A 144,179-nucleotide genomic window follows, 5' to 3' on the forward strand; every position below is an offset into this window, starting at 1 on the left:
CGCTGCAGTCTGGAACCGCGAGACCGCTATGGTTGCAGGTTCGAATCCTGCCTCGGGCATGGATGTGTGTGATGTCCTTAGGTTAGTTAGGTTTAACTAGTTCTAAGTTCTAGGGGACTAATGACCTCAGAAGTTGAGTCCCATAGTGCTCAGAGCCATTTGAACCATTTTAGATTTGAAAGCGCGTGGATTACTGCTAAGATTTTTGAATTCGAGTGGCAGCTTATTAAAAAATGGATGCAGCAGTATACTGCTCACCTTTTTGCACAAGTGTTAAGGAAGTCCGATCCAAATGGAGGTTTGATTTCTGCCGAGTATTAACCGAGTGTAAGCTGCTTATTGTTGGAAATAAACTAATATTGGCAACAAGAAACGACAATAAGGAATATACATATTGAGAGGCCAATGTCAAAATACCCAGACTCGTGAACAGAGGTCGACAAGAGATTCGTGAACTCACACCACTTGCCCGAACCGCCCGTTTCTGAGCCAAAAATATCCTTCTAGAATGGGAAGAGTTACCCCAAAACATAAAACCATACGACATAAGTGAATGAAAATAAGCAAAGTAGACTGATTTATGTGTCGAAGTATCACTGACTTTCTATACAGTTCGAATAGTTGAAAGGTGGCTACACTGAGCCACAGCGCCAAAGATCGCGCCAGAGAGTATTGTTCCGCCGCCTCCACTGGCAGTGCTTATTGAGACGTAGCGGCAGGCAGTTCTTACCGAGAAGTTGTGGTGGACACTGCTTGTAGCTGAAGTCAGAGTGAGATGTGGTAGTGGAGAGTGTTGTTCCATGTTTTATGCAGTGGTTTGATGGGAGAGATACCAGATGTTGTTCTAATGGAGATATTGTAATGGTCAGAGTGCATTTCGTCAATATATATGGAGGTAATAAACTCTTTTTTTCTTTTATTCTTGCAGTGTCCTGAATAGTGTGTCATGACAGGTTCAGTCAACAAAGCATCTGGCGTGTGTTCTTGTATTAGAGTGTAATTCTGATTTCCTTGCGCAATTATAGTATTTCTAATTTTCTTTTATCACGTCAGTATAATTGGTATTTAAAAATTATTGTCTTGTTGAAGAAGAACCGTGCCAGATGTGCGTTGAGTCATACTACCACATACAGAACAGCTACACTTGTGTTTGTTGTTTCGTAGGTTTTATAGTTGCTGGGGACTTAATTAATGAATTGTGCTAACAGAAATTTTCTTACATTCTTTGTTGTCATTCTAAGCAGTCAGATTGCGTACTAAAACTAGTCAGGGCCAGCCGTTTACGAGACTTGCGTAATCGGACAGACAGCTACAAAAAAAAAATATTTGCATTCTTTTTATTTAATAAAGCCCCCATGCATAGTGAAAATGGGAGTATTATGTCTTTGAACAAGATCCTGAACGTGGGCTTTCCACGACAGCTTACTATCTATCTGAACACCTAGGAATTTGAACTGTTCAATTTCACTAATCGTATGCCCGTTCTGTGAGATTAAAACGTCAGGTTTTGTTGAATTGTGTCTTAGAAACTGTAAAAACTGAGTCTTACTGCGATTTAACGTTAATTTATTTTCTACAAGCCATGAACTGAGGTCATCTACTGCACTACTTGAAACCGGGTCAGTGTTGCACACAACATCCTTTACTACCAAGCTAGTGTCATCAGCAAACAGAAATATTTTAGAGTTACTCATAACACTAGAGGGCATATCATTTATATAAGTAAGGAACAGGAGCGGCCCCAAACATTGATCCCTGGGGCACCCCCCACTTGACAGTAACCCACTCAGATCCCACATCACAGCTGTTATCAACACTGTGAATAATGACCTTTTGCTGCCTGTTTCTAAAGTAAGAGGTGAACCAATTGTGAGCTACTCCTCTTATTCCGTAATGGTCCAACTTCTGGAGCAATATTGTGAGATCAACACAGTCAAATGCCTTTGTTAAATCAAAAAATACGCCAAGCGTTCGAAACTTTTTGTTTAGCCCATCCAGTACCTCACAGAGGAAAGAGAATATAGCATTTTCAGTTGTCAAACGACTTCTAAAGCCGAACTGTACATTTGATAGCAAATCGTGTGATATAAAATGATCAATTAACCTTACACACACAGCCTTTTCGATAACTTTTGCAAACACTGATGGCACAGAAATAGGTCTAAAATTATCTATATTATCCCTTTCTCCCTTTTTATAAAGCGGCTTTACTACTGAGTACTTTAATCGCTCAGGAAACTGACCATTCCTAAAGGAAAAATTACAAATATGGCTAAATACAGAGCTAACATGTGCAACACAGTACTTTAATATTCTACTAGACACTCCATCATAACCATGAGAGTCCTTAGTCTTCAGTAATTTAATTATTGATTCAATCTCCATCTTGTCTGTATCACAGAGGAGTATTTCAGACGTCAATCTCGGAAAGGCATTTGCTAAGAAATTTACATGATTTCCTGTAGAAACTAAGTTTTTATTTAATTCACCAGCAATATTCAGAAAATGGTTGTTAAATACTGTACTTATATCTGATTTATCAGTAACAGAAATATTATTACTGCGAACTGACTTTATATCATCAGCCTTGTGCTGCTGACCAGACACTTCCTTCACAACTGACCATATGGCTTTAATTTTATCTGTGAATTAGCTATTCTATTTGCATACCACATACTTTTTGCCTTGCTAATAACATTTTTAAGCACCTTACAATACTGTTTGTAATGGGCTACTGTAGCTTGATTGTGACTACTTCTAACATTTTGATATAATTCCCGCTTTGTTCTACATGATATCCTTACCCCCCTAGTCAGCCAACCGGGCTGTCCATTACTGCTAGTACCCCGTTTAGAATGTTCTAATGGAAAGCAACTCTCAAAGAGCATTGTATTTATCATCTATACTATCGGCACTATAAACATCATGCCACTCTTGTTCCTTGACAAGTTTTGAAAAACTTTCTATTGCTGTTGGATTAACTTTTCTACGTAGTTTGTAATTAAATAAGACATTGGTTTGAGTACAAAAACCTTTTAGTGTTAAAATTTGTGCATCGTGGTCTGAAAGGCCATTCACCCTTTTACTAACAGAATGCCCATCTAGTAATGAAGAATGAATAAAAATATTGTCTCTGACTGTGCTACTGTTCCCCTGCACCCTAGTTTGCATCAGATCATATGAATTTAGGAGATCTACCAACATCCTTTTTCTTGCACAATCATGTACAAAATTAATATTGAAGTCACCACATATAACTACTTTCTGGTAGTTCCTACAAAGTCAATCAAGAACCCTCTCTAGCTTAAGCAAAAATGCTCTGAAGTCTGAGGCAGGGGACCTATAAACAACAGCAATTAGAAGTTTAGTTTCACTACATTCAATTAATGCTGCACAACTTTCAAATATCTGTTCAGTGCAGTGTCGTGATACGTCTATGTACTCAAATTAAATACTGTTTTTTACGTACAGAGCCACTCCCCCACCCCGCAAGGAACTCCTTGAGAAACACACAGCTAATCTGTAGCCTGGTAAAGGAAGCCTCTGAATTATCAAATTATTTAAGTGGTGCTCTAATATACCAATAATTTCAGAGTTAACATCTATTAGCAGTTCACTAACTTTATGTCTAATACCTCTTATATTTTGATGAAATATGCTGATTCCTTCTCTACTTGGAAACATTACATCCTCTGGAGGTGAGTCCTTAGTTAGAGGCACTTCCTTTAAGCAGGTATACCTATCAGCTGACTTCAGTCTAAAAAAGGTGCAACTCCAACACCAACTACTACAGGAATTTTTCCATGAGTGATACCACTACCTCCACCACCACCACCACCCACTACACTGTCACCTATGAGCTTAGCCAGCCTCCCCTTCCCATACCTATTGAGGTGAAGGCCATGCCTAGTGAAACCCCATCTACTGATAGATCCAACTGGCACCACTGAGATGTGATCCATGCCCTCCGCCATCAGTGCCCTCCCCAGCCCCACATTAACGCGCCTAACAGCCGCATTAAGGTGAGGCTGATCATGACGCTGAAGCAGTTGCACGAAATGCACATTAGTGCCACCAGTTTGAGTAGCTATCTTAACCAAGTCACCACTGACATCATATTCCCCGTCCCTATCGAGACTGTTCCCTGCTCCACCCACTATCACTACCTGATCCTCTTTCGTAAAATTCTTACGTAACTCCCCTATGCTTTCAGTCACCTGAGCCAACCCTGCTCTAGGCTTCACAATGCTGGTGACTTGGTACTCACTCCCCAACACTTCCTGCAACTGCTGGCCCACACCTCTACCGTGGGAACTACCTAGAAGCAGAACCTTCTTTCAGCTAGACTTTGCAACTAACCTAGGCCTCCTAATTGCTGAGGACTGCTGCAAGTTACCTACATCTTCGGCTACACGAGACTCCTCTCCACTCAACTTTGACAGTCGGTCGTATCTATTGCATGTATGCAAAGTAAAACTGTCTGAATACCTCCTCTTCCTAGCTACCTTCTTGCCAACTGCCAGTTCCCATTCCCCACCACCCTTCACCCTCCTCAACCTATCTAGTTCCTCCTTTGCGCATTGTAACAGCACCTGAAGGGCACAGATCTTACGCTATTGCTCCTCTATTAACTTGTTTCTACTACAGATTCTACATTCCCAGGAGAGGATCTCCCTAAAATGACCACTGGCTTCCCCACTGCATCCCCCCCCCATGAAAATACTTTGAACAAATCCCACACCGTAGTCCACTACTCACAAACCTACGACGGAGCCCACACTTTTCACTCATGGTAAAATTTTACAGTTACTGAAAAAAACTATACGTCTACGTTACCAAAGTTCAGTTACACCAGTAGAACTATTTAAGAACTAACAATAATGGTCTCAATAATGGCGTGTATTCGTCATCGCAATACTGTCGTGTCACCCGGCGTGATGGTATGGGGTGCCATTGGTTACACGTCTCGGTCACCTTTTGTTCGCATTGACGGCACTTTGAAAAGTGGACGTTACATGTCAGATGTGTTATGACCCGTGGCTCTACCCCATCATTCGATCCCTGCGAAACCCTACATTTCAGCAGGATAATGCACGACCGCTTGTTGCAGGTCCTGTACGGGCCTTTGTGGATACAGAAAATGTTCGACTGCTGCCCTGGCCAGCACTTTCGCCAGATCTCTCACCAACTGAAAACGTCTGGTCAATGGTGGCCGAGCAACTGGCTCGTCACAATATGCCAGTCACTAGTCTCGATGAACTGTGGTATCTTGTTGAAGCTGCACAGGCAGCTGTAACTGTACACGCCATCCAAGCTCTGTTTGACTCAATGCCCAGGCGTATCAAGGCCGTTATCACTGCCAGAGGTGGTTGTTCTGGGTACTGATTTCTCAGGATCTACGCACCCAAATTGCGTGAAAATATAATCACATGTCAGTTCTAGTATAATATATTTGTCCAATGAATACCCGTTTATCATCTGCATTTCTTCTTGGTGTAGCAATTTTAATGGCCAGTAGTGTAATTTCGCTATTGCATTACGATGTCATGCAAAGTAGCTAATCGGATGGTATTTACCAGTATGTACATGACCAGGTGTAGTTTCTGTATTTTAGTAAAATATAAAAGAAATTGTTATTAGAAAGTATGTATTATTGACTTAGTTGTCACCTCTCGTGGTCGCAACCATTAATTATCACTCACCAAGTTTTTTCAGAAGTTCGAGTTGCGGGGAGCTCTTCTTCCCTAGCAGCATTCGGTTGGCCATTACGCTGACGATCTTTTATAATTAATAATTCATGTTATAATATTAAATGTAGATGCGAGAGACCTCTCAATTTTGATCTTTCATTCATTTCAAAGTTAAAGAGAGTAGTGATAGATTTCATTTACTAAAATTCACAGCATTGAATGGGTTCAGTATGTTTCATTTTAGCCGCTTAACGGCAGATGAGATTCTCTCCAGTTTTGCCTTCCAAATAATGAACAAGAAATATTGAAAATCATTCCATTCGATAAGCTCCGCAATATCTCAGTTAATCATTGTAAAATTTGGTGCATAAATAACCAGTAGCCCCTGAGACCCACATTAAGAATTACAGTTTGCGTAAGAATACGTATATTTTCTCTTATAAGTATCAGCGCCCACACAAACTACTTATTAGAAGGCGGTGACTTGCACGTTGTGTTTAAAAAATATTATATGGTTCGTACGTCGGGGCAGCCGATGTCCATACGAGTGTTATCGCGATATAAGTTAATTAAAAGCTCATGCTAGCCCACAATCTTTAATGACACCCCAGCTAATAAATCATAAATAATAATACATGCAATATACAGTGGCGGTCAAAATAATAGAGCCACCTGGCAAAGGTTTGGAATAAAGTGCACATTTATTACTAGACATGTTTGAACTATGATGGAAACCATTACAACCGAGTCACATTGTACTATAGTCAGTTATATCGATAACACAACACAAAATAATCAGTAATAATCAATAATATTCAAAAGAATACCAGACCACAGGGTCAAAAAAATAGAGCCAATTGAAACAAATATATTGTACTTGATCTCAGTCTTATGAAACGTACAGGAACAGTCTTTTTTGCATAGGACTGCATTAGTACTTCGTGGGGTAACCCTTATTTTTGAGGATTGCCCTGCACCTCTTACCCATAGAGTCTACTAAACGCCTGCATTCGTCACTACTGATCGCATACCAGGCTCTCTGGATTTCTTCCCACAGTTTTTCTGAAGATGTAGCTTTTGAGCGGTCAATTCTCTTGTCTAAGATCTCCCATAAGTTCTCAATGGGTGATGCGTCAGGGGACTGAGGTGGCCACTCTAATACTTCGATATTGTGCTCTTGAACAAACTGCCTTCTGATCCTTGCAGTATGCTTTGGATCGTTATCGTGCTGAAATTTCCATTTCAGCGGCATTTCCTCTTCAGCATAAGGCAGCATCACATTTGCCAAGATGTCTTTGTACATTTCTGCGTTCATTATGCCGTTGATACGGTGTATTGGACCAATGCCGTACCACGAAAAACATCCCCATACCATAACACTTCCGCCACTGTATTTCACAGTTTTTAAAGTGTACTTGGGATAAAATTCCTGGTTTGGTGGGCGGCGCACATAGACTTTTCCGTCTGAGGCAAACCTATTAAACTTGGATTCATCGGACCAAAGGATGTTCCTCCACCAAGTATTAGGTTTTTGTTCATTTCTCCGGGCAAAGGCTAACCTTTTCCGAACATTAGCTTGTGAAACATGTGGCTTCTTTCTTGCAATGCGCCCATTCAATTTTGCAGATCTCAGTCGTCTTTGAATCGTTGAGGTTGATGGTTGAACATCATGTTCGTCGCTAAACAAAATGGCTTTCAGTCGTGGTGTTGACAAAAATGGGTCTTTCTTCACTTCCCTAGTGATGAGTCTGTCTACGCGAGGAGTAGTTACACGAGGTCGCCCCCTGTTCTCCACCTGCGGCTTTGTTTGTTTTGACCGTCTCATGGCGTTCTGGACTCGTTTTCGCGAAACGTGCAAGACATTGGCTATTTTATTCATGGACATCCCACTTTTGAACATCCGGAACATTACTATACGCTCATCTTCACTGGTATGCTTTGCTCTGCCCATCTAGACGAATGTAAACAAAACCACACGTCAATTTACATACAAAACAACTGCATAAAAATCAATTTAAAGGCACATGTGTAAAGCGGCTCTATTATTTTGACCCATAAGATTCTTACCTTTATGCCTCTTGTCACACGTCTAGCTCAAACGCTTCCTTTCTGACGACTAAAGATAGCAGCAACGTCTTCCCTGATGTTGTCTACAAGGGACTGACAACACGGCACTCGTGGCGATTTCGCGAACTAATAGATATCCTAGTTCTTAATCTCGTCAATAGAGGTGGCTCTATTATTTCGACCGCCACTGTATAATACAATCACCGTAAATATATTATACTGTGATAAGTGGCGCCCAAGAACGACCAATGCACTGTGCTGACTTTCTGGGCACAAATTTGTCATAATTGTGTAGATGAAGTGAATGACATTCTTTTGCCACGGTGAAAATTTGGTCACATTCATTTACTATAACTTGGTACTAGTGAGTGAATCAGTGCTAGAAGTTGCTAGACAGTGAATAGTATTTGAAATAGACGTCACACAATCAGCTGTGTGGATTTCAAATAAAGTCAAGTGCAATTAACGATTGGTTCACTTGTGTGTGTACTGACACCAAGGCAATATTTCAGTAGAGAGAGATTTTTTTGCAGTACACCAGAAGTATTGTGATAGGATTGCGTCATAAAGTGAGTGTAAAAGGATCGGTGAAAGCTTCATTTGTAGTAATTAGTAAGATTTCATTAGATTATTTGAGTATTTTTGTGTGTGTTTTGTATATTTTGTGTATTTCTTGTGCGTGTGTGACTTTTTGGGGGAAATAGATTTCTGTGTATGTTTGTGTCTGGTTAGTGAAACTAAATTTAGGAAAACATGGTTAAGACACAAAAGGAAAAACTAGTAGAGAGCGAGAATATGTCTGGGTATGATACAGATGATAATGTACAGAAAGTTCCAATAACGAATCCACCCAAAATGTTACGCTCTCAAATTCCTAGACAGGAATATTAGCAGCCTGTGACAGATAACGTATCAAGCAATGCTGAGGATCAGGCTCAGAAGAGCAAAGAAGTTCACTCACCTGCTGGGACAGGGAAAGATGATGCTACTGCATCAACAGCTAATGTTGTTCAAGTACCTGCGCCAACAGCTGACTTCTTGACTGTACTTATGGCACAATATGATCTAAGAGAGAAGCAACGCGAAGAGAAAGAAACGCAAGAATGCCTTGAACGTAAAGAAAAAGAAAGTCAAGAGCGCGTGATTCGTGAGCAGGCGTTAATTTCACAAGTCAAAGATATTTTAGCTGGAGATCGTGCAGAGCATGATGCTCAGTTTCTGAAAAAAATGAATGAAATGTTTGAAAAACGTGACAAGATGCTAGTGTCACATTTGTCACAGGAGATCTATGTGGTAAAACAACAATTAGTTGAACAAAACAAAGACATTCCGAAAAAGGTAACACAATTAGACGAACGCGTAGATCAGTTAGATATGTCGCAGTGCGTCTTAGAAAATCAAGTGAAAATTGTTGGTAAAACAGTAGACAAATTTCAAACAATTTTGAACAAAAGACTGATGACTGTGTCACGTAGGCTGTGGCTCGATTGGAGCTCTAGGCGCAGTCATCGACGTGGGCGACACATGGTAGGAAAGTGAAGTACGGAAATGTACCACTTAATATATGCGCGGTAAGAAAACCAGACTGCGAAAGAATACAACCGCTCTCGCCGATGAATTATACAGGTATTGACGCTGCAAACGAGGCCGGAATGCTATCAACCGTGAACATGAAGAATCGTTAATCAACACCGGCAATTTCAAACATTTAATGATGAAAAGAAAAGCATACATCCCGTGATTTTCGTAAAAAGTTTTCGAAACGTGTTACCTGTGTCATGGACTGAACACCAAATGTCATTCATTACGGGAGACGCGGCACTGTGGGCGATGGAGATCGCGGAACAGTGTCCGACGGTCTCGGAATTTGAAAGCAAATTCCTAGCCAGGTACTGGTCTGGATCTGTACAGGAGAGACTACGTAAACAGGTGTACAACGCTGAACCCTTTAACCCGCGCTGTGCTAATCTAGGGAAATACTTTGAACGATGCTTGAACCAGACGAGGTATTGGGATGAACCCATTTCCGCGATAGATGTTTTACGAATACTAAAACGCAAATTACCAATAGCGATTAGGGAAAAATTAGTGCAAGTACCTAATTCCGACCGAGAACTGTTCATGGCAACAATAGATTCTTTGGACTCTATACGTGAGGATGCCCAGCAGAATGAGCAAGGGAACTCGAATACGGTCAAGGTAATAAAGCAAGAAAACAGGGTAATGACAGCCCTCGTAAAAATGGTTATGGCAAAAACAATTAATATTAGCATGGATAGAACCTCCATAAGAAGGCAAACTCAATGAATAATGGGCCGCCTGCGAATAACAACTGGAGTAGCAATGGTTATAATGCGAACCAGTATGCCAGGATAAACCAGTCTCCACCAAAAAGGGGGGGCGAGACAATTATAACCGAAAGAGACGGAACGAAGGGGGAGGAAACTAACTTCGTAAACAAAATTATGAGAACAAATAATGAGCAGTGGCAATGGACAGGGCCAGCGAATTGGTAGGCACAACAAGCCCTGCCGACAGGACATGTGCCTGTCAATCATATTAATCTTATTCCGATGACACCGCCCCCACCTCAGTCACCGGATAGTCAGCCACATGTGTATGTCGCACATGGTGCATCGTAAACTGGGACTGACGGGATGAGAATCACAGACGTGACAGACCAAGTATCGGCACGGTGCGACAGACCGTCAAACTCTGGCCGACCTGTGTAAGCCCTTCACAGACGGTCGGCAAGGTTAAAGAGGCGGCGAGGGGGGGGGGGGGGGGGCAGGCAGAATGTGGATCTGCATTTACTCCGTCATAATGAAGGATGCGATATGAAAGAAGAATTAACAGTTGATCCGCGATCGGCGGAGCAACAGGAGGTAGAACATGTACAGGCTGCATTCATAGCAAAAATAAATGGCATAGAAATGACAGTAATACTTGATACAGGGGCGAGAGAGCCTCTTGCGTAGATGAGCAATTATTAAAATGTATAGATCGTGTAAAGAAATTACACAGTTTGCCAGTGGAAAATTGTAAGTTCGTAGGTGCTCTACGGGGCGGAGTGCAAGTGATAAGGAATCAGGTGCAAGCTGAAATTGCCACGGAAAAAGAAGCCATATTATGCTCATTCCTTGTGGTTAGGAATCTTACAGTGCCTTGCATCCTGGGACTTGATGCGCTGCCGGAAATGAAGGCTAGAATTGACCTCTCCCAGGCCAATTGCACTTCATCCTATCGCAACCGGCAAATTGACCTGCACTGATAAGGACTTTACTACCGGAAAGTCCGAGTAACTGTAAATGATCCAAACACATTGTATATCAATGACTGTATCATTAATCAAAACAGTAATAAACAGGAAGCCGATTGGGATTGGGAGGCTGTCAATATCAAACAACAAATTGAAGAAAAAGTAGCCGAATCCTCTTACTTAAGCCATCACAATAAGCTGCCTTAAGTCAAGTATTAAATCAATTTGTAAAAGTGTTCTCAGAGAAACCAGGAATCATTAAGGGATATGAATTTGACATGCAGGTTAAGCCCCATCAAACATTCTGTAGTGCTACCTACTCTATACCGTTGTCTAAAAGACCAACCGTGGGAAAAAGAGATTCAAAGGATGCTGCGTTGGCAGATAATCGAACCTTCGATGTCACCGTATAGTAATCCGCTGTTAGCAGTCATGAAAACAGACGGCAATGTTCCATTAGTAATGGACGCACGAGACATTAACAACATAATAATACCCGTGTGGACCAGGCGCGAAAATGTAGAAGAACAAATACAGAAGTTCCAAGGTGTCAAGTATTTGACAAGCCTTGATTTAAAAAGTTCGTACTGGCAGGTGCCCTTGACGCAAGCTTCGAGGAAAAATATCGCGTTTATATTCACCGGTAGCGGTTACCAGTTTCGAATTCTACCGTTTGGGCTGAATGTAAGTGTGGGCGTGTTCATTGCGGTGCTGGATACAGTATTAGGGCCCGACCTTTTAGAAAAGGTAACGGTATATGTGGATGATATCCTCATAGCAACGGAAACCTGGTCTCAACATATGGAAATTTTGTATCGTGCGTTAACAAGATTTGCAGCAGAAGGAGTTAAGGCCAACCCTAACAAATCTAAGTTTGTTCGTGAGGAAATAAAATTTCTAGGACACCTCATTTCTCCAGTGGGAATTTTACGTAAATCCAAGAAATTAAAGGCAATAGATGAGATGCCGTACCCTAATAGCAAAAAGCAACTGGAGGCATTTCTAGGAATGGCCTCCTTTTTAGACGATTTTTACCAGCACAGTTTTAAATAGTCAGTACTTATTGAGTCCACTCAGGAAAAATCGACCTTGGATTTTTACCGAGAAATGCATGAGGGCATTTGATCAAATTAAAGAAGCAGTAGCAAATGCGGAGATATTGCACCATCCCGACATGAGGCAAGATTTTTACCTTGCGACGGACACATCTTTTTGTGGGTTGGGATGTTGTTTCTTCCAAGCCTACAACAAAAGGTAACAAACTGAAATTAAAATTATAGGATTTGCAAGCCGTGTGATAAATTCCTGTGAGCGGCCCTATTCTGCAACAGAATTTGAGTCACTCGCAGTGATTTGCGCACTAAAGGAATTTCGTTATTACGTGCATTGCAAAAGGATAATAATAATTTGCGACCACCAGGCGCTCAGCTATGTGATTACGTGCCGTATACTGCATAAGAGTCTGACAACGTGGATTTTGGCTTTGCAGGATTACGACTTCCAAATCAGACACGTAATGGCAACGCAAATGTGGTTGCAGACGCATTGTCTAAATTACCTAGAGGATTACCCGAGTTTGCGGGCTTAGAACAGTCTACGTAATTTAAAATCTTGTTACTTAAAGATCCCACCAGACGGAACAAATATGTACGTATTACGTATGTGTCGGGAGCTCGTACACATGCAGCGTGAAAATCCGTCATGGGGGGGGGGGGGGGGGAATAATTGATTCACTAAACAGCAATCCAAATGGAGAATTTTGCAAGTTATATAAGATACAAAATGACAGAAACTTCGGAAAACTGGTGTGTTTGTATACCGACACAGTCAGTGAATAATCTGATATGGTAAACTCACAATTGTTGGAGACATTTCGGTGGCAAGAAATGCGCCGATCTGTTGATTAGGTACTGTTATTTTCCGAACTTGCACCGTAAGGTCAAAACACTGGTGAGATCTTGACTAATTTTTTCGAGAAACAAAACCATGTACTCGCAGTACGAAGAACGAACTACACCCCACAGTTCCGACAGCTCGTTCACAGATCTTTGCTGCTGATGCTGTCGGACCCTTGCCGATAGCAAGAGGCGGGGTAAAGTATGTGGTAGCTGTGTTTGATATTTTCTCAAAACATCTGAAATTGTACCCCACAAGAACTTCCACTGCAAAAGCAATAGTCCGAAAAATTGGATCTAACTATATACCAAGTGTCGGGAAACCGATGACCTTACTGACAGACAATGCCGGCCATTTCAAAAGTCAGGACTGGAAAATGTTTATACAGGAACACGACATTAAACATATTTTTGTATCTTTTTTAACACAAGCGCGAACTCCGTGGAACGCAGTTTTCGAGATTGTAATCGATTTCTCTGGACATATGCGGCAAATCAACAAACTAATTGGGTTGAGTTGGTCCTACAATTTGAGAAAATTCATAACAATGTGCCTCATGAATCTACTGGGTGCACGCCCTGTGAAATCATGACGCCGAATGTACCTGAAGACGAGTGTTTAAAGCCTTTGCCACTTATTCCAAGAGTCATAAATAGAGAGCAGACGTTACAACAAGCTCTGCTCGCTATGCAACATAATGTAGCAATCAGGAAGGAAAAACATGATAGGACGCAAAATAGACTCTACGGTTACAGCAGAGGAGACTTGGTGATGTTAAAGAACCATCCCAAGTCTTCGAGTATTAAAAAAGTAAACAAAAAGTGACAACTCCTACACTCGGGCCACATAGAATCTTGGAGATACCTCGGTCGCAGGTTCGAATCCTGCCTCGGGCATGGATGTGTGTGATGTCCTTAGGTTAGTTAGGTTTAAGTAGTTCTAAGTTCTAGGGGACTGATGACCTCAGAAGTTAAGTCCCATAGTGCTCAGAGCCATTTGAACCATTTGGAGATACCTCATGACGGGTGTTACATTCTGGCACACCCCAAGTTAGGAGAAATAAGGAGATTATATCCTCACAAGGATCTAAAGACATTTATACCCATGGATGCACAAGTAGATGCTTGAATGAACAGAGGACTTATATGGGTAGTATGTAAAGATTAGGTATAAGGTGCAAATATATAGCTAGTTACGATTTATTTCATGTATGTTTAACTTTGTGTATATGCTTATTATATATGTGGTAATTTTTAAGTATGTGTGTGAGTGAGATGCTTGTGAATGAAAGTTATGCATTTTAATGTGTGCAATCAAACAGAGTATTAGTAAATGACTCCGCGTAATGCCACTTTGCATAAAAGTGGAAATGAGAGAGAGGCACTGTGCATGGTTGTCGGAAACGCATACTAGCAGCGGATCATTGACCGTATGGGAGACATGGAATGATTTATACTATAAACAGGACAATACCTGAAAGTACGACAGATAATTAACATCTGCACAGTCTCCAGCTTGCAAGCGCTTGCAGCTACACCCGTACAAGCAAGGCAATTGCAAACGCAGCAACAGTAAAAGCAATGAAACAGTGTTGAATCAATATAAAGAACATATGTAAAAAACCTACTGACCTCACGAGTCCCGAAAGACCAATTGGACGACACTTTAAATAAGAGGTGCCAACTAGATCAATCACTTAGTACAGAGTGATAAGTCATATCTAGAAGGAACTCTGATTTGTATAATGTATAAAATATTATTATGTAAAGTGAGAGCCATATTTCTTACATAGCTCAAATAATAGGTGCTAAAATATTTTCCAATTTACAAGTGAGACTATCCGGACGCTTAGTTAGTGCAATACAGATAAACTGAATCACTAATTGGAATGTGATGGAAAAAGTTAACAGTAAAGTGTGTGACAACACAATGAGTGTTGACTGTATTTAGCAGCGCATAACTGTTGTTTAAGTACAGTGAGCGAAGATAAATAGAATTGAGTGCATACATGGTGGTACCTTCCGCAACAAACAATTGAATGTACGCCATATAATACTGACATTCATAATGTGGAAAATTTTTTCTGCGAAGAAGATAGACTTCCTATGAATGTAACATTCCCAGTGAACTGTGAAGGGATGCTACGGGTAGCGCACAGCGAACTGTGGATTCCAGGGCCGACACACGCACGCTAGAAGCGGCGCAGGTCAAACATAGTGAAGTGAAAACTGCCACAGCAAGGTTCTCGCATGAACACTCTTCACAGTGACAGTGTGTAGTGCTCAGTAGTGAACTCTTAGCAAAAAACAATAATTCCATCCGAGTAGTTGAAATATGTGAGTTCGAGCCAGAAACTTATTTAAAGAACTGGACCTCGTACGTTCGTACATTATATCAGTGCATACAAAAACAGTAAATACGAATGACTGTGGAGTGCTTGCAAACTAATAACATTTCTTTCAGCACTTGCGATATGTGTATTTGTCTTGTTTTGCTGATGAACTGATACGCGGTCGAATATTTGCATGTTACGCGAGGCGAGCGGCCGGCAGATGTTCCTAACTGCACAGCAGATGCGCCGCGCCTGTCGACTGATCGTCAACTGTCCGCGCGGACGTCACAGCGGAGGTCAACGAACTGTCGGTAACAGTGGCAGGCTGCCGCAGACGCTTCTGGCGTCGCCAACAACGATTCGCCGGCAGCTCAACAATAGCGTCGACAACTCTTACTTCGATGCAATGTCGAAATGTATTAATGGTTGACGACGAATTAACAAACACCGACTACAACGTAAATTTGTAACAAACATAATGTGCAAAGGACACGGAAATTCAAAAAACTGATTGCATATGTCAAATCAAACGTACTGTATATGTAATGAAAGCGACTATATATTTCCTATTGTGATGTATATGTTTATGTGATAAAAAAAGTGTGCCAAGGCAATTACAAATATTGCAGGCACAGACGAATATTATTCACCAAGATGAATTGTAATACTATATACCAAATGTACTCTGTACGTAATTTCAAATAACATCTATTTCTTGTTGTAATGAATGTCAACAATCCGAAGGCTCCGGGCGAGGTTTTTTCACCCATTTTTCCTTACGCCTGTAACCCAAATGGGACAGCGTAATCAAATTCGTTCTGGGTCTGTAGGATTCCGCATTGTTCACATTACTGATACAAAATATGGTTGCAACAAATTGATGTACAAGCCCGAAAGAATGAAATCGAAACATATCTATAACACACGAACGATATGGTACGAATACAATCATGTATGTAACCGTGACTTGAACACAAATGTGCCTACCTTAATCATGTGAACATGAACATTTAAATAATGATGTAAGGCGGTAGTGCGTCTGTATATAAAGTAGTGAACCACATTAAGTACACCCTCACTAGGAGGCCCTTGTGACGGTACGTCACATAAATGGACATTTGGAGAAAGGGAAAAGAAGTGTTTGTTATGACACGTGAAAACCATAAATTATCTAAAGACTAAGTATATCTGCGCGATGTAAAACAAATAGTAAAGAATGTAAATTATTATTATCAGAACTCACAAATATCGATGTAATTAACAAAGAACAGTTTTTTTAGTATAATCTCTGTGTAACGTAGGTCATGAAGATCAGAGACAATGCTTTGATTTAACTCTCTCTCTCCTGTTTTTGTTTCGTCTAGCGCTAGGTCGCTATTATAGCGCTGTCTAGTAATTAATGTTTTTTTCTGTATTTTATCAAAATATTATAGGAATTGTTATTGGTCGCAACCATTAATTACCATTAATCAAGTTTTTTCAGAAGTTCGAGTAGTGGGGAGATCTTCTTCCCTAGCAGCATTCGGTCGGCCATTACGCTGACGATCATTTATAATTAATAATTCATGTTAGAAAATTAAATGTAAATGCGAGAGACTTCTCAGTTTTGATCTTTCATTAATTTCAAAGTTAAAAAGTGTAGTGGTAGTTTTCATTTACTAAAATTCACAGCACTGAGTGAGTTAAGTATGTTTCATTTTGGCCGCTTAAAGGCAGATGCGATTCTCTCCAGTTTTGCCTTCCAAATAATGAACAAGAATTCCATTCAATAATCTCCGCAATATTTCAGTTAATCTTTGTGAAATTTGGTACATAAATAACCAGTAGCCCATGAGACCCATATTAATAATTACAGTTTGCTTAAGAATACGCATATTTTCTTTTCTAAATAGCAGCGCTCACGCAAACTATTTATTAGAAGGCGATGAGATGCGCGTTGAGTTTAAAAAATATATCGTACGTACTTCGGGGCAGCCGATGTCCGTACGAGTACTATCGCAGTATAAGTTAATTAAAAGTCTCATGCTAGCCCACAATATTTAACGACACCCCAGCCAATAAATATAAATAATGACATATACAATATATAATATAATCACAGTAAATATATTATACCGTGATAGTATGTCAGTACACGTTTTTTTTATTAGACGTTTGTTTTGCCATGTGAAATAATTTTCGTTAATGGCTACGCATTCCACATTTTAACCATTACAATTGCGATACTGGTTAATCATGTAGCCTAGCTATAGTGCCCTGTGCTGGCCTCACTTTCCTTGCATAAATACCAGACGCATTCTGATCATCACCTACATGTTTATTTTGACGTTGAAACTAATATTTTATGGTATGTATGGCTGGTATACATGGCTGTTAATCGTGTAAACATTTTATCTTTCTTATGTAGCACCAAGAGTTTTATATAGATTTAGCGTCAGCAAATAATCTTAGTTGGTTACACACCGTTTTTATTTTTGTAACAGATCTGAAGATGGCAGTGGCCGAAACCGTTCATAGCGAAATGTAAAAAAAAATTATGTGATCAAGACGGACCTGTAAAATAAAGTTCTAAATATATGATCATGGACTCATTTTCAGACTTTGTCTTCAATTGATTACGTCACTATAATCGACAATTTGAACTCAAATCGTTTGTACAAGTCGTTCGGCGCCAGTCTTTCTTCAGCGATTCTGATTTTATACTGTTTCAGCGGCTTCTGTGCCATCACTTATACGGTGTCACCGCCAGATACCACACTTGCTAGGTGGTAGCCGTTAAATTGGCCGCGGTCCATTAGTATACGTCGGACCCGCGTGTCGCCACTATCAGTGATTGCAGACCGAGCGCCGCCACACGGCAGGTCTAGCCTAGAGAGACTCACTAGCACTCGCCCCATTTGTACAGCCGACTTTGCTAGCGATGGTTCACTGTCCACATACGCTCTCATTTGCAGAGACGACAGTTTAGCATAGCCTTCAGCTACGTCATTTGCTACGACCTAGCAAAGCGCCATATTCAGTTACTACGAATGTATTCTGAACAGATAATACTGTGAATCATGTACCGTCAAGAGCGACGTTCATCATTAATGGATTAAAGTTAAGTATCAAACTAATTACGTCCGCTTTCTGAATTCTCATTCCTTGACATGTTCCTGACCTCACGTCAGTACAGTTCTTCCTTCCTCACGCCAGCCTGCGTGAGCTAAAGCGCGTGCATTTCGGCCTCCCCTCGTAACACGGTGTTGGCTCTTCTGCTAACACAAAAACTTACCTTGTTAGGAACGTTAACACTCTACAGATCAGCCCGTCTTATTTCACTATGAAAGCTTTGTACGTTAACTTCTTTCCCCATTAAACTGAAGTTAAATTATTATGACTGAATAATACCTGGTTACTTGAACCGAAACTTTTAAGCGAGAGAAGTCGCTTCCCCAATATTTTAACATAAATATCACCCACATTCCCAGGTATAAATTCAATTGAACTGAACTGCTCTCCTCCAGAACAGGCCATGAAGGCCCACACTACCGACTGGCCGCCGTGTCATCCTCAGCCCATGGGCGTCACTGGATGATGATACGGGGGGGGGGGGGGGGGGGGCATGAGGTCAGCACACCGCTCTCCCGGCCGTATGGCAGTTTCTGAGACTGGAGCCGCTATTTCTCAATCAAGTAGCTCCTCAGTTTGCCTCACAAGAGCGGAGTGCACCACGCTTGCCCACAGTGCTGGGCAGACGGGATGGTCAACCAGTATAAATTTAATTCCTGTCTGAATGATTAGGCAGTTACAGTTCGCAGTCGTACTCCGTCGGCCTCTCGATGTCGAAAGCAGCACCTGGAATAAAATTTCTATGGTTCTGCAGAATTCAGGCAAACGTCGACTCTGAAAATTCTTAAAATAGTCAGAGGCACAATCATGTTCATTTGGGAAGGGGAATCAGTGTCCAAGTTGTCTACTAATTTCGATAGAAGTCCACTAATCTCTCAAAATAGAGCATAAACGCCCATGGTGCAGGCTTTACTGATTTCCCACAGACAATGCAGAAGTTAAAATAACCAAAGTATTAAACGTACCTTTTTCATTCATAATATTATATTTTTCCATAAATTATCTTCATGGCTGTGTTTCAGGGCACATCATCCTCTTGTATGACATGAAATGTGGTCATAATCAATCAAATTACATTTCGTATACAGAACGGCAGCTTTCAACAACGCCGCTAATTATAGTTCCGTCGCGTTCATAGTCTCTGCAATAGCTAAATCAGAAGTAAGTAAATTCACAGTACACGTAATGTTCTACCTTATGTCCGCAGAATTTTTCTATCATGAGTTACAGATAATCTCTTTCTCTCTTGCAGTCGTAATTAGTCTTTGATCTACATATATGACTTGCGCAGTTTCACGTATATATTGGCGCTTAAGGAGGTAAAGTACCAAGCACAAGGCTTTAAATGCCAATGGTTGCTATCAATTACAAAGGTATTTTACCATGTCATTGAATTACTCAGACGAATAACTATTTACCTTGCTCAGTTGCAAACAGAGCAAAATGTTGTACCTTAAATATTTATACAGAATTTCTCTACATTATCTTTAGGGTAGCATTATATTACAGAAGGCTACCTCATTCGGTACATGGTTGCTGGCTCTCACTTGTGGAGAGGCATATATTTCACCCTACTACACAACCATGGAAGATCACAATAAATTCAGGTCCACCAGCTAGAGAGCCATATTCCAGAACGAAACCGTGGAAAAACTCGAAATATAGACCCGCAAACTTGACCTGCTCGCAATGTGTAGGCTCTGAGCACTATGGGACTTAACATCTATGGTCATCAGTCCCTGCTCGCAATGTGTAGGCTCTGAGCACTATGGGACTTAACATCTATGGTCATCAGTCCCCTAGAACGTAGAACTACTTAAGCCTAACTAACCTAAGGACATCACACAACACCCAGTCATCACGAGTCGCGATGTATAGATAAGGTGGATATTAAAATTTTGAAAATTGTACACAGAAAAGCGGAAACTAAAGAAACATGTACAAATCACCGTGGATATTTTAAAACGTTGACTAATTTTGTTTGGTCATGTTTAGATTATTAATAGGGCGTAAACTACAGTTTGTGTGTTTAAAACTATTCAGTGAACAAATACAAAATAAAAATCTGTGGGCTTGAATACACGGATTCAGGCTGATGGAGCTGGAAGGAGTTAGTCGTCAGATGGATGCTGGAGTCTGACTGGAACTGTTGGAGATTGATGTAAGACAAATCTTGAAGGAACCAGGAACGAGGTTGTAGTGAAGTGGGATGATCTCGAACCTCACTGCGCCAGAGAGAACCAATAGGACACGAAACAATTTCAAACATTAGATCAGTCAGAGATCTTTACCTTAGACATGGCAAAAGAACAGGTTAGTAGCACATTTCTCCATCGACGTAAATTCGGAAGAGTTATAACCCACTGCAGTGCTCACTTCATAGCAATCGTATTTTTAAACATGTCTTTCCAAAGTAAATCACTGCTCATGATCATTTCATTACAATCTTCGGAATCCTTCTCTCTGTGCATCGATATCACATTATCATCCTTCATAGTACGACACGAGAATTTTTTTGTGTATCCAAAGTGAATATTCCACCTGGTAAATGCTTCCGACGAAGACTAGAACCCACCTTGCCTTCGCACCACTTCTCTGCTTTCATCATACATTTCTCTCCTAAACTCCTATGCCTTCTCAATTTCTTTTCAGTCTGCGTCCGAACCTGAATTCACTTTACAGCAAACAGATGAATTAATTCCTCTTACATTCACGATCATTTGAAATCAAGTACATCACACAAACATACGTTAAGGATTTCATCTTCCGGAAAGTAAAATTCATTAGGGTCAGTAACTATCAAACCAGTCCCAATCTACACCTTATATACCAAAGAAATTGCAGCTGCACTAATTGGCAAGAGTGTAGCAAAATTTAACTGTCCATTATCGATGGTCCCTGCAAGTCCATAGAACGTCACTGTCATTATAAATCAGAATACCTCCTTGCGGTAAGTTCAGTCAATTCAGTTAAATTTCCTCTCACACAAAAGATTACCTTACGATGCATGAACATGAGTGGATAAAACACATATAAACATCCAAAATCAAAAATTTAAATAATGAAAACTGAATATCACACAGCAGTACAAATATTTGTACACTCTTCCTAACAATAAAGAGTTGACTTTGTCATCAACGAAAAGAATTAATTACTTACTAGGTAAACACCATAATTACTTCTCTACTACGGATGCATCATAGTCCAACACGAAACACAGTTACTATAAATTTACTTATCGTCCGTCACTCCTCACTATATAATTCCTAATCACTAAGAATTTAATCATCGTAGCCCTCTTCATACGGCTGATCACTTAATATCCTGGTGGGAATACGGTCTTCTGATTCGTAAACTTTCTGGATACGCCAGTACATACGCACCTTGGTTTGGAATCTTCGAAATCACGAACGGTCCAGTGTCTATTAATTGCCACTTCCTATTCTTTCTGGAAAGTAATGGAGATGGCGGATGTGCTCATAACAATACCTTTTCACCGATCCTGGATGTCTGCATCCGCTTGAGTTTGCCATCATGATCCCTTTTTATGATCATGTCCTTCTGCCTTCGGAATTTAGTTTACCCCTTCATTTATTTCCTTTCTTCTAAAGACCAGTTCAGCAGGCGTGAATTTTGTCGAGGTGTGAAGAAAGTTGTTCATAATTTCCTCAAATTCCTCAAGACGCCAGGAAACCCGACAGAAGCTACGACAGTATGTCCAATGTGGCATAACATCAATATGACATATTTATCCTTTGATAATACCGGGATTTCCTTCAAGAACAACGGAATGAGATAACAGCAGTCTTGATAATTGCTACTTCTGTTGATCAGTGCGCTGGTCAGTTTCCTTTAGTTTCTCGATTACTTGATCTGAAAATGTAGATACTTTCATTGTGTTGAGGGAAGACATTTTCGGGCGTTTATTATTTGTTATGATCAAGCTTATGTGGGCCGCCAGGCAGTACCGCTAATGTACTCCTTCTTTCCGTATTAAGTCAACCTCCACTAAAGCACCTTCTATCCAGAATTTCGCTTTCCCCGCTCAGAAGTCGATGCTTCCGTCCCCGCTACTTACACCCAGGATACAAACCACGATAAACCTTTCAAGAATCAGAAAAACGCATGAATTTTTGCATTTCTCAACTTCAATTTCGGTTGTGTCTGCATCCGGCAGTTAATGGAAGAGTCCTTACCCACACCATTTGATACAATTGAAATTCCACCCACCTCTCCATCTGAAATTAGGAAGATAATAAACTCTCTCAAGAATAAAAGCTCACATGGAATTGATGGCATTTCCAGCAGGAGAAAAAAAGCTTGTTCCCAAGAAATAAGTGGGATTCTTAGCCACATATGTAATAGCTCTCTGAGGCAGGGTATTTTCCCAGATAGACTGAAGTATGCCATTGTTAAACCACTGCATAAAAAAGGGGATACGTCTGATGTCAACAACTACCGCCCAATCTCTCTTCTGACTGCCTTATCCAAAATTCTTGAAAAAGTTATGTGTTGTAGAGTAGCTTCACACCTTTGTAAAAAAAAAAATGCTAAGCTGGTACTTTTTGCCGATGATACAAGTATAGCTATCACACCCGACAGACAAAAATTCACTGGTGAAATTGTAAACGATGTTTTTCAGAAAATCATTAAGTGGTTCTCTGCAAATGGGCTCTCATTAAACTTTGAAAAAACACAGTATATACAGTTACACACAGTAAATGTAATGACCCCATTAATAAATATAGACTTCGATGAGAAATTGGTAGCTAAGGTTGAATATTCAAAATTTCTAGGTGTATGCATTGATGAGGGGTTGAACTGGAAAAAACACACTGAGGATCTGCTGAAACGTTTGAGTTCAGCTACTTATGCTATTAGGGTCACTGCAAATTTTGGCGATATACATGTGAGTAAATTAGCTTACCACGCCTATTTTCATTCTCTGCTTTCATATGGCATCATATTCTGGGGTAACTCATCATTGAGTAAAAGAGTGTTCATTGCACAAATGCGTGTAATCAGAATAATTGCTGGAGCTCATCCAAGATCATCCTGCAGACACTTATTTAATGAGCTAGAAATCTTCGCTGTAGCCTCATTGTATATATATTCACTTATGAAATTTGTTATTAACAATCCGAACGAATTCAAAAGTAATAGCAGTGTACATGGCTACAACACTAGGAGAAAGGATGATCTTCACTACTCAAGGTTAAATCTAACTTTGGCTCAGAAGGGGGTAAATTATGCTGCCGCAAAAGTCTTTGGTCACTCACCTAATAGCATCAAAAGTCTGACAGATAGCCATATAGCATTTACAAGGAAATTAAAAGAATTTCTTAATGGCAACTCCTTCTACTCATCAGATGAATTTTTGGATATAGTAAGTGGGTAATTTCCCAACTCCCACAAAAAAAAATTTAGTGTCATGTAATTTTCTGTCTAATGTAATATCTCGTATAGACACCTTTTATTAACCTGACACGTTCCACATCATTACGAAGTGTCGTATTCATGATCTATGGAACAAGTACTAATCTAATCTCTAATCTGGACGCTTGTGGAGCTTATGCTTAAGGCCACTGGCAAAACTGGTAGTTTTGCTCTTCGCGAAAGTTTTTCGAACAAAGCGTTCGATGTCACATTAGCCGGAGTTCCGGCTTCTAATGCTACAGTGACTGAAATTACTTCGATTGTAATAAGGACTTCTGAAACTGGCACGAAAGGATACACTTCGTCACACTGATAAAGTATCCTCACACAATTCCTCCGATAATTCTTTTCCATCGTTATACCGTAGCATCTGCAACTGCTGGTCGTAGCTCCTGTTCGAAACACTGAAAGTGTCTCTGGGGATCGATGCGGTCATGATTAGTTTGTTGGACACGCGTCACTGCCACTTTTGGCGTCATCTGTTACCTCCGCAATTATTGTTGTCTGCATTTTCCAATCTCCTGGCACAGATTGCGGCTGATTCTATTTTTGCTGTTGAAACTAGTTTATTTCTGTTGTTTGTACGTACGGAAAAGTGTAAAGCACGGAAAAGTGTAAAGCTCCATCGCTGACAATATTAGTATTCTGACTGAGAACACAAAAGGAAAAACCAAACTTATAACTCTTCCTGTAACTCATGAGACACCAAATTATCTTGTATCTGACTGCGATTATAAAAAATATTTTCTAACATCTAACAATTAATACGATAATGCTCTTGCACGCAAGAGACAACGTGTCTTCTCGCTGCAGCTGCATGAATATTCTGTACCCAGCAACAAGCTGAACTAATTCATAATAAATACTGTGATCCATGCAGAGTGCAATCCATTATCACAATTGCTGATACAACCACTGCCATTTCTTTATATAGAAATTGAATGATCAGAAGGGCTTTGGTCAACCAGCTTTCAGTGGTGTAAAAAACTCAAAGAAACCAATAAAAACTTTTAATTTACAATGTTATCAAAATTGACGTTTTTAACACTGACAGACTTTACTCGGATATTTCCTTTTCTTCGACAGATTAGCAGAAACTTTAATGATTCCACAATGTCTATAATCAATAATCACGTATCCGGTCACAACAAAGACACGAATATATGCATACACAAATCTGACAAAACCCCTCCAGTGTGCAAGCAAGTAACAACTAGATGCAGCAAAAATACAAATTACCAAAAATCCTCAATTAATATCAGAGCATCCTCCGGCGCCGTTAGCATGATCACGGCAGGCTGCGAGCTCATACGTCGCGCGGCTTCTCTCCGTCGCAGGCTGCGTCCAACTACTCTCAACACACTCGCTATCACTCGCGATAATAATACTCAGATCTAGTATCAGCTGCTAATTTTCCAAAGAAATATTAACGTCCAACTTTCACTTTTGAGGGAAATTATTGTTCCAAAACTGACTAGTTGATGGTTGCTGGTTATTAGGTCGGACTGGATTGTACCTACGATCGCCTCTATTAAATTTGTTTCTGGCTGGTCGGAAGCCACTATCATTTCCATATCCACTGTCGTTCTTCCAACTGCTGTTCGGATTACAATTCAATGCGTCGCTTGGATTTGGTTTATCCATTTGGTTGGTCATTTGCGCATTACTACCATTTCCACGGCCACTTGGTCAGTGATAGACACCAGTGTTCACATTATTCTACCCGTTATTAGATCCCGTCGTGGACTTCGTGTCTCCTTGAATCACTTCGATCGAATCCAACACGTAAAAATTCCTCCTAATTTTCGTCTGGCACATTAAGTAGCTGTCTCCTGACTCTGACCGGTAATCTAGCTTTTAATATTCTCAGTGCATCCTGTTGTGGTAACGGATCGTACCAGTAGCGACATGTATTAAGATACTTTTCGAAGTACATTCTAAACGTCCCTTTCTTGAATGAGAATTGTTAAGGGTAAAATAATTCTTGGCCCGACCATTGTTGAATTCGGCACGAACAGTATTTTGCCAATAACGCCTGTTTAAATTCGTTTGTGTCAGTCTGACAAGATTCGCATGCATCGGTTGCCCATCGTGCATCTTCTTATTGAATATAACCTGATACATACCTTATCTTCTGTGCATTGGTCCAGTTCCTTAATAGAGCTCCCCTGAAGCTTCGCGCGAACACCATGGGATTCACCGTCCTCTTATCGGGATTAAATATCTGACACTGCCGATACTTGAGCATTTTCTCTTCGATATTAGGTGTACAATACATGTACTGGCCCCTAGCGGCTTCTTGAGGACTACAGTATGGTGAATACACGTTCGGATTTCTGCAACTGGATACTTAGCCCGACGTTTGCTGTTGTGGAGGTTGATACACCTTGCTACAACTGTTCACCGCCCCTCGAAACTCTTCTAGCTTTACTTTGGCCATCTTAATAGATTCCTCAACTTGCTCCTTCCATTTCGCAAAATCGGAGCCTAGATGAATCTTAACTTTTTCTGTTCCTTTCTTAAAGAAATTTTCTTCTGGCTGTTCATCCGGATCTAAGGATGAGACAGCAGATTTTACACCTTCAGTTACCGTCAGATTCAGCTGCTGTTCCTTCACCTTTGCCAAATCATCGATCTCTTTTGAAATGTAACGCTTATGTACCTCAAAATTTTCATTGATTTTATCTTCCTGCCCTGAGGAAATATCTTGCACGGTTTCGCTGAGGATGGCAATCATTTCTTCTACCTGATTCTGTCTATTCATAATTTCATTAACAGTATCACCTCTCTTTTCGATCTCTATCGGGGATTTGTCTTGGGCCTGCTGCAATTCTTACAACTCATTCGACATGGCCTCGTGCTTTCTGACAAGATCAACTATCCTCTCTTGCATTTCCTTTTGATTTTTCACGATTAGTGGAATTAATTCAATCTGCTTCTGGATTTCAGACTGCGCTTGTGTCATCTGATCGACTTCAACTTTCGTATATTTTTTTCTCTTGTGCCATGGTTGACTGCGATTGTGTCGTCTGATTGACTTATCATATCTTCTTGCGCTTGAGCCGTATTTGACTACGCTTGTGCCCTGGTTGGCTGCTCTTACACGATATGAGACATATTAACAGATATCAAACTAGGCTTTTCCGTAATGACGGTGAGGGGATCAATCGCAAGTGCTGAGGATCTAGCTAGATCCTGCGCCGCAGCTGTGGGGCCGTCTGTAGCGTCAGCGACGTTAGCGGACTGCATTTCAAATTCAAATGGCTCCGAGCACTATGGGACTTAACATCTGAGGTCATCAGTCCCCTAGAACTTAGAACTACTTAAACCTAACTAACCTAGGGACATCACACACATCCATGCCCGCGGCAGGATTCGAACCTGCGACCGTAGTGGTCGCGCGGTTCCAGACTGTAGCGCCTAGAACAGTTCGGCCACCCCGGCCGGCGGACTGCATTTCGCTTTCTTGTTCCCTGTGCGTGACGTAAAACCACGAAATGCTACCAACATTGCCGTAAGTTCTACTTTTCTGAGTAACGCACACTATTTCACACGTAATTAAAACCTCGTAGCACTTCACAAACTAAACAGAAGTGTGTCTACGAATGTTAGCGAAAATGAAAAACTATCGTTTACATAGTACAGTAACAGAGTCCTTACCACTTCTGCTTACTACAAGAACCAAGTTTGGGGCCGAAAAGATGCAGTAAGATAATTGTTTAGAAGTCCTGCCTTTATATGCTGTCTTCCGTCAAGTTTCTAGTCTCAAATTCACATGCGACAAACACGCGTAGTCTGCACCCAATGTCGTAGCAGCAGTACTCGTTCGGTTGTGGCATGAAACACACATACAAACAAATATTATATATCGAGACCTCGCCTAAATGATTGCCAATTCAACTTCTCTCACCGTTAAACTAATGTTAAATTATTATGACTGAATAATATCTAGTTACTTGAATGGGAAGTTTTTTGGGCGAGAGAAGTCGCTTCCCCGGTATTTTAACACAAATATCTTCCACACTCTCAGGCACAAACTTGATTTCTTTTTGAATTCTCAAGTCTATAAAACAAAATGATTAGGCAGTTACAGCTCGTAATCATAGTCTGTCTGCCTCTCGATGCCTACGTCAGCATCTGAAATAAAATTTCTGTGGCTCTGAAGACTTCCGGCGATCATTGAATTAAAATTCTTAAAGTAGTCAGAGGCACAATCGTACGTCGAAGGGGAAGCCGTCCTGGGTACTATGATGTATTCACTCTGCAGCAGGGGAATCAGTGTCCTAGTTGTGTATTAATTTCGATAAAAGTCCAAACATTAGTCTCTCAGAATAGAGCATAAACGACCGTGGTGCAGGCTTTGGTGATTTCCCAGGATACAAAGTTCCCTACCAGTTACGACGCACCAAGTAATGTTCCGAGCCACAGACAAGGGAGAAGTTGTTGTTGTTGTTGTTGTGGTCTTCAGTCCTGAGACTGGTTTGATGCAGCTCTCCATGCTACTCTATCCTGTGCAAGCTTCTTCATCTCACAGTACCTACTGCAACCTACATCCTTCTGAATCTGCTTAGTGTATTCATCTCTTGGTCTCCCCCTACGATTTTTACCCTCCACGCTGCCCTCCAATACTAAATTGGTGATCCCTTGATGCCTCAGAACATGTCCTACCAACCGATCCCTTCTTCTGGTCAAGTTGTGCCACAAACTTCTCTTCTCCCCAATCCTATTCAATACTTCCTCATTAGTTATGTGATCTGCCCATCTAATCTTCAGCATTCTTCTGTAGCACCTAGTTAAAATAGCCAAAAACGTAAACGTACCTTTTCCATTCATGATATTATATTTTTACATAAATGATCTTCATAGCTACGTTTCAGGATACATCATCCTCTTGTATGAGATGAAATTTTATCATAATTAATTAAATTACAATTGGTATTCAAAATGGCAGCTTCCAACAATGCCGCTAATTCCAGTTCCGTGGTGGTCATACTCTCGGCAATTGCTAAATCAAAAGTACGTTCATAGTACGCGTAATGTTCCACAAAATATCCACAGAGCATTTTTATCACTATTCAAAGATAATCTCTCTCTCTCTCGCAGTCATAATCAGTCTTCGATCCATGTAGACTACTTGCGGAGATCTGCGTAGCCATTTGCGCTAAATGAGAGTTAAGTGATAGCTGAAGGGTGATATTACAGTAGCATGTAATCACAACAGTAGTGAATCTAAAACGCTGGAACTCAGGATAGATGAAGACAGCGGGTTAAGAAATATGGCAATTCGTATTCCAAAATGTTAGAGCTAAAATCCGAAAACGAACTTTAATTCTCATGAAAGGACATGCACTGCCAATTCTGGCGGTGTCTTAATAGCCAGTCGAGCTCCCCCACTGCATATCTGCATTGTGAACAGGAATAATTTAATCGCGAAAGTGGGATAAGAACGTAACTTTTTTTATAAAATTACAATATTTCTTGACTTATTACCTATAGAAAAAATAGCATGTGCAAGGTAACTAATTTTTTAAGATGGTATATTTGTACGGGAAAGGAAATCGTACTACAAATTGAAAGACTCCTGATCTGGTGCCCTATCTGCAGCGTTAAATCCATTCATGATTTATTGGAAGAGTTTCTTGTAAATCAGCGTAGGTTCATTTGAGGACGTATCATTCCGCATACATGTGGCGTCATTACGATTCGAGTATTCAAGCGCTTGTGTCAGAAACAAGAATTTCAGATATGTAATAACTTTTGTTATGTTAAAATAGTTTATGAAGCCCTTGTTTCCATGAATGTTCAAACAGAGGAACACTCAGGTGCTTATTACCTCTTCCGCCGACATTAATTGAGAGATAATTGCCGCATTTCATTTATTCAGACTGGATGCGGAGAGACGGGTAACAAAGCATTACCGTAGGGCAAGCTTTAATATCAGTTGGAGAACAACTGGAACGTAGAAAGATAATTAGGAGACTCGAAAACAAAATGTAAATGACGATCTTACTACAATTAAAGCTCTCATGCACACGTCAGTGTAAATTAGAGCTGCAGCACAAATTCGTCACAAAGCATGAGCAATAATTAGGCAATAAAGCGGTCCGCCAGTCTGTTGGAATTCATACTTGCCGCAGTAAGGTACAGATTACCAGTTTTGACATAAATTCACCAACATTAAAGAGTGTGCAGAAACAGCACCCAAAAATCTTAACGTCATTGGGGAGACAGTAAACTACCCATTTTACAAGTATGAACTCTTAACGGGAAATTATGGTTTGAGCTTCGAGGCTACGGTTTCCGGTGGAGAGATTACTTTATATTCTATTACGATGTCACACAGTCCATTAGCTATTAGGGTCGGCTGGATTGTCGAACGGTGCCTTAACTTCTTCTTCACATGCACTGCCTTCCAGGTCCTGGACGGTAATTTGTGTTGTGAACCAATACAATAATGTTATTAGTAGCGTTGTGGTATCGACGTACCACTTGCAGAAGATTAGGTTCATGGATACGTTGGAACAGTTGTAAAATCGTATATGCATGGATTTACCAACAAAAATAGCCCGCAAATTTGACATTCCATGCTAACGACAAAAAACCTAGTAAGTCACAAATGGGTGCTGTAATTTTTATCTGGAGTCCTTCCAAAATTATACTGTATACTTACAATCAAGCCTATTTCGTCCTTATGGTTTTTAACCTTACGCACAGTAGTACTATGTGATACTGAGAAATTCGCTGAATACTGTACAACTTGTTTTACATTACTGTCTGATCTCTGTCATTTATTGCGACTGCGATCCTTCCGCACTCAGTTTGAAAAGAGCATTGTGAGGAAGGCGTGCTGAGAAGCTACCCATCAGCATTCATCAAGCTTTGGTCGTCTGTCAAGCTGAAATGTGCTTGTTGTACATGGACAGCAACTAAGTCCATAACATCTGCAGAATGTCCAAGCAAGAGTATAGGATAACTGCCCAAAACGGGTACAGTCTGCACATATAAAGCGCTGCTTACTCGAAACGCAGTTTACAGCTTCGATGCTATTCACTTGAGACAGCATTGTGAATATCCCTGTCACATGGATGTGGTGAGACGTAAATCCACCCGTGGTCTAGCGGTAGCGTCTTTGATTAGTAACCAAACCGTCCTCGGTCCCGCTTTCGAAACCCGCCATCACTTATATCATGATTAATGATAAGCATTGGCGTTCGAGGACTTCCGGAAAAAGAAGTCAGCCTCATTCTACCAATGGCCTTGTCAAAGAGAATGGAGGAGCAGACGGAGGTTTGCGGCACTCTCTTGTCCCTGGAGTGGGAAGCTACCCCTAAAGGTGGAAGAATCAGCAATGATCAACGCCATGAGGATGCGGAAACCACCACATTAAAGAGACATAACGTGTATCCATAGGACATGTGGCTTGTAATTGAAAATATGTCATGATGATCTCTCCATTGACAGAACATTCCTGAACAGTCCCCCATCAGATCTCCAGGAGAGAACTGCCAAGGGGGAGGTGACCGTTAGAGAAAGATTGAATGATCAACGAAAGGATAATGTTCTACGAGTAGGGGCATGGAATGTCAGAAGCTGGAATGTGGTAGGGAAGCTTGAAAATCTGAAAAGGGAAATACAAAGGCTGACTCTAGATATAGTAGTGGTCAGTGAAGTGAAAGGGAGAGGATTTGTGGTCACATGAGTACAGGGTGATATCAAAAGCAGCAGAAAAAGGTAAAACGGGAGTAGGATTCGTTATGAATATAAAGGTAGGACAACGTATTAAAGTGAACAGTTCTGTGATAGGGTTATTCTTGTCAGAATCGACAGAAAACCACTACCGACAACAATAGTTCAGGTGTACATGCCGACTTCGCAAGCGGAAGATGAAGAGAAAGTGTATGAGAATACTGGAACGGTAACACAGCACATAAAGGAAGATGAAAGTCTAATAGTCATGGGGGACTGGAATACTGTTGTAGGGGAAGCAGTAAAAGAAAAGGCTACAGGAGAATGTGGATTTCGGATAAGGAATGAGAGAGGAAAAAGTCTAATTGAGTTCTGTAATAAATTTCAGCTAGTAACAGCGAATACTCTGTTCAAGAATAACAAGAGGAGGCGGTGCACTTGGAAAAGACTGGGTGATACGGGAAGATTATCAGTTAGATTACATAATGTTGAGATAGAGATTCCGAAATCAGGTACTGGATTGTAAGGCGTACCCAGGAGCAGATATAGACACAGATCACAAAGTAGTAGTGGTGAAGAATAGGCTGCAGTTCAAGAGATGATGGTAGTAACATCAAGAGTGCAACGGGAATACCACTGTTAAATAAATAAGAGAGAGCAGGTAGGTAGAAAGAGTACATTCAAGGCCTCTATGAGGGGGAATATTTGTCTGATGTAATAGAAGAAGAAACTGGAGTCGATTTAGAAGAGACAGGGGATCCAGTACTAAAATCAGAATTTAAAAGAGCTTTGAGAGACTTAAGATAAAATAAGGCAGAAGGGATAGATAACATTCCATCACAATTTCTAAAATCACTGGGGGAACTACCAACAAAACGACTATTCACGTTGGTCTGTAAAATGTATGACTCTGGTGACATAACTTCCAAATTTCGGAAAAAATATCTTCCACACAATTCCGAAGACTGTAAAGAGCTGACAGGTGCGAGAAGTATCGCACAATCAGCTGAACAGCTCACGCATCCAAGTTGCTGCCAAGAATAATATACAAAAGAATGGAAAAGAAAATTGAGTTTGTGTTAGATGAAGATTTGTTTGGCTGTAGAAAAGGTAAAGGCAGCAGAGAGGCAAGTCTGACATTTCGGTTGATGATGGAAGCAACACCAAAGAAAAATCAAGACACATTCATAGAATTTGTCGACCTGGAAGAAGCGTTGGACAATGTAAGTTGGTGAAACATGGTCGAAATTCTGAGGAAAACAGGGGTAGGGTATAGGGAGAGACGGGAAATATACAATATGTATAAGAGCAAAGAGGGAATAACGAAACTGAACGACTAAGAACCATGCGCTAGGATTAAAAAGGGTGTATGACAGAGCTGTAGTCTTTCCCCTCCTCCTCCCACTGTTCAATCTGCACATCGAAGAAACAATAATGGAAATAAAAGAAAGTTTCAGGAGTGGAATTAAAATTCAATGTGAAAGAATATCAATGATACGATTGGCTGATGACATTGGTATCCTGAGTGAAAGTGAAGAAGAATTACATGATATACTGAATGGAACATGATATGTGTGGTGTCACCGCCAGACACCACACTTGCTAGGTGGTAGCCTTTAAATCGGCCGCAGTCCATTAGTATACGTCGGACCCGCGTGTCGCCACTATCAGTGAATTCCAGACCAAGCGCCGCCACACGGCAGGTCTAGTCTAGAGAGACTCCCTAGCACTCACCCCAGTTGCACAGCCGACTTTGCTAGCGATGGTTCACTGACTACCGACGCTCTCATTTGCAGAGACGACAGTTTAGCATAGCCTTCAGGTACGTCATTTGCTACGACCTAGCAAGGCGCAATCTTCAGTTCCTAGAATGTATTTTGAATAATCAATGTAGTTGCGAAACGGTATATCTTCTTTCGTAAAAATCGTACAGCAGGTCAGACTAATTGGGAGTGGGTTTAACCTTGCAAGGCCTTACTAGGGATTGTGCTTTTGAGTGTCAATGTGGACTCCCATATTCAGATCCTATGGTACATGATGAAATTGCACTGAACTTTTCTGATGTTCGTATAAGGGAATAGATTTTGAAACTAGTCAGTCCTTCCCTTCAACAAGTGATGGACATATTGAATCGGTAGGACACACTTGACTTTGCCCAGGAATCATTTGAAACTTCGCCAGCCGTGTACTGCACGGAGCAGTAAACAGCCCTCGCGCCCGGCCGCACCGCTGCTGCCAGGCTCTCCGCCACGTGTGCGACGCCGCAAGCAAATGCAGTGCTTAAATCATGCCCACGGTGCACTACTAAACATTCGCATGAGAATTGCCCATCACGCCAAGCTATTTGCTTTCACTGTAATAAAAAAGGACATGTTCAGAGTGTTTGCCTGGAAAAGCTCAGGTCGGAAAATCAAAACCATTCCAGGCCCTTTGCTACGCGCCAGAATCGGAATCGAACCAAGGATACACAGGCTCGCGAAATTCGCCCATGGAAATTCACGTCGTTCATTCCACTCCGCCCAGTGCCACTGTCTCTAACAGTGACTGTGTTCGTCCCACAAATAGTGTGCATCGACATCGCCGGAACTTCCGTCAAGTCACAAGTGATTCAGTACCAGTGTCAGTTCACGTTGCATGAGACAGTCGCTCTTGTCAGCAGGACGATAAACCCTACGTAGACTTGGACATTAAGGGCACCATTCCAGCTCGATACTGGAGCTGCAGTTTCACTGATCAATCAGGACACTTACAAACTGCTGGGCATACCTCTGTTGCGTGCCGCAAATGTTAAGTTAACTAGCTATTCAGGTCGAGAGATCCCTGTGTTAGGACAGTGCAGCCTTCTTGCAACATACAAAGGACAAACAAAACTTGTGTCATTTTATGTCCTTCGTTCTTCTTCTGCAGTGAGGTTGTTTGGTTTCGATTTATTTCAATTGTTTAACATGTCTATAGTAAATTAGGTCCTATCAGTGAACCAGACTGTGCCTTCAGACAGTGTTTCTCGTGTGTGTGAAGAATTTCCAGACATCGGTTGCGCTAAGAATTTCCAGACATCGGTTGCGCTAAGAACTTTAAAGCACATTTGGAACTGTAAGTAAACGCGCAACCGAAATTTTTCAAAGTGCGCAGTGTTCCCCACGCATTGCGTGATGAGGTTGCAAAAACGTTACACGATTTGGAATCACAAGGTGTAATTGAACGTGTGCAGGCTTCTCTCTGGGCATCACCCTTAGTAATTTTGCAAAACCTTCGGGAAAATTGAGACTTTGTGTGGACTTCAAGGCAACAGTGAATCCACAACTAGGGATTGCAACTTTTCCTTTATCCCGCCCGGAAGATCTTTTTGACAAACTGTGCCCCGGCAAATATTTTTCGAAGTTCGACCTAGCAGATGCGTACTTGCAAGTACCGGTGGACGAAGAATCCCAGCGCGTTTTGATGGTTAACACACATCTTGGTTTGTATCAATTCAAACGACTGCCATTCGGGTGTGCATACGCCCGTGCATTGTTTCAGCAATATCTATAAAGTGTTTGTGCGTCGGTCCCTACTGCAGCAAACTATCTGGACCATATTGTGATCTCCGCAAAGACGGAAGAGGAGTATTTAGCCAATCTCAGAAGATTATTTCAGGTCTTGCGACATAATAGTCTTCGCTTACGGAAGGACAAATGTGTGTTTTTTGCTCGTGACTTGCCATGCCTGGGCCATGTACTCAATGCCCAACGCATACATCCCAGTCCCACGCACCTCCGTGCCATACAAGACTTGCCTGCGCCGCAGAATTTGAAGCAGCTACAAAGTGTGCTGGGAAAAATCAACTATTATCACAGATATGTGCCGCATGCCTCTTCCATTTCAGTTCCGCTTCATCGGTTACACCGTAAAGGTGTTCCGTTCGTCTGGACGACAGAATGCGAATGCGCCTTTCGCCGGTTGAAATCGGCGTTGCTTTCCAATACTTGCCTTACGCCATTCGATCCCCAGAAGCCTCTTTAGTTGATGGTGGATGCGTCGGATTTCGGGATCGGTGCTGTGTTTGCGCACAAAGATGGATCGCACGATCGCCCTATTGCCTTTGCGTCCAAATTGCTCTCGTCTGCGCAAAGAAATTATTCACAGATCGAGAAAGAAGCATTGGCTCTCGTATTTGGTGTTACAAAGTTTCATGACTTCTTGTATGGTCGTCACTTTACCATAATCACCGACCACAAACCTTTGACGTCGCATTTTCATCCGAACAAGCCTGTACCTCCACGTACAGCGCAGAAATTCATTCGCCGGTCTATTTTCCTCTCACAGTACCGCTACGATATCTTGTATCAGTCCACTGCTAAGCACGGAAACGCCGATGCGTCGTCCCGTGTGCCTGTTGCTGAGGATAGGGCATTCGATTCCTCCGAACTTGCTTGCATGTTCATTGATTCAGAAACCGATGACGTGATCGAATCGTTTCCGATTGATTTTCGTCGTGTAGCTTCAGCCACAACTGTCGACCCTGTCATTGCTAACGTTCTGCGTTTTGTTGCTACGCAATGGCCCTTGTCAAAGTCACGGATCGGGGACCCGTTGGTTCGCCGATTTTTTGCTCACAAGGAGAGGCTTTTTGTTCGACGTGGTGTTTTGCTGTTGCGTTCTGATAATGATCAGTCCAGGATCGTGGTCCCGCGTTCGTTACAGACCTCTGTCTTAAAGCTTCTCCACCAAGGACATTGGGGTACAGTGAGAACGAAACAACTTGCTCGTCAGCACTGTACTTGGTTCGGAATCGATGCCGCGATTACGAATATGTGCTGTTCTTGCATGGTGTGTGCCGAACAACAATCCGCACCACCGCAGAAATTCTTTGCATGGACAAACGCCACTTTCCCTTGGCAACGCTTACACATCGATTTTGCTGGTCCATTCTGGAATGCTCGATGGTTGATCGTAATAGATTCATTCAGTAATTTTCCTTTTGTTGTTCGGATGTCTTCCACGACATCATATGCCACCATCCAAGCGTTATCTGCTATCATTTGCATTGAAGGTCTTCTGCAGACAATTGTTTCCGACAATGGCCCACAATTCATGTCTGAAGAATTTCAGTCATTCTGCAAGGCCAATGGTATTCAACATCTGACGTCCGCGCCGTTTTTGCCACAGTCAAACGGTGCCACTGAACGATTGGTCAGGACTTTCAAGTCACAGTTGATGTTGAAAGAGTCACATTCTCAGGAGGACGCGTTATTGCTCTTTTTGTCCTCGAATCGCTCTCAGCCCCGCGATGGTCGCTCGCCAGCTGAGTTGCTCCATGGTCACCCTCATCGAACCTTGATGTCTTTGCTACATCCGCCGCATCAGGTTCCTGTGCAGCGGCAGACACCTGCTTTTGCCCCAGATGACGTTGTCTACTATCGCCACTATCGAGGTTCACGGCGTTGGCTCGAAGGGCGCATTCTTCGCTGCCTCGGACGCGCTATGTATCTGGTTTTGGCGGCCTCTGGTGAGGTGCGCCGGCATCTCAATCAGCTGCGCCTCTGTCGTCGCACGGGATCTGCCGCTCGCCGTCTGCTTTCAGCGACGGTGCCGTCCTGTCAGCGCCCTGGGGACCCATCGACTGGCTCGCCTCAGCCCCAGGTGTTACCGACGCTGCCTTCCATTTTGCCCCATGGTGACGCGCCGCCGCCGCCGCCGCCGCCGCCTGTTCTCCCGCCGGCGACGCCCGCAGTGGACACATCGCTGCAGCCGCTTGGGGCCCCCTGAGTCACGCGCCGCCGATCGCTTCCGGTGACCAGTTGTCCTCCGACATGGAACTCTTGTCCGCTCCGGACCATATATCGTCTTCGCCCGTCGGGTGTTCCGGCCCGATGGAGGTCGACCCTTCGGCTCCTCCTGTCTCTCTACGGGCGCTTACAACGCATGTTGGAGTGCACCCTGGACTAGGTTTTCAGGCGTTCTCTAGCTCCCCGCGGTCCGAATGGCAGGGTGCGGGTGGCACAGCCTCGCCTGTTGTAAGGCTCCCCAACTCGTCGCATACGTCAACATGGTGTCCTCCCTACGGCGGGCGGAGGCCTTATACCACAACCGTACGCCGATTTGTGGGGGAGGAATGTGGTGTCACCGCCAGACACCACACTTGCTAGGTGGTAGCCTTTAAATCGGCCGCGGTCCGTTAGTATACGTCGGACACGCGTGTCGCCACTATCAGTGAAATCAGTGAATTGCAGACCGAGCGCGGCCACACTGCAGGTCTAGTTTAGAGAGACTTCCTAGCACTCGCCCCACCAGTTGTGCAGCCGACTTTGCTAGCGATGTTTCACTGACTACAGGCGCTCTCATTTGCAGAGACGACAGTTTAGCAAAGCCTTCAGCTACGTCATTTGCTACGACCTAGCAAGGCGCCATCTTCAGTTCCTAGAATGTATTCTGAACAGATAATATTGTGAATCATGTACTGTCAAGAGCGACGTTCATCATTAATGGATTAAAGTTAAGTATCAAACTAATTACGTCCGCTTTCTGAATTCTAATTCCTTGTCATGTTCCAGACCTCACGTCAGTATAGTTCTTCACTCCTCACGCCAGCCTGCGTGAGTTAAAACGCGTGCATTTCGGCCTCCCTTAGTAACACGGTGTTGGCTCTTCAGCCAACACAACAATATGATTTGCTGCTGACATTGGTATCCTGAGTGAAAGTGAAAAAGAATTACATTATATACTAAATGGAATGAACAATCGAATGAGTACAGAATATGGGTGAGAGTATATCAAAGAAAGACATAAATAATGAGAAGTAGTAGAAATGAGAACAGCGAGAAACTTAACATCAAGATTGATGGTCACGAAGAAGATGAAGTTAAGGAATTCTCCTACTTAGGCAGCAAAATAACCAATGACAGACAGAGCAAGGAGGACATCAAAAGCAGACTAGCAATGGCAAAAAGGACATTCCTGGCCAAGAGACTTCTACTAGTATCAAACATAGGCCTTAATTTGAGGAAGACATTTCTGAGAATGTACATCTAGAGCACAGCATTGTCTCGTATTTAAACGTGTACTATGGGAGAATCGGAACAAAACAGAATCGGATCATTTGAGATGTGGTGCTCAAATAATTAAAAAAAATGAATGGGTCTTCGTCAAACAGTTATGATGTCAATCCTTCATTCATTCCTAAAATGTATGTTGTACTCATACCTAGAATGTATGTTGTACATCATCCTGTGAGGATCGAAGTGCGAAAGCACCTCTTCAGAGCATCTACAAAACGATCGTAGAAGCTTGGCACGGGTTCGGAAGCTTAGTATTGCCTCATCAAGAGTTTCTGCAAAACACCTCCACTTGGCCTTCTTAAAGTTGAACCCCCAACGGAATGGCAACCACTCTGGTGTGATAGCTGTAAACACCTGACAGCAGGTTGACTTATGTTGGGAGCCACGTGCATATAATGATACAGTCTTAACATACAGTAGTGGGAAACAGTGTCGCCGACGAAAAGTAGTTCGGGTTTATACCCCCTTTTCCTGCGGCCACAGTTCAATGAAAGTGGAAACTTTCAGTCATGCAAGAGAGTTAACGTTTTGCAATCAGCCCACTTCACTACCGCCTCTACGTTTACATCATCCTCTCTCAGCCCCAGATGGTAATATGACTCCTAAAGTTTCTCATGGGAAGTGCCTCCAGGATTGTGTGTTTTGCACTTAGAATACACTCGGGCATCCTCTAGTCAATGGCTGAAGTTTCCCTCAATCAGCTGGTCTTTCCAGTGCGATAGAAGAAGTGCAGGGTATTTCTCAAGACCAAAACTGATGATAAGACCATACACACTTATGGCTTTATCAGCCATCAGAGGAAAACTTGAGGGAGGGCAAGTTACTCTCTCACCTATTTTTCGCATACGGAAAATTATTAATGATTTTATTACAACCTGACGCACCTTGAGTGAGACTCCAGAAAGTTAACGGCCTGAGCAGATAGATGTTGATGGAGCCTGGTAGGGCGCTAAAGGCCTGAGGTATATTTATGATTCTTAGCTCGTAGAAACGGCTTGTTCAGAATTGAAAGCAATCAGCCAAGAGTCCATCCCTTAGTTAATCTTACTGGAGAGGTCCACAGCCATACAGGGCAGACTGGGAAGCCCCTCGTTGGGACATGGCTCTAGGAGAACAGTGCCGCAATACCTGCCACGGCGCCAGCAGAAGTCTCGGCAGGGGCGATGGTCAAAGGAATGTGTGTACACAGTGGAGTCGTAAACTAGGCATTGTATGCAGGGCCATGTGTAATAAAAATTCACATATTTTCATGTTCTCTGATATTGCAAGAAGGCCAGTGAGCCACTTCCCTCGAACACCCCTGTTGTATAACATAACTCCGACATCTGAGAAATGCTTAGAGATGGAATCTTTATTACACCTCATTGCTAGGACTAACACTCTCCAAGGCACAGGCAATTTAGATAAAGATCTTTGAGATAGTATCTGTTCGCTTGTTGCCTTGGGAAGAGACATGACTTCGAAGAAAATCATCTTTTCACCTCTGTGAAAACTTTAAAAAGCCAGTAATTGCCAGTTTCTTTGTTTTTCAGAGACACAGGTTCCTTAACGCTTGTCCTGGTTCAACATGAGTTTGTGCTGTCCTGTGGGAGGGGAGATTTAGAGCCTTTAAAGCCTTGTGGTTGGCTCAAGACGGCGTGAAGGCAGTGTCGTTCTGTATTTCGTACACTTTTCCAGAAAGCGGAATTATTTTCTGGATGGGGGGGGGGGGAGGGGCTCTCAGGTGTGGGGACTTTGGGCTGGTAAGCTCTTCTGGTCAAAGCTCTGGCATTAGTGTTTGGTACTTGGGACCTTTCCTAAGACTGACATCACTTGCGAGTAGTTTGGACCGCGGAGCCTGTAGTGGAGTTCTTACTGTACCGACAGTATAACTTCAAACATATTGGACTACTTGTTTGCCGAGGGCACACTTATTCATTTTTGGTTTACCAGTCTTGGTGTTTCGTATCCTTGTGCACTCGGTTGTATAAGTGAGGCAAATTGGTCTTTGGTACGAACAGTGAATGGATGTGTCACACACTGATATCTACCATGATTTCAGGCCTCTGGTAGAGTGTAAGTTGCGATCCGTCTGCCTGATCGATAGACCATCTGATTTTGGCATTTCTTTTGTGGCCGCGATCGATTCACAGGTGCCACCTCACGTCTCAACTCCTCCACCACATACATCTCGCCAGCTGCAAGTCATGTAGCAGAACGAAGTAAACAGGGCACAAACATCGACGTTACTCTTGTAACGCCAAACCTTGCAACGAAGATATCGCACTGGTCAGTATGGGACCAAATCACCACAAGTGACCATAATGTTATAACATTCACCATTGGAGACAGCGAGTGCCACTGGGACATGGGGTGGGAAACACAGCTCAATTATAACAAAACCGATTTGGACTACTTGGCGAGGGAGTGTGATATTCCTACATTGCTGGAGGGTGATAATAATGTGGAAGAGTATGCTAAAGAACTAACGAAAGCAATATTTAGGGTGCGAAGGCAGCTGTGCCAACGAGGAGGAGGGCCGTTGCGGCCTCCCCTTCACCATGGTCGGCCGAACTGGGGCAAATGCGCCAGGCAGTAAGGAGGGCAAGGAGGTATTGCCAGCAGTGAGTCGTCTGGCATGAAAAGCTGCGGTGGCTGCAGGAATACAGAGAAGCCAGAGAACAGATCCAACAGGAGCTCAAGGCTGTACGTATGAGGAGCTGGGAGAAGTATGTACACAGCCAATTGGCTACCCACCCTTGGGGAATCCCGTACAAGATAGTAGGCGATAAAATCGAATCACCCATGGTGCTATCTACCGTCAGGGACGGGGACCGGATGACGGAGACCTGGCAGGAAACTGCGGGGGTCCTCCTCCGGGCCCTGTTGCCTGACGATAGAGAGAAAGATGATTCTGATGAACAACAGAGAATCAGGAGAGAGAACCAATGGGTCTACGAAAATAACAGCATGGTTTACCCCTTCTCCGAAGAACAGGCAGGCTCTCAAATCAAGGCTCTTACAAAAGGCAAAGCTCCTGGCCCAGACGGAATCACTGCGGAAGTAATACAATACCTCGTCCTCCAGCTGGGGGCACCTCTCACTAAGCTGTACAACGAGTGTTTACGGCTTGGGAAATTCCCCTCAATATGAAAAAAGGGGAATGTAGTCATAATTAAAAAAGGTCCATATAAAGACCCTAAGGAAGCCAAATACTACAGACCCATCTGTTTATCGGACCTGTTGGGCAAGCTTTTTTAGAGGTTGACTGGCAGCACACCGAGTCCAGTGCGGGATGAGTGACAGACAATTCGGTTTTCGGTCGGGGCGATCGGCGTCTGACGCAATCGCCCTGGCTGCAGATGTCTGTGACTCTGCCTCGCACAAGTACGTTGTCGACAGCGCCTTTGATAACCTGTGGTGGCCTTCACTCTTCTCCTGCCTGCGGGAGAAGGAGTGCCCAGGGCCGCTGTATGGATGTCTCAGGAGCTATTGTGAGAAAGGGAGGTTTGGCTATCGGCCCCTAGCGGCAAAGTCAACAAGAAAATTATCAAAGGGTGTCCTCATGGCTCCGTCCTGGGGCCTCTCTTTTGGGACATAAATATGGAGCGACTCTTGGACGAACTAAAGAGCAGTGAAGATGTGCTAGAGGCCATAGCTTATGCAGACGACCTCCTCCTGCTGGTCGGCGGCCGTAGCCGCGAAGATTTAGAGCCAAAGGTAGAGAGAGCGATAGCTTTCTTGACCACATGGTGTCACAAAACAAAATTGACTATCGCACCTAACAAGTCCACTTACCTATTACTCAAAGGTCAGCCACTAAGAAACCCTACAGTCAGAATTAACAGCTTGCCGGTTCTCAGGGACTGCGAAGCCCGATACCTAGGTGTGATCGTCGACGAGAGGTGGAACGATGCATCACATATTGACACTGTAATACACAGATCACTAATAGTAATAAACAACTTAATCGGAATTGGACACGAAAGATTCCATCTCCCACCTGATCTAATCAAATTGTATCACAATAGCATTCTTACATCCATTGTAGGATACGGGTCAGCAGTCTGGCCACAAAGGCTCACGAGGGTCATGCCTGCCATGGCCGTAAGAAGAGTACAGTGGAATATGCTCCTACGTTCATTAGGCGCATATAGAACAACTCTGGGAGGGGCACGTTTAGTACTAATGGGGTTATGTCCATTGGACATAAAAATAAGGGAACAGGCCACCTGGTACTGGATAAAGAAGGACAGAAGAGAAAAAATAGGAGAAACTATGGGGGTATACGTAGGAGATAAACCAAGCATTAATAGAAGGGGGATTGAATTATGGCAGGATCTTTGGAATAACGATGAGACAGGGCGAAGAACACATGAGGTGCTTCCAAACATAGAGGAACGCTTAAAACTTACATATATCAAACCAACTAGGGGCTTGCTGTACTCTCTTACTGGACATGGACCCTACCCGACACATCTGTGTCAGTTTTGGAAGAGGGCCACACCAGCGTGTGACTGTGGAGCAGTGCAGGGCACCCCAGACCAAGTGGTGTACGAGTGCCCCCTCTTCAACGATGTTGTACAACAACTTAGGGAACAACTACCCAACAACGACACGCACCGCCTGCTCAGGCCAGAGGACACATTTAATGTCCTGAATAAACCAGCAGATGCGATCTCAAGCAAAGTCCTCAAAGAATACCTGAGAAACAATTAATGAATAAACACCAGACTTAGACTCCGTAGACCCTCCCTGTTCTGTTGGGACATGGAATTGGCCAGCCGCCTCACGGCTGGAACCCGCCATATTTTAGGACTTGGTTGGGGGGGGGGGGGGTAGTACATCATTACCGGACTTGACAACGCACCGAACATGACAGTGGATATAGAGATAGATTAGTTATAGGCTCAGAATTAGGATACTTAGATTAGCATACAACTGCAGCGAAAAAGTCATCGGCCTGCCCAGTGCCAGGGGCACTCCCACTGGGATTAGCTCAGTGGGAAAGGCCAGCAAAATTAGGTTTGTTTCCACTGGCACACCTGTGACGCTGCAGGTAGAGTAGTCATAGTAACTTGTTAAAAGTAGCATCAAAGTTTAACAATAGTAGAAAATTCAATCCTATAATCATGACAACATGCGTAGTAAATAACAGTAGAACAGTCCCCATAGTGGTAAAGGCATTATAGTATTAACCTGTAGTGTTAGAAAGTAAAAGCTGCAGATTGTCAACTGTAATAGTTAGAAATAGGACCTACTAATGTACTTAGGTAGTAGGTTAATTTGTATAATTATAATGATTTGAATAAAGATTTAAAAAAAAAAAAGAAAAAACAGGGTAACGCACTGCCGCTCCGGCATTGTCAGGGTGTACAGATGTCAATCGTCACTTGCTCTCAGCTGCACCTATGTGGAGAAACTGCAGCAGATTTGATCAAACAGTCGGCTCAGCGTCAGATCAGTTCAGCTTTCGTTATCCACATTTTAGGGTCAGAGTACTTCACTCACTGATCACCTAGTTAAACTGTGCCAGCCAGCCGCCATACAGTGGAGTGTTTAATCTTCTGTTAGTTGTTTAGGGAATTCACTCTGTCACTTGTTTAGTATAATTTATGTCTTGTTTGGTAAAATAAATGTTGCTAGTACACTAAATTTTGCCAACATTCGCAATCAGTTAAATAGTCCAAACAAGCTACCTTTCAAATTTCTGCAAACAATGTGTCAAGATACAAATTGTGATGTTTTGTGCACACAGATATTACTCGACGAAGAACAAAAATAGCAAGCATGCAGATTGCCACTGAGAGACCCTGCAGGTGGTATGGCAGCGCCATCTTTGTGAGGCCCGGTCTAGCAGTGCTCTCAGTTTCTATATCAGAGGAGAACTATATTGAAATCTTAGCAGTTGATCTAAGCAGTTGTACAGCAGCATCCGTCAACAAGCCTCCTGGTGAAAAATTTAATTTGTGTCCCTCACAGTGAATTTCTTTTCGATGACATGTCACAATGCAAAAGCAATTTATGCTCAGTAATTGTGAGCTTTATCAGTCACTATATCGTCAAGGTACAATACGACTGAGCAAGGTGGCGTAGTGGTTAGCATACTGAACTCTCATGCAGAAGGACGACGGTTTTAACCAGTGTCCTGTCGCTCTGTTTTAGGATTTCCGTGATGTCCCTAAATCGCTTCAGGAAAATGCCGGGATGGTTCTTTTGAGGGCACAGCTGATTTCTTTCCCATCCTTCCCTAATCCGAGCTTGCGCTCCGCTTCTGATGACGTCGTTGTCGATGGGACGTTAAACACCAATCTGCTCCTCCTAGTCTGCATAACCCAACGTCTTAAACCTGACCGAACGAGGTGTGAAATTGTAGCTGAAATTCTCGACAGGCTGCAATTATTTAAACCGTTTCACATTAATTAGTATGATGTCTGTAATATAGCCATGTACTACTCCCTGTCATATTCTTATCTAAGTCAGTAAGGAACATGTTTCAGTGACTGCACAATCACGGAGGAAGACAGGTGAGAAAATGCATTACATTTGTACTAATCGCTCTGTTACTGGGACTGACAGTGACGTAGGCACGTTGCTTATTGCTTTGTTCACACGTAAGTGAATTCACTTTCGTACATATTAGACCTCTTATTTTTTGTGTGGCTATATCTGAGACGTTCCCGCACATTCTAGAAGCTTCCTGAATATTCCAGGTTATTCCCGAACGCTCCGGAATATCCCGGATCGTTGTGGAACGTACCGGAACATTATGGAATGCTCTCGAATACTCTCTACTGTTCTAGAAATTTCTAGAGGACGAAACTTCCTAGGCCTTATATCTGGAAAAGCACGCCCTTCAGGTAAAGTTAGGAGCCTCCTTCATGGATGGAGGACAGACGGCAGGATTACTGAATCTTTGCAAAAACAGACATAATGTCTGATGGGATAACAGCAATCAGTGATTTTATAATGTAACTTATACTCCGTCTTGATTGCAATTTTTTTTATTCATATGACCGGTTTCGGTTCATTCAGAACCATCTTCAGATCTGATATTTCAGTTACAGGAGTAACCCGTCCAGATCCAACAAATGCGTATGTGACGCAGCATGTGAAATTTGCTGGATTTGGACGGGTTACTCCTGTAACTGAAATATCAGATCTGAAGATGGTTCTGAATGAACCGAAACCGGTCATATGAAAAAAAAATTGCAATCAAGACGGATTATAAGTAACATTATAAGATTACTGAATCGATTCCGTTCGGCATCTGATTTTATCGGCAGTGGGCAGCAGTTGCTTTAAGAGCGGCACTGTGCACATGGACCACGTGTAGTTTCATGGGTCACATAGAACAAACCGTCACGAAATTCACTAGCCAGAACGGAGATCTTACCCTTCGTTAATCTAGTCATTTCACACGCTGTAAGGACTTGCAGTTAATGTAATAGGTGAATGTAAGAGGCTCGAACCTCAGCACAGGCTACCACGTGGCGAAGAACAAGGAACAGAGCACTCTCCATTCACATTTTATGGAAAATCTGAATAAATTTCACAGAAAGCAGACATGAAGTCTTGCCCTATACCACTATGTGCTAGAAACAGAACGAATTAGTATATTTATCAAATATTCAAGTACCTTTTTTCTGAATTTGGAGACAGACGTACTGAAGGTACGTCTGCTCTCTTAGCTGTCTTCTTAGACTCTGCTCCCGTCTACCGAATTGCCGGACACCTAACGTTTTCACTGGGCTTCGGTGAAGGGGATGAACGCGCCAAAAATCTGCCGTGACCAATCTCTCCACTTCCAAGCTTTCTTCAATCTCTGGTCACTACCTGATTGTGTCCTCTCTGTTCTCATCCCAGAGTGGAATAAATTAAGTTGGTATTACTCTGTAGAGCTTCTCTGCTACGAAAATTCGTCTGCTTCCCACCTTATGTTGACTACGCTCAAGGATAGGAGGGGAAGGACATGGGATGTATACACACAAATATTGCTTCAATACGAACCTAATAATAAAAACTAAATCTATTTAACCTATTTACAACGTTTTTGACTATTGCCAGCCGTCGATAAGGGGTTGCGCTGCACCTGAGTTATTGCAGACAATCTTACATTGCTGTTATTTTTATGGAACCGCACAAACTGTATCGTTTCACGGTGACGCTCGACCCGGCAGTAAGCCGGTTCGAAGCTTGGTGGTGGAAAAAATTTTCACTGCCAGTAGTTTGTCGGCTAGGGGAGGAGAGATGGTGTCGTAGAGATCATGATCAAGAGACTGCGCCAATGTCCTAGTTTAAACACCAAACCTCTCAGCAGTGTCTCTTGAAGTGAGGGCATGTGACACTGTTGATGGCGATCCTTCCGTGGGATGGGTATGTTTAGCTTGGCGGACTCCATAGTGCTCTTCGCGAGGAATAAGCTATATGCTGGTACTAGGTTTCACCCTCTCCCTTCTCTCATCACCACCATCATCATCATCATCATCATCATCATACTACACAAACATTATACTATCCGGCCTGTGTGACCGAGCGGTTCTAGGCGTTTCAGTCTGGAACCGCGCGACCGCTACGGTCGCAGGTTCGAATCCTGCCTCGGGCATGGTTGAGTGTGATGTCCTTAGGTTAGTTAGGTTTAAGTAGTTCTAAGTTCTAGGGGACTGATCACCTAAGATGTTAAGTCCCATAGTGCTCACAGCCATTTGAACCATTTGAGCCAAAACCTTAAACTACACTACACTAATCCACACAATACATACTTGCAGCATTACATATAATGTAATGGAGCATGTTGTAAATAAATAAACGAATAAAAACTTGGTGATTTTCCAATCTGTTCTGCCAGCTCTGACAACACAAATTCAGAAAACACAATATGCAGCCCCTGCTTGTGCTGAGCTCTGTTTGTGCAATTTAGTCAAATAAAGACATGGTTGGAGACGATGGCTGCTACATGAAATGGTTTACAGCAACCAGCCATAAATTGATTTTAGTTTGCTTTATTTAAGAGGTACCGTTACCACTTTCGAATTTTTCACAACACATCATCAGACTGTTTTGATGAAAGAATGAATAAACAGTATGTTGATGAATTGTGAAAAATTTGAAACCGCTGACGGTACTTTTTAAATGAAGTAACGTAATACCAGTTTGTAACCGCTTACTGTAAATCATCAACTATCTGTATGTAAGTTCTCGAGGTCACCTACGGTGGGCGCCAAGGAAACCCATCGGACTCGCGCCTTGGACAGGTCACAGCGCTGGGTCAGTGAGGCGTGACTTCTTCGCAGGATGCTGCAAACCCGAACCAACCTGTAATCTCGCAGAGTTGACGGCGGTACGCATTACCTCGTGCTGCTGGCGCGATGACTGCCGTTATGTGGTCTCAAATGCCGATGAGCTGCCTGCGGCTTTGCGAAGTCTCGGATGCCGATCGATGTCTACTGCCCCTCACTACATTCTTTTATATCGTCGTTCTAGCTCTCCGGGCTACTGCCCACAGACCTGCTTACTAAAAGTTTAGCGTATCCCCTGACTCAGAGCCCCCATTTTCAAGCTTCGACTCCCTGTTTCGAACTCTCTCTAGGGAGGGGAACGTAAATGTAGAACTGGATTTTATCTGAATTTTGGCTCATCAGAATTTGCACACCCCTGTGGAATAGCTCCCTTCATGATGATCTCAAATCTGTTATGTCCCAGCAGAGCTGATAGCTGTGTGTTTCGGACATGTTTGAAAGAACAGATACCATTGGCGATCTTGCAGCTCTCGAAGAATGAAACTACAATAAAATGCAGACCATTAGCTGCTTACAGGCATTGATAAATATCAACGGAGACAGTTGGAAATGTGTGCCCCGACCAGATCTCGAACCCGGGATCTCCTGCTTACGTGGCATACGCTCTATCCGACTGAGCCGTCGAGGTTCGAATGCCGATCGGATTTCATGTTTAAGGTGGCCACACGCCCCGTATTAGATGGGATAGTCCCTGTGTTTAGTCTCCGTCCCACCCTTTTTGTAAGGTAGGACGGGACGCCAAAATATCCCTTTTTGTGGCAATGACTTATCGGCACAAAACACCGTTAACTATTTTTCTCAAAAATTCATAATGCTCTGTTTTGCATCAGTTTTTTTGAAAAATTACTAACAACTGAAAAAGCAAAGCGCTGTTTATATTGGTCTTCAATACGTATGCATCTGAAACCGTGTGGACAGTTCGCTCCTAAGAGCTGTTGCGGATGACTCGAACTATGCCGGTCTGCCCTCTCAACTAGCAAATCCTGTTTGTATTGTGTTCTGAATTTGTGAAATAATAAAATACAAAACTGAATTCAGCTACTAATACCGAGTAATCTGTTCAAGAATCACCAGAGTAGGCGGTATATTTATAAAGGACCGGGAGACATGAAACGATTTCAGCTAGATTGCATTATGGCCACACAGAGATTCCTAAAGAAGATACTGGATTGTAAGGCACACCCAGTGGCAGATACAGACTCAGATCACAATTTAGTAGTGATGAGTGCGCAAAGAAGTGGATATGGAAGTACTAAGGAAAGGAAGGGGTACGCTTGACGTTATCTAAGGTTGTAAATAGGAGGAATGGACATCTCTAGAAAACGCAATTACAGAAGATGGAAAGAAAAACATAGGTACAAAGAAAGGTAACTGCGAGGTAAGCGTCGGTATCAGAAGAAATATTTCAGTTGACCGATGGAAGGAGAAAGTGCAGATATGTTCAGGGAAATTCCAGAATACAGGAACACCAATCCCTTAAGAATGAAATAAATTGGAAGTCAGGGAAGCTGGGGCGACATGGCTGCATGGAAAATGTGGAAAAAGAAAGGAAAGGAAATGATTGTTCCAAGGGCTGACTCAGCATTCAGAAAAGTCAAAACAACCTTCGCTGAAATTAAAAGCAATGGTGGTAAAATTAAGACTACACTGTGAATTCCACTGTTAAATGCGGAGAGGCAGATGGTGGAAAGAGTACATGGAAAGGCTCTGTGAGGGGGAAGACTTATCTGATGTCGTGATAGAAGAAGAAACAAGAACCAATATAGAATAGATAGGTGATCCATAATCCGAATCAGAATTTAAAAGAGCTTTGGAAGACTGAAGATCAGGTAAGGCAGAAGGGAGAGATAACATTTCATCACAATTTCTAAAATCATGGAGGAAGTGGTAACTAAACGACAAATCACTTGGGTGTGCAGATTAGATGAGTCATACGAAGAATGGAAAAGAAAATTGAGGATGTGTTAGATGACGACCAGTTGGGCTTTAGGAAAGGTAAAGGCCCCAGAGAGGCAGTTAGTGGAAGCAAGAATAAAGAAAAATCAAGACAATTCCATAGTATTTTTTGGCCTCAAAAAGGCGATATGCAATGTCAAATGGAGCAAAATGTTCGAGGTTCCGAGAAAAATAGGATAAGCTATAGGGAAATACGGGTAATATACAATAGCGAAGAGGGCACAATAAGAGTGGAAGAACAAGAACAAAGTACATGGATTAAAAGGTTGTAAGATGGGAGTGCAATCTTTCGCCACTACTGCTCAGTCCACACATCGAAGAAGGAACGACGGACGTAAAAGAAAGTTTCAAGACTGGTATCAAAATTCAAGGCGGAAGGATATCAATGATAAGATTAGTGATGAGTAAGAAGAATAACAGAAAGAAGAAGGTTCTGCTGCTTGGTAGTCCGCATGCCAGAGGTGTGGGCCAGCAGTTGCAGGAAGTGTTTAGGAGTGGGTACCAGGTCACCAGCATTGTGAAGCCTAGTGCAGGATTGGCTTGGATCAGGTGACTTAACGTAGGGGAGTTAAGTAGGAATTTTACGAAAGAGAATCTGGTAGTGATTGTGGGTGGAGCAGGGATATGGATGGGGAGTATGATGCAGGTGGTGACCCGGTAAAGATAGCTACTTAAACTGGTGGCACTAATGTGCCCGTCGTGCAACTGTTTCAGTGTCATGATTGGCCCCATCTTAACGCTACTGCGTGTTAACATGGGGCTGGAGAAGGCACTGATGGCGGATGGCATGGCTCACATTGCAGTAGTGCCACTGAGTCTATCAGTCGGTCGGGCTTCACTAGGCACGGCGTGCAACTCAATAGGTATGGGAAGGGGAGGCTGGAAAAGCGTATATGTCAGAGTGTAGTGAGAACACTCATGGAAAAATTCCTGTAGTAGTTGGTGTTAAAGCTGCACCTTTCTTAGATTGAAGTCAGCTGATAGGTATCCTTGCTTAAAGGAAGTCCTTCTAACGTAGGAATCACATTCAGAGGAGGTCAGGTATCCACGTAGAGAAGGAATTAGCATATTTAATCAAAATATAAGAGCTATTAGAAAGACAGTTAATGAACTGCTTATAGATGTTGACTCTAACGTTACTGGTATACCGGAGCACCACTTAAGTAATTTGACAGTTCTGAGGCTTCCTTTACCACGATACCTGGCTGTTTCTCTAGGAGTTCTTTGCGGATTGGAGGGAGTTGCCATGTACCTAAAAAACAGTATTCCATCTCAGTCCGTAGACGTATCACGCACTGCATTGAAAAGGTATTTGAATCTTGTGCAGAGGCAGTTAACTTAGTGAAACTAAACTTCTGATTGTTTTTGTTTATAGGTCACCTAACTCTGACTTCAGAGCGAGATGTGGTGACTTCAATATTAATTTTGTATGTGGTTGTGCAAGTAAACAGATGCTGCAAAATCTCCTAAATTCATAAGATCTGATGCAGACTACGCTTTTTCTAACCAGGGCGCAGGAGAACAGTGGCATAGCCATAGGCAGTATTTTTATTCCATCTCCTTTACTATATGGGCATTTTGTTATTAAAAAGGTGAATGATGCGCAAATTTTAACGCCAAGAGTTCTTTGTACTCAAACAAATGTTATACATGATCACAAACTACGTAGAAAAGTTAATCCAACGGTAATAGTGAGTTTTTTAAACTTCGTTAAGGATTAGATTAGATTAGATTAGATTAATACTAGTTCCATGGATCATGAATACGATATTTCGTAATGATGTGGAACGCGTCAAAGTTTCCAATACATGACATAATTAATTTAATTTAACAACATATTTAAGTTAATATATCAACTTTTTATTTTTTGTGTTTTTTTATTATTTTTATTTTTTATTTATTTTTTTAATATTTTTTTTCTTAATTTATATCTAAAAATTCCTCTATGGAGTAGAAGGAGTTGTCATTCAGAAATTCTTTTAATTTCTTCTTAAATACTTGTTGGTTATCTGTCAGACTTTTGATACTATTTGGTAAGTGACCAAAGACTTTAGTGCCAGTATAATTCACCCCTTTCTGTGCCAAAGTTAGATTTAATCTTGAACAGTGAAGATCATCCTTTCTCCTAGTATTGTAGTTATGCACACTGCTATTACTTTTGAACTGGGTTTGGTTGTTAATAACAAATTTCATAAGAGAGTATATATACTGAGAAGCTACTGTGAATATCCCTAGATCCTTAAATAAATGTCTGCAGGATGATCTTGGGTGGACTCCAGCTATTATTCTGATTACACACTTTTGTGCAATAAATACTTTATTCCTCAGTGATGAATTACCCTAAAATATGATGCCATATGAAAGCAATGAGTGAAAATAGGCGTAGTAAGCTAATTTACTAAGATGTTTATCACCAAAATATGCAATGACCCTTATTGCATAAGTAGCTGAACTCAAACGTTTCAGCAGATCATCAATGTGTTTCTTCCAATTTAATCTCTCATCAATGGACACACCTAAAATTTTTGAATATTCTACCTTAGCTATATGCTTCTGATTAAGGTCTATATTTATTAATGGCGTCATACCATTCACTGTACAGAACTGTATGTACTGTGTCTTATCAAAATTCAGTGAGAGTCCGTTTACAAGGAACCACTTAGTAATTTTCTGAAAGACAGTATTGACAATTTCATCAGTTAATTCTTGTTTGTCAGGTGTGATTACTATACTTGTATCATCAGCAAAGAGAACTAACTTTGCCTCTTCATGAATATAGAATGGCAAGTCATTAATATATATTAAGAACAACAAAGGACCCAAGACTGACCCTTGCGGAACCCCATTCTTGATAGTTCCCCAGTTTGAGGAATGTGCTGATCTTTGCATGTTATGAGAACTACTTATTTCAACTTTCTGCACTCTTCCAGTTAGGTATGAATTAAACCATTTGTGCACTGTCAATAGTGGCAGAATGTTTATAGTGCCGAAAACATAGGTGACAAATATATGCTTTCTTTAACACGCTCTTTGAAAGTTGCCTTCCATTAGAACGCTTTAAACAGGGTACCAGCAGTAAAAGGCAGCTTGGGTAGCTGACTAGTGGGATTAGGATATCATGTAGAACAAAGTGGGAATTACATCAAAATGTTAGAAGTAGTCACAATCAAAGTGCAGTAGTTCATTATAAACAGTATTGTAAGGTGCTTAAATATGTTATTAGGAAGGCCAAGAGTATGCGATACGCAAACAGAATAGCTAATTCACACGATAAAATTAAAATCATATGGTCAGTTGTGAAGGAAGTATCAGGTCAGCAGCACAAGGTCGACAATATGAAGTCAGTTCCTAATAAGAATACTTCTGTTACTCGTAAGTCAAATATATGCACAGTATTTAACAATCATTTTCTGAGCACTACTGGTGAATTAAATAAAAATTTAGTTTATACAGTGAATCATATAAATCCCTTGGAAAACACGGTTCCGAGATTGATGTGTGAAATACTCCTCTGTGATACTGACAAGGGGGAAATTTAGTCAGTAATTAAATCACTGAAGACTAAGGACTCTCATGGATATGGTGGAATATCTAGAAGAATTTTAAAGTACTGTGCTGCACATGTTAGCCATGTACATACCCATATTTTGTAAGTTTTGCTTTAAGAATGGTCGGTTTCCTCAACAATTTGAGTACTCAGTAGTGCAGCAGCTCTGTAAAAAGGGAGAAATGGATAATGTAGATAATTTTAGACCTATTTCTGTGTCATCAGTGTTTGCTAAAAATGAGAAGGCTATGTATGTAAGGATAACTGATAATTTTATTTCACATAATTAGCTATCAGATGTACAGATCGGTTTTAGAATTGATTTAACATCAGAAAATTCTATATTCTCTTTTCACTGTGAGGTATTGGATGGACTCAGCAAAAGGTTTCAAACGCTACGCGTCTTTTTCGATTCAACTAAGACATTTGATTGTGTTTATCACAAAATATTGCTCCAGACGTTAGACCATTATGAAATATGGGGAGAAGCTCAATACTGGTTTACCTCTTACCTTAAGAACAGTCAGCCAAAGGTCATTATTCACAGTCTTGAGAATGGCTATGTTGCGGGGTCTGAGTGGGGCACACTCATATGGGGGTGGGGGAGTGCCACAGGGGTCAGCAGTCCTGGGGCCACTCCTGTTCCTTATTTATATAAATGATATGCCCTCTAGTATTACAGATAATTCTAAAATATTTCTGTTTGCTGATGACTCTAGTTTGGCAGTCAAGGATGTCGTGTGCAACGCTGGCTGGCTCTGTTTCAAATAGTGCAGTTCATGGCATAACTTCACGGCTTGTAGAATATAAACAAATGCTGAATCACAGTAAGACTCAGTCCTTACAGCTTCTAACGCACAACTCAATAATATCCTACGTTTTAATTTCAAAAAATGGACATATGATTAGTGAAACTGAACAGTTCAAATTTCTAGGTGTTCAGATAGATAGTAAACTGTCGTGGAAAGCTCACGTTCAGTATCTTGTTCAAAGACTTAATGCTGACATTTTTACTATTCGAACTGTATCTGAAGTAAGTGATAGTTCGACACGAAAGGTAATCTACTCTGCTTATTTTCATTCGTTTGTCACATATGGTATTATATTTTGGGGTAACTTTTCAAATTCACAAAGAATATTTTTTGCTTTTAAACAGGCGGTTCGGACAATAAGTGGCGTAAGTTCGCGAACCTCTCGTCGACCCCTGTTCATTAGTCTGGGTATTCTGACATTAGAATCTCAATATACTCAATATATATATTCTTTAATGGCGTTTCTTCTTAACAATATCAGTTTATTCCCAAGAATTAGCAGCTTTCGCTCGGTTATTACTAGGAAGATATCTTATCTGCATTTGGATCGAACTTCCTTGACTCTTGTGTATAAAGGTGTGCCGCATACTGCTGCACCCATTTTCAATAAGCTACCACAAGATTTCAAAAATCTTATAAGTAATCCACGCGCTTTCAAATCGAAACTGAAGAGTTTCCTCAAGGATCACTTCTTCTATTCTGTCAAGGAGTTCTTTAAAATATTAAGTTGATTCCTGTGTTATATTGTTGATTCCGTTTACATAAACTTATGGCTTGTCTTTTTTCGGAACACAGACATTTTATTTTATCTGTTATTACTTTTATGTTGTAATTTCATGTACTGACGCGTTCCATGACCTTAGAGATTTTATCCTGCACTCGACGTGTAAAATAAAAAACAAAAAATAAAAAAAATTATTACGGGTTACTGAATTGAATGAACAGACTAAGAGGTACAGAATATGGATTGAGAGGAAATCGAAGAAAGACGAAGATAATGAGAAATAGTAGAACTGAGAACAACGAGAACCTTAACATCAGGATTAGTGATCAGAAAGTGGATGAAGTTAACGAATTCTGCTACAAAGGCAGCAAAATAAGCCATGACGAACAGAGCAACGAGGGCATAAAAAGCAGACCAGCACCGACAAAAAAGGGCATTCCTGGCCAATAGAAGTCTACTAGAATGAAATATAGGTTTTAATTAGAGAAAGAAATTTCTGAGAATGAACGCTTGGAGCACTGCATTGCATGGTGATGAAACACGCTCTGTGGAATAACCGGAACAGAAGAGAATCGAAGCATTGGAGATGTGGTGCTATAGAAGAATGTTGAAAATTAGGTGGCCTGATAATGTTAGGAATTGAGGAGGTTCTCCGCAGAATCGGCAAGGAAAAAAATATATGGAAAATACTAAAAGAAAAAAAGGAGGGGCGGGATGGTATGACGTCTGTTAGGAGATCAGTAAATATCTTCGATGCTACTAAAGGGAGCTATAGAGGGTAAGAACGGTAGGGGAAGACAAAGATTGGAGTTTATCCAGCAAATAATTGAGGATGCAGACTGCAACTGCTACTCTGACATGAAGAATTTGGCACAGGAGAAGAATTCGTGGTGCGCCGAATCAAACTAGCCAGAAAACTGATGACAAAAACAAATTCAATTGCGCATCACATATCGAATGGCATTTTAATTTTGCTGGACTTATTCGTCAAATTGTGGGAATGAATAATGACTGCTCGGTTATTTTCAAGGTGTATTGAACGAGCTGTACGGTTTTTACTCAATGAAGAAACAGAGGCTGATTTTATAGAATTGTTAGTCCGATTCAAGAACGATGGAAAGTCGTAATTTGCCTAGGTAGAGTCACGGACAGGGCTTGCAATATTTCCGGTCCCAAGCGACACTTGTGGCACGCGTATACACGTGGTTTGCGCTTGAAGGAAGCGTGTACCTCGCAAATTATGGCTCTTGGTTGCTTATGTAAAATTTGTCACTTACCAACACCAACGGCGACGATATCTTGTAATAAAGCGAATAAAAACTCTCTAAATAATACGATCACGTCTAATGCTCGCGGTAGGTACGATATTTAAACCACAGCGCTGAGAACAGTCCTCAACGCTCATTGGTTGCCGGAAATTGCATGAAGTAGATGCGCAGCACAAGCGTAAATTCGACCGTCAACATTTGCTGACACGAACTTTCAAGTTTTCCATGAGCTACATCTTCATCTACACTCCTGGAAATGGAAAAAAGAACACATTGACACCGGTGTGTCAGACCCACCATACTTGCTCCGGACGCTGCGAGAGGGCTGTACAAGTAATGATCACACGCACGGCACAGCGGACACACCAGGAACCGCGGTGTTGGCCGTCGAATGGCGCTAGCTGCGCAGCATTTGTGCACCGCCGCCGTCAATGTCAGCCAGTTAGCCGTGGCATACGGAGCTCCATCGCAGTCTTTAACACTGGTAGCATGCCGAGACAGCGTGGACGTGAACCGTATGTGCAGTTGACGGACTTTGAGCGAGGGCGTATAGTGGGCATGCGGGAGGCCGGGTGGACGTACCGCCGAATTGCTCAACACGTGGGGCGTGAGGTCTCCACAGTACATCGATGTTGTCGCCAGTGGTCGGCGGAAGGTGCACGTGCCCGTCGACCTGGGACCGGACCGCAGCGACGCACGGATGCACGCCAAGACCGTAGGATCCTACGCAGTGCCGTAGGGGACCGCACCGTCACTTCCCAGCAAATTAGGGACACTGTTGCTCCTGGGGTATCGGCGAGGACCATTCGCAACCGTCTCCATGAAGCTGGGCTACGGTCCCGCACACCGTTAGGCCGTCTTCCGCTCACGCCCCAACATCGTGCAGCCCGCCTCCAGTGGTGTCGCGACAGGCGTGAATGGAGGGACGAATGGAGACGTGTCGTCTTCAGCGATGAGAGTCGCTTCTGCCTTGGTGCCAATGATGGTCGTATGCGTGTTTGGCGCCGTGCAGGTGAGCGCCACAATCAGGACTGCATACGACCGAGGCACACAGGGCCAACACCCGGCATCATGGTGTGGGGAGCGATCTCCTACACTGGCCGTACACCACTGGTGATCGTCGAGGGGACACTGAATAGTGCACGGTACATCCAAACCGTCATCGAACCCATCGTTCTACCATTCCTAGACCGGCAAGGGAACTTGCTGTTCCAACAGGACAATGCACGTCCGCATGTATCCCGTGCCACCCAACGTGCTCTAGAAGGTGTAAGTCAACTACCCTGGCCAGCAAGATCTCCGGATCTGTCCCCCATTGAGCATGTTTTGGACTGGATGAAGCGTCGTCTCACGCGGTCTGCACGTCCAGCACGAACGTTGGTCCAACTGAGGCGCCAGGTGGAAATGGCATGGCAAGCCGTTCCACAGGACTACATCCAGCACCTCTACGATCGTCTCCATGGGAGAATAGCAGCCTGCATTGCTGCGAAAGGTGGATATACACTGTACTAGTGCCGACATTGTGCATGCTCTGTTGCCTGTGTCTATGTGCCTGTGGTTCTGTCAGTGTGATCATGTGATGTACCTGACCTCAGGAATGTGTCAATAAAGTTTCCCCTTCCTGGGACAATGAATTCACGGTGTTCTTATTTCAATTTCCAGGAGTGTACATAGAGACTCCGCAAGCCACCTTACGGTGTGTGGCGGATGCTACCCTGTACCCATACTTGTCATTTCCTTTTCTTTTCCACTCGCAAATAGAGCGGAGGAAAAACGGCTGTCCATATGCCGCCGTATGAGCCCTAATTATGCCTCCGTATGAGCCCTACTCTCTCGTATCTTATCTTCGTGGTCTTTACGCGCATTGTTTGTTGGCAGCAACAGAATCGTTCGGCAGTCAACTTCCAATGCCGGTTCTTTAAATATTCTCATCATAGTTTCTCGAAAGGAACGTCGCCTTCCCTCCAGGGACTTCCATTTTAGATCCCGAAGCATCTCCGTAACACATATGTGTTGTTCGAATCTGTTGTTGTGGTCTTCAATCCTGAGGCTGGTTTGACGCAGCTCTCCATGCTACTCTATCCTGTGCAAGCTTCTTCATCTCCCAGTACTTACTGCAACCTACATCCTTCTGAATCTGCTTAGTGTATTCATCTCTTGGTCTTCCTCTACGATTTTTACCCTCCACGCTGCCCTCCAATACTAAATTTGTGATCCCTTGACACCTCAGAATATGTCCTACCAACCGGTCCCTTCTTCTTGTCAAATTGTGCCGCAAACTCCTCTTCTCCCCAATTCTATTCAATACCTCTTCATTAGTTATGTGATCTGCCCCTCTAATCTTCAGCATTCTTCTGTAGCACCACATTTCGAAAGCTTCTATTCTCTTCTTGTCCATACTAGTTATCGTCCATGTTTCACTTCCATACATGGATACACTACATACAAATACTTTCAGAAACGACTTCCTGACACTTAAGTCTACACTCGATGTTAGCAAACTTCTCTTCTCCAGAAACGCTTTCCTTACCATTGCCAGTCTACATTTTATATCCTCTCTACTTCGACCATTATCAGTTATTTTGCTCCCGAAATAGCCAAACTCCTTTACTATGTAAGTGTTTCATTTCCTAATCTAATTCCCTCAGCATCACCCGACTTAATTCGACTACATTCCATTATCCTCGTTTTCCTTTTGTTGATGTTCATCTTATAGCCTCCTTTCAAGACACTGTCCATTCTGTTCAACTGCTCTTCCAAGTCCTTTGCTGTCTGACAGAATTACAATGTCATTGGCGAATCTCAAAGTTTTTATTTCTTCTCCATGGATTTTAATGCCTACTCCGAATTTTTCTTTTGTTTCCTTTACTGCTTGCTCAACATACAGATTGAATAACATCGGGGAGAGGCTACAACCCTGTCTCACTCCCTTCCCAACCACTGCTTCCCTTTCATATCCCTCGACTCTTATAACAGGTATCTGGTTTCTGTACAAATTGTAAATAGCCTTTCGCTCCCTGTATTTTACCCCTGCCACCTTCACAATATGAAAGCGAGTATTCCAGTCAATGAATGTACTGGTAACAAATCTAATAGCCCTGTTCTGAATTGCTTCAAAGTCTTCCTTCAATCCGACATTGTACGGATTTCAGTCACTCAAGAGCAGGTCGCGCCAGCGTCCTCCATGCGGTCTCCTTTACAGGTGAACCATTCATTTCCCGAAATTCTCCCAATAAAATGAAATCAACCATTCGCCTTCCCAACCACAGCTCTCACATGTTCATTCCACCTCATATCGCTTTGCAACGTTACGCCCAGATATTTAAACGACTTGACTGTGTCAAGCAAGACACTAGTAATACTGTATCAGAACATTACAAGTTTTAGCTTCCTACTCATCCACATTAAGTTACATTTTTCCATATTTAGGGCTAGCTGCCATTCATCACTTTTTTTTGCTTTACATGTGGCAAGGGCCTTATCGACCATACACCTGCTCTATGAGCTCTTCCACTTCTGCCTGTCCAATGCGCTGGTTGTCCAGTTGCTGTTGCTGTTCATCCTCGTTGTGTCCTCCCGAATGTTATCCCGCCATCTGATTCTGGATCTCCCTCTTCCTCTCGTTCCATCTATTGTTCTGCTGAATGCCATTCTAGGTAGTCTATTCTCTGTCATTCTTGCTATATGGCCTGCCCAATTCAACCTTCTCGTCTTGAGCACTTCGACGATGTTACGCTGTTTGTACAGCCCTCTTAATTCTTCATTTCTTCTTATTCTCCATTCCATGTTATTTTCGTCGTATACAGATCCAAAAATTTTCCTTAGTACTTTTCTTTCGAATATTAACAGTTTTTCTTCATCTTTCTTTCTAAATATTAATGTTTCACATCCATATAACATCACAGGTATAATGGTCGATTGACATAAGCGGATTTTGAAGTTACTGCTAAGTGATCTTTTTCTTAGAATTTTGATGAAACTAAAAAGTGTCTTGTTTGCTATTGATAAACGGGCATCTATTTCTATATCTGTTCTGTTGTTATTACTAATAAGATTTCCTAGGTACTTGAAGTAGTCAACACTCTTGAAACTGAATCCATCTGCAGTCAGAGGTGCATCTTTTCTTGTTTTCTTACTTATGGGCAGGTATTCTGTCTTTTCTTCATTAACATGTAATCCTGTTTTCTCAGCAATTTTGTATTAATTTTGCATCATCACGCCAACTGGAAATGTTATCTTAGTCATCCTGTATCTTCCTACAGTTGCAACGTAACCTTCTACTATCGGTGGTGTAGTTAGTGCTATAACTCGACCTGTTAGGAAGTTTACCGTCGCTTGTCATGTCCTATAGCTCCTAACAAATTGGTGTGCTCCACGATATTACAGGCCGCTGCGAGCTATTGCCGGGTATTGATAATTTCTAGCGGGAGGGTTTAACCAACCGGTAAGAAAATTTAACGCAATGGATAACGCAATATTTTCTAGATCCACTACAGAAGGCACCTATGCGGGGCTTAATAGGCAGCACAGAGCCATTATTTACTTTCATGACCCAGCATTCAACTGTGGTACTGACTTTCACCTATTCTTTATGATGAAGGGAGGAAATAATCAGTCGCGCGTATTGGTTAATTGATTATTTAATACCGATGGCATTTCAATAGCTAGCCGTGTGTCTGTTGGAATATTCATCATCACAATCACAACTGGACTCCCTAGTTAACATGATTCACATTTTCGCCTCGTAATTATGGAAAGGCAGAGGGGGGGGGGGCTAAGACCTGGCTTCAATGTAATATTATGCAGGCACACTATTATACCTAAACCCACGCTTATTACAATCAGTTATTATAAGTCACTCAGAACAAGTACAGCAAAGACACTGCAAGCTAACTTCGCCAGGGCGGAAGAGTATGTGCCTAAATACACTCCTGGAAATGGAAAAAAGAACACATTGACACCGGTGTGTCAGACCCACCATACTTGCTCCGGACACTGCGAGAGGGCTGTACAAGCAATGATCACACGCACGGCACAGCGGACACACCAGGAACCGCGGTGTTGGCCGTCGAATGGCGCTAGCTGCGCAGCATTTGTGCACCGCCGCCGTCAGTGTCAGCCAGTTTGCCGTGGCATACGGAGCTCCATCGCAGTCTTTAACACTGGTAGCATGCCGCGACAGCGTGGACGTGAACCGTATGTGCAGTTGACGGACTTTGAGCGAGGGCGTATAGTGGGCATGCGGGAGGCCGGGTGGACGTACCGCCGAATTGCTCAACACGTGGGGCATGAGGTCTCCACAGTACATCGATGTTGTCGCCAGTGGTCGGCGGAAGGTGCACGTGCCCGTCGACCTGGGACCGGACCGCAGCGACGCACGGATGCACGCCAAGACCGTAGGATCCTACGCAGTGCCGTAGGGGACCGCACAGCCACTTCCCAGCAAATTAGGGACACTGTTGCTCCTGGGGTATCGGCGAGGACCATTCGCAACCTTCTCCATGAAGCTGGGCTACGGTCCCGCACACCGTTAGGCCGTCTTCCGCTCACGCCCCAACATCGTGCAGCCCGCCTCCAGTGGTGTCGCGACAGGCGTGAATGGAGGGACGAATGGAGACGTGTCGTCTTCAGCGATGAGAGTCGCTTCTGCCTTGGTGCCAATGATGGTCGTATGCGTGTTTGGCGCCGTGCAGGTGAGCGCCACAATCAGGACTGCATACGACCGAGGCACACAGGGCCAACACCCGGCATCATGGTGTGGGGAGCGATCTCCTACACTGGCCGTACACCACTGGTGATCGTCGAGGGGACACTGAATAGTGCACGGTACATCCAAACCGTCATCGAACCCATCGTTCTACCATTCCTAGAGCGGCAAGGGAACTTGCTGTTCCAACAGGACAATGCACGTCCGCATGTATCCCGTGCCACCCAACGTGCTCTAGAAGGTGTAAGTCAACTACCCTGGCCAGCAAGATCTCCGGATCTGTCCCCCATTGAGCATGTTTGGGACTGGATGAAGCGTCGTCTCACGCGGTCTGCACGTCCAGCACGAACGCTGGTCCAACTGAGGCGCCAGGTGGAAATGGCATGGCAAGCCGTTCCACAGGACTACATCCAGCATCTCTACGATCGTCTCCATGGGAGAATAGCAGCCTGCATTGCTGCGAAAGGTGGATATACACTGTACTAGTGCCGACATTGTGCATGCTCTGTTGCCTGTGTCTATGTGCCTGTGGTTCTGTCAGTGTGATCATGTGATGTATCTGACCCCAGGAATGTGTCAATAAAGTTTCCCCTTCCTGGGACAATGAATTCACGGTGTTCTTATTTCAATTTCCAGGAGTGTATTTCAATTTTCGTTAGAACGTATGCTGAAGAAAGGGTAACAAGCGGTGCACTTAACTATGACTGCCAATTTTGGTTTAATCTTGCTTTCGGAAACACCACAACGTTACTAAGCTGGGGGGAAGAACATTTATTATGATATGTAGGGGAAATTTTGCAAGTCTTTATGCATCAATGGGCATTAAAATTTGAACTTTCCTAGATACAAGAGTTTAAACGGTGTATTTTACGTAATGCACTTCTTTGTAGGTGAATCAAATAGTTAGGGGGGGGGGGGGCACAAGGAACATTAACTAACCATCACATAAATACTATTCCACACATGTGGCCAAGTAGCGGAAGCCAACAGAAATACAAAAAATACGGACACACAAGATTATTCCTTCTCTATCTTAAACTCAGCCGCTATCGTATGGTTATTCACTCGACTACTATACATTCTCAGACCGAAACAGCGGTTTACCAATGTGGCGGTTGCTCCAACCGACCACGTGGCGGGAAAGGGAGTACACAAAGAAAACATATGAAAAATAAATAAAAATCCCCCAAAATACTACTGTAACAGAAAGACCACACTAAAATACATTAAATGAGTGAACTTCTGATAAACGCACAGCAATGAAGCGACCGTGAGCTTAAGGCCTATGGTGTGTGGCCTGACCAAGACACAGACGCAAAGCTCTACTGAAATTAGACTAAATTATGAAAATAAACTCCCTTATGGGGTTTTCGTGTTATATCACACCTGATTTCGACATCTAGACCATATGAACGAGCAGTCTTTAGACCTTCTGATACCTTTGTTTACATTACCAAAATCGAGAGCTGCATCTCCACGTCTGGCCAGCGCCACTACCCAGGAACAAGGTGGGTCTGCGGACACCTCGCCTAACCGTTGTTCGTTCAAAAGATGGTGGAGGGGATGCTTCACCAACCTGACAGAGCAAATACTCGTGCCTTCGCGACCTCTCTGACCTGATTTGCACAGTATCTTTGCCAAAGTTGTTCTCGTTTAGGGAGTTGGTACTATACTGCCACAGAACCTTTACTCATGCAATGCTACGACGTCTGACCAAAAGTTTCTCCTACTTCACATAATATCTCATTCATACAGCCCAAAGTCGCATAAGGGAAAGGATGCAAGGAAACGTGACACACACGAAATAAAAAAAAAAACAATGAATAAATAAATAAACACCGCTTCGTCCATTCTCCCCTGCTTGTTGCCCACGGATTTCTGCAGGGGCCGGCCGGTGTGGCCGAGCGGATCTGGGCGCTTCAGTCTGGAACTGCGCGACTGCTGCGGTCGCAGGTTTGAATACTGCCTCGGGCATGGGTGTGTGTCATGTCCTTAGGTTAGTTAGGTTTAAGTAGTTCTGAGTTCTAGGGGACTGATGACCTCAGCAGTTAAGTCCCATAGTGCTCAGAGCCATTTGAACCGTACTTCTGCAGAGTAAAAACGCTCTCGCTATAATTCTCCCGTACCATTCATACAGCCCAAAGTCGCATAAGGGAAAGGATGCAAGGAAACGTGACACAAACGAAATAAAAAAAAACAATGAATAAATAAATAAACACCGCTTCGTCCATTCTCCCCTGCTTGTTGCCCACAGATTTACTTCTGCAGGGGCCGGCCGGTGTGGCCGAGCGGATCTTGGCGCTTCAGTCTGGAACTGCGCGACTGCTGTGGTCGCAGGTTTGAATACTGCCTCGGGCATGGGTGTGTGTCATGTCCTTAGGTTAGTTAGGTTTAAGTAGTTCTAAGTTCTAGGGGACTGATGACCTCAGCAGTTAAGTCCCATAGTGCTCAGAGCCATTTGAACCGCACTTCTGCAGAGTAAAAACGCTCTCGCTATAATTCTCCCGTACCGGAATTTATTGAGAAAAATATGGAACGGGACAACAAGCTCCGTTTCACAATGACTTAACTTCGGCACCTAATCGTACACTGTGGCGTGATCAGCAAACAACCTCACGTTGCTGCTCACCCTGTCCACAAAATAATTAATTTTTATAGAGAACAATGGCGGTCCTATCACATTTACGTGGAGCACTCCTGACGATATCCTTGTCTCTGATGAACGCTCGCTGCCGAGGATAACGTTCTGCGTTCTATTATTTAAGAAGTCTTCGAGCCACTCACATATCGGTGAACTTATTCCATACACTCGTACTTTCGTTAACAGCGTGCAGTGGGGCACCGTGTCAAATGCGTTCCGGAAATTTAGAAATGTGGCATCCACCTGTTGACCTTCATCCACAGTTCTCACTATATCATGTGAGAAAAAGGCAAGCTGAGTTTCGCACGAGCGATGCTTTGTAAAACCACGCTGATTCGTGGACGTAAGCTTCTCAGTCTGAAGAAAATTTACTATATTTGAACTGAGAATATGTTCAAGGATTCTGCGCCAAACCGAGGCTAGGGATTTTGTACTTTAATTTTGCGGGTCCATTCTTTTACCTTTCTTATTTACTGGATTCACCTGCGAATTTTTCCAGTCGCCTCGGACTTGGCGCTGGGACAGAGATTCATGACAAATGCAAGCTAGGTAAGGGGCCAATGCCATAGAGTACTCTTTGTAAAATCAATCTGGGATTTCCAGAATGAGATTTTCACTCTGCAGCGGAGTGTGCGCTGATATGAAACTTCCTGGCAGATTAAAACTGTGTGCCCGACCGAGACTCGAACTCGGGACCTTTGCCTTTCGCGGGCAAGTGCTCTACCAACTGAGCTACCGAAGCACGACTCACGCCCGGTACTCACAGCTTTACTTCTGCCAGTACCTCGTCTCCTACCTTCCAAACTTTACAGAAGCTCTCCTGCGAACCTTGCAGAACTAGCACTCCTGAAAGAAAGGATATAGCGGAGACATGGCTTAGCCACAGCCTGGGGGATGTTTCCAGAATGAGATTTTCACTCTGCAGCGGAGTGTGCGCTGATATGAAACTTCCTGGCAGATTAAAACTGTGTGCCCGACCGAGACTCGAACTCGGGACCTTTGCCTTTCGCGGGCAAGTGCTCTACCAACTGAGCTACCGAAGCACGACTCACGCCCGGTACTCACAGCTTTACTTCTGCCAGTACCTCGTCTCCTACCTTCCAAACTTTACAGAAGCTCTCCTGCGAACCTTGCAGAACTAGCACTCCTGAAAGAAAGGATATAGCGGAGACATGGCTTAGCCACAGCCTGGGGGATGTTTCCAGAATGAGATTTTCACTCTGCAGCGGAGTGTGCGCTGATATGAAACTTCCTGGCAGATTAAAACTGTGTGCCCGACCGAGACTCGAACTCGGGACCTTTGCCTTTCGCGGGCAAGTGCTCTACCAACTGAGCTACCGAAGGAAGTTTCATATCAGCGCACACTCCGCTGCAGAGTGAAAATCTCATTCTGGAAACATCCCCCAGGCTGTGGCTAAGCCATGTCTCCGCTATATCCTTTCTTTCAGGAGTGCTAGTTCTGCAAGGTTCGCAGGAGAGCTTCTGTAAAGTTTGGAAGGTAGGAGACGAGGTACTGGCAGAAGTAAAGCTGTGAGTACCGGGCGTGAGTCGTGCTTCGGTAGCTCAGTTGGTAGAGCACTTGCCCGCGAAAGGCAAAGGTCCCGAGTTCGAGTCTCGGTCGGGCACACAGTTTTAATCTGCCAGGAAGTTTCATATCAGCGCACACTCCGCTGCAGAGTGAAAATCTCATTCTGGAAACATCCCCCAGGCTGTGGCTAAGCCATGTCTCCGCTATATCCTTTCTTTCAGGAGTGCTGGTTCTGCAAGGTTCGCAGGAGAGCTTCTGTAAAGTTTGGAAGGTAGGAGACGAGGTACTGGCAGAAGTAAAGCTGTGAGTACCGGGCGTGAGTCGTGCTTCGGTAGCTCAGTTGGTAGAGCACTTGCCCGCGAAAGGCAAAGGTCCCGAGTTCGAGTCTCGGTCGGGCACACAGTTTTAATCTGCCAGGAAGTTTCATATCAGCGCACACTCCGCTGCAGAGTGAAAATCTCATTCTGGAAACATCCCCCAGGCTGTGGCTAAGCCATGTCTCCGCTATATCCTTTCTTTCAGGAGTGCTAGTTCTGCAAGGTTCGCAGGAGAGCTTCTGTAAAGTTTGGAAGGTAGGAGACGAGGTACTGGCAGAAGTAAAGCTGTGAGTACCGGGCGTGAGTCGTGCTTCGGTAGCTCAGTTGGTAGAGCACTTGCCCGCGAAAGGCAAAGGTCCCGAGTTCGAGTCTCGGTCGGGCACACAGTTTTAATCTGCCAGGAAGTTTCATATCAGCGCACACTCCGCTGCAGAGTGAAAATCTCATTCTGGAAACATCCCCCAGGCTGTGGCTAAGCCATGTCTCCGCTATATCCTTTCTTTCAGGAGTGCTAGTTCTGCAAGGTTCGCAGGAGAGCTTCTGTAAAGTTTGGAAGGTAGGAGACGAGGTACTGGCAGAAGTAAAGCTGTGAGTACCGGGCGTGAGTCGTGCTTCGGTAGCTCAGTTGGTAGAGCACTTGCCCGCGAAAGGCAAAGGTCCCGAGTTCGAGTCTCGGTCGGGCACACAGTTTTAATCTGCCAGGAAGTTTCAAATCTGGGATTTGTTTGCGTTCTAATCCTTCAGTTGCTTCTCTACGCCAGGTATGCTTATTATTATGTCGTTCATATGGGAGTCTGTCCGATGGTCAAATGGTGTTATATTTGTACGATTCTACTGGATGAACGATTACTTGAACGTGAAATTTAAAACTTCGGCTTTCGTTTTGCTGTCTTCAACTACCACGCCAGACTGGCCAACAAGGGACTAAATGGAAGACTTAAACCTCCTTAGTGACTACGTAAGACCAGAATTTCCAGTGTTCTGTGTGAGATCTTTTGCTAAGGTGTGACGGTGGAAGTTGTTGTATGGCTTCGCCAAAACATGTATTCACAGACGCACTAATCTCTACGATCATTTGCTTCTCGTCATTTCTGTATTCCCTTTTGAACCGAGAGTGCAACAGCCTCTGCTTTCTTGGCATCCGCCGAATTTCATTATTAAACCATGGTGAGTCTTTTCGATCCTTTATCCTCTTGGAGGCACGTAACTCTCTAGACCACGATTTACAATCTGCTTAAAATTTGTCCATAATTCCTGCACATCCATCTTACTGGAAAGAAGTGATGCCATTTCACTGTCTAAGTCAGATGCTAATAACTGCTTATCGGTCCTATCTAGCAGAAACACTCTGTTGGCCTTCTTAACTGATTTACTAACTTTCGTAATCATATTTTCTGTAATGACATGGCGGTCGCTAATCCCCCTTTCAATGTTGACATTGTCGATAAGGTTCGGCCAGTTTGCAGCTACAAGGTCTAAGATATTTTGAAACGTCCCCTTAGAACAATTTATACAAGACTGTGCTTAAACTGACACACAATATTTTTTAGCGCAACGCAATCTGACTTTCAGAAATCCCTACAAAGGAATGGCCCTAACTAACATTAACCTGTACCTTTCACAAATCACTTACCTCACCAAAAATCTTCGTTACTCGAACTACTGCAATACAGCGAGCGCCACTACTGCCAGCTAAATAAAAGATTCAAACTACGGAAGTCACTAACTACTGATAGGGATAGTTAGCAAATGAAAGATTTTAATAGAGAACAAACAATGTATTTACCTTAATAGTCATAATATATATAGCAGTTCATAATATCCAGTATAACAAATTTCAAAACTCCGCCATCTCTCTCCCCACATCCACCACTGCTGGCGGCTCACCTCCAACTGCGCAACGCTACGCGCTGTTCACATCCAGCTGCCGCTGCCCAACACTACAATGGCAGACAAAATGCAAACTAGCCACAGACTGCACACAGCACAGCCAGTGATTTTCGTACAGAGCGCTACATAACGTTGCCAATAAGAAAACATAAACAGCCTACTTACATAGCCCCCATGCTCCCCACAAAAAATTTTACAAATTGTTTTGGGCAGTGGGCAATACATATTTGTTAAAATTTTTCGTAATCGTAATTACAATAACAAAGAAATCAAATGCACACACTTATTGAGACAATGTTGGTCAAAAGCTAAAATTTTCTCACAGTCCATAAAGACAGTCCAGATTGTTCATCACAGTAAAATTGCAGCGTTTTTCTCAAAGTCTGAGCAGTAAAAGAAAATGCACATGGAACTAGTGGATTTCCATGGAGTCTTGAAGAAGTAGTGTTGTCCTTCCAACGGAAAGACAGTGCTGACTCTTGACGTGCTGACAGGTAATAGGCCACAACAGAGCAAACCCACAGCAGAGTCATTCGACGTTTTGAAGAATATTGGTAGGTAGGTCATCACAGAGCAGACCCACTGTAGTCCTGGTAGAGATTACGGTATTGGTGGGTCATCAGAGATGCAGACCCACTGCAGTCCTTGTAGAAATTGTGGACAGGCCCACTGTAGTCCTGGTAGAGATTGTGGTATTGGTGGGCCACCAGAGGTGCAGACCCACTGTAGTCCTTGTAGAAATAATGGTATTGGTGGGTCATCAGAGATGCAGACCCACTGTAGTCCTTGTAGAGATAGCTAGCAGCCATCTGTTGTGACTGTGCAGGTGCACATTCACCATCGAAGAGTCTTGCGGAGAATATAGCAAGTCCATAAACCACCACTTGTACATTCACGATGTTTTTGGAATTGTCCTTAGAACCAGCAATGCTGTTATCCAGTCCCTTGCTGAATTAGTACCACACGTGCAAACACTAACAGTCCCAACTTCTCACATATTGTCCATATACTATGACCAACAGAAACGTGTGCAGTGAAATGTAACTTACAAGTTACTTAATTTGATGAACTGGTGTCAATTACATTTTATAACATAAAAATACAATAACAAAGGTACAAAATACATCATTAAAGAACATAACAATACAGATAACATTTGTAGTACAGGCTTTACAAAAGAATCGAAATAACATATACATCAGTGTTACAGGAATTATGAGATGAGTACATACATAAAAGATCAGAATAACTTTTGAAACATCAACTTTACACATGAGCATTAAAACAAAACAGAATAAATAATGTCTAAACATCTTTACAAAGAAAATAACATATTATCAGTAAAATTCTACAACATAGCTCTCATCAGCTAAACACATAAAGACAGGAAAAAGACAAAGAAACAAGGGTACACAAACATATAGCGGAATAATACAAAAGGAAAGGGCAGGGTTTGTTTTCAGTGCAACATTTGGTACTGCAGTCCAACCCAAAACTTCATTCCATAGATCTTTCGTCTTATTTCAACCTTTGCTTCCACCAAAAAAATCTTATCCAAGCATGCTTTCTGTTTTTTTTCACATGTTTCTTACCTCATTATTTATTCCCAAGAAAATCCTACCTAATACTGTTGTCTCTAAACCCTACTTTTTTGTTCATATCGTATTTCAAAATACTTTTTTGGCCAAACCATTTTCTTATAGCTTCTCAATGCATTTCCTCCAATCCATCATAGTTAGTTTCTTATATAGTCTACCCCCTCTTAAGCTAACTTAAATCTACTGAGCTCAGATGCTAAACTAAGGGACGAGGCAATGCAGCAGCACAAAATAATTAACACAAACAGCAATGACAAAAAAATTCACATTGGCAAAGCAATTGCAATATTACAACTAATATAAGGCAATGTGCAGCAAACAAGAAAAATAAATCCGTAGTAAAACTGGCTTAACAGCGTAATACAAAGTCAAATTAAGTAACATTATGCCTGGCAAACAGCAGCAGCAAATTAAATAACTTATATCTAAACATGACATAGCTCAAGCAGAAAAAAAACATTACACTAAAGACAACAATGCAGACAAGGGAAATGTATATTCGCATCTTAATGTCTATGTATGAAACATCCCCTTAGAACAATTTATACAAGACTGTGCTTAAACTGACACACAATATTTTTTAGCGCAACGCAATCTGACTTTCAGAAATCCCTACAAAGGAATGGCCCTAACTAACATTAACCTGTACCTTTCACAAATCACTTACCTCACCAAAAATCTTCGTTACTCGAACTACTGCAATACAGCGAGCGCCACTACTGCCAGCTAAATAAAAGATTCAAACTACGGAAGTCACTAACTACTGATAGGGATAGTTAGCAAATGAAAGATTTTAATAGAGAACAAACAATGTATTTACCTTAATAGTCATAATATATATAGCAGTTCATAATATCCAGTATAACAAATTTCAAAACTCCGCCATCTCTCTCCCCACATCCACCACTGCTGGCGGCTCACCTCCAACTGCGCAACGCTACGCGCTGTTCACATCCAGCTGCCGCTGCCCAACACTACAATGGCAGACAAAATGCAAACTAGCCACAGACTGCACACAGCACAGCCAGTGATTTTCGTACAGAGCGCTACATAACGTTGCCAATAAGAAAACATAAACAGCCTACTTACATAGCCCCCATGCTCCCCACAAAAAATTTTACAAATTGTTTTGGGCAGTGGGCAATACATATTTGTTAAAATTTTTCGTAATCGTAATTACAATAACAAAGAAATCAAATGCACACACTTATTGAGACAATGTTGGTCAAAAGCTAAAATTTTCTCACAGTCCATAAAGACAGTCCAGATTGTTCATCACAGTAAAATTGCAGCGCTTTTCTCAAAGTCTGAGCAGTAAAAGAAAATGCACATGGAACTAGCGGATTTCCATGGAGTCTTGAAGAAGTAGTGTTGTCCTTCCAACGGAAAGACAGTGCTGACTCTTGACGTGCTGACAGGTAATAGGCCACAACAGAGCAAACCCACAGCAGAGTCATTCGACGTTTTGAAGAATATTGGTAGGTAGGTCATCACAGAGCAGACCCACTGTAGTCCTGGTAGAGATTACGGTATTGGTGGGTCATCAGAGATGCAGACCCACTGCAGTCCTTGTAGAAATTGTGGACAGGCCCACTGTAGTCCTGGTAGAGATTGTGGTATTGGTGGGCCACCAGAGGTGCAGACCCACTGTAGTCCTTGTAGAAATAATGGTATTGGTGGGTCATCAGAGATGCAGACCCACTGTAGTCCTTGTAGAGATAGCTAGCAGCCATCTGTTGTGACTGTGCAGGTGCACATTCACCATCGAAGAGTCTTGCGGAGAATATAGCAAGTCCATAAACCACCACTTGTACATTCACGATGTTTTTGGAATTGTCCTTAGAACCAGCAATGCTGTTATCCAGTCCCTTGCTGAATTAGTACCACACGTGCAAACACTAACATTCCCAACTTCTCACATATTGTCCATATACTATGACCAACAGAAACGTGTGCAGTGAAATGTAACTTACAAGTTACTTAATTTGATGAACTGGTGTCAATTACAATTTTATAACATAAAAATACAATAACAAAGGTACAAAATATATCATTAAAGAACATAACAATACAGATAACATTTGTAGTACAGGCTTTACAAAAGAATCGAAATAACATATACATCAGTGTTACAGGAATTATGAGATGAGTACATACATAAAAGATCAGAATAACTTTTGAAACATCAACTTTACACATGAGCATTAAAACAAAACAGAATAAATAATGTCTAAACATCTTTACAAAGAAAATAACATATTATCAGTAAAATTCTACAACATAGCTCTCATCAGCTAAACACATAAAGACAGGAAAAAGACAAAGAAACAAGGGTACACAAACATATAGCGGAATAATACAAAAGGAAAGGGCAGGGTTTGTTTTCAGTGCAACATTTGGTACTGCAGTCCAACCCAAAACTTCATTCCATAGATCTTTCGTCTTATTTCAACCTTTGCTTCCACCAAAAAAATCTTATCCAAGCATGCTTTCTGTTTTTTTTCACATGTTTCTTACCTCATTATTTATTCCCAAGAAAATCCTACCTAATACTGTTGTCTCTAAACCCTACTTTTTTGTTCATATCGTATTTCAAAATACTTTTTTGGCCAAACCATTTTCTTATAGCTTCTCAATGCATTTCCTCCAATCCATCATAGTTAGTTTCTTATATAGTCTACCCCCTCTTAAGCTAACTTAAATCTACTGAGCTCAGATGCTAAACTAAGGGACGAGGCAATGCAGCAGCACAAAATAATTAACACAAACAGCAATGACAAAAAAATTCACATTGGCAAAGCAATTGCAATATTACAACTAATATAAGGCAATGTGCAGCAAACAAGAAAAATAAATCCGTAGTAAAACTGGCTTAACAGCGTAATACAAAGTCAAATTAAGTAACATTATGCCTGGCAAACAGCAGCAGCAAATTAAATAACTTATATCTAAACATGACATAGCTCAAGCAGAAAAAAAACATTACACTAAAGACAACAATGCAGACAAGGGAAATGTATATTCGCATCTTAATGTCTATGTATGAAACATCCCCTTAGAACAATTTATACAAGACTGTGCTTAAACTGACACACAATATTTTTTAGCGCAACGCAATCTGACTTTCAGAAATCCCTACAAAGGAATGGCCCTAACTAACATTAACCTGTACCTTTCACAAATCACTTACCTCACCAAAAATCTTCGTTACTCGAACTACTGCAATACAGCGAGCGCCACTACTGCCAGCTAAATAAAAGATTCAAACTACGGAAGTCACTAACTACTGATAGGGATAGTTAGCAAATGAAAGATTTTAATAGAGAACAAACAATGTATTTACCTTAATAGTCATAATATATATAGCAGTTCATAATATCCAGTATAACAAATTTCAAAACTCCGCCATCTCTCTCCCCACATCCACCACTGCTGGCGGCTCACCTCCAACTGCGCAACGCTACGCGCTGTTCACATCCAGCTGCCGCTGCCCAACACTACAATGGCAGACAAAATGCAAACTAGCCACAGACTGCACACAGCACAGCCAGTGATTTTCGTACAGAGCGCTACATAACGTTGCCAATAAGAAAACATAAACAGCCTACTTACATAGCCCCCATGCTCCCCACAAAAAATTTTACAAATTGTTTTGGGCAGTGGGCAATACATATTTGTTAAAATTTTTCGTAATCGTAATTACAATAACAAAGAAATCAAATGCACACACTTATTGAGACAATGTTGGTCAAAAGCTAAAATTTTCTCACAGTCCATAAAGACAGTCCAGATTGTTCATCACAGTAAAATTGCAGCGTTTTTCTCAAAGTCTGAGCAGTAAAAGAAAATGCACATGGAACTAGTGGATTTCCATGGAGTCTTGAAGAAGTAGTGTTGTCCTTCCAACGGAAAGACAGTGCTGACTCTTGACGTGCTGACAGGTAATAGGCCACAACAGAGCAAACCCACAGCAGAGTCATTCGACGTTTTGAAGAATATTGGTAGGTAGGTCATCACAGAGCAGACCCACTGTAGTCCTGGTAGAGATTACGGTATTGGTGGGTCATCAGAGATGCAGACCCACTGCAGTCCTTGTAGAAATTGTGGACAGGCCCACTGTAGTCCTGGTAGAGATTGTGGTATTGGTGGGCCACCAGAGGTGCAGACCCACTGTAGTCCTTGTAGAAATAATGGTATTGGTGGGTCATCAGAGATGCAGACCCACTGTAGTCCTTGTAGAGATAGCTAGCAGCCATCTGTTGTGACTGTGCAGGTGCACATTCACCATCGAAGAGTCTTGCGGAGAATATAGCAAGTCCATAAACCACCACTTGTACATTCACGATGTTTTTGGAATTGTCCTTAGAACCAGCAATGCTGTTATCCAGTCCCTTGCTGAATTAGTACCACACGTGCAAACACTAACAGTCCCAACTTCTCACATATTGTCCATATACTATGACCAACAGAAACGTGTGCAGTGAAATGTAACTTACAAGTTACTTAATTTGATGAACTGGTGTCAATTACAATTTTATAACATAAAAATACAATAACAAAGGTACAAAATACATCATTAAAGAACATGACAATACAGATAACATTTGTAGTACAGGCTTTACAAAAGAATCGAAATAACATATACATCAGTGTTACAGGAATTATGAGATGAGTACATACATAAAAGATCAGAATAACTTTTGAAACATCAACTTTACACATGAGCATTAAAACAAAACAGAATAAATAATGTCTAAACATCTTTACAAAGAAAATAACATATTATCAGTAAAATTCTACAACATAGCTCTCATCAGCTAAACACATAAAGACAGGAAAAAGACAAAGAAACAAGGGTACACAAACATATAGCGGAATAATACAAAAGGAAAGGGCAGGGTTTGTTTTCAGTGCAACATTTGGTACTGCAGTCCAACCCAAAACTTCATTCCATAGATCTTTCGTCTTATTTCAACCTTTGCTTCCACCAAAAAAATCTTATCCAAGCATGCTTTCTGTTTTTTTTCACATGTTTCTTACCTCATTATTTATTCCCAAGAAAATCCTACCTAATACTGTTGTCTCTAAACCCTACTTTTTTGTTCATATCGTATTTCAAAATACTTTTTTGGCCAAACCATTTTCTTATAGCTTCTCAATGCATTTCCTCCAATCCATCATAGTTAGTTTCTTATATAGTCTACCCCCTCTTAAGCTAACTTAAATCTACTGAGCTCAGATGCTAAACTAAGGGACGAGGCAATGCAGCAGCACAAAATAATTAACACAAACAGCAATGACAAAAAAATTCACATTGGCAAAGCAATTGCAATATTACAACTAATATAAGGCAATGTGCAGCAAACAAGAAAAATAAATCCGTAGTAAAACTGGCTTAACAGCGTAATACAAAGTCAAATTAAGTAACATTATGCCTGGCAAACAGCAGCAGCAAATTAAATAACTTATATCTAAACATGACATAGCTCAAGCAGAAAAAAAACATTACACTAAAGACAACAATGCAGACAAGGGAAATGTATATTCGCATCTTAATGTCTATGTATGAAACATCCCCTTAGAACAATTTATACAAGACTGTGCTTAAACTGACACACAATATTTTTTAGCGCAACGCAATCTGACTTTCAGAAATCCCTACAAAGGAATGGCCCTAACTAACATTAACCTGTACCTTTCACAAATCACTTACCTCACCAAAAATCTTCGTTACTCGAACTACTGCAATACAGCGAGCGCCACTACTGCCAGCTAAATAAAAGATTCAAACTACGGAAGTCACTAACTACTGATAGGGATAGTTAGCAAATGAAAGATTTTAATAGAGAACAAACAATGTATTTACCTTAATAGTCATAATATATATAGCAGTTCATAATATCCAGTATAACAAATTTCAAAACTCCGCCATCTCTCTCCCCACATCCACCACTGCTGGCGGCTCACCTCCAACTGCGCAACGCTACGCGCTGTTCACATCCAGCTGCCGCTGCCCAACACTACAATGGCAGACAAAATGCAAACTAGCCACAGACTGCACACAGCACAGCCAGTGATTTTCGTACAGAGCGCTACATAACGTTGCCAATAAGAAAACATAAACAGCTTACTTACATAAAGAAAACATAAACAGCCTACTTACAGTTTCCATTGCCGAGCTAACTGATCATGAAAGTTTTCAGAAAACGTGTCCAAAAGTATTTCGCTTGATTGTCTGTCTTATGTACCCCCAAAAATGAATGCATAGACAGACAGTCTGTACTCGACAGGTTAAAGTCTCCAACCAGTATTGCATAATCTGCGTATTCACGCGCTATTGACCGTAGACTTTCTCTGGTTGATTCTAGAACTGTCACAGCAGAATCGGATGGCCGGTAAAAATATCCAACAGTTAACTTAGTTTCATCTACACCTGTTCTAAGCGACCAGATAACTTTACTGTCACACGCACCTTCGAGCTCAATAGAGACAATATTTTTGTCAGCTGCAATGAACAGTCCCGCTCCTAAGGCCTCTAATCTGCCTTTAAAATATACATTCCACGACTCGCTAAATATCTCAGAGCTCTTCACTTCGGGTTTCAGCAAGTTCTCGGTCCCCAGAATAATCTGAGCATGAAAACTTTCCTGGAGGACAGCAAATTCTGGAAATTTATTACGAATACTTCGACATCTTACTGATAAAATTGTGACAGTTGAAGTGTCCTTATTCTGAATGCCGTTTGACTTCCGTTGTTGCATATCGTCTGGCTAGTGTTTACCAGAGCATGTCAAACTACCATCTGACCTAAAACACCATAATGTGCACTGCACAAGTACTCTGCTACTCCAGCAGCTGCTTCCTTTGTGTAATGGACCCCTGATCTATCACGGGGAGCCCTGGAAATCCCCACACAGTACCACAGTATCAGAAATCTGCAGCCAAGATCGTCACAGAGTCGATGAAGCCTTCGGTTGAGATCCTCCATTCGGCTCCAAACCAAACGAATCGACCAACTCTGGGAACTATCCTCAAATTGCGAACTCTGCTTGCACCTCATGCAAGAGGCCAGCTGTCTGACCACCTCCGCCAACCGCATCAACGAACTGAGGACCGCCTCAGAACCCATGCTGCAGACGTCATTGGTGCCGACGTAAGCCGTAAAATGCAGACGACTGCACCCTGCACGCTCGAAAGCCACAGGCAAGGCCGCCTCCACATCTCGGATGAGACTCCCTGAAGACATACCGAGCGCACATTGGCTTCCTTTCCAGTCCTGAACTCTATCTGCCTAAGGGACTCTATAACGTGCCTAACATTGGAGCTTCTAATAACTAGTAAACCCCTCCCTCCCAAGGGTCTGCTCGGAACCTGCTGAAGGAGTCGCCACCCGTTCGCTCACAGGGTGAATGGCCGAGGCCAGGCACCCAGTCTCCACGCTGGCCTCGAGCGACGCGAACGAGTTACCACCAGCCACTCTCCTTGCTGTGAGGGAGGATCCACAGCGCCGGGTGCCCTAGGAGGTCTACATCTACATCTACATCCATACTCCGCAAGCCACCTGACGGTGTGTGGCGGAGGGTACCTTGAGTACCTCTACGGTTCTCCCTTCTATTCCAGTCTCGTATTGTTCGTGGGAAGAAGGATTGTCGGTATGTCTGCTACTGAGCGTCTCTCCTGCAGACTCTTCCACTGGAGTTTATCTGTCATCTCCGTAACGCTTTCGCGATTACTAAATGATGCTGTAACGAAGCGCGCTGCTCTCCGTTGGATCTTCTCGATCTCTTCTATCAACCTTATCTGGTACGGATCCCACACTGCTGAGCAATATTCAAGCAGTGGGCGAACAAGTGTACTGTAACCTACTTCCTTTGTTTTCGGATTGCATTTCCTTAGAATTCTTGCAATGAATCTCAGTCTGGCATCTGCTTTACCGACGATCAACTTTATATGATCATTCCATTTTAAATCATTCCTAATGCCTACTCCCAGATAATTTATGGAATTAACTGCTTCCAGTTGCTGACCTGCTATATTGTAACTAAATGATAAGGGATCTTTCTTTCTATGTATTCGCAGCACATTACACTTGTCTACATTGAGATTCAATTGCCATTCCCTGCACCATGCGTCAATTCGCTGCAGATCCTCCTGCATTTCAGTACAATTTTCCATTGTTACAACCTCTCGACATACCACAGCATCATCCGCAAAAAGCCTCAGTGAACTTCCGATATCATCCACAAGGTTATTTATGTATACTGTGAATAGCAACGGTCCTACGACACTCCCCTGCGGCACACCTGAAATCACTGTTACTTCGGAAGACTTCTCTGCATTGAGAATGACATGCTGCGTTCTGTTATCAAGGAACTCTTCAATCCAATCACACAATTGGTCTGATAGTCCATATGCTCTTACTTTGTTGATTAAACGACTGTGGGGGACTGTATGGAACGCCTTGCGGAAGTCAAGAAACACGGCATCTACCTGGGAACTCGTGTCTATGGCCCTCTGAGTCTCGTGGACGAATAGCGCGAGCTGAGTTTCACACGATCGTCTTTTTCGAAACTCATGCTGATTCCTACAGAGTATATTTCTAGTCTCCAGAAAATTCATTATACTCGAACATAATACGTGTTCCAAATTACTACAACTGGTCGACGTTAGAGATATAGGTCTATAGTTCTGCACATCTGTTCGACGTCCCTTCTTGAAAACGGGGATGACGTGTGCCCTTTTCCAATCCTTTGGAACGCTACGCTCTTCTAGAGACCTACTGTACACCGCTGAAAGAAGGGGGGCAAGTTCCTTCGCGTACTCTGTGTAAAATCGAACTGGTATCCCTATCAGGCCCAGCGGCCTTTCCTCTTTTGAGCGATTTTAATTTTTTCTCTATCCCTCTGTCGTCTATTTCGATATCTACCATTTTGTCATCTGTGCGACAATCTAGAGAAGGAACTACAGTGCAGTCTTCCTCTGTGAAACAGCTTTGGAAAAAGACATTTAGTATTTCGGCATTTGGCCGGTCATCCTCTGTTTCAGTACCATTTTGGTCACAGAGTGTCTGGACATTTTGTTTTGATCCACCTACCGCTTTGACATAAGACAAAAATTTCTTAGGATTTTCTGCCCAGTCAGTACATAGAACTTTACTTTCGAATTCATTGAACGCCTCTCGCATAGCCCTCCTCACACTACATTTCGCTTCGCGTAAATTTTGTTTGTCCGCAAGGCTTTGGCTATGTTTATGTTTGCTGTGAAGTTCCCTTTGCTTCCGCAGCAGTTTTCTAAATCGGTTGTTGTACCACGGTGGCTCTTTTCCATCTCTTACGATCTTGTTTGACACATACTCATCCAACGCATGTTGTACGATGGTTTTGAACTTGTCCACTGATCCTCAACACTATCTGTACTTGAGACAAAACCTTTGTGTTGAGCCGTCAGGTACTCTGAAATCTGCTCTTTGTCACTTTTTCTAAACAGAAAAATCTTCCTACCTTTTTTAATATTTCTATTTACAGCTGAAATCATCGATGCAGTAACCGCTTTATGATCGCTGATTCCCTGTTCTGCGTTAACTGTTTCAAATAGTTCGGATCTGTTTGTCACCAGAAGATCTAATAATAATAATAATAATAATAATAATGTCTAAGCTGATTGAAGACTGCTTAGTTCGGTCCCTCAGAAGCAGAGCCCGTGAGCAAAACAAGCGACACCTGAGGTACTCCATACGCCGCCAGATCCTCCGCCAGCGCTACACTCAGAGGCAGCAACCGAAAGGTGGCTGAACGTAGCCAAAAGCACATTCACGTGAACTCGAGATTTCTAAGAGATGATAAGAATCCTCTTAGCAGCGCTTATGGACTCAATCTTGAACGTAGGGTAGCTACGCAAAGACTTTTTTCAACTTATTTAATTTCGGGCATGAAAGAGGTACAAAAGTGATTTGTAATATCAGTAAATTTACTTATTGGCCTTTTTTATTACATTTAAAGTGATATCCAAGCTAGATAATAATGTCTAAGCTGAAGACTGCTTAATTCGGAGCCTCGGCGTAGACTACAATAATCCTAAGAATTTGGAAGCGAAGAACAGAATGCATCTCTTAATACGAACAGGATATGTCAATGAAATACTTTTCGTCTTTTGTTGTTCCGTCGCTGACGAAAGGTGTGAACTTACATCTGCTAACATAATGATCGTAGCCAAAGGAGAGACTGGGAATTTTATTTCAAGCGAGCCCTTTTTCAGCGCACTTCCAAGTCCGTCAAGAAATTGATTTTATTGATTCTGGTACTAGAACGGAAGAATATCCACTTCTGGACATCGACGTTGAAGGGCGAGTGTGTTCCAGCCTAAAATTTTATTTAGCAGGTTACGTCGCCTTCAAATGTAAAAATATTGATAGTTTTTATTAGTGATAATACGAGGGTTAGAACTTTAATAATAGCAACTATTTACTTATAGCTCGTACAAAATAGATACGTGTTTCAAAGTTTTACTGACCATCAAAGTAGTCAGCAGCATTGTGTATAACCCGCTGTCAGCAATGTAGAAGTCATACGATACTCTTAGCAGTGCAGTTGTGTTGACAGTTCGAGCGGCGCGGTCTATTACCCGACGAATTTGTAGCAGTTCTGAAGCGAATGCCGTGAAGTGTTTCCTTCAGTTTAGAAATCGAGTTGAACTTACGGGGGCGTAAGTCAGGGGAGTGCAATAGGTGGTATAGCACTTTGCAGCCCCATCAGTCAAACAAATTAGTAACAGCTTGCACTGTACGTGCTTGAGCATTGTCCTGCAAAATGATGGTCAGGTCCTGCAGAAAGTGTCATCACTTCTGTTTCTATGCTGTTCATTTTAGGAACACAACCTATCTCCTCAGTGTATAGAAGGAATCAAGAACATATGATTACTTTTGTGATAATCAAATTCATTTAATCTGGTTAACAAAATAAAACATAAGTAAATAAAAGACAAGAGCATTTCAGGGGCTGAGAGTACTAGTGATAGAAGAGATGCTTGGTAAGAAAATGACCTGAGAGCACAGTTGGTAACTTAAAATAAGGATCTCTTAAGAGAAAAAGATTTACAAGTAAATTCCTACAGACTGCCGCATGCTGTGATGATAAAGTTTAGGCTAGAAGACACTACCTGGACTGAATTTACAGTACAACTAGTACATGTGAAATGGCGCACGAAAGGAGAATTGCTGCTATCGTTAATGAAGCTTCAGATATGTATTTTTTTCTGAAAGTACAGCGGCACCGTGATGTGTGTGCTTTTAAGAGAATTTATACGAGTTATAATATTTAATGCATGTGCAAATGGACCATGTTTAAAACCATTCCCTGTTTGAGATAGTAGCTCGTGCTGTTGTAGTGGATCTGTGTTCATACAACGTGAACTAAGTAAACTAAGATCCACTGGCATTTTATCAGTAGCTATTGTGGAGTGCAAATGTGTATTATTGACATTGAAGAAAATGTCGCACAAGTCCAGTTTATTTAATACTGCTAAATCATAGCTTATTTCACAAAATTCATTTAGTATGATATACATTTAATATTGGTTTAATCACTTTTTATAGAATATATTATAACTTTTTCCTAGATGCTTGTTCCAATTACGATATAATCGAGAGTGATGAAGATCATGTGCCATCAGAATTGGGTTCAACTTCCACAATCACAGGTCCCAGTGAAAAAGAAGTAAGTGTACAGGTAAGTTAAAATTAATTCTTTAAACTAAGGTATTAATTTGACGAAAACCATTCAACTTGTCTTTCCATTCTAATTGTGTGATCAAAGCCATGATTAATAAATTCCACACGTTTATTAAGAAAAACGTGGCTGTAGTATGTTACAACTATCTATGCAGGAAAGGAAGTAGTTGAGAATGCTCCTGACAAACATCTGAAAGACAAGACCAATCCATCGCCCTTGATACTGGAAGATGTAAATAGAGGACGGAAGCAGACAAGAAATGAGCAGACAGTAACAGGAGTTTACAGAGAACTGAAGAAATTTAGGGGAGATGTGTACTACTCTACTACTCGTACGGGGAAGGCGGCGGAAGCAAGGTCACTGAAATATTTCAGTCACAGCTGTAGGTACCGCTACTCTGGAAACTTAACGGAAGCCGATAGAAATATTATTTTAAGGACTTGGAACTTACAAACTTCATTCATATGTTCATGTGGACCAGTAAAACAGTCCACGCTTAATAAACCTGGTGCGCCTAATCCAAAATCAAATAATAAAATTATGCACCTCAAGGACAAACGAGTGTGTAAGGAATTATAATTAAAGACTTTGGGTATTATTAATGGAAGGTTTACAACAGCTACGAGAAAGAAGCGAGAATCAGGCATTCCACAGCAGGATTTCATAGGTCGCAAAGAATTTGCGTTAAAGATTCCAGCAGAGAAAAGAGAATAGTTACAAAATCATATCGCCTCCTTCCCAAAATACAGGAATTATTACAGTAGAGCAGAATGTCCTCGCAGACAGTATTTGAGTTCAGAAAGGGATCTGAGCAAAACGTATGCACTTTACTGTCCCAAGAACATGGGATTCAATATATCCCAGTTAAAGAATAGTGTTATCGTGAATTTTTTAATAGAGACTTGAGCCTAGGCATTCACATCCACACGGTGATACGTGCAGCAAGTATGACAAATTCAAGATTAAAATTGCGTCCTCACACAGGACGTTAGCTACCGAAACTGAAAGGCAGATGGAGCTTCATTTAAGTAAGGCGCAGAAGGCAAAGGACAAAAAGAAGTTGGTTAAAATAACTTCTCGAAACTACTGCTGTAGTTACATTTAATTTACGGAAAATACTGCGGACACCTTATTTGACTACCAACAACATATTTTACGTGAGAGTATTGTGGATCTACAATCTAGGTGTGCATGAAACCTGGAAAAACCTGCAAGGTGGCAATCGATGCATCCCGTTCACAATGAGTGCAAGACCCACATCACTCACCCTTAATACAGAACTATGTAATTCGTACATGGTTTTCCGGAATAATTCTGAATATTTCTATTTATCTTCACCCGGAAGACACCGAGCGGACCACGTGAAATACCGCATTTCACGCAGACAGCAAATCTTCTAGCAGATGAAAATAATTTATTAGCTTCCGTTTCTATGAGCGAGCCACGACGCGCCCTGCGCGATGGGGCAAGGGAACGGCCGAGTCGGAGCGGTTTATGGCGGGCTCCGCAGGCGACTGGAGAAAAAAACCAGCAGACAAGCCGGCTTTGTGTAGGACGGGGGTGGGGTGGCGCACTCATCTCGCACCGTAGAACTCAAAGCTGCGATTTCTCCACGGTACGGAAAGCTGGCTCAGACTCAGTTTTTTTGAAACCAAGGCGCCGTATTAACACAAAATATGGGTCTGGCGCCTTTACGGCCATGTTGGCCAGGTGAGCTCCTTTTAACCTCTTGCAACCCTGCTCTTAGTGTGGGATTCTGCATACGTACTCCGATTCCATTAGCGACGGAGAAGCCTCGAGAACGTTTCAACTTAAAACGCCTCCCAGGAGCCAGCCATTGCCTGAAATTGCGTGTCTTGGGGCAATGATTCCCGGGTACAAGATATTTGGGGGGAAGATTGGCGGGAATTTCGTTGCAAGAGAATGTTTGCGCAGCCGCTTGTGCAGTGCTCGAGAAACTGACACTGCATGCAATCTGGAAAAGGAGATTCGTGTCGTGACTGCCTTAGGGATCAGTCGTATTACTTTGTACTAGCCGCTATAGAGTACAGAGACAGTAGTTTATTAACTGTCCCGTAGGATGAACAGGAATGCGTTGTTTATCGCGATCGCGCATTGTCGCAGTTGTAGCTCTGTGGGTAACCCGTCGAGCAATGCAGACAATCGACGACAACGCTGGGTACAGCTGTTATTATTATTGATAAATATATGCAGCACTGGCGTACTTTGATTAGCCTTGTATTTTCCGGTTAGCACGATTCTCCATTTTGCTAGCGCTATAGAAATCGCGGCATTTGATCACCAGTTAGCCTTTTACATAATTTGTTCCGATGGACTTGTGATACGATACACATCATTAGAATTCTCTGCATTACATCTGGGTAGAGAGAATGACAGGCGCCACAGAAGCTATTTCCAAGCTTACTGTGTAGATATTAATCATTCTCGTCTTACTACTTAGGGGAAAGTTTTAATAACAATATTGATTTTTCGTGTCATTTCTCTGCTGAACTAAATAAATTCAATAATGATTCTGGTACTCATAACAGCTATGTGTTCAAAATATTCAATGCTTGGTCCCAATCAATCTTTAATTTTGGAGGTTTATTAAAAAAATAAAGATTTGCGTGATCTTATATCAGGAAACTGATCACAAATGGATCAAATGGCTCTAAGCACTATGGGACTTAACATCTAAGGTCATCAGTCTCCTAGACTTAGAACTACTTAAACCTAACTAACCTAAGGACATAACACACAGCCATGCCCGAGGCAGGATTCGAACCTGCGACCGTAGCAGCAGAGCGGTTCCGGACAGAAGCGCCTGGAACCGCTCGGTCACAGCGGCCGGCTAAGTGGTCACACTCAACTGTATAGCTGCGTGAACCCAGTAACGTCAGATAGGGTGTTGTGCATTTAATGTGCACCTCTTTTGGGTTAATTCTTTGAATGTCGAGTCTAAATTTTAATCAACTGCATAGTAAATCGTGATTTTCTTGTGACGACTAGGTGGCCAATTCGCAAGCCAAAATGTCCATGTGGAATGAGTCTTCCCTCAGGGTAGGACTCACAAGAAATTGGTTCATGCCTGGTCAGATACTCGGAACAACTGGCTAGTGAAATATCCCATATCATTGCATACAGTGACAGCTGCGATGGTCATAACAAGAACCTTCCATATTTTGAAATATGTACACCTTAAGGAAAAGTCAACACATTGAGACAATAGATCACAAGTATCTTGAACCTGGTCATACATAAATGGAACATGATCAAGATTTTGATCTAATAGAAAAGGCAAAGGAACATCTGAACTCCCTAATTGTTCCTCAAGACGAGACCGTAGCTGTGAAGAAGGCTAGCCGGAACTTTACCATAGTGGAAATGAAAATGGAAAGCCTTTTTTTAACTAAAGCTATGAATTCCATAGCAAGGTACGAAGTTGCTATAGATGCTGAAGGAAACAAAATACAGAGGAGGAATACTAGGTGGATGCGAAGAAGCAATGGAAATTTTTTAGCAATGGATTTCGAGAAGCGAATGTTAGGAGGCACAATATAGATGGACCGTCAATGGCTCTTTTGCAGCCTTTACGTCAACATGGCACCGAATTAAATTTTAAGAAGTGAAAAAATCTTCAGAAGATAAAGAACGATATCGATCTCCTTTATCATGCCCTCTATAATAATGTATTCCACATTCAGATCGTAGTAAACATGGATGCAAGGAGAGAGAGCGGAAAAAGAAGAGAACGTGGTGGAAGAAGGGGGGGATAGAAAGCGACTATGAATAACCTCTTGTATATGCTGGGATTTCACCAACATATTTTCGTTTTGGTGTTTTATTTTCTTCGCTATTCACTCTTATGTCCTAACGTACATGAATTGTAGTACACATGTCATATTAAGAGCAATAAATAAAATGTTTTGTGCTTGTACTGTTTTACTCTAAAAAAATTTTGAGACATAAGCTGTATAAGTATTTTTAATACATTACAAAAAATAACACAGGGATACTACAATCTCTAATCGTACATGTAACTAAAATTTGCTTAAGAGAGAACTTGTACCAGTTGCACAAATAGTTTTACTGTATGTTGCCACATCTACAGCCACAGAGGCAAAAAAATCAAAAATATTTACATCTCAAGAGTAAACAATATGCAGTCAACATGTGTTGTTGTTGTGGTCTTCAGTTCAAAGACTGGTTGGATGACGCTCTCCATTCTAAACTATCCTGTGCAAACCTCTTCATATCCAGGTAACTACTGCAAACTACATTCTTCTTAATCCGCATGTGTATCCATCTCTTGGTCAGCCTCTAGATTTTTACCCCCCCCCCCTCCCCCTCTGCTACACGCTCCACTCCAGTGCTAAATTGGTGATCCGTTGACGCCTCAGAATGTGTCCCAACCGATCGCCTCTTCTAGTCAGGTTGTACCATAAATTTCTCTTCTTCCCAATTCTATTTAGTACCTCCTCATTAGTTACATGGTCTACCCATCTAACCTTAAGAATTCTTCTGTAGCACCACATTTCAGCTGCTTCTATTCTCTTCTTGTCTAAACTGTTTATCGTCCATGTTTCACTTCCATACATGGCTACACTGCACATAAATACTTTCAGAAAGGACGTCTGGACACTTTGTACTCTATGTTAACAAATCTCTCTTCTTCAGCAATGCTTTTCTTGCCATTGCCAGTCCGCATTTTGTATCGTCCCTACTTCGACCATCATCAGTTATTTTGCTTCCCATATATTACTTCAAGTGTCTCATTTCCTAGTCTAATTCCCTCAGCATCACCTGATTTAATTAGACTACCCTCCATTATCCTCATTTTGCTTTTGTTGATGTTCACCTTATATCCTCCTTTCAAGACACTGTCCATTCCGTTCAACTGCTCTTCCAAGTCCTTTGCTGTCTCTGACAGAATTACAATGTCATCGGCAAACCTCAGAATTTCTACTTCTTCTCCTGGGTATTTAATTCCTACTCCAAATTTTTCTTTTGTTCCTTTACCGCTAGCTCAAGAGACAGACTGAATAACATTGGGGATAGGCTACACCCGTGCCTCACTTTCTTCTCAACAAATGCTCCCATTTCGTGGCCCTCTACTGTTATAGCTGCCATCTGGTTTCTGTACAAATTGTAAATAGCTTTTCATTCCCTGTATTTCACCCCCTGAAAGAGAGTATTCCAGTCAACATTGTCAAAAGCTTTCTCTAAGTCTACAAATGCTATAAACGTAGGTTTGCATATACTTAACGTATCTTCTGCGAGAAGTAGTAGGCCCAGTATTGCCTCGCATGTTTCTGCATTTCTCAGGAATCCAAACTGATCTTCCCTGTAGCCTTCCATTCTACCGTAAAGGATTTGTGTTAGTATTTTGCAACCGTAACTTATTAAACTGATAGTTCGGTAATTTTCACACCTGTCATCAGCTGCTTTCTTTGGAATTATTACATGCTTCTTGAAGGGTCAGGGTATTTCGCCTGCTTCACACATCTTGCTTACCATCTGGGAGAGTTTTTTTCATGGCTCTTCCAAGGCTGTAAGTAGCTCTAATGGAATGTCGTCTACTCTAAAGGGCTTGTTTTGACTTAATCCTCTCAGTGCTTTGTCAAATTCTTCACACAGTATTATATCTCCCTTCTCTTCTTCATCTACGTCCTCTTCCATTTCCATAATCTTGCCCTCAAGTACATCTCTATATACTCCTACCACCTTTCTGCTTTTCCTTCTCTGCTTAATACTGGATTTCCGTCTGAGTTGTTGCTATTCATACAGGTGGTTCTGTTTTCTCCAAAGCTGTATTTAATTTTCATGTAGGCAGCATCTGTCTTACGCCTGATGACATATGCTTCTACATCGTTACATTTGTCCCCTAGCCATTCCTGCTCAGCCATTTTACACTTCCGATCGATTTCATGTTTTAGATGTTTATATTCCCTTACGCCTGCATCATTTAGTACATTTTTATATTTTCTCCTTTCATCGATTAAATTCAATACATCTGGTGTTACCCAAGAATTTCTCTAGCCCTAGTCTGTTTACCTACTTTATCCTATGCTGCCTTCACTATTTAATCTCTCAAAGATACCCATTCTTCTTCTACTGTATTCCTTTCCCCTGTTCTTGTCATTCGTGTCCTAACGCCCCCTCTGAAACTGCCTAGAACTTCTGGTTCTCTAGAAATTCTGGTTATCTAAGCCCCATCTCATTAAATTCGTGCCTTTTTGCAGTTTCTTAGGTGTTAATCTGCAATTCATAACTAATAAAGTGTAATGAGAGTCCATATCTGCCCCTGGAAATGTCTTACAATTTAAAACCTGGTTCCAGAATCTCTGTCTTACCATAATATAATCAGTCTGAAACCTTCTGGTGTCTCCGGGATCCTCCACGTACCCAATTTTCTTTCATGCTTCTTAAACCAAGTGTTAGCTATGATTAAATTATGCTCTGTGCAAAATTCCACCAGGCGGCTTCCGCTTTCATTCCTTTCTGCCAGTGCATATTCACTTACTACTTTTTTTTATCTTCCTTTTCCTACTAATGAATTTCGGTCCCCCATGACTATTAAATTTTCGTCTCTCTTAACTATCTGAATAATTTCTTTTATCTAATCATACTTTTCCTCTACCTCTTCCTCATCTGCAAAGCTAGTCAGCACATAAAATTGTACTGCTGTGGTGGGTGTGAGCTTCATGTCTATCTTGGCTACAATAACACATTCACTATGCTGTTCATAGCAGCTTATCTGCGTTCCTATATTTAAATTCATTATTAAATCCAGTCCTGCATTACCCCTATCTGATTTTGTATTTATAATCCTGTATTCACCTGGCCAGATGTCCTGTTCCCCTGCAACCGAATTTCACTAACTCCCACAATATCTTGCTTTAATCTATACCTTTCCCTTTTTTCCAGTCTATCTGCCTGATTCAGGAATCTGACATTCTGTGTTCTGATCTGTAGAATACTAGTTTTGTCTCCCCTGATAGCGACAGTAGTAGGGCAAGGGTGGCACAAGGACAGTTTGTTAGTGTGGGTTGCCAACATCAGGGGCAAGTGTGCACTCAGGAGCAAACCTATTGTTCTCTTTTGATTGACAGGTCCTTAACCTATTGTTCTGCTAACAGGATTATGACCCCCTGGGGAGAATCTGTCCAACAGCCCCCCACTCCTCCCCCTTCCTCCCCTCAACCCCTCAGGAAACAACCAACTCTCCCCCTTTCCCCTCGCTGATACAGGTACACTTTTAGACTTGGTTTATTCGAATAGCCTCCTCTCACACTATCAATTTGATTGACTAATTAATTAATTTGATCAATTAATTAACCTCTCCTCCTCTGCTGAACCCACCAACCCTCCCCTCCCCTCTCCCCCTCCCCTACACGAAAACTGATGGCTCTGTGCTGGAGAAGGAGGATCACACGACAGGAAATTGAGTTACATAGCAGAGGATATATTGTGTATGAATAAAAAAATTCAGTTTGCGAGGGTTGAATCTCTCTTGTTCATCATTCTCAGGCGTTTGGGAAGATGCAGGTCTTGTAAAATAAATCGAAAAGAAGTAATTAAAGCGATCGCTTTTTTTTAAAATTCCGGTCGCACAAGGAATAACACCATGAAACACACTTCACACGCAATTTTGCTGTAAATTATTCAGTCACGAAGCACACACTGTCCATCATCCCGTCACGACACCCTGCTCGGAGTAGGGATGCACCAGCACTCTCCTGCGAAGCGGACGCGCCACACGCCAGTGTCCACGCGGGCTCCACGACTGACAGACTGGATGTCATGCTAGTCCACAAGTAAAAGCACCCATGAAATACCTACCGGAACAGGTGCTCTCTATTTCTCCTCCTGTAATGTACCACTGACGGTCCTACACGCGCCGACGGTCATGGTCGAACCAAACCGCAAACAAATCAATGTTTACCTGATAAACCGCTGCAGAATACTGACGCACGCGAGATACCATCCTTCCAAGGAAAATGCCTGTCTGAGAATCGATTCCACCATTGGCTCTAAACTGCCCTAGCCCGCCTGGCACAGCATTTCATGAACTGCTTCAGGAGTTATTACGTCTGATGTTGCGGAATGCTATCACATACGTAACTTGAAGATGTCAAGTACCCACTGCACAGAGAGAGAGAGAGCGTCAGAGCTTTGTAGATGACACAGTGATATTTAAGCAGTAACACGTTTTATTCCGAGGAATACCGCCATCGCCACACTTGAACATGGACTCTAAAAGAAAAAAAAAAACAATAATTGTGAAACTGTCCCAGAGGCACTTCGCACGCTTTTGTGAGAAATAGCCTTATCTTTGACCACAGGCTGCTTCAGGAGGTACTAAATCCAATTGATTACGCCTCTAAACGCACTTTCAAAAATATCGGTGCAGTGTGATGTCCTTAGGTTACTTAGGTTTAAGTAGTTCTAAGTTCTAGGGGACTGATGACCATAGATGTTAAGTCCCATAGTGCTCAGAGCCATTTGAACCACAGTAGTTTGCTTCAATTTTGCGATGTATACTTCCACTGACTTCAAGCATTTCCCCTGCTTGAAGGAGCGTATAGATTTCAATACGAGACAGAGAGCTTCTGTGACGTTCGAGTTCGAGAAACATTTTTACAAATTAATGAATAATTCAGTTTTCAGTAAAACAATGGAGAATTTGATAGAACGACTTGAAATTTTGATTAGGACTGAATGGGATGGGCGTTATGGTGTAATAAAATGCATTGCGAAACCAAATTTTAAGTGGGTCGCCATATTCAATAGGCTGGCCAGAGTGGCGGAGCGGTTCTAGGAGCTACAGTCTGCAACCGCGCGACCGCTCCGGTATCAGGTCTGCATCCTGCCTCGGGCAAGGATGTGTGTGATGTCCTTAGGTTAGTTAGGTTTAAGTAGTTCTAAGTTCTAGGGGACTGACGACCGCAGAAGTTAAGTCGCATAGCACTCAGAGCCATTTGAACTATATTCAATAAGAACTCTCAACTGTGGAGATGGCGAAGACTGCAATAGAGTTTACAAAACCTATTTATGTGGGAATGTCCATACCAGACCTATCCAAACTCCACGTGTACCAATATTTACTATCAAAAGCAGTCTTGATCACAAATTATTTATTCCAGTGACCGGTTTCGACCACAACTGTGGTCATCTTCAGACCAAATTCTCCTTCTGATGGTAAATCACTAGTAGTAATTTCACAGATTACTTTATACAGATACAGATAGCTTCATCTACTGGTTGAAGAACTGTGACCTGTATGAAGTAATGAAGTACCACACATCCTCATCACAGCCGATAATCATTACGGTATTGTTCCACAGAGCAAGAAGTTTAGCGGCGTTATGAAGAACAAGGCGAATTGGTTGCCTATTGTGGAGTTTGTAGGTCTGCGATTAATAATGTATGCTGTAGTATCTAACATCCAGGTCGATAGCAGCCAGCAGTCGATTGTCGAGCGCTGCAGGAGGCAGTGAGATTAGTGTTGGGTGAAAGCAGTACTGGGAAGACTGGTAAAGATGAAAAAAATTGCAATCGAGCTGAGTACGGTGTCAGTGGCGGATCTGCTGAGTGAGGAGTACAATGTAAACTCACCAGAGTGTGACAAATGAGCGCATCCCCTTATCGTTGTGGGGTTGACCCTCATCAATACAGATTCGTGAGTGATATAAAACCAAAGTAACAAGTTCTGAATTACGTGTTTCACGTCAACCACGTCGGCCAGCAACAACCATGGATTGCAGTGATGATTGTTGTGAATATTAATCATCATCATTGCATGTGACGAAATACTTAAAATCTGCAACCAATAAAAGATATAACCGTAATTATGTGTGTAAGGTGAAAGTAGCAGCTGCCTTAGAATTTGTGTGTTAGTAGAAAATACATATCAGTTTGTATATCGCAACCTTTTTTGGTCTTTAATAATTGTAATACTTTCAATCATTAACTATTCTGTCTCAGAACAGTCGCACTTTCTGTTGAAATACCCCCAAAACCACAACAGAAGAACCGATGGCCTTTCATCCATTAAGCACACAGTCATATTCATAACAATTATCTGTTTGGTGGCTTCGGTAAATCACACAAAACCCAATAAAGGAGATAACAGGGGTGTTCCACCTTGGCTCCCGTGCCAAGGGCAGTTGCAGTCATCGGATTCGAACAATGGTTTATTAAGCACAATTTTTGGTTTCAGTGTAAAGACATTTGCAATTATCGGACGATTTTAGTGCAAGAATAATTCGGTACTGTCGTTACTGTGACTAAAATTAGTGTATTTCAACTAGAAACAGTGCAATATAACGAAAATCGCGAGAACGAAACACTTTATTTAGATAATACACTGCAAAAATGACTGAGATACAGTAAACAATTTGTTTTTACAAGTTTAAGTGACAAGAGCAGTGTTAATAAACAATGTATTGAAGTATGGACAGGAAAACCTGCGTGAATTACTGTAAAATTCATACTCTAACAAAAGGCGCGTTTGGGCATAATTGCCAGTGAACCAGCCTAAATTCTGTTACGAAAGTATCACGAGCATGTTCTCAAGTGACTCTGTATCCTAAATTATCTTGTGAACGGTTGTAAATCGCTCAGTTTGACATGGACCCATAAACTTTTACCGCATTTGCGGGTGTTGAATGTGGCGTAATTGTTGGATGACGTCACCCAGACTCTGTGAGTGGCTAGTCAAAGCATATAAAGCAGTAAAGCAGTTCCACATGCCGCAACAGCAAGGATTTGGATAGCGGAGGCTTACCACATTGGACGGTGACTACAGCGAAGCCAAGTGGCCGAATTAGAAACAACGACGATGCTGAGTTCTACATCTAGTGGCGAACCTCCGAAATATATGACGCCTGTGCCAGCTACCCATCGATCAGAGAAATATGTGACAGCAGCTCCATTCCGTCGCCCACTAAGAGACTGCATCAGCACGATTCTCTCTGGATTTCGCAGTGCACACGGCATCACACTCAGCTACAGCAATGCATCGCCTGACAGTCGCCGCGCCCGAGAAGCCAGCGCCAACAGGACTAGTAGCGCGACTTAAAACGTCAAAACATCGCGACTTCGACGAGCGTCGAGGGGTGGGTGAAGACGATTTGCTGGTACGATATGAAACAGTATAGCACTATCTTCGGAGCGCGGAGGGAACTTCAAATTATATTTGGCGATTTCAGAAATTATAAAAACAACATTTTTTAACAGTTTATTGCGAATTTGCTCTGAAGCATGGTACGCTTATATGGGTATGTTTTCACGCTGTACAGCACAGAACAGTGCCTCATTTACATTATTTAATGTAAATTACATGTTTATATGTCTTCTACATTGTTGTATCTATATTACTTCGAGATTTTGTGTATAATTCGGTCATTGGTGTTTGATCTGGGTAGGCTTCCGTAATTTATGGTGTCCAGTGGGGAAGTCTGGTTTGCCAATCTGTGTTAACATAATACAGTGAAGGATTATTTAATTATTAGCTAATTAGTGACTGTTTGGGTTACTAGGAGGTTATTTTATTTTTCTTGTCTGTGCATAGTGAATAGTTGAGAATGGATCCTGAACTGAAAGAAAAGGTTGTGGAGGAGGAACTTAAAAAATGGAGATAGGGCAGGAGGACAAGGATGAGTCAGAAATTGGTAGTAGTGGAATGTCAGTAGACAGCCGATTGAGTCATTCAACCGGTTACCCTGAGACACTGGTAAAACAAATTAGAAAGGAACTGAGTCTAGAGGATGGAGAATCACAGTCAAATAATATTCAAGATGCTCCAAGGAATCAACAAGCATATAGAAGAGATGTCCAAAGGAAACGATGAAATCAAGAAAGTAAATGACGAGATCAACAAGCATATAGGTGTCCAAAGGAAATGATGAAATCAAGAAAGGAAATGAAGAAATCAAGAAAGAAAGCAAAGTAATCAAGAAAGGTATAGCAGAGATGTCCCAAGAAAACCAAAAAAAGCTTAAGCAAAGGACTTCAGGAATTCCAGGAACAGATGAGAATAACTCTTAAGGAGAGAGATGACAAGCTGCAGCTGAAGGTAGATCGACTCCAAGAAGAGATGAACGATATGAAGGCAGAGATGACTGGAAAAGCTGAGGGAGATGTCAAGGGCGCCAAAACTGAATTGGAAGGGAGAATGCAAAAAACTGAAACAAATCAACATCAACCACATTAAAGATGTGGTACAAATACAACAGCAATGCCAAGTTAATATTGGTAAACTGGGAAATAGGCAAGTGAAATTGGAGGAGGCTGCGGAACATATAGTCACAAATGAGATCAAACAGTTACAGAAGGGAGTCCAACAGCTAGAAACTAAAACTGAAGAGACTGATAAGAAGATAAGTAGTGCCACCTTAACAGCAGGGGAGGGTTATGTCGTTACATTAGTGAACGCTTATAATAGGTACACCCTGGTCCACATGGGGCAAAAATATAAGCCCAAAGGGGTGTTGCACCGAATGATATTTACTAAGTGATTACGGGGAGTTTTCCCAGCACACTTACGAGATACAGATAAAATTCAGTTCACAATAGACAGAATGGAGGGTGAAGCTTTCACCTGGGGAATTCGGAAGAAAGAAGAATTTGGGGAAGAGTTTTTAAAGAGATACTGGTCCAAAAGTCACCAGTGTGCAACACTTGAAGATTTATTGCATCGCAAGTCCCTTAATATGTAGAGGTACCTCAAGAGAATCCATTGAATGACGACATAATAATATCTGCAATTAAAAGGAGAGTAAGTCACAAGAAATTAGAGTTAGTGGAACTGAGTATGAAAGAGAAAGCAAAGAGGGGACAGGAGAGACATGATAAATTGGTAAAGCCAATAAGTTATCGAGTGGGGGAACTGGTGCTAGTAAAAGTACATGCCAAAGCGAAGATAATAAATTCTGAGATACATAAATGTAACCATGTTTATAAAGGACCATATAGGATCACAAGAATTGATCACTCAAACATAGTTGAATTGGAATATGTGCAAACAAAAAGAGCTCATGGTAATTTCTAGTTGAAATACACTAATTTTAGTCACAGTAACGACAGTACCGAATTATTCTTGCACTAAAATCGTCCGATAATTGCAAATGTCTTTACACTGAAACCAAAAATGGTGCTTAATAAACCATTGTTCAAATCCGATGATATATGAAAATATAAAACGATATTATCCACGTAAGGATAAGGGCAACCTAGATAATGGAATAGAGTCAGAGAAGGTGTAGGGACCCAGCAACTCTTTTGCTGGTATACCAAGTGGTGACTGGTACGCTCCCATCTGGGTGAGACCTTATTTCTTATTTCAAGTTTCACTCCTCTGCCAACTTTCTCTATCCTTAAGTTAAGAAAGTTGGTTTGTAGTAGTTAGAATAGGTAGTGGTCGTCCAAATAATTCAGTCATGAACCATGTAACAAATTTATAGTTGACTTATGATAAAGACAAGTAGTTACTGTTAATGTAGAGAGCGAGATGTCAAAGAATCGATAAGTTCAAAATCAGTTTAGGGTCAGTACATTACAAAATTAATAGTGCCAGAAGTAATGAAATGAGAACCAGATCAGAAAGCCAATGTTTATAAAATGTGATGGGAAGCTAATTGGTCAAACAAGAGTTTTCATAATGTTACAGAGTTGTTTTATGAGGCATGAAAAGGTAACGCAATTGTAAGAGAATCGAAGTAATGTACCAGCTTGTAAATGGGAAGGCATATAAAGATACAAATACATGATGAGATACTTGATCGAATAAATGATATAAAATATGATATATAGAGAGGCCAAGGAGCCTGGAGTAGCATTTTTATGTAGCTATTGCAGAGAATATGGAGAGTTGATGGTTGAAGATATATATGTATTTTCAGTTAAGTTGCTGTTAAGTTGAGGGAGTTATGAAGTGTATTGAATATGATGTGATTGAAGTATGTCAGTTAGCACACAAGCAACAACTGTTTGTAGATATTTGTAGGTATGTTGATCTAAAGTATGCTGATGAAACAGAAACTGTAACTTATGAGTAATGAGTAATTAATGTATCCAATTAGCTTTCAGAGTCAATTATGGTTATACTTAGGTCGATCTTTGGAAGCAGAATTCTGGCACTGTGTAATGAATAATAATCATCCATATAGCAGATTTGGATTAATGTCAATATAATAGGAAATATTGTACCTCTCATCTGAACATTAGTGATAACAATTCACATATGGCAGTATAAATGTTTGGCAAAATTAAATGATCAGTAATTTAAAATTTTTCATTGGGAGACCACATGGGTTATAGCGATTTAGATAGTTATATAAGACATATTTAGTGCAATAATGGAGCATTTAAGATTTTAAACCAATCTGTAGAGGTATGAGGAATTGTAAAATAATTGTTTGAGTCAAGGTATAAATGCAATATTTTGTTCTCATATTCAGTTTCGCTTCTGTTAAAGACTGAAATGATTAAGTTGTGAATTTCTTCCTTAACTTTTGTGTGTGTTGATCAAATGAGTTATACGTTAGGGTGATAGTAGTATGGATGACAGGAACCCCGCTGAAAGGAGGCCATACCAAAGGGGTAGCTGACATTCGACTAGTTTTTTTCTTGTCTTTGCTGTAGCAAGTTATAAAAGATTAACCAGTAACAAATGTGTACTTAATGGCCCATACAAACCTTTGAAAGTGAAGATTTTTGGTAATTGAATGTAAGACAAAGTTTGTAAAACTATTTACCATGCTATGTAAGTAAGGTATATTGGTGTTATATGATGTTTCTGTACGAGCATTTTGCTACCAGGGTCAATAGGGTATTATTTGTGACACATTGTAACTTTCAGTATGTGAACCAGAATCTAATATTCCTCATCTTCATTTATATGCTGTGTGATAATTTTTTCCTATTATTCTTTTTCGCCTGTGGGTACAAAGAAGGTTTTCAGGGTGGGGATGTATGGGATACGTGATCCCGCAAACATAGATATTAGTATCCGACACCCAAGTCGATAACAGACAGGAGTCGATTGTCGAACGCAGTAGGAGGCAGTGAGATTAGTGTCAGGTGAAAGCAGTATTGGGAAGACTGGTAAAGATGAAAAATATGTTAGTCAAGCTGAGTACAGTGTCGATGGCAGATGAGCCGAGTGAGGAGTAAATTGTAAACTCACCAGAGTGTGACAAATGAGCGCATCCCCTTATCGTCATCAGGTTGACCCTCATCAATACCGATTCGCGAGTGATATAAAACCAAAAGTGACAAGTGTCGAATTATGTATTTCACATTAACCGTGTCGGCCAGCAACAATCATGGAGTGCAGTGAGGATTGTTGTGAATGTTAACCATAATCATCACATGTGACGAAGTACTTAAAATCAGCAACCAATAAAAGATATAACCGTAATTAAGTGTGTAAGGTGAAAGTAGCAAGTGCCTCATAATTTGTGTGTTAATAGAAAATACATATCAATTTGTATATCGCAACCTTTGTGGTCTTCAATAATAGAAAAAGTTTCAATCATTATCTATTCCGTCTCAGAACAGCCGCACTCTGTTGAAATACCGCCAAAACCACAGCAGAAAAACCGATGGCCTTTCATCCATTAAGCACACAGTAATATATTCATATTAATCAACTGTTTGGCGGCTTCGGTAAATCACACAAAACCCAATAAAGGATATAATGGTTGTGTTTCAATGTGTATTGCACACTAGAAGCTACCACACAGAGACGGACTAAGGGCGTCGTCGTATGTCATTGAGAGCCCTCTCTATCGAAGACTATTTGCGGCGCCTGTACAGCAGTCTTCGCAGCAGCCACATATAGTACGGCCAACTAATATTCGATCGAGAGGACACAAGGCGTGTACTGTGCTGCAGTCTAAAATCGGCCTGTCGCCCATGACGATAAAAGTATCATTTGTGATGATGCGACTGAAACTCTCCCGTACTCACACTACTCACTTATAGCGAGAGAAGGGGAGGGGAACTCTGGTGAAGAGGGAGAGAATGAGTGAGAGAGAGAGAGAGACAGACAGACTGAGAGAGAGTGGGGGGGGGGGGGGGGGAGAAAGAGAGAATCTGCAGAGAAGTTGTATGAAAAAATGTTGAAAAAGAAAGCAAAACGAACAATATATTTATTAAGAAACCATAAACAGGAAAAAATGTTTTTATATTTATTTATTCATATGTAACATATGTGCAGCCTGTAAATACCTACACACCATGTGCGTCTTGTCAATAGAATAGTTTTTAGTTTTTTTCACCTGCTGTCAGAGTAATTGTTAAGTGTATACATATCTATATAACTCAGAGTCCATTAGAATTATTATTATTGCAAAACTCTTTGGTACTGAGGCTGTTGAAATTGGATTCTAAGTGTACATAGACCGTCAGAATTATTGTAAAAGCTATGCTACTAAGACTGTGGAGTTTAGCGGTAGTAAAAGTATCCCCACATTAGTTTTTGGCGCAGATTTATACAAAATTCCTCTGCTACTTGGAAAAAAATGTAAAAATGCTCTCGACTGGTGTTACTGCCGTAGCACGTCAGTCACATTGTACCTCAAGAATACCATATTGCAATCTCAATAACTGAATTGTAAACTCCAAGATATGAATTGTATTTGTGTGAACTGAATAAATGAATAAATTTGTTACCATATGTATTTGTTGTTTTTATTTATAAAATCCTATCCCCTATTGCATATATGTATATATACAAGATGGAAGATAACCAAGATGAAAGATAAGATGGAAGATAAAGAAATATATAGAATGGTTGGATGGAATTACGCCTATCGTGGAGCACAAATTGGGTTATGGGAGCAAGAGTCATGTGGCTGCGTCCGCTTCAAAAGACATATAGCATAAACATATCTAAAATTATATCTCCTGTGTTTTAAGAAAACCACAAACATTGTATCTGCGTAAAACTGTACACTGTCAAAGTGGGAACAGGGTTGACAGAAGTACACAGAGGTTGTGAGCCACATCCAACTTTAAAAAAATTTGTATTTTCATATGCAGGCACAGCAACACTGTTTTCACACATCTTCTTCCTGAGTCGATGGAGAGCAGGTAACCTGTAGAATTCTGGGTCTTGAATAGCAGCAAACTTGAAGATTCGACTCCTCCATGAGATCTTCTCCTTCCCCTTCATGTAGATGATGGTACCCGTGTGGTCGAATAATCGAAGCAACATCACCATATCTTTATAGAGAATGCCAGGATCATAGCAGTGAATTCCATGGCAGAAATGTGTTAACCACTTTGCACTCTGCCATGTTTTTGCGCACTTCACGTCCTTGGAATAACTCGGTGTTGAAATGTTTGCTAAAAGTATCTCTATTATTGCGGCATCTTCTTTGTACGCTATGAATGCAACATCTTTAAATATGAGCTGTCTATGCTCATCATCGGAGAAACCCTGAGTGTCTGCAATGATGTTCACACCTTGAGATGCCATTGTGCAGTGCTCTAATTATGGCGCAGCCCTTGTTCATTTATACAGCTTGTTGCACAACACCGGCAAGCAGGCATTAGTAGATCACACGGTCATGTAGAAATAGAGCATATGCTGCAGTGTGTACCCGGTAATTTGCTGAATATTCAGATTCAGTTCGTACATCTATAGGTCCGGGACTTAATTATCTCGTTCTCTTTTGAGCATTCTATTACGATGATCTGGGTAGCTCCTTGAATTTCCGTGGACTGAGTAGACACACTCTTCCTTGTTCTTCAGCACTTTTACGGTAAGAAGCAGGAAACTTCGCATACATGTCATATGCTAGACTGTATACATTTTCATCCAAGTGCAAGTGTAAATTATCATATGGGTAGAATTCTGAATTAAGGTACACTCTGGCATTAATTAATTTGCAGTGGTCGAATACAGCGGAATCACTTGCTGTATTCCTTCTTCTAGTAGTCTGAAACGGAAGTATGATGAATCTAGGTGTCTCTAGATGTAAAGAGATTTTGTTGGCACATGTTCGTCTGCCGGCAGTCGGTGGCACTGGGTACTCGAAAATCTCCCACGACGGAAATGTTAGTGACAGAAATGTACTGGAATTCAGAACTTTTAAAAGCATCAAACGCTCCTCGTCTGAAACATTGGTGTGAGACATTTCCCGTGTTATCTTGCTGATTGTGATCGTATTCTCCCCTTGAGCTCCTTGAATGTATGAGATATTATCCGTCGCACTCCGCACCAGAATGAGTTTCTGATTAGCATTCATAATAATCTGTCTCGTGTCCTCAGAGTAGCCCATAAGCATTTTTAGAGGTATACATGCAGTAAATCGATCGTTCTCTGCAACTGTTCTATCCCTCGGATCGTCTATGAACCATCCCGCATTTTCTAAACCATTCAGATCCGTGGGTGATGCTGAGACATATGGTTTAAGGGTTGATATTAGGCCGACATTGCGTGTACGGTCGATCTCAGACCCACTGAGTTCACAGCGTATGCCTTGAAACAGGAATGCTAAATCGTTACGTGTAATTTTGGATCCCACTGTAGTGCCGCCGTCGGTTTTCTTTAATGATCCCTCCAAATACATGAAACTCGTCCATAGAAACGTCAGTGCGCTGGATGACAATCCTAATTTCATCATGTTGTCAAACGTGATTGAAGTGTTAGGTTTATGCGAGAAGTATTCTTGACATACAGTTCTTTAATCACTTTCTACTGGACTGGTTATATTGAGTAAGGACGTCATTGCGAGGTTTCAAGCCAACTGATTTAAGAAACTCGTAGTTCGCACTTCTTATCACTTTGCGGTTCGGCAGCAAAGTGACGTACTGTGGATTGCGTGCAGTGGTTTTATACCTTACACCTATCCTGCCTTAGATGTAATCGTACAATGATTTCCTCACCATAAAATTGACAAGTTGATTATTCTGTTCCACAATACGCAACTTCAAATAGTTCAGTGTCTGAACTGTGACTGGAAGGTATATTGCGCTGGTGGGAGTCTCAACAATCTTATACCCTGTTGCAACTGAGGGGAAGAATCGGTAAATAATATGAATGAGACTGTCGTTGAGATAGGAGTTCGATGCAATATTACACTCGACTCGAGTTGTGCCGATAGGTAGTACGTCCACAGTCTGATCTGACTTGTAAAATTTACTAGGATCCTTCTTCAAAATCTGTCCATTTGTGAAAGCTAGTAGGTGCCCTACTGAACCTTTCTGGTTAAAGTCGATCGTTGCTCGTTGCATTCACAGTCCTTATTTCAGAATTACGTGTATTGATGTTTGCACGTAACTCAATACCTTTTCCAGATTTTTTCAATACTTCGTTTAAATCGTCGATCTCGTATGCTCCAGGTTCTGTTTCCACAATGTATTTTTCACAATAAGTATCCAGATGCAGTTTGTTGTTAGCCTCGGTGATATTCTGGATGTTCTTGTACGTCTCCAGTTCAATCAATGCAATACTCGATTTACCAATGTTCAAATCAATTGGTGGTAAGTAATTTGCACGTAATACAGACGATCGATCTTTTAAAGTCAAAGTGTTCGACATTTCATCTGACCTTCAACTGATGAAAGAATATTTAAAGCCCTTCCTTATATATTCTGCAACTTCTTCTTTGCAAACGTCACTAGAAACATGATGCGTAGATGTCCGCAGAGGTGTGTATTGAAGTCCTGATAGGGCCGAAAATTGTAGAACACCTGTCTTCTGCGAGTGGAGTATCGTATTAATTCTTCTGACGGTTGCACGTCACCAAATAAGTCGAAATAATAGGCTATATTTGCATTTTTCAAAACATAAGACACCCATTAGGTGCCGCCACTTCCAGCAACATTTAAATTCAGCATACCACATTCAACAGTTATCCACATAGTTTCGGTAATGTATCTCACATAAACACATCACAGAGTTTTGGAATATTGAATTTGTTTTTCTAACCATCTTAAGAAGATGAGTATCTGTGAGCGGCTAATCTGATAGGAGTGCTAATGGGCTTTTTATTTGTGAATAAAAAAATGGTTCAAATGGCTCTGAGCAATATGGGACTTAACTTCTGAGGTCATCAGTCCCCTATACCTTAGAAATACTTAAACCTAACTAACCTAAGCACATCACACACATCCATGCCCGTGGTAGGATTCGAATCTGCAACATTAGCGGTAGTGCGGCTCCAGACTGTAGCGCCTAGAACTGCACGGACACCCCGGCCGGTATTTGTGAATAGACCAAGCCTTTTCCGATATGGTTTCAGTCATAGTTCTTTGCGATGGCTGCTACTTCCATCATGCGATTATGTCTTTTTGCTTCTTGTAGCTGTTCCTGGGAGTTTTGTGCGTTCTTAACTGTTATTACAATAGCCACAGCACCACTAGCCAGTGAACCCACGGCTGAGAGAGCGGAGAGGGCTGGAATGAGGAATGTAAGATATCTCCTGATGTTTTGAGTATTGTTAGAAGTTGAGGTGCTTGAACCACTCCTCTTCTTCTTCCCGCACCCTTCTGCTTCAGAGCACTTTAGCTGCATACGTCGTTGTCAGGACAAGTTTTTCAAACACCCCTTTTTGTTGTTGTTAATCGTTGTCTTCTTATTCTTCAGTGCACGACATTGTGAGGTAATGAGCGAGTTGTGGCGCCCTGAAAATATTCTACGTTCGGAGCTGGCGTGGCCACACGGGCCGCTCGGCAAGCTGGGGCCCAACAGCAACGATATGGTGTCGAACGTTAGCTGGGCAAGAGGGGTTGCCCCAGTGCATGTTCCATGCGATGTGTGGCTGGTAATTCCATGGTGACGCTGTGTTGATGAAGGAGACATGCCAGAAGTGCCAAAGATGGAGGACTTTGTGAAACCTTAATGGGAGACATTTCACAGTTCGTATAGAAATTAACATTAGCCAGATGAATCATGATACCTCAAAAATAAACATTAAGATTACCATGATTTGCACGATGATTCTGATGGTGTAATCAGATTTTCAATATCTTTATTAGCTTGAAGTTTAGTATCTGATAATAAATTATATAAGTAACACCAAACAACGAATTTCCAAAATCTAAATGATTCATCTGATTTTGTCGATCGATGTGTCTGTGGAAAGCTATTAGTGTAAACCTAAATTGGTATGAATTACAGGCATGTAACTTGAATAGTACACGAGTTATTGGAGGTCAAAGTGGCCGATTACTATTGATCGCGTCAGGCCATAAGTACTCCACAGTTACACGAAAAAACGGTAGCACCATGCTTATAAATATATTTATTCATCTATGTCTTTGTTTATATCCGATATATACCATCCATGAAGAATAGGTCAATTATTTACTGTGTTTTAGAAAGCACAGAGACAATAAGCTACTGGCCTACTTCTGTTCCGTTGATATATGTTTATTTAATTTGTTTATGTATTTAATAATGTTTGTTGGAGCGTGTTTGTGAATATTTATTTAATTTCAAGTTATTTAAATGTAAATCCAGTATTTATAATGTGTTTCACTATGTTTGTGAGTGTGCTTTGGTTTCGAGACAGGGCGGGAGCGCTCTAGCCAGTCACAGCGATCGTTCCAAAAAGGACACGTGGATAGACTATATGGAAGTGGGGGGGGGGAGGGAGGGGGCATCGTTTCGAGAGAGGACAGGAGAGTCCTGGAGAGTGCGGGAGAGGACACGAGAGAGTCCTGGAGAGTACGGCACGTCGGAAACACGGACGCGGAAAAGACTGGAAGAGTGGAGCAGTTTGCGCGTGGACTAGTGCACTTGTGAGTGGCTTCTGCAGTGTAGACGTAGTATGCGTTTAGAAGTGAGTATCTCGTGAGCTATTTTGTTGTTCATAACTAATTACGTGAAGTAGGAGTCTATTGTTTCCCTGTTATTCACCTTATATTTTACTAAATTGCTGGACCATCGACACCAATAAGTGTTTTGCAGAAATATATCGCATTCTCAAAAGTACTTCTACTATCGTACTCATCATTTAAATTCGTTAAGATAGTACTTGCATATTTTATTTCATTGCAATCTTTCATTTACAAATCACAACGTTGCATTAAATATTCGCAATTGGTGAGTGACAGGAACCTTCGACCATTCTTTTCATGTGTATGTTCATATCGTATACTGTAGACTCAGCAGTATTTAATGCGGCAACTACGTATCCCAGCCCCTAGACAACGAAACCAGCCAAAACTTTTAATATTTCAACTCTGAGTCTGTGGTTGCGTAGTTGAGAGCCGCCATTATCGTCATTTATTTTTGAAAGCCCGCAACGTGCAGCATTCATAACTCGGACCGAACCGCAAACAAAGCAGCGTTTACCCTGTAAGCCCCTGCGGAATACAGTCACACGCGAGGTATTTTCCTTCCAAGGCAAATGGCTGATTGGGAATTGTTCCAGAAATACTGCTGAAGTCAATATATAATTAATTTTCAGTCACGTGATCGTGATGTAGGGGATATAAGGGGAGCTCGATAGCTCGCTGCTCCCAGTCGCAGTCAGTCTCTGGAAGAAGAAGAACCATGAAGCCAGCAGTCGAAATCCTCGTCTGTCTCTCCATCGCAGAAGAAGCGTAAAACTATGTAAGTAGCGTGAATATAAGTAGCGTGACTATAAGGACGCTATGTGCAAGAAGCATGAAGCGCCCTTCGAATGTATCCTGATAGCTAAAAGAGCCACGCGCACTTTGAATAAGAAAATGCTACTTGACACTGAAATCAATATAAAAGATAGGGTCGCCACCAACTCTAGCCACACGACAAAGAAGAAGTAGCACTGAGTCGGAAAATTACTTAATTTATTAATAAGAAAAACTCACAAAAGAACATTCATTGTAAAGTCATTGATAAAGAATGGGATGTAGTTATTAATATGATCCAGGCATTCTTCCCGTGAATCAAATATTGAGTAAAGTAAATAGGTCGTGAACACCATGCGTAAGTGCAGCCTGCAGCAAGATTCGTGAAAACACGATCTATTCCAGAGCATTTGTTTCAGATAAAAAAAGGGACACTAATCACTACACCTGTGCACATGGAAACGCTATAGGTGAGCCAACAAGGAAAACTACGAGGTAAATGGCGAAGGTAACGGCGACGTAACATCGGTACACAAGATAAGATTGAAGGCAAAATTATTTATTCCTTAAAACATTGATGTAGTGCATCTATAGACTGCTGTTGCATGCTAACTATGTACAATTGCTTGTGAAATACTATACATTTCATAACAGACTCGCGTGCCCACTCGGTCCGCGGAGACAATTTCTATGGACCGTGGCCAAATTTTAATCACATGAGACAAAGAAAATTCACAAATACACAAAAATTACCAAGATCCGGAAAGATTAGAAGCATACACACACAGTTGTAGGCACATAAGCACTCACACAGAACCGAGGGCACTTCAACATATGCAACTCCCTTGTGCTGCGTTCCTCTCACGGATCAAAGTCAAGACTGCATTGGGAATCAAACTGAACGTCTACAAAAGCCTTGCATTCCCTGCTGCAACCCAGCAAGTAAATCTTTATAAGACGAAATTCGTGACCAAAAGCTAAAAGCTCCCCTCTCTATGTGACAACGCGCCACGCGGTCAGTCCAACTCACCCTTCTTCGTCTGGAGCACAGCTGTGTACCCTTCCCGTACCGGCGGCAGACTGCCTCCCGCTTCTCCAGCCTCTTCCACGCTCCGCGTGGACCGGAAAACCCCAGGATGCCATTTCCGCCACCAACCTAACGCAGGTGGATTTCTCCCAAGTACGGAAACCTCTTTGCCGACTTGACCACTACGAGAGTTGGCAATGAAAGGTGGCTACAGGACCCTTTCATCACCCCAAACGTCCCGGAGAAGACTGTGCCGCGAATTTTCTCGCCATGCTAGGAGATTCGCCAACAGTCTTCGAAACAAACATACCCTAACGAGTAACAATTGCAACAGTAAACAGCAGCACAAAGGAGTTGATTAATCTCTTATATCCAAGTGAGCTTTATCTGACCTTAGTCAATAATTGTGACCTCATGCGGTCCGCAAAGCAAACAGAACAAATTAAATTAAGCGTGACATACTACGCTAACATCATGTCATCTGACCTACTACGACTACAACCATGAGATATTATTTTAAAATTGCTTTAACCAACTATCAAAAGTTAACATAGAGACATAGGTGAACAGGTACATAATATATATAAACATATAAACAAATACAATGATGCAAAATCATTATCACGAACCAAAGCAGTATCATCTTGTGCTGACATATGTAAAAACATGCAAGTGAAAGTGCAAAATACAATATTCACAACAAATACAGTGATACAAAATCATTAATGAACCCAATGGTATGACAGCTGGTAAATAATCACCTATGGAAAATAAGACATGAGTACAAAAACACATCCAGAAATCAACTCGTTGACACGCTGTCATTTTTCAGTTTCGCCACATGGTTGTTTCACTGGGTATTCTTTTTAGGTGCTGGGGTGGGCGTCTCTTCTAAAGGCGACTTGGAGGATAAGCTACTAGGGGACCACAACACTGAACTGGGGAGTTCGCAGCGGCGTTGATTGTAACGTCCGTTGTAACCCAGGTTGTTCATCCTAGACAGCACCCCGCGACGTTGCCTCATGCCCGTTTCCACCCTCTGCGTCCATACTGTGGGATGGTTCGGCGTTGCAGATTTGCAGGACATCGCCACTTGTGGGCCCTGCCTCATCATCGAGAAGGCGGCTTGGCGGTCGTCGTCCGTGTGTTGTGGAGGAATGTGTTTTACCGACACACGCCCCCGTCTCCTGTCGTATCAATGGGGAGACATGCGCTCTTCTGCGTCGCATCGAGGTCGACGTAAACTTGTGCGGGTGTCGGGCTTGAGACCCGCTTATCACCTCTTTGCACCGTCTCAGCTGATGCGTCAGTGGTGGGACCCGCGTCCCTCCGGGCAGTGGGCGTTACCTCACCGCAGCAGCCGTCTGGACTAGCGGCGCTCAGGGATCGGCGGCCTCGCCTGGTGTGCGTCATACTTTCCCTTTCGCTTGTCAGATGACTAGCGCATGGGGTAGAACGCCGGCCATCAGCTGGCGCTGCCGTGGTGACACGCCTGCGGACTCCGGTGTGAGCCTGCGCCTGGGGGAAGACCAGCGTCCCCTCCCCTCTGACGGGGAAACAGCTGTGACCGCTCGCCGCATCACTGCTTCGCCGTTGATACCAGGGTTCGGCAACGCCTGCCGGTGGACCAAGCCCTGTGCTTTCTGATGCGGAGGCTCCCTAGGCGGCCTTGCACCCACTTAAGAACTGCGCTCACAGGGATCGTTACAAAATATCATGTGTACAGATTACCACAAAATCTTCGGATTTTCTCACTCCTGATCAATACATGGAATAGTGCCCAAAATTAACTTCACAAAAAGGGCCTTCTTAACATTATTAATAAAAAAAAATGAAGAAAATTAAATAACCAATATTCAAACAAACAAAAAATCCTTTTTATAAAATATAGTTCCAGCATTACATCTGCTGTCAATCATTCAGGATAGATCTTGTACAAGGTTTGGTCAGGATTTGGATAGGATTTGGCGCCGCTGCTAGCTACAGACACAAAACTCTACCTGCTCCTAACTACGCTCTCACACACAATCTACACATCTCGTACTAGTCACCATCACCATATAGCCCGACTACAATTCCCACATATAAACAAAATATTCCTTCCAACACCAATACCCATATCGTTGTTCATTGACTGCTCCTCCAAGGTTTGCAGAACATGTTTGCTGATCTGTGAAAAATTTCCGAGACTTCTTTTCTATGGACATTGCATAATAAAAGTTATGATTAATGAGACACAGAAGGTTCATTCAAGTCACATCTGGAATGGTAACTGTTTCAACATCTATTCATCAGACTAATGCAAAAGGTCAGTGGGCATAAAAATGAAAATAAAAATCATCCTATTCTATTAGCAACACATAAACACTTCGTCCTATAAGTACATAAAAAAATACTGTCAAAAGAAATCCATTGTCCAGGGCCATGAGTACCCAACTTACTTCTATCATAAGATACTCATAATGATTACACACTTACTCACCACATGTCCCCAGGGGTCCTCACCTACCGTCATGTTATTTTAGCTTGGAGGTAGTCGCATTGATTCTCTATTAAATATCAAGCTGCTTGAGTTTATAAGCTGTTTCCATATACATCTTCTGGGGTTTCACACCCTGGTGTCTTCAACCGTACCTAGTAGTATGTGACGGCAAGTTACACTTTCCAAATATCTTATAAGTTGGCAACTCTGAAAATCAAACACTATTAATCTCCCTTCATACACAAGTTCTTCACCTACAAGTCACCAAGTTGCTTCATTAACATCGCAGTACATTTGAAAAAATCTCACTGAATCATGCTCACCTAAGGGGAATAAGAACACTACAACTGTAATTTCTCAACAAGAATTACCTTACGACCATTGACTCGCCACGGCAACACACCCGATACCCTTTTAGTCATCAAAGAACGAAAGCCATCTTACTGTAATAGGAAACGCTTCATATGAGCCTCATAATCATTCACATTCAGATGTTTTGAAACTGCACAACACTACTCCTTTCTGCTGACAAGAAGAAATAACTACACACATATTGGGGACCCTTTACAATACACAGAAAATATACACTTTAATTTTAATCACACCAGAGTGAATCAAAACATTGGAAAATATACACTGTAATTTTACGAAACAGGGGCGACTGGGTTTACCTCGGGCACACCAATACTGTGGCCCTCCCTCAACAAATTTCCCTAATATCGTCTTCCTTTATTCAAATGCACATCAATATCATCACTAGCACCGGTACTCATTAAGTTTGACGCCAACCGAGCCAGCCAACAGTCATTGATCCCTTTCATTAGAGGCATTTGTCGGATTGTGCCTCGGGTTTGCGGGACGAATTTCAACACCCACTGGCGGACCACCCGTACTGTTCACGGCACCCCTGTTGTTTCTTGTTCGATAATTATTCTGGGGTCGGTCACGACTACCGTTCCTAGGTCCGCTATAATTACTCCAATATCTCTGCTCATTACCATATCTTCTAAACTCCCGGGGGTGTCTTTGATTTACTCTCGGCGAATGATGACGATTGGCATCGTTCGTTCTGCCCGCGTTCCGTGAGGGATCGCGACGCTGCCAACGCTCGCGCGCCCTGTAACTCTGAGGCGACCCGTTACGTCTGGAGTGCCACCTGTCTCTACGGCTGCGGCTTCGCTCGCGCGGCCGCTGCTCGTAGGCGCTCTGACCGTAATTCTGCGTGGTGCCATTCGCATCGCACTCAAGCTCTAAAAGGAAATTGCGAAACCCCTCTACGTCACCCTTACATCGTCCTGCAAGGATAACGTGCCGCAACTGCATTGGAAACTTTCCCAGGCAAATACGAATAATTTCCGCAGGTCCATAAGGATCTTCAAGATGTTCATTCGCCTGCAGCATGTGCTCGAACATCTGCACAGGGCTGGAGAATTTTGACCTGTTTAACTCTGGTAGCATAATGAGTCCGTGTTTTACACGACTTTGCGCTGCCACTGACCAATAGATCGACAGGAAGTGTTGTCGAAACTCCCCAACACTGTAGCAATTGCGTGCAATTGACCTCATCCGCGCCGCTGGCTCACCTTCGAGGTAGCCGCACATATACTCTATTTTGTGCGCACTGGGCCACGTAGGAGGGAGGGAGAACTCGAACTGCTGTAACCAGGCCCGCGGGTGAATCCCCGTAGCCGAGTTACGGAAGACTTCAAACTTCCTCACGGTCAGAAAATGTTTAAAGTCAAATTCGTGAGTTTCCCTTGGCGAACGTTCCTGAGGGGATCCGCGCCGTCCCCACCTGGTACGAGATCCGTGATCATGACGATGATCAAATTCGCCATCGTTCCCGGAATCATCGTCAGAATAATGGCCCTTTCGTTCATTTCTTTCAACTTCATGGGCCTTTAACCCTTTTAGGTGAAGTTCTAAACGGGCAATGCGCTCACATATTCCCTCGGTAACCCCTCCTTGTTGTATGTTTATTTCACACTGTCCACGCCGACATTTCGTTATCGACCGTATTTCGTCTGCATCCGCTGATGACGAGGTAATCGTTTCCCTATTATTGTCAGACTTACGCGCCACTGCGTCTGAGATCCTGGCTATTTCTTCTCGCATCTCTCCGTGGGCCGTGTCTTGCTTTGTTTGCGTAAGCCCTTGCTCTCGCTCGAGAGCTATTATCGCCTGGCTGAGGGTTTCTACCTGCGCGCTAAGATGGACCGGGCACTTAAGCGCAGTGTCCTCTATTCGGGACACAAGAGCCGCGTGGTCACTCTGGCATTGTTCTGCTAACGCGCGGAGATCCCTGGCGGAATTTCGTCCTACTCGGGACTCAAGAGCCGCTTGTTCACTCTGGCATTGTTCTGCTAGTACACGTATATTCCCAGCGAACCTTTCTTCTTGCTCCATCAGCCGCTTGCTAATGACTTGGTGCCCCTCTTCTAAGGCGGAGATGCGTTGGTCAATGATCGCCAGTTTCTCCCCAACACCCTGTACTATTTCACTAGACAATTTTTTATTCGCTTCCTCGATATGCCTCCTAATTTCTTCTGCTTGTTTTTTATTACTGTCTAGTAATTGTCGTAGCATAGCCTGTAATGAATTTGCATCTATCGAATGATTCGAAATCACTATAGCGGGCTCAGGATGGACAACACTTGTATTTGCGTTTTCCGCGTTTCGTTCCTGGTCGGACTCGACGTTTTGACCTCGTCCTTGTTCAGGGTTATTGTCTGGCAGGTTTTTCCGATCGCGGGTCCCTGAACAGCTACGCGTCTCCATCATAAGGATAGTTAATCCGTGCTCCAAAATACAACAAGAATAATGCCAAAGTCTCCTAATGGACTCACAGTCCCCACAAAGCACCCAAGATTTACTATATGACACCGATACACGCCACAGGACAAGAGTCAACCCACCCTTGTAACACAATTGAATACTAAATCACAATATCTATACAGCAATACATATACAAGATAAAACATGTAAGAAAATGCACACCTATGTCATAAATTCACGTAAATTCTGTATCACAGAAAGACAATATACCAATTAGCACATCCAACCGAAAATAACTAATCCTCACTGCGCATCAGAAGATCTCTGGTTTACCGAAATCCGTGAGCAGGGTAAGCCATGTGTAAGTAGCGTGAATATAAGTAGCGTGACTATAAGGACGCTATGTGCAAGAAGCATGAAGCGCCCTTCGAATGTATCCTGATAGCTAAAAGAGCCACGCGCACTTTGAATAAGAAAATGCTACTTGACACTGAAATCAATATAAAAGATAGGGTCGCCACCAACTCTAGCCACACGACAAAGAAGAAGTAGCACTGAGTCGGAAAATTACTTAATTTATTAATAAGAAAAACTCACAAAAGAACATTCATTGTAAAGTCATTGATAAAGAATGGGATGTAGTTATTAATATGATCCAGGCATTCTTCCCGTGAATCAAATATTGAGTAAAGTAAATAGGTCGTGAACACCATGCGTAAGTGCAGCCTGCAGCAAGATTCGTGAAAACACGATCTATTCCAGAGCATTTGTTTCAGATAAAAAAAGGGACACTAATCACTACACCTGTGCACATGGAAACGCTATAGGTGAGCCAACAAGGAAAACTACGAGGTAAATGGCGAAGGTAACGGCGACGTAACATCGGTACACAAGATAAGATTGAAGGCAAAATTATTTATTCCTTAAAACATTGATGTAGTGCATCTATAGACTGCTGTTGCATGCTAACTATGTACAATTGCTTGTGAAATACTATACATTTCATAACAGACTCGCGTGCCCACTCGGTCCGCGGAGACAATTTCTATGGACCGTGGCCAAATTTTAATCACATGAGACAAAGAAAATTCACAAATACACAAAAATTACCAAGATCCGGAAAGATTAGAAGCATACACACACAGTTGTAGGCACATAAGCACTCACACAGAACCGAGGGCACTTCAACATATGCAACTCCCTTGTGCTGCGTTCCTCTCACGGATCAAAGTCAAGACTGCATTGGGAATCAAACTGAACGTCTACAAAAGCCTTGCATTCCCTGCTGCAACCCAGCAAGTAAATCTTTATAAGACGAAATTCGTGACCAAAAGCTAAAAGCTCCCCTCTCTATGTGACAACGCGCCACGCGGTCAGTCCAACTCACCCTTCTTCGTCTGGAGCACAGCTGTGTACCCTTCCCGTACCGGCGGCAGACTGCCTCCCGCTTCTCCAGCCTCTTCCACGCTCCGCGTGGACCGGAAAACCCCAGGATGCCATTTCCGCCACCAACCTAACGCAGGTGGATTTCTCCCAAGTACGGAAACCTCTTTGCCGACTTGACCACTACGAGAGTTGGCAATGAAAGGTGGCTACAGGACCCTTTCAACTAAGTAGTGATTACATATCGTTGCCACTATTACCGTATGTGGCTGTTCCCTTACTTTGACAATGTCTTTGTCTGTTTCTTCTTATTCTTCTTCTTTGTTCAGCAGCAGCCACCATCACCTTGTCGTGACTTGCAGTGAACTCTGGCCTGTCAGGAACAGCACCGGTAGCAGCATTGTGAGATCGTGTAGCTCACCTGACCAGCGTGCTGGAGCGGGACAACGAGCTGTTATTAGTCATCCCGCTCACTGATTTAGACGCCCAGCAAGTCCTCGACTCTTAGAAGAACTGTGCTGCGGGCCCTACAATACATGATGCGGGTGATTACTGGTCTCGGACGTATGCACCAACCGAGAACATCCCGGTGTTACTGCGAGGACAGTGTGTTGATGTTGTGGATGAGAAGCTGCCGATTCCTTCCAGATCTCTACTGCTTTTCACTTCAACTTATAGTTTGACATCTAGTGATTAAGAAACGAAATACCACCTACATCAGCGACGTACAGGCGAATGATGTAAGTTTAGTTGTCTAACTTAAGGTGCATAAAAATTTTTTCAGGGAAATTCCGATTTGCCCAGCACGTACATAAGCACACAGACATATGTCTCTGTTAAAGTCCTCTTGCATTGTTTAGAAAAGTGTCTGATATTTTAAATAACTGTATAAATTATCTGTCTGCATTACAGTGCAAAAAGCTGTCTTAAAATTTGCCTGAAGTTACGACGTTATCTACATAAAAGTTGCCAAACTATTTGACATTATCACTGACAAAAAGAAATCTTTTCAACTTGCCTTCTTTGTCCGCATTTATGCTGAATTTTTGAAAGGGACTAACGTAACACATTAATAACAGTTCTTAATACAAAGTAAAATTGTAATTTTTATATTCATTCGTGTAAAAGAGACACTTTTTGTAGCGGTTATCATTATTTTAATAGCGTAAACAGTGACATAGCGTAATTGAACAGCTCCAGCCTTGTATAAAATACACAAAGAATATTTAATTTATTCAAAAACTTCTATTTAATAAATGTGCATGTTTCTTGTGAGTGCGACTGTAAAATATTGATAAAGCTGGGGTTTAAAAAACAGTTTTAATGCATTTTCTGTGTGAGTTTTCCACATATGCGATGGAAAATTATTTTTACCAGTAAATGCAGATTCAGGAGGAAGAGATAAATACCTAATCACCCTCAAAACGTTTACCCGCAAAATGTTTACATAAATTAAATGATATGCTATTTGTGTTCCTTCCTTTCTTTATAGCAGCTTGTACTGTAATATTTAATAGTCCATAAAATGTAATTAGGAGTGAGCTACGCTTTAGAGCTGTGACTGTTAAACTACCCGTTTTGGCGTATTGTATTTCAGCGTACATATTCAGACGAGTCAAACATTAAATAAGTTAATAATCACAGGCGAAAAGCTATGGGTGGTCTTATACGGTATTATATATAAACGTGGAAATGTTTAGCATTCAAATCACTCGATGTTTCTATGCTCAGTCCTTTGCACAATTAGATTATATTAGTAAGTTGAATTTCAATAAGATTGGTGTTCCTGAGATTAAAATTGATCGTTGTATTCGTACTCGAACATGGCTCTGTGAATCTCGCGGGCGGTGCTGTAACCGACCAAACAAGCCACGTATGACTTGACACGGCTTTTCACGCCTTCAGTTACAGCGCTGAACATTGACGGGTTCATTCTCGTAACAACCCTTTAGGCTTAGCTAAACTATTTCTCTACGATTCCTTTTTAGGACGAGTGCTAACCCCACAGTCTGTAGCAGACATTCTGTGAAGCTTATAAGAGGGGTAGACAAGCTAGCTGTGTTGCAGATGTGGAAACAGATCGTCAGTCGAAACCGGATAACTCAGTCGGAAATACCACTTCCCGTGAAAGGCAAGGCTGCAGATTCCAGTTTCGTACCTCTAATCTGTCAGCAGTTTGAAGCATTCTAATATGTTCGTACTTTAAATTTGGGGGAGAAATAAGGAGGGGTGGGGAGGATGTCATTAGACTGCTGATACTTGCAATCTGGTATACAGTTTGTATGTTGGAAACTGATTAACTTTTAAACATTCCAAAACAGATCTATCCTCACAGCCAATTGTTTTTTTTTTTTTATTTGCGTTTGCTATTACTTTGGATGTGTTGTTATAGAATTTAGGGTTTCCTACAGTGGACCCCAAGGGGAAATTGACACTGAATAGCACAGTGCATGAAAGTCACGACTGGAGCAGCGGTCGTGAACATCATCGAATATTACTTGAGGGGTGCTACATGTCGAAACATGGTTTACTGAAACACTATTTGAAATAAAATATTTACAACATTGATTTGGCACGTTCTAGAGACTCAGTGAAACAATGTTACATGTTCACTATATTGAACAACAGTAACAACCTCTGTAATTATTCTGTTGTGACCTGCATAATGTTTTGATATGTTGTGAGCACTACCAGGTAAAGCAATACATAATTTTAATTCCATTCTGAATCGATACAGGCAAGCTCCCGCTTTATTTAGTTAACGAACTTTAATGTGTATTTTCTGAACAAATAGTGCTCGACAAATCCTCAATTAAATGAGAGCGTTTGTCATTTGACAGCGGTGGCGACCCACTTTATTGCTGGTAATCGTAAATAGCACAGTCCCAAAATAGCTGTTCACTGATATTTAACTGTCCACAATTCAACAGAGTACTGCACACATATTTAGGCGGCAAACCTCGTCCCCATCGCCCCACGCATATGGACACTAGTTCTCAATTGTTTTCCGCTACGATGAGGCCGTAATACTGCCGTAACGATTGTTATTTCAAGGTCTGTGGCAATCACTGTGCTTTCATATCGCCTCGGATGAACATTCTCAAACTTCCTGTATCACGTTGTAGCTCATACCATCGCGACTATTACGTATATTGGAACCTAAAAACATTTAAAAGCCAATATCACAAATATATTTTATTATTTAAAACAACCAGTTTTGAGACACTTTGCTATCATCTTCTGGTCTTAAAAATCTTTTTTGTTACGAAGCGTATTTATTTTAACTTATACCTCACGACAAGTTATCATGTGGATAAAAAGCAGAACATTATAAAAGGTTTGTCATAACTAAAATAATTAAAAACAGAAACCACCTTGTTCAAGTGGCCATGTCCATATATATACCGGCCAACGTCGATCTGGGCATTTGCACAAGGTGCTTTACGTTTTTAAATATTTTAGTCACGACAAACCTTTTATAATTGAAGATTACAGCAAAGCCTATCGAAACCGGTTGTTTCAAGTAAAGAAATATTTATACGATCTCGGTTTTTGAATGTTTTTAGCAAATAAAACAGATCGCTCCTTCTGTCTTCTCAGTATGAGAAATCTCAAGTATATTCAAAATGGTTCAATGGCTCTAAGCACTATGGGACTTAACATCTGTGGTCATCAGTCCCCTAGACTTAGAACTACTTTAACCTAACTAAGCTAAGGACATCACACACATCCATGCCCGAGGCAGGATTCGAACCTACGACCGTAGAAGCTGCGCGGTTCCGGACTGAAGCGCCTAGAACCGCTTTGTCACAGCGGCCGGCTCAAGTATATTGGAACACATTCAGTCAGTTGTTGACCACCCAATAAGTTTTATACGTATTTACTGCAAACGTTTTGAATCAGTATGTCATTCCGAGCAACGACTGTGAAACACGTAAGTATGTCGACTTTGGAGCTGAGCTGCCACACTATCAACACGCTAGTGGAAGCTGACAACCATCTGGAAAGAGGAAAATGCGATGATAAAGTTAAAGAATTTGGGAAGGAATGTACTGTGATGCCGAAATATAAGAAACATGTTTTACTTTTCGCTTTAGGTAGTGATCCACAGGGTGTGCTGAAAGGAGGCCAAGAGAACCTACCACCAGTGGTGATAAGGCTACCCAATGGGGAAATAATTGGAGTAGAACTGAGAGACGGTAACGCAACGTATCTTACCATCCACCAAATAAGAAAGAGTCCAGTGGGAATTTATTTGCAATCAGATGACGGAGTCAGAACCCTACGACAATAGACAACCCACTAGTGTATCCATAATATCCCTCTGAGTTTTGAATTCCTTGAAAATGCAATTGGAATTTGAATCATTAAAGAAATTTCGGAGAGAAAATAAATACTATGATAATGATTCCTAACATTCTGAGAAACCAAAATCTGGGTATAGATTTCGGGTACCGTCATTCAGAGAGAAGTCGATAATTTATTCAAAATAGAGACACCCTTTAAAAACTACTCGGGTTTTTAGCAGTCGTTCTTCTTTCTCGAGGAGGGGAAGTGATGCAGTGGAAACTGTCTTTCCGATATTCTGAAGGAGACCAGAATAGGAAACTTGTGTTGACAAACAGACACGGTCGGCTCCTACTTCCTAACAGGTAGGTTTCGGCCCCATCCCTCCCTCGTAATTGCCAACGGATCTACTTTTTAAGTCGAAAGCTAACAGGAGTGCTTCGCCAGCCGAGGTATGAAAGTTCTAACCGTCGTACTGTCACTTTAGGTTGAGCTTCGAGACGGACATGTAGCTGCTACTGCATCATCGCCGTGGACGAGTCTGCTAACTGCATTCACCACCTTGCAGCTAGGACCATTTAATTAGTCAGCACCCTGAAAATAAAACAGTCATGTCACTCGCACATACTCGCCTTTTCGTTCATTCGGCAAGCACAAGATTCTCGCACTACGTCCGCACACCAAAGGCGTGAGTCATATGGTGTCACTCACCTGTATCTCCCCCTTTGTCGCCTTGATCTGCTATCTTGGTTCAGCAGCCTCTCTCCGGGTTGATTATAGTACTGTGTGCCGGCATTTTTTTTTTTTTTTGAGTCATCAGTTTTCTGACTGGTTTGATGCGGCCCGCCACAAATTTCGCTCCTGTGCCAACCTATTCATTTCAGAATAACACTTGCAACTTACATCATCAATTATTTGCTGGATGTTTTCCAATCTCTTTCTTCCTCAACAGTTTTTGCCCTCTAAAGCTCCGTTTGTCACCATGGAAGTCATTTCCTGGTGTCTTAACAGATGTCCTATCATCCTATCAATTCTCCTTATCAGAGTTTTCCACATATTCCTTTCCGATTCTGCGCAGAACATCCTCAGTCTGCGCAGAACCTTATCAGTCCACCTAATTTTCAACACTCGTCTGTAACACCACAACTCAAATGCTTCGATTCTCTTCCGTTCTGGTTTGCCCATAGTACATATTTCACTACCATAGAATGCTATGCTCCAGATCTACATTCTCAGAAATTTCTTACTCAAGTAAAGACCTGTGCTTCATACCAGTAGACTTCTCTTGGCCAGGATTGCCCGTTTTTGCAGTGCTACTCTGCTTTTGATGTTCTCCTTGCTTCGTCTGTCTTGGGTTATTTAGATACCCAGAAAGAAGAATTCCTTAACTTCGTCTACTTCGTGATCACCAATCTTGTTGCTAAGTTTCTCACTGTTCTCAATTCTGCTACTTCTCATTACTTTCGTTTTTCTTCTATTTACTTTCAATCCATATTCTGCACTCATTAGTGTGTTCATTCCTGCCGGCCGGTGTGGCCGTGCGGTTAAAGGAGCTTCAGTCTGGAACCGCGTTACCGCTCCGGTCGCAGGTTCGAATCCTGCCTCGGGCATGGAAGTGTGTGATGTCCTTAGGTTAGTTAGGTTTAATTAGTTCTAAGTTCTAGGCGACTGATAACCTCAGAAGTTAAGTCGCATAGTGCTCAGAGCCATTTGAACCATTTTTTGTTCATTCCTATAAACACATTCGACAATTATTCTTCACTTTCACTCAGGATAGCAATGCCATCAGTGAATCTTATCATTGATATCCCATCATCTTGAGTTTTAATTCTACTCCTGAACTTTTCTTTTATTTACATAATTGCTTCTTCGATGCACAGATCGAACTGTAGGGGCGGAAGACTATATCCCTCTCTTACATCCTTTTTAATACGAGTACTTCGTTCTTGGTAGTCCACTCTCATTATTCCCTCTTGACCCTTGTACATATTGTACATTACCCGTCTCTCCCTACAGCTTACCCCTATTTTTCCCAGAATCTCGAACATCTTGCACCATTTTACATTGTCGAACGCTTTTCCGAGGTCACAGATGATACGAACGTGTCTTCATTTTTCTTTAGTCTTGCTTCCACTATCGACAGCAACGTCAGAATTGCCTCTCTGGTGTCTTTACCTTTCTTGAAGCCAAAATAGTCGTCATCTAACACATCCTCAGTTTTCTTTTCCATTCTTCTGTATATTATTCTTGTAAGCAACTTGAATGCATGAGCTTTTAAGCTCTTTGTGCGATTATTCTCGAACTTGTCAGCTCTTGCTGTCTTCGGAATTGTGTGGAAGATATATTTCCGAAAGTCAGATGGTATGTCGCCAGATTCATACATTCTACTCACCAATCTGAATAGTCGTTTAGTTGCCACTTCCCCAATGATTTTAGAAATTATGTTGGAATCGGCCTTATTTGATATTAAGTCCTCCAAAGCTCTCTTAAATTCTGATTCTATTACTGGATCCCCCATCTCTTTTAATTCTACATCCGTTTATTCTTCTATCTCATCAGACAAATCTTCATTCTCATAGAGGCGTTCAATGTACTCTTTCCACCTATCCCGCTCTCTTCTCCATCTGAAAGTGAAATTCCCGTTGCGCTCTTAATGTTACCACCCCTGCTTTAAATTTCACTGAAGTTTGTTTTGACTTTCCTATATGCAGAGTCAATCCTTCCGACAATCATTTCTTCTTTGATTTCTTCACGTTTTTCATGGAGCCATTTCGTCCTTGCATCCCAGCACTTCCTGTTTATTTCATTGCTCAACGACCTGTTTCCCTGTGTCCCTAAATTTTTCTCATTTTTCTACTTCCTTCTTTCGTCGATTAACTGTAGTGTTTCTTCTGTTACATTCTCTGTACCTATGTTTTCCTTTCCAACTTCTGTGATGGTCCTTTTTAGAGACGTCCATTCGTCTTCAACTGTACTACCAACTGAGCTATTCCTTACTGCTTAATGTGTAGCCTTGAAGAACTTCAAACGTATCTCGCTATTCCTCAGTGCTTCCATGTGCCACTTTTTTGTGTACTAATTCTTCCTGACTAATGTCTTAAACTTCAGCCTACTCTTTATCACTACCACATTGTGATGTGTGTCTATATGTGCTCCTGGGTACGCCTGACAATCCAGTACCTGATTTCTGTCTGACCATGATGTAATGTAACAGAAATCTTCCCGTATCATCTGGCCTTTTCCACGTATGCCTCCTCCTCTTGTGATTCTTGAAGACAGTATTCGCTATTACTAGCTGAAATTTATTACAGAACTGAATTAGTCTTACTCCTCTCTCATACCTTGTCCCAAGCCGATATTCTCCTGTAACCTCTTCTTCTACTCATTCCCCTTCCACTGTATTCCAGCCCCCAAGACTATTAGATTTTCATCTCCCTTTACGTCCTCTATTACCATTTCAATATTCTCATATACTATCTCTATCTCTCCATATTCAGCTTGCGACATCAGCATGTACAGTCATGCTCAATAGTATCAGAACGATCTGAATTGAATTGCGCATGCAACCCACATAACGCAGCTGTCTAGAAGATCCTCTAATCGCTCCTTGGTACAGTCGTTTGACTATTGAAAATTGTTCCAACAAATCACCACTAGAAAACACTGCTCTGTATCGCAATAACTCAAGATGTAAAGTAATACCACGATATTAGAAATATTAGGGAACATCTTAACACAGATAAGACTCTCCTGAAGGCTTGTAAGCTCACATTTATTGCAATAAATGACATACCTGAAATGTTACCACTCTCATTGTTCCGTCAGATAGATAATGCACGTAGTAAGTTCGTCGTATTCGTGATGCCCTCTTCAAAGTAACATACCGTACTTGTTATTTAACACAAAATGACATTAAAAATTTAAGTTATTCACGAGCAGCTAGTTGAGAATATGTATGAACTTCAAATGACACGACGAACCGTATCGTTATACATATGGATTCAAACTCAAGTCATGCAACCTAAAATTTCGTGACTGACGGAAACTAACAGTCATTCCTTACTAGGCATACAGAGAGGGATATGCCTCGTTTTTAGACACTATCAGTTAACGAATATCAACTTTAAATTACATAACGTAAAGATTTTTAACGGACGCGAATTCATACCCAGCATCTATTGTCCCTGTTAAAGAACTACGAGAGATATTGAATTTTGCTTCTTCACAAGTAACTTACTTGAAATTACGTGAGGTAAAAGTTTGTGTTGGACAGGGATTCGAACCCAGAACCTAATCGGATTGTTATCGAAGCACAATCAACTGTGACATATCGGATTTTCTCGGCAGTAGCCAGATGTTTTAACTGAAATGACGAGACGAAACGTTAATGTTTTCCTTCCCAAGACTCAAACCCGTCACCTATTGCTGTTATATTCTAAAGAAAACTAACGTTAAATACGCGTTTGTTACAACAGCAGCGACATGTGAGCATGTTTGAACTAGAAATAATATGACGAAGAGTTCAGTGCTGACTGGGAATCGAACCCCACACATATCGTTGTTGACTACACACAAATAGACGTCAGCTACCGAATTTTTCTCCACTAGCACCTCGGAATAACATCCTTGAACTTACAGTGATCTCGCAAATAGTTATATGTCTGACTGGGAGTCAAAAACGTCAGATATCATTAGTGTTGACAACGAATAAAAATGCATTAAAAATCTAAATTATTATCCACCACCAGATAGGTGTTCTCATGCTAGAGCTTGATAATTCATAACGAAAACCTTAGTGCCCGGCCAAGATTCGAACCCATTCACGCTCAGTATGTGGAGATGTTGAGGAATCTGCAGTTTTGAACAAACAATATATTGTAGTCGAGCTGGATTGTCACTAAGGGATCAAATTCCGCGTTAAGAGCGGTCTGAGTTGCATTCTTAATTCAGAACCAATTTTATCGGCATACAGAAGCTCAAATAAAAGATGGATTAAGTGTCTTGTGACCCTACATAGCATTTGTTTCGTCACTAGAAATGAATAACTAGTATAAGAAAGGATACTGGTGATAGAGTTCCTACATTTCGCCACCCCTGACTTTATAGTGTTTCAACCTAACGTCTACTTGGTAGAGAAGGAATATCATGTTTAATGTGAATTTCAGACCATAATTCCATTAAACCTTCTTCACTTGGCGCAACCAGAAGCGAATAGAATCTGTCTCTTCCTATCAAAAATCATCGGTGGAAGGTGGAATCGAACATATACCGTCATTATATGAACCTATCACCAATCCAACAGACCACCAAATCCTCTTCTCTTCTTCTCATTTTCCCATCATAACACCGATGCGGCACTCTCGATGAGAACTCTGACACACAGGCTCCCTATAGTGGTCTGCAGCATGTTCAGTACAGTCATTTACTTGGTTGACTGAATCGCCATGACCTAGCTGCCTCGGCTATCCAGTGCATACATTCAACTCTATTTCGTAATCACCGAAATAAAATAACGTAACTGCCACCTACACTGAACTGCCAACAGTGTAGGATGCAGAAATTTAAATAGGAAGTGTTCCTTTGCATTTGAGCTACTCTATTGCGCTATCTGTTTGTTGAAACCGTCGTGCAATGCAAAAGAAAAGCTGTAACTGTCTGTCTCTCAGAAGTCTAGATCCGGCCTTATGCATTTTCTCGCAGCAGTGTGGAATGCCGACGCTCTGGAGGAACTGGTGTCGACTTCAGCCGCTGCTACATTTTTTAAAACGCAGTTCTGCTGTCTGCTGAAGTTATCAATTTAATGGAAATTTGAACATAATTTACTTCATTTCTCAACCCTAATAGTCACATGTGGAAAAAGGGCTAACTTCTGTGACATTTAGTTCTTCTCAGGATTAATAGACAGCCAGGCAGCAGATGCATCTCGAAGCTTTTGTATTATGTCTGGGGAGAGCGCATCGTGCCAGAATAGTCAGAAAAGTATTTTCTACATTATCTGTCGTCTGGTAGTTGCATTTTATTCTTCTTCAAACCTTGTTTGACAGCTTTAACTCAGAACAAGTTTTCTACATGCATGTAATCAATAAACTGCATGTGCATTGTCAGACTGTTATAGATATCATCAGAGAATTCCCATATATCGTTGATGACTAATTTCTCTTTCATGTTTAGTATTGTTTTAACAACACTAAAAGAAACCTTACGAAAATTGTGCACTGTATTATAAGAAACGAAATAAAACTACCCATGATAACCTTACGACGTAAGTCTGTTTTAATAAAACTGAGTATCTGTACACAAGCGTACCTCTATCGGCACGAATTAGTAAAACACTACTCACTTAGATTTCGATTGGGTCTGTGTTTAATTAGTATGCCGTGTCATACTCAACAGGTATGCAAATGTGGCATTTCATAAACAAAGTTATGTATTCCTAGAAACCCAAAATTTGCTTGTCAGCAGCGGAAAGAGGCGTTACCTGTTGTGCAGCATTGTAAGTTTTTCACCATTGCACTATGAGCTGAAAGTATTTCTTGGAATTTCCTTATCGATGTTTGATCTGACTACTTGCAATTCTTTCACAGATGGGATATACTTTACTGGACTCGCATTCGGGAGGACGACGGTTCAATCCCGTCTCCGGCCATCCTGATTTAGGTTTTCCGTGATTTCCCTAAATCGTTTCAGGCAAATGCTGGGATGGTTCCTTTGAAAGGACACGGCCGATTTCCTTCCCAATCCTTCCCTAACCCGAGCTTTCGCTCCGTCTCTAATGACCTCGTTGTCGACGGGACGTTAAACACTAACCACCACAGATGGGATAAAAACGTTACAGTTAGCGAGACTGGAACCGCGAAACGTAACAGACGCTTTTCCATCGGTCAGCACGTCACCACAACACCAGCGAAGAAGTATGTGTTGTGTCTCCCTCTTACAAAGCCAATAGTGGCTAGAACTCGTAATCCGCTATTTAAAGGACGAGATTAGTTGCGATTTCCACGTGCAACGACTTTAGTGGGCTGAAAACGGTAAATTTACAATCTTTTGTTACACCTCAAGCGATAACAACTCAGATTATTCAGTGGAAATGACAGGAGATATCAAGTGAACTTTGAGGTTTAATTCCGTGCACACCAGGAAGTAACTCGTCGATCACAGAGTTGCCAAACATACATTGCCTTGTTGCCAAATCTCAGTTACAATACCAGCAGGAAGAAGACGAACCGATGTGATCCTACAGCGGTCTGGGAAGTGACCATAGCTGGTGTCTCCAAGTCGCGGCTGCTACGGCCTGGAATACGTAATGCGTCTGAATCGCTTTCTGTAACTAGGTTTAGGGACTGGAGCGTAGTTACTAATAATACTCAGAACTGACTGCAAACTAAGCATCATAAATCAGTAACTCTCATTGTTGTTTTTATATTTCTTTCGTAACTGTACTCAAAACTAAGAAACTCATTCACGGACGTTTTCGTGCTTCGCCGTTAGTCGAGCACAACAAACAAAAATAAAAAGTGTGTGTGTGTGTGTGTGTGTGTGTGTGTGAGAGAGAGAGAGAGAGAGAGAGAGAGAGAGAGAGATAGAGAGGAGGGAGATAAAAATAAAAAAGAATGAGAGAGAGAATAAAAAACTGTTGTACAGAAATTGAATGCTGGTATGTAAAGGAATCTTTCATTAAAATGACACGATCCACATCATTACGAAATGTCGTATTCATGATCGATGGAATAAGTATTAATCTAATCTAATCATATCATATTGCTAACTAGCCATGAAAAGTCATGAATTACCGAAATTTTCGCCTATATCAGTAACCAAATCTAAAATTGAAAATAAAAGACGACAGTTTTTGTAATAAACCGGAACTCCTATCAAGACCCTTTCATCCCTGTTAACTAACCACGAAAGATGTCTGATATACCCCCATTCAGAAATAACAAAGTGTGTATGCATGTAAAGATGAAGCGAATGATGTGAAGTTCTGTGACGGAGGTACGAACCCAACACGTAATCGGATTCTTAACTAAGTAAAATCAAATGTTACGTATCTGTTTTTCTTACGAGCTGCTAGGTATCTGAATCTAAAACAAAGATACAAGTTTTTGTGCCTGAGCGCAATCGAACCGCACTGCTATCGTTCTTTATCGTTCACGAATATAGCTTAAGTGTGAACTGCTTACTCACCAACAGTAAGGTGTGTGCGTGTTTGACCAGAAGTTCTTGGCAACACATGAACAGACATTAAAAATGCATGTTAATTTTCACTAGCAGGCCGGTGGGCACGTGATAGGGCTTGAAATCAAATTATGAATAATTTAGTACTGGATCAGGATTCGGAGCCACATAGTTACCTTTGGAGGAGACCCAGAGAATATTGCAGTCTTGGGAAAAGGAACGAAATGATTGAACTATACTGATCCGAGAGATTCAGATCCTCGAAAGAGGAGATACGAATTCGAATCACAGTCCAGCACCAAATTTGTCAACGTCTCTAGTTGAATCAAGTACAAGTAAAATAAGAGCCCTGTTCCTTTAAATGGCTATCGGTTCATCTAATAAAATAAAATATTCAGATGTAAGTAAGTTTACTGGCGACAGTATTTCTGTTGACCATGACCTCCATCTATGTCATTTCCCAACGTAAACGGGCTTTGCCCATTTGGTAATGAAGGAACGTTATGTGTAATGCGTATTCTGGATTATAACATCTTTCTCTTGAGGTTACCAGAGCTAAAGTAAATCTGTTTGTGTCTCTTAAAAGTAAATGCCTGAACCCACGCATTGTTCTTGTGATAGTTCGTTCCACCAGACCATTGTGGCCACATTTCCCAACCCCAGGTGTGTGCTGAAACGGATTATGTGCTTAGCTTACAAAATTAGTTACTTTGGAAAAAATTCGAGTCTATTAAATGGTTAAGTGGAAGCAAGCTTCTGACGTGGAGATTACGCTATTCTCATGTCAGCAGGATGTAAAGACTCTTCTAGTTATCATAGCCTCGATGTGAAGCCATTTGGAAATTTTCACTAATTCAGCAAATTTCTTAGTTCGACAAAAACCACTGTGAAGTGTGAAGTTACCGGATAATTCGATTATTACCGTCATTATTACTATCATTTTCTTCAAACCGCTGCCTTAACCCATGTGCTTGAAGATCATTTAATGCCTTTTGGTCATTATAGAAGTAGTTGCCCAAGAGCAAGTTCTTTCCCTGTCTACGGAATCCTTTTCATGTTAGTATCAAACACCAGCAATTACTCGTAGATCACATTAAAACTAAAGTAATTGATGAAGACGTTACTTGATAACAAAAACGCGCTGCCTCTCTTCATTTACTTGCGCCTAGAAATGGCTGTCGAATACTGCCTAACCTAAAGCCAAGGGATCTTACTGCCTTCCGATATACATTGCTGTCAGTTCTTCGATATGATTTGGTCGACGTGGCCTGTTTCATGTTGTGTATGACAGACAATGTTTTAGAAAATCAATTGTTTTCCTTTGCAATAAACAGAAAGATTTTCATTCTAAGCTATCCAAATCCAAAATGTTCGCAATATTAGTTGAAATTTAATATTCGCTTCTACAATGTAGGAAAGTATTTCACAGTTGCAAAACCCGCATCCGACTCATTGTCCTCACATTTAGTCTCTGGCCATAAATTCTAGCTCAGAGTGACACCAGTTTAAGTAACCTAAAGTAGCGAAGACTGTTTGCCAGTGCTCTTTCTCACCGGAAAATATGCAATTCAGTCATTGGGGTCCATAAGTACACTGTAACAGTAATTTCTGTGTGTATGCAGTCCATACGGATTGTAGAATTTAGTGGTGCACTTTCTTACACTTCTGCATACAATACGCCTGAACTAAACGGGCCCTTTATCATTACAGGCCCTGGGCGGTGCAACATCATACTGACGACAGTAATATGCTTATACTGACAACTTCGCTGTTCGTTTTACCTGATTTTGTAATCATTTAAATAAAACAACATGACCTACCAGTGGGAGACATTTCGTCCCCCTTTTCCTTCTGTGAAATTTGTCAGTAAGCTTTTTGCCTTCCAACCAGCGAAATGCGGCAGAGTACGACCGGTAAACGATTCACAAACCAGACGATTTCTTTAAACATTGGCGTAGCTGAAGGAATTTAGTTTCTTCTTAAATCGTCTTATGCAGCAACGTTCACAGATATCTCAAATAGGAAAAGCTCTTTATTCAGGTACGAAGGTTGTAAAACAAACTTCCCACAGTATCAGGTTGATCTTTTCGTCTGACAGACAGCACTGCGTAAGTATTTTGTCTGAGAGGTATCACAAGTAGTGTTCCTGTAGCTGTAGGAATCATTGGTTGTAAACGAGTTTAATACTAATGGGTACAGTACTGCTAAATATTCAGAATGATTATCAAGCTAAGTCTGCGTTCACCCACAAACTGAGGCGTATTTGTAATATTGAAGCTAGACTGTGTATCCCTGTCTTCCTTGAGTGGGCATTGGAAGGCGTTTACACACACGTATACGAGGGTAACCCCAAAAATAAGGTCTCCTAAGGGACACGCAAGTGCCAACGCAGGCACAAACGGAGATCCTAATTTTAATGCCAGGTAGAAACCACAGTGTTGGCTGCATAGTGGTAAGGTGATAAAGAGCAAGACTACTGGTATAAAGGTCACAGGTGCGATCCCTCGTCAGTCCCACGTTTTTTATGTGCCATTTTACACTTATTTCCCCTCGGGCAGTGTTTTTTGATCTGAAAAATGCCGAGTTGCACTGTGGTCCGAAAGCCACGTTAAACTGTAGGTTCCCCTATTAACAGGCTAGGTAAGTCAACTCAAAGGTCGGAGGAAAGCAACGGCATACCATCTCCAACAAGACCGTGCCTATTAAAGCACTGTGGGGTTCAAACAAATCTTCCGACTGATGACTGTTTTATTTTCTATACGTTCCAAAATTAATGATCTTCAGGTTATTAACATTTTTGTGTTTTCATGCTGTAGCTTTGATACCAGTAAATGTAAGTAACCGGCCGAGCACTGTCACCGTTCGTGTTGTCAAGGTGGTAGATGACGATGCTGTCGACCTCAGTTACAATATTGGTCATGGCTATGTTTCAGTCGAATACCTCTATGGGCCTTTCGGCGTATTTCAAGATATACTTTTATACACTTGGTACGCATCCAAATTGATATCTGATAGAACTGTATTCAGCAACATGAATCAGATATGTTTTCCGTGCAATATATCGGACAACACGTCAGTGCAGCAAGATTTCGTTTGTGTGTTGCGCATGGTGCAAGAAATACACTCCTGGAAATGGAAAAAAGAACACATTGACACCGGTGTGTCAGACCCACCATACTTGCTCCGAACACTGCGAGAGGGCTGTACAAGCAATGATCACACGCACGGCACAGCGGACACACCAGGAACCGCGGTGTTGGTCGTCGAATGGCGCTAGCTGCGCAGCATTTGTGCACCGCCGCCGTCAGTGTCAGCCAGTTTGCCGTGGCATACGGAGCTCCATCGCAGTCTTTAACACTGGTAGCATGCCGCGACAGCGTGGACGTGAACCGTATGTGCAGTTGACGGACTTTGAGCGAGGGCGTATAGTGGGCATGCGGGAGGCCGGGTGGACGTACCGCTGAATTGCTCAACACGTGGGGCGTGAGGTCTCCACAGTACATCGATGTTGTCGCCAGTGGTCGGCGGAAGGTGCACGTGCCCGTCGACCTGGGACCGGACCGCAGCGACGCACGGATGCACGCCAAGACCGTAGGATCCTACGTAGTGCCGTAGGGGACCGCACCGCCACTTCCCAGCAAATTAGGGACACTGTTGCTCCTGGGGTATCGGCGAGGACCATTCGCAACCGTCTGCATGAAGCTGGGCTACGGTCCCGCACACTGTTAGGCCGTCTTCCGCTCACGCGCCAACATCGTGCAGCCCGCCTCCAGTGGTGTCGCGACAGGCGTGAATGGAGGGACGAATGGAGACGTGTCGTCTTCAGCGATGAGAGTCGCTTCTGCCTTGGTGCCAATGATGGTCGTATGCGTGTTTGGCGCCGTGCAGGTGAGCGCCACAATCAGGACTGCATCTGACCGAGGCACACAGGGCCAACACCCGGCATCATGGTGTGGGGAGCGATCTCCTACACTGGCCGTACACCACTGGTGATCGTCGAGGGGACACTGAATAGTGCACGGTACATCCAAACCGTCATCGAACCCATCGTTCTACCATTCCTAGACCGGCAAGGGAACTTGCTGTTCCAACAGGACAATGCTCGTCCGCATGTATCCCGTGCCACCCAACGTGCTCTAGAAGGTGTAAGTCAACTACCCTGGCCAGCAAGATCTCCGGATCTGTCCCCCATTGAGCATGTTTGGGACTGGATGAAGCGTCGTCTCACGCGGTCTGCACGTCCAGCACGAACGCTGGTCCAACTGAGGCGCCAGGTGGAAATGGCATGGCAAGCCGTTCCACAGGACTACATCCAGCATCCCTACGATCGTCTCCATGGGAGAATAGCAGCCTGCATTGCTGCGAAAGGTGGATATACACTGTACTAGTGCCGACATTGTGCATGCTCTGTTGCCTGTGTCTATGTGCCTGTGGTTCTGTCAGTGTGATCATGTGATGTATCTGACCCCAGGAATGTGTCAATAAAGTTTCCCCTTCCTGGGACAATGAATTCACGGTGTTCTTATTTCAATTTCCAGGAGTGTATTTGTGTTTTGCTAGCTTCTCTGATAGGTTTCACCCCACTGAATGCGAGCAAACTCACGAATAGACTGCCAATAACTGGAATTTCGCAATAATACTCTTAAAAGTTGTATTTTTGCATTATGTATCCCGATGAAAATAACTGTAAACAGGTTATATGCCTACTTGCTTATTATTCGCGCTTCTCGGTGCTTTACTAAAAAAAAAGGAAAAATAAAAAGAGAGAGAGAGACAGAGAGAGAAAACAGGAATGTATCTCAAATATCAGCACAGTGACGCCATTTTCGTCTCGTGATGTAAAGCAAGGATAGTTGATAGGTAAGATCTCATTGTACTAGCGATATGAATGGCTACAGGCTTCTTTCTTTTCTCTCTGCAAACAACCAGATCAGAATTCAGTAGCAAAGTGGTAAGAACACCTACGCAGAGCGCCAATTAAACCTCAGCCTTTCTCGGTTATTTTGTTAGTCGTCTGTAATGCAGTAAACATCCTTGAGTATTGATTTGTTATTACTACCATTGTTATTGTTATTCGTCACCTCACAACAGCTTTCCTATCACTCAATACCGCAGATGCACGTAACGAATTGATCAGGATGAATGGAATGTGGGATGTTTCGTCACGGAGAATATACACATTTATCTCGGCGTATTGTGTCAGTGTAATATGAAAATCTCAATAAGAGAAGACGACAATAACACCCAACAATTTCTGTCCACATAACAATATGACGACAGACAAATTGGCGTCTCACTGTATTTTGATTATAATTCGTTAGCCTTTTTGCGACCTCATTTTAATACCTCGTTGGAGCAGGCATAATATTTCGCTTTTTTAACACCGAACAATAACACACAAAGATAGTAGATGGAAGGATACAAAGAAACAATCAGACTCATGGTTGTGGATCCAGTTCATCATTAGAAGACTAAACAAGAGGGAACCATTACGAAAGCAATGAATACGCTGGTTAGTATACTTTATTTGTATAGATCTGAAGATGAAAAAGCGCAGATCTGCACAGTGCCCGCATCTGCACTTTAGTTTCTGTCTTAATGGGCATAATTTTTAGTTTCTTCTCTTCTGAATTTTCAAATGAATTGATTATTACGTGGTATAGAATAATCAGGTAACTGTGTTTCTTACAGCTTCCATCCGCACCAACATTTTTCTACATTCTCGTGCATTTCATGATATTCTACATGTATGATCACAAGACCGCACATAGATGCAATCGATTTCGAGGTGCAAAATATTTGTTATCTTACTTTTCGTGACAGCTGGGCAAAGTTGAATTCCAAAGACCTTTTATTGTACTGAAATAATCTTTTGTCACAAAGTAACTAGGTAAGTGTTTTATTCGTATATATTCTGTGGGAAACCGTAATGGTGATGGAAGATTACACACCTGAATGTTTGACACAACTGGTAGGAGAAAACGCAGCATATTAACCAAACCCCGCGCCTCCTCTCCGTATACTCCTATGACACCAGCACGGGATTCTCCTCCTATAACGCTACATACAGAGCTGTTCCTAGCACAGCTGAGAATTGGCAACATCGTCACAAACATTTGGCAACACTGTGACAGTGCAATCACTTCCGCGTATGGTACTGAATTGACTCGCTAATTTACTTGATATTCCCTTTGCATTTGAATGACTCGTGCTGTATAATCCTCATGTAAACTAAGACACTGAGATAGAAAATTTAATTTTTTGAATAATGGAATGCTATTCTTCACATAAGTGACAACTTTTATTATCGTTCACAATGCGTTATGAGGCTGAGCGACCACTACCATTGTGAGAGTGGCGTACGTGTAGCAGTGTGTCCGTAGCCCCGTGGTACCGCCTGTGTATAGTATTGCAATGCTTGAAGGAGTCGTCAGTTCTAACCGTGGCAGAGGCAAGTCTGTCCAAACTTTTTTCTGTGGTTTATCTTATGGAGCTGCGAATTTCCAGAAAAAATTCTGTAACGAAATCAGAAGAAAGCCTTCACACATCACATCCTCTTGGCAGCTCGACTCAGTAAGTTGTGTTAATGGTCATAGATCTCGGCTTTCTGACTGCCAAGCTGCTTCACAATACAAGCATCTCTGAAGAAATTCGAATCGACCGTCAACGATACGAAATTCAGTATTGTTCTTCACTTAAGACTCACATGCCAGGGTGATAAGTATGAAGGAAATCAATTGATAAGCACTCGGAAGAAAATACTTCCAGCTCATAATGCAATGGTGAAAAACTTACAATGCTGCACAACAGGTAACGCCTCTTTCCGCTGTTGACAAGCAAATTTTGGGTTTCTAGGAATACATAACTTTGTTTATGAAATGCCACATTTGCATACCTGTTGAGTATGACACAGCATACTAACTAAACACAGACCCAATCGAAATCTAAGTGAGTAGTATTTTACTAATTCGTGCCGATAGAGGTACGCTTGTGTACAGATACTCAGTTTCATTAAAACTGACTTACGTCGTAAGGTTATCGTGGGTAGTTTTATTTCGTTTCATATAATACGGTGCACAATTTTCGTAAGGTTTCATTTAGTGTTGTTAAAACAATACTAAACATGAAAGAGAAATTAGTCATCAACGATATAGGGGAATTCTCTAACGTTATCTATAACAGTCTGACAATGTACATGCAGTTTATTGATTACATGAATGTAGAAAACTTGTTCTGCGTTAAAGCTGTCAAACAAGGTTTGAAGAAGAATAAAATGCCACTACCAGACGACAGATAATGTAGAAAATACTCTTCCGACTATTTTGGCACGATGCGCTCTCCCCAGACATAATACAAAAGCTTCGAGATGCAACTCCTGCCTGGCCGTCTATTAAACCTGAAAAGAACTAAATGTCGCAGAAGTTAGCCCTTTTTCCACATGTGACTATTTTGGGTTGAGAGGTGAAGGGAATTATGTTCAAAGTTCCATTAAATTGATAACTTCAGCAGACAGCAGAACTGCGTTTTAAAAAATGTAGCAGCGGCTGAAGTCGACAACAGTTCCTCCAGAGTTACCACATTCCACACTGCTGCGAGAAAATGCATAAGCCCGGATCTAGACTTCTGAGAGACAGACAGTTACAGCTTTTCTTTTGCACTGCACGACGGTTTCAACAAACAGATACCGCAATAGAGTAGCTCAAATGCAAAGGAACACTTCCTATTTAAATTTCTGCATCCTACACTGTTGGCAGTTCAGTGTATGTGGCAGTTGCGTTATTTTATTTCGGTGATTACGAAATAGAGTTGAATGTATGCACTGGATAGCCGAGGCAGCTAGGTCATGGCGATTCGGTCAACCAAGTAAATGACTGTACTGAACATGCTGCAGACCACTATAGGGAGTTCTCATCGAGAGTGCCGCATCGGTGTTATGATAGGAAAATGAGTAGAAGAGAAGAGGATTTGGTGGTCTGTTGGATTGGTGATAGGTTCATATAATGACGGTGTATGTTCGATTCCACCTTCCACCGATGATTTTTGATAGGAAGTGACAGATTCTATTCGCTTCTGGCTGCGTCAAGTGAAGAAGGTTTAATGGAATTGCGGTCTGAAATTCACATTAAACATGATATTCCTCCTCTACCAAGTAGACGTTAGGTTGAACCACTATAAAGTCAAGGGTGGCGAAATGTGGAAACTCTATCACCGGTATACTTTCTTATACTAGTTATTCATTTCTAGCGACGAAACAAATGCTATGTAGGGTCACAGGACACTTAATCCATCTTTTATTTGAGCTTCTGTATGCCGATAAAATTGGTTCTGAAATAAGAATGCAACTCAGACCGATCTTAACGCGGAATTTGATCCCTTAGTGACAATCCAGCTCGACTACAATTTGTTGTTTGTTCACAACTGCAGATTCCTCAACATCTCCACATACTGCGCGTGAATGGGTTCGAATCTTGGCCGGGTACTAAGGTTTTCGTTATGAATTATCAAGCTCTAGCATGAGAACACCTATCTGGTGGTGGATAATAATTTAGATTTTTAATGCATTTTTATTCGTTGTCAACACTAATGATATCTGACGTTTTTGACTCCCAGTCAGACATATAACTATTTGCGAAATCACTGTAAGTTCAAGGATGTTATTCCGAGGTGCTAGTGGAGAAAAATTCGGTAGCTGATGTCTATTTGTGTGTAGTCAACAACGATATGTGTGGGGTTCGATTCCCAGTCAGCACTGAACTCTTCGTCAGGATAATTTCTAGTTCAAACATTCTCACATATCGCTGCTGTTGGACCTGCTAGACAGCTGCGTTATGTGGGTTGCATGCGAGTCAGGCGAAATGTAATTCAGGTCGTTCGGATATTTTTGAGCACGACTGTACATCTGAACTATCGTTGTCGGTGTTGGTTTGCTGTCGATTCCGATAAGAACGACCCTATCACTGAACTGTTCATAGTAACACACTCTCTGCCGTACCTTCCTACTCATAACGAATTATACTCCCGGTATACCATTTTCGGTCGCTATTGATATCACTCTATACTCATCCGGCCAGAAATCTTGTTTCTTTTTTGTAGTTCACTTCACTGACTCCTACTTCATCTAAATTGAGCCTTTGTATTTCCGCCGGCAAGTGTGGCCGAGCGGTTCTAGGCGCTACAGTGTGAAACCGCGCGACCGCTACGGTCGCAGGTTCGAATCCTGCCTCGGGCATGGATGTGTGTGCTGTCCTTAGGTTAGTTAGGTTTAAGTAGTTTTAAGTTCTAGGGGACTGATAACCTTGGAAGTTAAGTCCCATAGTGCTTAGAGCCATTTGAACCTTTGTATTTCCCTTTTCAGACTTCCTAGTTTTCCTACCACGTGTCACTCCTCGACCCGTGTAAAGTTATCCTCCTCCTTGGCAATATCCTCAACCCGGATATCTGAATGGGGTACTATTCCAGTATTTTTTGTCAATGCAGAGATCATGACGACACTTTTTCAGTTATAGGCCACATGTCCTGTGGATACACACTATGTGTCTTTAATGCAGTGGTTTCCATTGCCTTCTGCATTTTCATACCGTTGATCATTGCTGATTATTCTGCCTCTAGGGGCAGTTTCCCACCCCAGGACAAGAGCATGCCCTGAACCTTCTTATGCCGGAAGTCTTCGGTCGCCAGGGCTGATTATCAACCAAAGTTTCAGCAGTGGTGGGTTTCGAACCTGGGACCGAGAACGTTCTCATTACTAAACAAAGACACTACGCGTGGACCACGGGTGAATTCTTAGCTACATGTGTTTTCTGTAGTTTATCGCCATGTAACGTCGGCGGAGGGTATCCGCAACTAAATAATTTGTGAGGTTAAGCACTAATTTTAGAATGTATCAATACTTTTATCACTTCTGATTTACTTCTCGTTGGAGCTGTGATACGAGCCGACCTTTCTCCCAAAAGAATGGTCCAGTCCGACATGTCGAAACCTACCCGAATTTTTTCATACAGGAAGAACACAATGAAAGTAATGCACTGCCTAAATTTTAGCTGCTAATGTGCAATGCAAATACACTGACGGAAAATAAACCGCAACAAAAAAAAATTTGTATACAGTAATGAAATTTTGGGGATACATTTGTCTTTGTAACATACTTAAGTTTTTAATATTGCAAGATCACAGGTTAAAGTAAATGCGAGATAAGCCAGTGGAAGTGTGAAATGCTGGTACAGCAACAAGCGGTGTAACAGCCAGAATGTTGAATGCAAGGTTGCAAATGTGCATCCATTATGTTGTACAGGTTCCGGATGTCAGTTTGTGGGTTGGAGTTCCATGCCTGTTGCACTTGATCGGTCAATATACGGAGGGTTAATTCTGTTTGTGGGTGATACTGGAGTCATCATCCGATGCTGTCCCATATGTGCCCGACTGGAGACAGATCTGGTGATCGAACAGGCCGAGACATGACTGAAGTCGCAGATGGCGGCGATTTGGCATCAGTGGAAAGCACTCTACAGGGCGTGTGGCTCGAAGCTGTCCTTGAAGTAATAGAGAGTGGAGTAACAGAGATTTATTGTGAAGGCGGTTCGATGAACCCTCTGCCAGGCACTTAACAGTGATTTGCAGAGAATCGATGTAGATGTAATCGATTTGTAACCGTTCGCTGTGTCACTGCAGTGCCAGCTGCTGTCCAAATTGCTTCTACAGATGCAGTACGATGCGCCAGAGCCATACACTGAACACAATGGTCTGTCCTCTCGGTAGTGACACGTGGCGATCCAGAGCCCGGTCTTCTTACGATCGTACATTCTCGTGACCTCCACTGCTAGCAATAATGAACAGTGGTTACATTCCTGCCAAGTCTTTCTGCAATACCGCAGAAGGAGCATTCAGTTTATCTTATTCTCTTAACTCTATTACACGTCCTCGTTCACGCTCAGTGAGGTGCTGATAATGGCGTCTTTGCTGCCTGAAAGGCGTTCTTCACTAACATCGACTCACCACAGTCTCCAAGGTAAACTAATGCTCACGACTGTTGAAGCTCGTATTTCAAGCAAATCTAATTTTCATCCTTGTAGTGGCGCTACGAGCGCCATTAGTATGAGACTGCGAGAAATTTGAACAGACATCAATTTCAGAAGTAGAATCAAGCTTACCAAATTTCGTTTACGCAGCGCAGCTCATTCTCGGTGTGCGAATGTTTTCCGTCAGTGTATTTTAAAAGAAAGTTACTCAGTTTTCACGCACGAGAAACCTCTTATAACAGCAGTTTGCACAGCCCTTCCTGCCTAGCGCGCGAGCCGACAAATAAGCAGACACAGCTGTGAGCCGTGCACGGCTCGTGTTCATCTCAGTTATTGTTTGTCATCTTCTATTACAGTACTGCCGCCTCGTTTTCTTATTCCATTTACTGGCGTCACTACCTTACTGCCTTACTTGTCCGTGAGCGGCAGCAGCAGCGCGTATCGATAAGTGCACTGTCTTACCATCTCTGGAGCGACCGATAGTATTTCCGGGTCGTGGTGTGTCTGGCAGTCAGTTGGAGACGAACCAGCAGAGCAGTCGGGACGCAGCAGCAGTGAAGTCGGGGGACGGAGCGCCGCTGAGACGCGGACAGCCAGTGTTCGCAGACACAGGATACACGTGAACCTTCCGACGGAGGGAGATCGGAGCGGGACGACCGTTGGTTGGTCGTTCGGTTGGTCGTCTCATCGGCCGACGTGTATTTGGTCCTTTCACAGTTTCCGGGCCTGGGCAGTCGGTCGGTTGGCGTGGAGCAGCAAGCAAGTATCCGTCGCCCGTACTCTAGCCGGGGCCGCTGGCGGTGTGCGCGCGATGTTGGAGTGTGAGGTGCTGCTTGCGAGTGCTACGAAGTTCGTCGCCCACCGATCTTGGACATGAGAGTCGAGTCCTCACTTAACTTACTATCCAGTCTCAACTGTTTACATTTCTTAGTTTCATCCTGGTTGTCGCTGTTGGGGCATTCCCACAAGCAGCAACGTGTGTTTATTGAAGTCAGCCAAGATTCCAGCCGTCTTTCTGTGCAGTTTAACATAATTTATTCCCTGTTATTGAAGTTGACCGGCGGTACCTTCTGCCTTGTGGCCGTTGACGTTCCGGTTACCTGCCCTGGTCGTTGACGTATTTTTCGGCCGTGTATTTTCCTCGTCGTGTTGTTGCTGCCCAGCGCAGCGTGTAGTTCGACAGCTGAGATGCTGTTGGTCGTTTTGGGCTCCAATAATCTATGTGTCGTTGTATTGAAATCTTGTGGTCGGTTTACTGGTTGCGTGGAGCGGAACTGATTTTTTTGATTGGTCTTTCGGCTGCCTGTCTGTTGGGTTGCTTTCAGATTAAGAAGTCGTTGGACAGACTACCTGTCTCACCTAAAGGGGCGTTAGTGTTACAATTTCAGGACGACCGTTGGAAACTTCTGAGCCGTTGTTCCTTCTGTGTTACGTAGTAATTTCCCTGTTGGGGTTTTAGATATTTGGTTGATGTGTGGCCTTCAGCAGAGTATCAATATCTCGTAAATGTATGTTGTTTTCTTGCCCTTAAAGCAAGAGGAGGCCTTCAGCCGAATTTTACATCAGATGTTTTAAGATAAGGCCTTCTGCCTTTTAAATTGAAACTCTTTTGTAGACCTTAAGCCGTTAAACATATTTTGTCGATAGGTGGCCTTCAGTTGGAGACGGACCAGCAGAGCAGTCGGCACGCAGCAGCAGTGAAGTTCTTGTCTCGCCCTTAAGGCATTCTTTATAGGGGCCTTCAGCTGAATTGTGCATGTAATTTTTTAAGATAAGGCCTTCTGCCTTTTGATTGAAAGTCTTCATATTGCTTAATATGCAGCCACGAGACAAATTCCATTAAAATTAAATTGGTAAAGCCTTCAGCCTGTTTAGATTCAAGATTTAAAAAAATATTTTTGGGGGAAACCTCAAGAAGAACCTTGTATTTCATTTTCTTGCTTAGGCCTTGTGTCTTGGATTTTGAGTGTGGCCTTCAGCCGATCTAAAGTTAATCAAAGGAGGTCGATTAAAGTTTTGAGTGTTTTGCATCGTTGTAATATTGTGCGTTCATAAATAAAGTTTGTATTTTGAGTGCAACTGACAGCAACTTATTTTGGCCCCTTTCCACAACATAAAATCTGTTCTGTCGTGCTAGCCCAGGCATTTCAGGTTGTTACAGGAGAACGTAGTGCTGCGTAGCGCGAAGTACAGGGTGTATACACGAGAATTTTGAGTAATTAAACCACAGTAAAAAGTTTCAACTCGTAAATTTTTTTGAATAACTTGCAGGTCATATTGAGAGCAAAATTTTTGCAGATGTAGTTGTTACACAAGTGGCTGGCCCAGGAAACAAAATCAAGGCAGCAAGATGGAATTTAATTTGTAGACATTAGATGTTTCATAAAAATCCCTGTAGCTTAGTTCTTATGATAGTTTTTCAACAAATTTTATTTTACTAACAATGGAACAGTTCCTTCTTTGTTCCCTACAGTCGTCACAAAAATGCGTAGTGTGTATTGGATGACGAATACAAATATTTTCATTACAAAAGGCACACTTGATAATAGAAAAATTAATGCATTCAGGCACTTCACAGTAATTAATAGTTTTATTTAGACAGAACTGAGACGGAGTTAGAAGTGATTGTGGCGGCTGTTCTGCATACTGTGCTGCGTACAAGGCATACTTGATCAAAAATCGAAGTTTCTCTCTGCAGAGGAGCGTCCGCTCATATGAAACTTCCTGGCAGATTAAAACTTTGTGCTGGACACAGACTTTTGCAGGCAGGTGCTGTGCCAACTTTTAAAATTTTTTTTGTCTTTTCGTTTTTCTGTTTTCTTGTTTTCTATCTTGTTTCGCAAGGAACTCGGTCCGATTTTTTTCACCAGCTGTGAAACACGTAAAGCGTCTACCTTTTTTAAGTATTTACTTTTTATTTATTTGTGTATCTTTCATTTTTTAGGCTCACAGTCATCTACAGGCTAAAGGAGACAAAGTGGGCTGGCATAGAATCCCGAAGCCGGCAGCGATAACTCCCCCTCCCATCGCTGAGCTGCACCCTCACATGGCATTTTTTTCCTTTATTTAAGCACTACGACTTATCTTAAAAGCTAGATTTAGAAAGGGCATTTGTAAACTTAGAGAAAGCTTTTGACAATGTTGATTGGAATACTCTCTTTCAAATTCTGAAGGTTGCATGGGTAAAAAACAGGGAGCGAAAGCCTATTTACAATTTGTACAGAAACCAGATGGCAGTTATAAGAGTCGAGGGACACGAAAGGGAAGCAGTGGTTGGGAAGGGAGTGAGACAGGGTTGTAGCCTATCCCCGATGTTATCTGTATATTGAGGAAGCAGTAAAGGAAACAAAAGAAAAATTCGGAGTAGGTATTAAAATCCATGGAGAAGAAATAAAAACTTTGAGGTTCGCCGATGACATTGTAATTCTGCCAGAGACAGCAAAGGACTTGGAAGAGCAGCTGAACGGACTGGATAGTGTCTTGAAGGGAGGATACAAGATGAACATAAACAAAAGCAAAACGAGGATAGTGGAATGTAGTTTAATTAAGTCGGGTGATGCTGAGGGAATTTGATTAGGAAATGAGACACTTAAAGTAGTAAAGGAGTTTTGCTATTTGGGGAGCAAAATAACTGATGATGGTCGAAGTAGAGAGGATACAAAATGTAGACTGGCAATGACAAGGAAAGCGTTTCTGACGAAGAGAAATTTGTTAACATCGAGTATAGATTTAAGTGTCAGGAAGTCGTTTCTGAAAGTATTTGTAAGGCGTATAGCCATGTATGGAAGTGAAACATGGACGATAAATAGTTTGGACAAGAAGAGAATAGAAGCTTTCGAAATATGGTGCTACAGAAGAATGCTGAAGATTAGATGGGTAGACCACATAACTAATGAGGAGGTATTGAATAGAATTAGGGAGAAGATGAGTTTGTGGCACAACTTGACAAGAAGAAGGGACCGGTTGGTAGGACATGTTCTGAGGCATCAAGGGATCACAAATTTAGTATTGGAGGGCAGCGCGGAGGGTAAAAATTGTAGAGGGAGACCAAGAGATGAATACACTAAGCAGATTCAGAAGAATGTAGGTTGCTGTAGTTACTGGGAGATGAAGAAGCTTACACAGGATAGAGTAGCATGCAGAGCTGCATCACATCAGTCACAGGACCGAAGACCACAACAACAACATACATTTGAAAAACAAATTAAAACTATCCACCCATCCGGAACCCTGGAAACCCAGCAAGGCGGTAAAGGATGACAGGCGGGCCGAGTCCGAGGGGTAGGTCTGTCGTGTTTCGCTCCGAATCGGGCGGGCGCCTGGCACGCCGGGAACTTACCAACTAAGTGGGGGCGACGAAAATGCACTGTTAAGACAACTGGCAAAATACGCAGAATAACTATGCAGTCTGTAAGTACTGCCACAAATCAAGTCGCGTGTGGTGAGCATCTCCATATACCGGGTGATCAGAAAGTCATTATAAATTTGAAAACTTAATGAACCACGGATCTCGCTTCCCGTGTCCGGGTTCCCGGGTTCTATTCCCGGCGGGGTCAGGGACTTTCTCTGCCTCGTGATGACTGGGTGTTGTGTGCTGTCCTTAGGTTAGTTAGGTTTAAGTATTTCTATGTTCTATGGGACTGATGACCATTGATGTTAAGTCCCATAGTGCTCAGAGCCATTTGAACCATTTTTTTTTAACCACGGAATAATGTAGATAGAGAGGTAAAAATTGACACACATGCTTGGAATGCCATGGGGTTGTATTAAAACAAAACAAAAAATATTCACAAAATGTCGGACGGATGGCGCTGGACAGCAAAACGTCAGTGATTGCGCACGACAATCGTGTATAAAAGGAGCTGTAATGAGAGAGCGAATTAGATGCGCCAGCAGTCGCAGCATGTTGACGTTACCTGAAAAGGCGCTTTTAGTGAAGCTGTATTATCAGAATGGGGAATGTGCAAGTTCAGCGTTATGATCATATCGCCATAGGAAGGGATTCGAACGGGTAAAGGTCCGTTGACAAATGCAGCTGTGACGAGAATGATTTCGAAGTTCGAAGCCACGGGTTGTTTAGACGATAGACCCCGTAGTGGCCGACCGAGCACAAGGCGTAATGCTGCTGAGACAGTTCAGGAAGAAATGGAGACTGTAGCGGGTTCGTCTATGCACGGGGAAGTCAGCGCTCGTGCAGTCGCATGTCGCACTGGCATTCCACAAACTACTGTTTGGTTGGCACTTAGGCGTACCCTCCGATGCTATCCGTACAAAATCCATCTGCATCATGTGTAAGTAGGCTGTTTAGGTTCTTATATTGGTAACGCCGCCGCCACGTAGCGCTCTCTGTATGAAAATCACTGGCTGTGCTGTGTGCAGTCTCTGGCTAGTTTGCATTGTTGTCTGCCATTGTAGTGTTGGGCAGCGGCAGCTGGACGTGAACAGCGCGTAGCGTTGCGCAGTTGGAGGTGAGCCGCCAGCAGTGGTGGACGTGGGGAAGTGAGATGGCGGATTTTTGAGAGCGGATGATCTGGACGTGTGTCCATCAGAAACAGTACATTTGTTAGAATGGATGTCATGAACTGCTATATATATTATGACTATTAAGGTAAATACATTGTTTGTTCTCTATTAAAATCTTTCATTTGCTAACTATCCCTATCAGTAGTTAGTGCCTTCCGTAGTTTGAATCTTTTATTTAGCTGGCAGTAGTGGCGCTCGCTGTATTGCAGTAGCTTGAGTAACGAAGATTTTTGTGAGGTAAGTGATTTGTGAAACGTATAGGTTAATGTTAGTCAGGGCCATTCTTTTGTAGGGATTTTTGGAAGTCAGATTGCGTTGCGCTAAAAATATTGTGTGTCACTTTAGTGAATGTTTGAGTACGTTCAGGTTTGCTCAGCTGTTTGAAAAGCAAATAGTGTAAGAGGTTTATCAGCACAGTAATTCAGAAATTGTTCTAAGGGGACGTTTCACATGAACTGTTACCTTGCGATTTAGTGAAGCGGAGGGCATTTACGGTGTGGGCGTTTCAAAAGATGGCGGAAGATGACGATTAGTTGAGTAACGTGTTGTGGACCGACGAAGCTCATTTCACACTCGGAGGGTCTGTCAGTGCACACAACTGCAGAATTTGGGCTACCAAAAATCCTAGAACTGTCATGGAAACTCCATTGCACAACGAGAAAGTCACGGCATGGGTTGGATTTACCACATCTACCGTTATCGGGCCTTTTTTCTTCGAGGAAATGCGTGATTCTGGTTTTGTAACTGCTAATGTGACGGGTGAGAGGTACGCCGATATGTTACAGAATCGCATCATCCCCAGCCTGGCTGATAAACACCTGTTGAAACGTATGATGTTTATGCAGGATGACGCTCCACCCCATATTGCTAGACGCGTGAAAGATCTCTTGTGCGCGTCGTTTGGTGATGATCGTGCGCTCAGCCGCCACTTTCGTCATGCTTGGCCTGCCAGGTCCCCAGACCAAAGTCTGTGCGATTATTGGTTTTGGGGTTACCTGAAGTCGCAAGTGTATCGTGCTCGACCGACATCTCTAGAGATGCTGAAATACAACATCCGACGCCAATGCCTCACCATAACTCCGGACATGCTTTACAGTGCTGTTCACAACATTATTCCTCGACTACATCTGTTGTTGAGGAATGATGGTGGACATTTTGAGTATTTCCTGTAAAGAACATCATCTTTGCTTTGTCTTACTTTGTTATGCTAATTATTGCTATTCTAATCAGATGAAGCGCCATCTGTCGGACATTTTTTGTACTTTTGTATTTTTTTGTTCTAATAAAAACCCATGTCATTCCAAGCATGTGTGTCAATTTGTACCTCTCTATCTACATTATTCCGTGATTTATTCAGTTTTCAAATTTATACTGACTTTTTGATCACCCGGTAGATATGCCAAGGTCCAGACCTTTCTCCGGAGAACTGCTCTAGACTTTGTGGAAGGAAAATATTCTACCGCTTCGTAAAGAAAGTATTCTAGGTCAATGACATGCGGCGACACTCGCAGAAAACACGTGATCAGTTGTCGCCCAAAAGCAGACATCCGCGTTGGCTACACAGCTGAAGCGGTGGTGATCATTGTCGACACTGCGACCGACAGAGCAGAGGGGACAGTTCGCCAATCCTTTGGCACGGAGCCACTGATTAGTTGGGTACTCCCCCGAGGTCACATAATAACAAGTCGACCTCGATACGCGTCGGAAAGAAACATTGATGGATGTGCCGCCAAATTACAGTCCACCGCAACAATGGAAACTTGAGTTCTAAGGCGCTGCAGGAGACGTTGCGCAGGTCCGCGGCCTATGCCTTCGCGGGAGTTCGGCGCAAGCATAACTGAGTTCCACAATGAATGCCGCGAAGCGTGGAAACGCGGGACCGGCGGGAAGAGGGCCACTGGCACAAGGACGTCAAGTAAATGGTGTGCAACGGAGGCCTCGACATCGAACGGTTGTTTATACATCGTGACCGTATGAAGTGCTGCCACATGACATCGTACGTTCGTAAGACCAAGCTCTCTTGCACGTGGGGGCGAGTGAGTGTGTCACAGCGGCCTCTGAAGATGAACCCAGTCGTTATAAAATACCCGGATGTAAATTGAATACTACGTCCTATCGTAATCGGCATCGGTAGAGTCTGTGCAGTATGAACCACTCTGGATACTGTATAGGCATTCAGGTAGGCAACACGATACAAAGTATAGAGGCAGCGTAGGAAGCTGTGACTGATCATCATACGTGCAATTCTCAAAACTTGACCAAAGTTGAGCGCCATTGTTCGGCGCAATGACGAGGTAAAGGTGATCCCAAAACAGCGGAGACGCTTGGCACAGGGCAGAGGCGCCTGACCTGCAACTAACAGAGAGCGCTATGGATTCGTGCACATTAATCATGCTTCCAGCCGCCCTCCCATGAGCCGAAATGGTGTCGAGGCTCCGTGCGATCTCCTCCTGAAAACGAACCAGCAACTGGAGGTCATCTGAGTAGGCTCGACATCGAAAGGTGTGACTCCGTAAGTACAATAGAGACAACTTTGCCTTAGGCAGGCCTATGAGCGGCTCCAGCGCCACCGCGTGAAGGTAAACGGAAAGGGCGCAGGCGTGCCGGCCCCACATGGCCATTGACCCGGACCAACGAATGTGCGCTGCTAAAGAGCCACTAAAGAACGCTGGTGAACCGGGCATCGAAGCCCATCCGTTCTGCGACAGAATATAGAAATGCATGGTGCACCCTGTCAAACGCACTGTCAAAATCTATGGCTGTGATCGCTGCACGATGTCTGCACGCCTCTGCCAGCGCAGTCTCCTGTGGCTGTCTGGACGTTAACTGTGCCACCTGTTTGCTCGGTGAAGAGGACATGTTGTAAGTGGGGTTTGCAGCGTGTCGCCAGTAATCAGTGTTTAATAAGGTGACAGGACGGAAGCGGGAATTTTAATTCAAGGTGTCGGTTTATTGACGGGAACAAAAATGCCCTCAAGAAAAGCTTACGGAATCGCAGCTGCAAATGTGATCAGTTCGTTATATATCTACGTCCATGGTGTACACATGTGAACACAAAATGTACAATTAAATTAAGTAGCAAGTCCTTCACTGCCTGGCTACTTGTACAGCGCAGCCCTGAAGACAGCGGTAGTGATCTCCTAGGAGGTGAAAGGTTCCTTTAACGTAGCCCTCTGCTCAACCGTTAGGACGCGTGGAATGTCCACGGCAACAGAATCGAAGTTCAGGACAGCTCCATCATCGGCGCGGTAGACTCGCCGATAATGTGTAAAAGGGTATCAACTACTCTGAAGCGCTAAAGAAACTGGTATAGGCATGCGTATTCAAATACAGAGATATGCAAACAGGCAGAATACGGCTTTGCGGTTGGCAACGCCTATACAGGGTGTTACAAAAAGGTACGGCCAAACTTTCAGGAAACATTCCGCACATAC

The sequence above is a fragment of the Schistocerca cancellata genome, chromosome 1 (genome assembly GCF_023864275.1).
Source record: "Schistocerca cancellata isolate TAMUIC-IGC-003103 chromosome 1, iqSchCanc2.1, whole genome shotgun sequence".
Lineage (NCBI taxonomy): Eukaryota > Metazoa > Arthropoda > Insecta > Orthoptera > Acrididae > Schistocerca > Schistocerca cancellata.